Consider the following 144179-nt stretch of genomic DNA (forward strand, 5'->3'; position numbering starts at 1 on the left):
AATCTCTTTGAGAAATCTTGATTTCAAAATATGTCATTTTTCGGCTCATAGGACCCCCAAAATGACATTTTTTGGGTCCCTGGTGCCAAAAAACCCATTAATTTTGGGTAAAGGGCTATTTTTTCTGTATAACTAACCATACTCCATCATTATATGCCTTTTAAAACAATATTTAACCATTATTTCTGTTTGGGGGTTTATCCTGACCTTAAATTAAAGTAGATTTTGGCCCTGAAATCAGCCGCTGACCGTGAACCGAAGACCCATAGCCACCTTAAGTGCTTGCTTATCATCCAGGGTAAGCAAACAGCCCACAGATCCTGAGTACCACTCACAATTTTAACACAAGTGATTGAAAAAATGCATCATGTCGTCAAATTTTGTGATACAATTCCTTTATCAGTGTTTCAAAATATTGTGAGAAATACTCACTAATTGGGCGTGACCTATTTGTGTTTTGACATATACTTAAGGGTATCTCAGGCCTTTTCACACAGGAAATAAATAGTCAATGGGACAAAACGGGGTAAATGGCAGGAAATATTTTGATTGATTAATGCTTAGTAATGCTACCCATCAATTGACTAGTTTTATTTATGATAATAAGTAGAAATGAGGTTATCTGTATAAGAATTGGTGTAATTTTGTTCTTGTTAATTGTACTTTGGGGCTCTGGGTAGCGTGATGGGAATCAAGATCTACTCAGGGCAAAGTTGAGATTTTTAAAAACTACCCCCCACTGTCCATCCACATCAATGATTTGTTAGCTGGCTAGCTGTTACATTTGGTGGAAAGTACTTTGCAATAGACTAGGGTAGCAGCCAAATGCTGTTGTCCTTTTACACAATTTAAACTGGGATAAACTCCAGCTCCATGGGCCATATGCCTCTCAAGGAATCCTTTTATTTTTAAAAATCATTTTTCATTTATTCTCTATGCATTTTGGTACTCTCGCTCCGATTTGCTCAACACATCGTCACAAAGTTAAGCATTCCATGTTTTCTGAAGACGTAGTTGAACACGAATGTTGACCTTAAATTTTCTTGTTTGACATTTTTTATGTTACCTTTGATATTTACTGTGGCATCTAATTTCTGTATTAAGATAAGAAACCAAAAAAACCCCCCAAAAACAACTTGAGCTTTTATATTGCGCAACATCCATTAAACATGCTCAAAGCTCTTTACAAAGAGTCCCTGACTCACATGTAGAACGAGACATAATGCTTGTGAGGCGATATTACAATTTTTTCAGACAGAGACAGTGATGTTAACGGCCAAGTACTCATTTTACACCTGATTATTGTGAGAGAATGTGAGAAAAGAGCCTTTTCCAAGGACTCAACTATCCGCTGAGTGGGGCTTGAACCCAGGACCTTCAATCAAAAAGCAGATGTCATACCACTAGATCACATAGCCGAACAAACAAATCAAAAACATTAATTGTGGCATTCATTTTTATTTGTTTTTAATTTACTTCTCAAGGGGTGTGTTCCAATCTCTTGTGGAAAGACATTTTCCTGCTTCTACAAGGGGTCGTGCTCTAGATATAATCAAGAGAGTCAGCAACAGTCATCAGAAATCACCGGATACCTGGGCTAGAAAGAAAGGTATGCAAGGAATGCACTGTCAGTTCATAGAAAATGTGCTGTTTTCCTGTTTCTACCTTTTAAAAAGAATTATAATCTTTTTTTTTATTACCCTGAAGGTAGTGGTCAGTTTAACTCAATAATTCTAAGATCAGTAATTCGGGTCTTTCTTTTTTACGAAACCCACCGAAATCTCCAGGTTCACTCCCCACTGCTGCCTACTTCCCATAACTTTGGCAAGTTTCCATGGGTTTCGTAAAATAGTAGTTTCCCCCCCCCCCCCCCAACCTGGTATTGCATTTTTACCAGAGTCTCAGGTTCACTCCCCACTGGTGTACACCTCCCGGAATCCCAGGTTCACTCCCCACTGCTGTCTCTTTCCCATAACTTTGTTGAGTTTTGACGGGTTTCGTAAAAAAGAAACACCACAGTAATTATTAAAATGTTGAAGATTATGTTTTTAATTTTTAATTTATCTCTCTCCACTGCCTTAAAATAAAAAAGACACTCACCCTTCCTTGCAGCATCATTCGCCTATGCATTCCTTGAAGGAATATAGATATCCCATCAAACAAATGTCGGATGTCAACAGGAATTACCCAGGTTATCCAAAGTGAGCAAACTGGGGATTGGATTGATAATCTTACCCAATGAGAAAAATGACAGTGCCTGAAGCTGGGCCCGAACCCGAGACCTTCCAGATCACAGTGCAATGCATAATAAACCCCCCCCCCCCCCACCGCCTCCCTCCTCCTTCTGTCTTTGCCATTTACTAATGCTTAACACCTTTTGATAGTTAAGAGTTAAAGTAAAGGAGTTTAACTCATTCATTTAATTTTAAATAAAAAAAATAAAAAACCTACTTCAGAATAATCTTTGTATAAAAATGAGGAATGATGATAATAAACAATAATTAATGCTTACTTTAAGTGCTGTCCGGTTGGGTTTTTTCTTTAGCAATAAATATATGTAACAAATATTATTTTTCCCAGATTTAGATCAAGACAACAAAAAGAAAAAGGCCAGTAATGACAGCAGTGATCCAGAGAGTAGTGATTCCGACTCCTCTGACATTGATGACATTGGATTCATCTCTTCCTCCTCTTCAAGTAGTGGCGAAGGGAGTGGGGACGAGGGTCACAATCCCTTTGCCAATGGTTGGAATAGTGATGACGGTAAGTTGAAGACAGGAACAATTGCCTGCTGTTGGCTGGAATGGTGCTTGTGATTTCTACATAGCCTAGACTTTTCTTAGCTAAACCAATTAAGATTTCACATGACCTTTGGTTGCTAATAATGAATGACGACGTACATTATGTATACATAGTAAGCTACTATCCCTCTACCGATCTGCGGGTGGTTGGATGGGAGCATCACCCTTGAATCATATACCTATGATGTTCGCATGGGTGTACGATCCGATAGTGATGTCGTTTCTTCTTCTCTTTACTAGCCTATCCTGCTTCTTTGGTTTGTGATTGTATTTTTGACAGGGATATTTTTTTTTCTGTAAATCTTCTGCCCGTTTGTTCTTGGTTATTTATAATTTAGCTTATGATATCTTTAGGTTATGATTTTGATTTACATTTGTACTATTTTTGTTAGATTGCTTGTTTTTTTGTTTCAGCGGTCTCTCATATAACCTCAATTGTGTTGGAAGAGACCTAAAGCAACAAACAAACAAACAAAACTCTACTGATCTGTTGTTTGAGTATTTTTTAACAGAATTGCATTACTAACATTTTTGTATTCTTAAAAAAAGCATCTGTTCGCCCTTGATAATACGCAGTATGTCTGGGTATTTTCATTGTTCATTATACTCAGGCGCATAATATAAGAATTACATTGTATAATCACAGTGGAAGCGAAGCAAGTTGTATGTCACATGCCATACAAAGCTTGGAAGACAAAAAAAAAAGGAATTCAAGAAAGAAATAACTCAATAACACATCAATTTGTCGACTTAGTTCATTGAAAAGAATTAAGCTGGTTATTCAAAATTATTACTTCTTATCTGTCTTATAATTGTAAAGTTCACACGAGCATTGGTTCATGGTTATCGGTCAGTGACGGACAGAAAAACACAAACAGAAAACATTTTTAAAATTATCGAGTCAAAAATGGAATGATTGAAATGTTTATTAGACTAGTTTAGACAAATTATGCGATAACTCACGTGATTTTCAAAGTTATATGCGCTGTATATTGATTAAATAACCTGGGACTCGTATTGTGAGATTATAGTAATTTATCACACTTTGTGGGGTAAGGGATGTTTGTACGATACAGGAAATAGTACAGTCTGTACATTAGGGTTAAATACAGGGAATATTCCGATTGGTTAATACTTAGCAACACACGAAGGTTGGTTAATACTTAGCAACACATGAAGGGTGAATAGTCCAACACTCTACCATTTGTGCCACTGGGTCTGTTAGACCTGTAAATTCTCAGTCAATTAACTGAAATCAGTCAATTTGTCAAATTCAAATATTTAAAAAAAAGGAAAGAAAGAAAGAAGTGAAGAAAGAAAGAATTCACAAATCGTAGTCGAATGACCGTAAAGTAATTAGGAGTGTTCCATAACGCTACGCATAGCTCATGGGAGCCGTTAATATTAACGATGGATTTATTGCCAAGGCTAAGCGGCGCTTTTTAGAATTGGCGTGACTGAACACATCGCAGTGTAATTTCACACAGCCTTCGTTAAATTATTTTTTCACTTTCCAACCTGTCGTGATCCCAACGGTAGCCAATTTTAACTGAGCCGCCGAGCGATAAATTTCACTGTTTCGTCTAAGCCAAAATTGACCACAATTACAAGCTGGGTTTTAAAACTAATAAAAAAAATAAAATGCGAATGCCGGAAGTAACATCTCGAGTAGATGGTGGAGACACCTTTAAATCGAAAGTTAGATTAGGATAGATTGATACAAGCACATTTCGATTGCCTCACATTGTAAACAAACTGGTTGACCGTTTCTTCACTGATTGAGTACCTGATTATAAGGAACAATGGTAAGTAGCCTAATTAATTCCCGTGCAAATCAGGACGTTTTCTGCCATTGTTTTGCTCAAGCCCAAGCGAGCTTGCTGTTTTGTGGCAATTTACCTTCATTTCGATTCTTTGAATTTTTCCGCTACGCCTGCCAAAGTTTCTTCTTGATAATTCACTTCTACTTAATAATTCAGTGTATTAGCCAGAAGTCATATTTATTTAAGTTTTTTTCTCTGTCATTTACTGATTGAAAATCAAGTTTGCTCGTTGCTACATTATTCTAATGTTCTCACAATGGCTGAGCTGTTCGTGGATCGCAATTCAGACTTGTCGAGCATCGATAAAGTTAAAGATGTGAGTGTGAGGAATAAATTCAATTGGTCATGGCTAGAAGTTAAAGATGATAATGGTGATTATTTTTCTGACTATGTCAAAAAAAAAATTCCAGAGGCAGGAATATGACTATGACTTTGATGAAGTCATCTTTACCTATATGATTATGAATGACATGCTTATTTAGCATTCCTTCTACATCAAATTATGGCAGTCATACTTCCATAAGAAATAACACCCACTATTTTAATGTATTGTATTTATCACTCTCCTCTCCATTTTAAAAATAATTGAATCTTCAGTTTGTCGAAGAGTTTCAGTCAATTTTTATAGAGCTCATTTACAGGTCTAGTCTGTAAAGGGCCTCTTATTGTATATTATTTATTCCGAAAGTTATATTCGAGTCATGCAACTTACACGTGTTTCCTTTAGGTTTAACCATTAAGTTTATAAAATTTACAAAATATATTTTTTCAGATGATCCATGGTGTCAAAAGAAGAGGAAAAGGAAAGCTTCAAGCCCAAAGAAGAAGAGGAAAGTGAAGAAACAGAAGAAGGACAAGGACAGTAAAAAGAGTAATTACAGTGATGGAGATGACGATGAATTTGACAGGGCACTTGCAAAGGCAGGCTTACTCAACAGACCAACTAATTTTACCAATGGAGGAGATGCAGGTATGAGTGCTGAATGCTGGAGAGCATATATTTTAATAGAAAATTTGTAGTGTTTTAAAGTGACCTAATGTCTTTTGATGGGTGGAGTTCCCCTTGGGGTGGAGGAACATTGGCCTGGCTGCTGTATTCTTGATAGGTCCACAGCCCTGCTAGTTCCTCTATTCCCTATGTCATTTTCATTTTCATGTGGGTTTTTCTCCTTGTTGAAGAATGACTTTTTAAAATTTTTTCTGATCTATTTAACTTTTTCTCTCCTTGTGAATCAGTTCTCCATTATTCCTTGTGTAATTAGGTTTTAAATATAACTTGCATCACACTTAAGTGTATTCACTTTGGCCAGATCAAATGACTGTCAGCCTGGGCCTTTGAAAAGGAATTCTATAGTATTACAATTGTGCATGTTAACTCGAAAACAATTTCATCAGGTTTCCTTTTCCTATTTTTGAAAAATAAACAAACCATAAAGCGTTCTAGAGCTATGTATTCTCGTTAAGACCCCCCCCCCCCTGTCATAGAAAAAGAAAAGAAAGATAATACAATACAAAAAAAACCCCCCAAAACACATTGTTAACTGACAGACTTATCTTTTTTATTTTAGTAGGAAAGTTATATTAGAGAAGTTTTTATTGTTACTCATCCATCTGTTTTACCTAGATACTGGTAATTGGGAAAAAGCAAGTGCAATGAAGTCAGAACTGCTGTCTCGTATTGAGTTCCTGGGAGAGAAACTTCCTGCCAACACACTGGATCAATTGATTGATGACTTAGGAGGTGTAGATAATGTAGCCGAGGTAATTTGCTTTCTTTTAAAATGTACTTCAACCTCAATTCAAAATATTTTACGTCTTATTGAACTAACTTGACTTACTTGACTTAGATGCCTTTCGCGTCTCGACCGAAAGATCGGGTCGCCTTGGCTGTTTCCAGTATTTCCTGTGTGAGGTGTCTCCAATATTGCCGGTCCTCTGCTAGACAACGAAGACAGAAAGGTAAAACGGCAGTCAAAATAAACACGGCAAAAATAGTAAATGAGCGAGAATGTCGCATTCATTACCAATATGAACTTAACTCAAGTCTATGGAAAATAAAGCAAAACAGTAATCTTATTGAACATTACCCCTAATTAGAAAAAAAATCCCCATCAATTAAATTACTCTCTCTCTCTCTCTCTCTCTCTCTCTCTCTCTCTCTCTCTCTCTCTCTCTCTCTCTCTCTCTCTCTCTCTCTCTCTCTCTCTCTCTCTCTCTCTCTTTTTCCCCCCCCCTCTCTCTTTCTGTTTCTGTTTATATCTTTCTCTTATCCATATATCTCCTTCGTAACCATTTTTCTATCAATCTTCATTTTATCTTTATAAACGTCATCTGGTAAAAGAGATATGATATTAATCTGTTACAAATATAAGGGGTGCTCAACTTAGTTTACTCTTTTTACCTTTGTTTTTGCAATATTTTATAATGTTTAATTATTAAAGATACTTGAGTCTTATTTGTAAGATCCTGAACACCTGGGCTACAGAAATAAAGATAAAACAAGTAACAAATTCTTTCAGGCCTTTTGAACAAAGATTAGTTCTAAATCTCTTGTATTTTAAAAAAATGTTGTAAGGAAAGGACAATTCATTAAAAATTGACATAAAAGAAGTTATATCTCTACTATTAAGAAAAGATGTACACTAGAAGTAGTAATATAATATACGAAACTATGATATTTTATGTTATGATTTTGTTTGAGTTTGACTGATGGACCAATGCATGTTCCTCCTTTTGATAAATTGCTATTATCATCACTGAATAATTAAACTAGTTCTTTTTCATGTTAAAATCCCTCAACGCCTGTCCACTGTCTTGCAAGTATAGTGTATCTTCATTTTATAATGTTTGCAAAGGTTGATGAAGAATTTTAGCCCAAAATATTCCTTTCTGTAATTTTTTTTATATAATGAAGGTTTTAGATACATTAAGTATTTCAAAATAAATGTTTAAGAAGTAATTGTTTCTCAAACTAAAATAAATCTTTCATGGCCACTGGTTTATTCTATTGGGAAATGGGATTTCATAGTCAAATTTTGAGGGCTGTGATATATTTTGTTGTTGTCATGCGCAATAATTATTTTTCAAAAACACTTTCCCCAGATGACGGGCCGTAAGTCAAGAGTTGTATCAACTCATGATGGAGTCCAGTTTGAGTCTCGGTCGGAATCTGATGTGCCCCTTGAGATCCTGAATCTGACAGAAAAGCAGCGCTTCATGGACGGAGAGAAGGTAAACATTTCTTCTCTCTTCACCAGTGTCATATTTATCACTTGGGTCAGGTCGATTAATTATATTTTAAACTCTCTCTTCCTTTACTTTGACTCATTCGGGATCACCTGCTTTAGCTTCAAGATTTTGGATCAAAACCATTTGATATTTTATTATAGAAATAACCCAAGGCTTTTACAAATAAAATTGGTCCTTAAATTTCTTCTCTTGCTCCTCTTATGGTCCCTTCAAGATCAGAGTTGCCAATGATTGTCTTTAAATATTTTGGACTTAAGTATAAAGTTTTACAGTTTGTAATGTCGTTTTGTTTTTATGAAACAGAATTTTTGTTGTTGTTTTTCTGTTTTGGGGGGAAATCTGGATTTATCAAAACCTAATTTGATGTCTTATCCTGTTTTATTGGACCGTGGGATCGTGCTATACAGCTGCTATCAGTGTCAAATTAATTCATTTTTGTTGTCTATGGCTTCTATTTTAGTTGTGATATCTATGTTGTCATGGTTTATTTAATTACAATATGCCTGGAACATTAGCATAAATGTGTTTGCGAATGCTAAACAGTATTATTATGAATATGATTATTATTATTACTATTATTATTATTATTATTATTATTATTATTATTATTATTATTATTATTATTATTATTATTATTATTATTATTTATTATTATTATTATTATTATTATTATTATTATTATTATTATTATTATTATTATTATTATTATTATTATATATTATTATTATTATTATTATTATTTTTATTTCTACATATATGCTATTTTCGAATATTTCTCCAATCCACAGAGCATTGCAATAATATCAGAGGCCGCCAGCTCTGGTATTTCTCTACAGGCAGACAAAAGAGTCATCAACCAGAAGCGACGTGTCCATGTCACATTAGAATTGCCATGGAGTGCTGACAGAGCCATTCAGCAGTTTGGTATGAGTCGATTTATGTTTGTAAGCAAAATGTCCATGCTTGTGCAAGATATTTTGCTTTACCTAGTACTCTGAACCATTGATGTATGGTTGTTAATGACAGACTTTTCTTTATTCCTTACTCTAAAGAAAAGATCACATTTTTTCCCCTTTTTTCCAAATGTATGCTGTAATTGTAGATCTTATTTATAAAATCGAAATCCTTTATTAATTGCCTTGATCTCATTACTGATTTCTCACGACTATACTATGGTATAAATGAACCACTAATCAAGTCAATGTAATGTGCAGATTTTAAAGCAGGTGATGATAAAATACATTTCCTTCCTCATGTCAGGACGTACCCATCGGTCTAATCAAGTCAGTGCTCCTGAGTATGTGTTCCTCATATCAGAGTTGGCTGGAGAAAGAAGGTTTGCTGCTACTGTTGCCAAGAGGTTGGAGAGCTTGGTAAGGCATTAAAGCTCTTTTAAAAAATAATAAGTGAAAAATGGACAGGAAGGCACAAAAAGTAAAGTGGGTCTCATATGTGAACAAAAGTTGCCTTGTTAGCAGAATAATGTTCTCGGTCAAGAATTGAATGCAGTAGGGTGACCAATTCCATTTCACATCACTTTTACTTTATCCAAGTAAAAAGAGACCCAGTCTTTCATTTTCTGACTGGATGACCAGATTTGTGGAACTTAAGACCCATTCCCCTCTCTAGTTTGGTTGTGAGTTTGTGAACTAAAATATCACCTACCCCACATGCACTTGTTGAAGGTTAAAATTTTAAAATTTGTCTAATTGTTATAGTGTTATGATACGTGTTATAGAATTGGTCTAATATTGTGATAGATGTTAGCAGGAAGTTCATGCAGATTATGATTGAAGTGCTCGATGATTGCGACATAACTTATGTTCATAACAATTCTCTTTCTTCTATTGACAGGGTGCCTTGACACATGGTGATAGGAGGGCTACAGAATCTAGAGACTTGAGTCGGTTTAATATAGATAACAGAGTGAGTCATTTTTATTTTATTACTTCATTCAATTCCACTTTCAATACTTATAAAATAATATTTCTGCCATTAATGCATTGAAAAGAAGTAACATTTTGAAACTTTCTCTAGAATCCATTGGAATATTGGAAGACATTATGTCATGGTATTAACGGCTTGTCTCTGGTTCTTGAGTGAGTCAAAAAAAATAAAAACTCTAACCTTTGAATATTTCTTTGCACAGTATGGCCGTGCTGCCCTTGAGACTGTGATGAAATCAGTGTTGGATGTACAGACAGACTCAATCACTGTCCCTCCACCCAAAGATTATTCTGGAGATTTCTTCAAAGGTAGGATATTATTCTTTAATGGCTGGTTACCTTTCTTTATCGAAAACTGGACTGTCCTTTTTTATAGTGTTATAATCAGGCTTGCAAATCTTCTGACACTTTGACAGTACAACTTTGCTCGATAGATTCTGTCGAGTGTCGACATAAAAATAATTATATTTTTTTAAAGAAATAAAAAAAAAAATCAACCTCATCAAAAGACAAATCAAACATAAAGGAAAGACAAAGGAGTTTTTATTTCTTTGCCTTGAAATATGGAGTCAAAAACAAAACAAACCAGTTAACTTTTAATGCTGTGTTTGAAGCTAAATTACGCATAACATCTGCCAGCCGGATATAATGTATCAAGACATAAAACACTGTGTACCCTTGAACATTAAGTCTGATTGATGAAATTAGTGAGAACTACTTTAATATGGCAGGCTAAAAACAATAACTGGAGCTGAGTGACGTCAATTTAGTTCCTTCTGTGTTGATTGTCAATTCCTTGCTGACAATCTCACCACAAATCTTGTCGAGTCCAAGTTATTGCACACACGCATCCTCGGTAATCAACTAACACACACAGCGTTTGGTCTTGTTCCCTTTAATGAATACTAATGATTTCCGGGTGTTTCATTCTATTTTAGATGTGAAGGAAGCACTTGTTGGTGTTGGAATGATCAACATTGATGAAAAGACAGGCTTTGCTACTTTGGAAAAAGGTTGGTTGACAGAGGATTGGTGCTTATAACATTTTGTACCGTTATTATTCGATTGCACCATGAATATATTAATTTACTTTGGTATAGATTTTCAATGAAGTATGAATATTAAATGTAAGGCAATGTTATAGCCTACACATGATGTGTTAGGCAAGTGATATGGCATTCATTTGTCGAAGGTCACTCATACTCTTGATGGAGCATTAAAACATTTTTCCCACTGACTTTATGATAAATTTCTGTTTGTTAATATCTTCAAAAAAATTATTCTTAATTCATCTTTTTTTTTCAAAAAATTCCTCAGACTTCAATAATATCTCCAAGTTTCTCAATCGAATCTTGGGTATGAAAGTTGCTGTCCAAAATGCCCTGTTCAAGTATTTTATGGATACTTTGACAGCCATTATTTTGGAAGCCAAGAGAAATGGTCGTTGGGACATGGGCATTCTAGGTATGATTAAACTTATTATTATTAATTAAGTAATTCAAGGGGAAAAATGAGAAAGTCATTTTTCTACTTTTAAGAAAATCACCAAACATTAAATATAAGATTTGTCAACACTTTCTTTTTTATGTGTTGTAATTAAACACTTACAGAATTAGGATCGGGTACCTAAATGACCTTGTCACTCTTTGGAATCAATTTCTTCAATAGCTTATATGGGATGTGATTCCTACCCCCTAAAATCAAGCTGGTTCACTTTAATTTCATCTTTGTTCAATTAATTAGTTTTATCACAATTTTTCTGTTATTAATTTATAATCATTCAATTTTCTTTAATTGTGTTAAAGATAATAATGTCACTTCATTTCATCATTGTGCTATAACTAATTAATTGCTGCTTCAGCTTTTTCACATTTCTATTTCAACATTTACATTTTAATTTATAAAATGCTTTATATTTATTATTTTTAAAACTCAAGATTTGGGATCAGGTGAAGAAAAAGTTCGAAAAATCGAGACTAAGGTATTTGTGGGTAACACAGTGACCAATCAAGCCAAAACAGAGCTGAGCAAGTTTGCTGTGGAAAGGGGTATGACATGCCAGGCAGCCATGGAACTGTGGAGACGATGTGGTTCATTGGATGAAGGGTTTTACTGTAGTCTTCAGGTTAGTCATTGCGTGTGCAATTAGTGTCTGGGTCAGACAGGATTAAATGCTTGGTTAAGAAAAGTGAGTCACTGTTCTAGGAGTGATTCTGACAGAGTTCAATTTTAAAAACCCTCATTTTGTGGGACGAGTGGCTGTTGTCTAGGATTTCACTTGCTGAGAGCTGCCACTTGCACTGATTTAATTGGTTTACACAGGCTTTTTTTGTGTGTGTGTGTGTGTGTGTGTGTGTGTGTGTTGTCAAATTTGCTCATTTCAGGTTTTTACTCCAGATTCCAATTTTGTAACCAAAGTTTTGGAGACAATTTGAAAATATTCTTTTTTAAACCGAGAAATGAAATGCATACATGGCCAAATTTACTCCACTGTTCTCAATTCTGAAATATTGTCAAATGACAATTTATGTGGTGATAATCTTCAGATTCTGCTGTTTTGGGGAGAATGCAATGTGAAGATTGAAGCTGATATGAAAGTGGTGAATCTGCGTAATCGTCATCACGCCACGTCACATTTTCACTTGTACTCAATTCATGGGACGTCGACCTAGACAGACTAGAGTCAATTGTCAAAAGTTCAAAAGTGCCACAAGTCCAGTGGTGGTCTTGGATCAGTTGATGATCGACTGGGAAGGGAATGGCACTGCTGCGAACCTTACTTTAAAAAATGCATATTCTTACTCATTTTTGGTAATTGTTTATGCATTTTCCTAAGGATTGTAGGCATCTTTCAATTTCTTTTGTTTAAAGCCTTATTTAACTCATACATTCTTTTAGTGTTCTTCAACAGTTTGATTTCAAATTTCATGAGTTCACTAAAATATCTGACTGGGTCATTCATATCACATTTATAATACGTTGATCCTGAAAGTCAATGAAGAGTAAGTTTATTAATTTAAATATCAATTATGATGTTGCCAATATATATTTTATTCAGGATTGTATGCATTTTTTTTTTTCAAAACCTTAATCAGTTTGGCTCTCCATTGTACACATTTACATGGGCTAGGGTTGACAGCACTGGAATGGGGCAAATAGGTCCAGATTTTTTTTTACCTTTTTAGATGTAGCGTTATAGTCTAAAACTATTGGCAATCTTATGTTTTATGTGCAAGTTGGTGTCTTGTTTTGTTTTAGTATATTTGTCTTTAAAAAAAAAAAATTAAATATACAATTCATTATGCCCTCCTTCTAGTCTAAAGAAAAATCAATTCATAAAATATTCTGGCAGAGTAGTCTCTCTCTCTCTCTCTCTCTCTCTCTCTCTCTCTCTCTCTCTCTCTCTCTCTCTCTCTCTCTCATTCTCTCTCATCTCTCTCTCTCTCTCTCATGCTCTCTATCTGTCTCTCTCTCTCTCTCTCTCTCTCTCTCTCTCTATCTCTCTCTCTCTATCTCTCTCTCTCTCATTCTCTCTCTCTCTCTCTCTCTCTCTCTCTCATTCTCTCTCTCTCTCACTCGCTCTCTCTCTCTCTCTCTCTCTCTTCTCTCTCTCTCTCTTTCTCTCCCTCCCTCTCTCTCTCTCTCTCTCTCTCTCTCTCTCTCTCTCTCTCTCTCTCTCTCTCTCTCTCTCTCTTGTTTTTGTCATTGTAGGTTAATTCCATGTATCTTAAAGCTTGTATGTCCACATTTTAATTTGATTTTATGATTGTTTCTTATGTAAAAAGAAATAATCCAAGGATTTTTTTCTCTTTATGGTAGGTCTAGGTTTGTGTCTGTGATGAATAGTTACTGCTGTTCGTTTCATTTGTTTAATGGCTTCATCTTGTCTCCAGAACAGTTATTTGGTTAACTACAAATACAAATAAAAAAAAAACAAAAAAAAAAAAACTAGACTTTTATATAGCACAATATCCACTAAATGTGCTCAACGCGCTTTACGTGGGTCCCTGACCAACAGCAACATGTAAGATATAGAATGAGACAACGCTATTAACGGCCAGGTATTCATTTTACACCTGAGTGCGATGAGAGAATGTGAGTAAAGAGCCTTTTCCAAGGACTCAACTATGCACTGAGCGAGGCTCGAACCCAGGATCTTCTGATCCGAAAGTGAGTGTCATACGACAAGACCACATAGCCTCATGGCATAAACCAGAATTTTAAAACAAATTCATGAGTGACTGTCATCTGAAAGTGAGAAGAAATATTCTCTCACCATTATGCATTTGGTTTGTTCATTTTAGACCTGTAAATTCTCAGTCAATTAACTGAAATCAGTCAATTTGTCAAATTCAAATATTAAAAAAAAGGAAAGAAAGAAGTGAAGAAAGAAAGAATTCACAAATCGTCGTCGAATGACCGTATAGTAATTAGGAGTGTTCCATAACGCTACGCATAGCTCATGGGAGCCGTTAATATTAACGATGGATTTATTGCCAAGGCTAAGCGGCGCTTTTTAGAATTGGCGTGACTGAACACATTCCAGTGAAATTTCACACAGCCTTCGTTAAATTATTTTTTCACTTTCCAACCTGTCGTGATCCCAACGGTAGCCAATTTTAACTGAGCCGCCGAGCGATAAATTTCACTGTTTCGTCTAAGCCAAAATTGACCACAATTACAAGCTGGGGTTTAAAATTATAAAAAAAAATAAAATGCGAATGCCGGAAGTAACATCTCTAGTAGATGATGGAGACACCTTTAAATCGAAAGTTAGATTAGGATTGCTACAAGCACATTCCGATTGCCTCACGTTGTATACAAACTGGTTGACCGTTTCTTCACTGATTGAGTACCTGATTATAAGGAACAATGGTAAGTAGCCTAATTAATTCCCGTGCAAATCAGGACGTTTTCTGCCATTGTTTTGCTCAAGCCCAAGCGAGCTTGCTGTTTTGTGGCGATTTACCTTCATTTCGATTCTTTGAATTTTTCCGCTACGCCTGCCGAAGTTTCTTCTTGATAATTCACTTCTACTTAATAATTCAGTGTATTGGCTAGAAGTCATATTTATTTAAGTTTTTGTTTCTCTGTCATTTACTGATTGAAAATCAAGTTTGATCATTGCTACATTATTCTAATGTTCTCACAATGGCTGAGCTGTTCGTGGATCGCAATTCAGACTTGTCGAGCATCGATAAAGTTAAAGATGTGAGTGTGAGGAATAAATTCAATTGGTCATGGCTAGAAGTTAAAGATGATAATGGTGATTATTTTTCTGACTATGTCAAAAAAAATTCCAGAGGCAGGAATATGACTTTGATGAAGTCATCTTTACCTATATGAGTGACATGCTTATTTAGCATTCCTTCTACATCAAATTATGGCAGTCATACTTCCAGTAAGAAATAACACCCACTATTTTAATGTATTGTATTTATCACTCTCCTCTCCAATGATGCCCTTATTTTTTAAAAAATAATTGAATCTTCAGTTTGTCGAAGAGTTTCAGTCAATTTTTATAGAGCTCATTTACAGGTCTATCATTTCTGTATCACTTTTCCATTTTGAAATTTGTTTGTTTTCGACTGTTTGAATTAATTAATCCATGCTTTTTTATTTTCATCTAACAGGATCGTAATCTGAAGAAGACTGTTGTGTTGGCTGTGATACAAGGAAAGAATAAGAAAAGAGAGTTGATGTTCAACCTCTATAGACCCAACAGTGGCCTACAGAGTCGATGCGAGACGCTGGAGGAGATACGAAAAAAGTATAAAAAGTGCCTGCCTGATGTAGCCCAGCCTTTATGGGAAGACCAGTATATTGCATCTGAGACTCAGTGCAGTCATCAGTATTGGTAAGTCGATTAATTTGATACTAAAATAATGACAAGACACAATCACTTAGTGAAGTTAGAATATCAGCATCTTGATACTTTTAATTGTGACTGCATTTTCATCATCAGGGGATCCTGATAGCTCAGTTGGTAGAGCACTCGCTTCACACTCAAAACGACCCAGATTGATCCCGGGTTAAGTCACATTTTATTCTGTCCTGCAGTGATTGGGTAGCTGGTAGCTGTTAATCTGGCAGAAAATACTTTCTTTTAATTTTCTGCTTTTTGGCGGAATTCCATCTTTTCCAGTGTCTCAGATTTTTTAGTATTATTAGCTATTGTCCCATGATCACAGAATAAAGTAATATCCGTTTCTTTTAGAGTAGTCTCTCTCTCTCTCTCTCTCTCTCTCTCTCTCTCTCTCTCTCTCTCTCTCTCTCTCTCTCTCTCTCTCTCTCTCTCTCCTCTCTCTCTCTCCTCTCTCTCTCTCTCTCCTCTCTCCTCTCTCTCTCTCTCTCTCCTCTCTCTCTCTCTCTCTCTCTCTCTCTCTCTCTCTCTCTCTCTCTCTCTCTCTCTCCTCTCTCTCAAGCTTGCATAGTGAAATAGTATATCGCGTTAAGGATGTATAATTGACTACGCCTTAGTCAAGGAAATGAAGAGGATTGGCTGATTTTTAAATCAGTTTTTCTCTCTATTTTGCAGTTTATTTAAAATTCATGAGTCTAATAATTTGTATAACCACTTGGTTGCAACAACCAATAAGTTCTAGCATAAGGCATGAGAATGATATGACCTTTGCAGCCAAAAGTTTATTGTATCTTTATGTAGTGGATAAGTAGCATTGTCGGATGTAATAAATGTATGAATTAAATGATATTTACATCTTATAAAATATTCCAGAAAATATAAATATTTTTCTTATGTTGTGTCATTTTGGATTTAGTTTGAGTCTGACCGACTGATGGGTGGGGGTGGGTTAAACATTTTCAGACTTTTTTACTTTCGTCTGTTAAGAGCACTGACTTTGCTATAGACTTGCAACCTATCCAAATGGTAGCAAGCAATTACTATTGTCCGTTTCACTCTATAGGAACTGAATTAAACTCTGGCTCCTTGTTCCTCACATCTTGAAGGACTACATTCCATCAATCGAAATTGTTTCTTTACGTCATCAAAACTCTTTTCCATTTTATTTTTTTCCCTATCAGGAAAGGAAATTGTCGGAGAGCTGCTGCCGGTATGCTGTGTGAATTTGGTCTGAGGACACGATTCTACTGGGTATTGAGTGGATCTGTGCTTAGTGTCTGGAGTAAAGTGGAGAGTGTCTTGGTTAGCTTAAACTCTGCCTCACGAATGCAAATCATCCGCCTTCGCACTGAAGACAACCAACGCGTTGTGGGAAGTCTCATTCCATCCAATGGAGTTGCTGCTTTGGAAAGGGTTCTCAGTGAGGACTCTGCAAAGACGTATACAGAGAAGCACAACACCCCATTCAATTATCAACCTTACATTCCTCCTGCCGAATCAGTTCCATCAACATATAGTCATAATTACAACCACAATAGCTCTGCCAAACAGTTCAACGGTCACATTGGAAGCATTACCAACAGCGTTGCTGGTCAGCGTACATCTGCCACAACCATCTCAACCAATAGTATCAGCAATAACCAAAGACAGTTCAATGATACTTCCTCAGGCAGTAATAGTAACAATGAAGTTCGTCACAACAATAACAACAACAGCAGCAGCAGTGGCACTGATCTAAACAATGTAATGATAGATGGTTGCGACAATGGTGATACCAATGGGAGTGGTAGCACTAATCTTGTAAATAATCCAGAGGAAAACAATGAGCCACAGGAGATCTTGAGTATGCCCATGTTTGATTGGTAGAGGATGAAAATATATGATCAACGGGGGGCAGAATCTGGTAATAAACCTGGGTTAAAATCAGAAATTCCAAATTTAAGTTTACTTTTTTGGGTGTTTTTTCTTTCTTTTTCTTTTCATTTTTTGGGTATTTTTTGTTTGTTTTTGTTTTTGTTTTTGGCCGTTTTAAGTTTCTATATTCATTCTCCTCATTAAAACATAGAATTTTAACTTGTTTCACATTTTTGAATATGGATTCAAATTGAGCACATCATTGATCCTAACATAATACTAGTCTGTAGCAGTGGGTCACATAGTCTTGACCTACATCGATGTAATGTTGCAGAGAAAGTTTTAAGATAGTACTGACATTTTAGTTTATTCAGTGTGAAATTCCCAGTTAATTATATTTTCAATTGTCAAATTTTCACTATTTCTTACAGCTAAATTCAGTCATTTTATTAGATGAAGAGACTGTAAGCATTTATTATTATTCTCGTAAACTTAGTCCCAGAATGCAATATTTGGCATGAATTTCAGATATTCATGGCCCTTCTCGCTTTTTTTCTGTAGTAATATTTCGTTTTATTTCATTTGGTCATATTTTCATTCATTGTCTCTTGTTTTCCTTTCTTCCCAGGCCTTTACATATTACCAGACAAAACATATCACTTGTGGTTATCTTGTATGTATGTATGTATGTATGTATGTATGTATGTATGTATGTATGTATGTATGTATGTATGTATGTATGTATGTATGTATGTATGTATGTATGTGCGTGTGTACGTATGTATGTATGTATGTGTACATACATATATGTGTGTGTGTGTGCTTGTAGTGCAAGTGGCATTTATAGTTTCCAATTATGATCAAACATCAAATTGGAGGATATGAACCATTCTGAGATATAATTATTGTCACCCTGGAAACTCATCGTTTTACAGAAAATAATGTGAGCATTAAATACTTCATTTGATTTGAGTATTATGTCTAGCTATGTAGAGATCCCAATTACACCAAAAATTAATTTTGAGAACGGGGGTGACAAAATTGGTCAAATTTTGATTTCTTTCTTCCATATACAATTATTGAAAACAGAAAGTTTCTGTTAAACATTTTAGCTGGATGGGGTTCTGACCTCCCATAGTGGACAGGGAGGCACTTACTGTGTCCTCTATCCCCCTATATCTGTTTTCCAACATGCTTTCTGTCTTTGTCTTGGAATGAGATTACTTGATTTTGTCCTTGCCCTGGCCAGATATCCTGGCTGGGAGGAAAACAGTCAAATTCATAGTTAGAGTTTTGGGAGATGATATTTTTCGTCTTGTAAATCATTTCTCTGTTATGCATTGTATTACTTTTTTGTGTTGTATTCCTCTTAGTGGGAACCTGCGTTTGTGTCTGGATGAGACTTTAAGGTGATCTCAAACTAAGTACACTGATAGTGTGCTCTTGGAATCCACATCTGCTTCCTATTTGAATCAATTCCCCTTTGTCTTACTTTTTCTTGGGTGCTTTAATTGTTATTCTGGATCTTTTTACTATCCCATTTTCCTCCTTTTTACTGGCGCTGATGACCTCAATGTGTTGCAAGCGCAGTAATACCCTCAAAAACAAAAACAAATTAAACATTTTAGATTTAGCCACTAGTCTCTGTTCTGAAGCATCTCAGATATTTTTTTCCTGTTTAGATAAGCGAAATTCTTTCACCCTATGATAATACATGTTTTGTTCTTTGTTTAATAATAATAGTAATAGATGACATATGTATAGCGCATTTTCAAAATTATGTAATGCTCAGTTCTTTGACTTTTATTTGTAAACAAGAGTTTGAATTTTCAATTTTCTTATTTGTTGTCTGAAATATGTCTGGTTCAGGGAAAGCTGTTGAGCACTTCTCTTGTAAATTCAAGGATGCCTCATAGGAAATTTTGTGCAATATGACATCATAATCATTAAAAAAACAAAAACAAACAAAAGTATATTTCCACATCTCTTTTTGCAGGACTGTAGTCTTCAAAGTAGTATTTAACGTTTTTGCTGTTGTAGGTGTTGATATATTTGGGGAAATAGAAATCTATTTTTTTTTCTTCTTTCATAAACTGATAATGGCCGAAAGAGATTGTTTTATTTATTTCACACATTTAAGAATATTGTTGTACTTTTTGTTTTCATTTACTGTATCAATTTTAATGTTAATAATACATAGCACTATTTCTTTATGCTCAATGAAATGAATCTATGCCTTCGAATAGCATTGTATTCTTGTTAAATCATTATTCTTATGAACCATGATCACATGTCATATCAAACTCATTCTGGAGACGTCTTGAAAATTATATTTTACCATTGATTTGAAAGAATACAAAGTTCTATTTTTGTGATAACTGAATTTGAAATGCAGCATGCCTCTTGAAGAATATGTGTATCTCATTTATATCATGGGTGTTTTTCAGTTATCTGTGTGCTTTTTGAATATAATTGATTGTTTGGATGCTACACCATTAAGACGTGCTTTCACATCAGCTCTGTGATCTTACTGAATATATGTTACTGTGAATGAAATAATCAGTGTTGAAAAAGTTTGAACTGAGATATTGCCAAGTTTAGTTTGAAGGTCAATTTTTATCAAAAATGAGTTCTTGTCACAAATGATTAAATCAACCCTTTTTGTACATCTGCGGGAAATATCAAAGCTTAATTTCACTTCTAAATATTTTTTACAGCTGGTCAAGTTGAAAAGGTATGAAATTTGAGAAAGTTGCTCGATACCTTTCCCAAACATCTGACCATAAATTCATGAAAAATCACCCAATAAAGATTAAAATGCTTTGGGGAGCATATTCTTTTCAGAAAATGCAAAAAAAATGCAAATCCAAAATGTTCACCTTCCGACTGATTATGTCACGCATTGACACATATGTGAAGTGATGCTGCTTGAAATGATTCATTACCCTCAATCCCCCTCCCTATTTTTTTATTGTTATTTTGGTGGGGTTTCTGACCTCCCATAGTGAGCAGGGAGGTACTTGCTGTGTTTTCTATCCCCCTATATCTGTTTTCCAACTGCTTTCTGTCTTTGTCTTGGAATGAGATTAAATAGTTTTGTCCTGACCCTGGCTGGAGTCCTTGGCTGGGAGGGAAACAGACGAATGTATAGTTATAGTTTTGGGAGATATTTTTTTCCTTCTAAATCATCTCTCATACTGTTATTTATTTATTTTTTTAACATATGATTTGTAAGCATTTGAGTGTATTCCTCCTAGTGGGATCTTGTGCTTGTGTCTGGGTGAGACTTTTAAGGTGATCTCAAACTAAGTACACTTATAGTGTGCTCTTGGAATCTGCATCTGTTCCCTATTTGAACCAGTTTCCCTATGACTGACTTACTTTTTTCTCATGTCCTTTTAATCATATACCTAGAATATTTTATACTATCCCATTTTCTTCCTTTTTACTGGCGCTGATATGACCTAAATGTTTTGCAAGCGCCGTAAAACCCTTTAAAACAAACATCTCTCTCTCTCTCCCTCTCTCCCTCTCTCCCTCTCCCCCCCCCCCCCCCCCCCCCCCATGCATCCTTTGTATGAATATTTTAAAGGATAAATCAAAATTCAACAATGACATTTAATGTACATTCAGATATGAATAACTCTTTACATGTAGCAGGATATTATTTTACTGTAATGGTATCTTGCCATTTTTACCAAGAGTGTGGTAATACTTGGTCTTAAACGACTCAGGCTTCAAGGTTACAACTGTCAGCAAGGTCAAAATGACAAGATATCATGTAAAGATAAGAGTGTAATCAAACACCATCTGTTAAGGCTTAATATACAAAGATGTGTGTTGGTGCGAATAGACTCACATAGCAGAAGAAAAAAACAACCTTATTGACTCAAACTAGTCTTTAATTTCATTCATTATGATTTTATTAAAAAACAAAAGAAACCCCAAAAACCATGAGGTTTTATATAGCACATTATCCACTAAATGTGCTAAAAACCGCTTTACAAGGGTCCCTAGCTGACAGCAACACTGAACACGTAGAATGAAACATGACACCTGTTAGGCGATATTACATTTTTTTTCAGAGACAACGCTGTTAAATCCCAGGTACTTATTTTACACTTGAGTACCGTGAGAGAGTGTGAGTTAAGAGCCTTGGCACTGCTTAGAGCAGGACGAGTGTCATTACTAGACCACATAGCCGCACAAAGCAATAAGCACCATTACATTTGTATTATACATTGATTATTTGATATTGAATCATCCTTGTGTCTCAGCAATCTCCATTCCCCATTTGCTCACTATCATTCATTACTTGTTAATAGTCATGTTATCATTTTGCATGTGTAGATAAAGGTTCATTATCATTACCTATTTTCATTACTGCTACCTTTTCCCATTCAGCTTTATTCATTCCACTAAGATAGAAAAAGGTTGCATCTATGTCTTTCAAACATTTCTGAAAACGAGAAATGAATTTATTATCACTATGTTTATAGCCTAGGATACAAAATCCATAAGCAAATTGTCACATTCTTATTTCTTCTTCAATTTATCGTATCATAATCATTTAGGGTCACATAAATCTGTTAACAGCACCGAGAGGAACATTTCTTCCATTGTCTACTCTTGTTCTCTCTTCTATCGAAATCATTTATTTTACTTTTCCAGATTCTTAAATGACCCATGCGTGTTGCAAATGTACTTTAACCTATGAAAAACATTAGAAAAGAGGAGGTAGAAAATTCTGGGTTGAGGATCACAGAATGTCATTCCAGTTTGGCCATTGATATCTTGAGAGCTGAGAATCTTCCACCTTTGCGCTGAAATGGTTGTTTATCTCCACCCATCACTATCACAGTTCTGCTTTTTTCAATTTCTCTTTATTAATAAAAAGGACTCACCACACCTATATCAACATAACCGCTACCACAAATACAACCACAGCATCATCCCCACCATAACTACTACAACCACCACATCACCGTCCCTACCACCACTACTGTTACAACCACCACCATCAAATCACCATCCATACCACCACTACTACAACAATCACCACCACCACATCACCATCCCTACCACCATTACTGACATAACCAAAATCTAGAGGTGCCTAATTGAGTCAATAAAATGTATAGTCAAATAAAGGGAGTAAAAAGGACTCTTATACAAGATACAAATCAACGAAACGTCGTTTACTTTGTGTTGTATCTTTTAAAAGAGTCATTTTTACTCCCTTTATTTTACTATACATTCTGAAATAACCACCATATCACCACCCCTACCACCGTTACAACAACAAACACCAAATCACCATCCCTACCATCACTACTACTACTACTACCAACACATCACCATCCCTACCACCACTGCTATATAAAAACACTACAACGTCATCCCTACCACCATTACTACTACAACAACCACCACCACATCACCATCCCTACCATCATTACTACTACAACAACCACCACCACATCACCATCCCTACCACCACTACTACAACAGCCACCACATCACCATTACAACTACAACAACCGACTACTCATCATCATCCCCACCACCTGTACTACTCAACCACCATATTTTGTAATTACACTTCAAACTTTTGGATTGCATCTTAGTAAATGTTAGTGAAATTCAAATTTATAGGTTTTAATCACATGGATGGGTCATGATACACGCTGAAAAATTTCCTTCTTTTTTGTGACCAGTCAATCTATCATGCATTTTGTAGGAGAGGGGATTTTTTCCCCTTGTAAATTATCTCTCAGTTATATCTCTTATGTCAATATTGATTGATATTATGTTCATATTATTTTATATAAACGTTGTTTGTAATAGTACAACTATTATCTTTTTCGGCAAAGATTCAGGTGAGGCGATGCTTTTTGTCTCAGACACAGATACAGAGGTACATTTCTTCAATCATCTACTTCTGCTCACACTTATATCCAAGCCTATCTTCTTACTTTTCCAGACACTTAATCGACCCACTTGTGGTGCAAGTGCTGTTATAAACTTCTCCAATACAAAAACAAGACAATGTTTTTGTAAGGTTTTTAATATAATATTATTTGTAACCATTTGAGTGCATCCCTTTTTGGCAGTGTTTACAATTAATTGTGACTTGTGGTTTTTGACAAGCTGTAAGGATAAAGTGCACTTTGATCTGTTTCTGATCTTTGTAGAACTGGTCCCCTTTGTCTTGCCTATTGTAAGATGCTTGTTAATCTAACTCTCTTGACTAGTTTATTATCTTCCTTTTTATCTTTGCTGAAACGAACTGAACAGTATTGTAAGTGCTTAAAAAGCCCTCAAACCAAACATAGAGACATGTCTTTTGAGGGGAAAGTGTCATTGTCATTATTGCTGTTTCAGTCGTAAAGAAATAGAATGAAGATTAGGTTTTGGTTGGATTTTCTATTTCTTCTCTTTTGATGAAAATTAGTCATATTGAAAATATAGGTCAAAGTTTAGTACACATCTCCACAATTCATTATTCTGATCCAAAGAACCATGCTTACAAAATATTCAGACATTTAAGAATCCTGATTCCCTACCTGCTAACAAACCTTTTGCATTTTGTCCATCTGTCTTTCATTTTCTCCTCAATGTTTTAATCCATCAGTTCATCAAAATAAACAATGAAAATTTGAATCAACCAACAGTGCCAAAGGTTCTTGATAGACAATTTGTACAGAATTGATTATGTCTCAGACCGCATTCTCTGTGTAACATGAAAATCAATATTATTAAACCACTCGCTTCCTCCTCTCCTTCTTTTTCTGCTCTTTTTCTCCTGCTACTCCTCATCCTTGTTTTCTCTGTGTTTGGGACAATCTTTCCTTTTGTTGTTTTATGACAGACAAATCCAGTTTACATGTTTCGTAATATTAATTTAATGAACATTTTCCTGTATCGTCGACTTATTGGTTTACCTTGATTTGTGGTGAAATTTTTTGAACATGTGTCATACTAAAGATATTTTAGAAACTCTGAGGCATAGTGTAGAGATAAAATATTTTATTATAGATATAAGAAAGCGTGAAGGTGGAGCCAAATTTGGTCTATTGAAATAAATAGAAAAATAAATAAAAAGAACAAATAAAAGTTAAAGTAAATATTATTTTAAAACACCCAACCAACTTCACCATCTTAAGTTTTTTTCTTTATTATCTTATTTCTTCCGTTTTTATTGGTTATGATAAATGTAAGCAAGCATTGAAATTCCCACCTTATCAGGAGTCATTAGAAAACTTACGCCAAGTTGTACCAAGAGTGTATATATTTGTGTTTTTGAAGTCATGCATCATGTTCCCACCACATTATTGAAATTAATGACCATTACAATGATTCATTTGTTGAAGTTGAAATAAAGTATTGAAAATTATTACCTATTGACTTACCTTTTTATTCTAATTCTTGTGTAAAGCAAGAAGACGTATTTGGGTTAGATCTTTTGTCCTCCCATAGTGGACAGAGAGGCGCTTATGTGTCTTCTATATCTTCTTATGTGTTTCCAAACGCGTCTCTTCGTGTCTTTGTCTTGGAATGGGATTACTTGGTTTTGCACTGACCCTGGCCTGAATTTCTTGGGTGGGAGAGAAGCAGTCAAATGCAAAGTTATAGTGTGGGGAGATATTTTTTCTTTGTAAATCACCTCTCTGTTAAGTACTTTTATATTTTTTGGTTTTATCGTAAACATTTGAGTGTGTTGGTCTTCGTGGGGACCTGTGCTGGTGTCTGGATGGTACTAAGGTATCTCAAACTAAGTACAGAGATAAAGGGGGATAGAAGACACAGTAAGTTCCTTCCTGCCCACTATGGGAGGTCAGGAACCCCACCCAGCCAAGGACGGAACAAAACTAAGTAATCGCATTCCAAGACAAAGACAGGAAGTAAGTTGGAAAACATATCAGTGACCTCCCTGCCCACAATGGGTGGTAAATCCCCTCCCCTGGAACGTGGAGATTTGTTTTTGAGGTTTTACGGCGCTTGCAACACATTAAGGTCATATCAGCACCAGTAAAAAGGGAAAAAATGGATAGTAAAAAGTTCTAGAATTACAATTAAAGCATCCAAGAATAAGCAGACAAAGGTTGTTTTTTGTTTTGTTTTTAAGGTTTTACGGCGCTTGCAACACATTTAGGTTATATCACGCCAGTAAAAGGAAGAAAATGGGATAGTAAAAAGTTCTAGAATTACAATTAAAGCACCAAGAAAAAGTAAGACAAAGGGAACTGGGAACAAATAGGATCAGATGTAGATTCCAAGAGCATACCACCAATGTACTTAGTTTGAAATCACCTAGAAGTCTCATCCAGACACAAGCACAAAATCCAACAAAGAGGAATACACTCAAATGCTTACATTATACATTCAAAATAAAAATAATAATACATAACAGAGAGATGATTACAAGGAAGAAAAATATCATCTCCCAAAACAATAACTATGCATTTGACTGTTTCCTCCCAGCTAGACTCCGGCCAGAGCTAGGACAAAACCAAGTAATCTCATTCCAAGACAAAGACAGAAAGCATGTTGGAAAACAGATATAAGGGATAGAAGACACAGTATGTACCTCCCTGCCCGCTATGGCAGACAAAGGGGAATTGGTTCAAAAGGGAACAGATGTAGATTCCAAGAGCACACTATCAGTGTACTTAAATTGAGATCACCTAAAAGTCTCATCCAGACACAAGCACAGGTCCCTACTAAGAGGAATACACTCAAATGTTTACAAATCATATATAATACATAAATAAAACATAATAGAGTGCATAACAGAGAGATGATTTACAAGGAAAAAAAATATCATCTCCCAAAACTAACTATACATTTGAATGTTTCCCTCCCAGCCAGGGCCAGGACAAAACCAAGTAATCTCATTCCAAGACAAAGACAGAAAGCATGTTGGAGAACATACATGGGGGGATGAAGACATAGTATGTTCCTCCCTGCCCACTATGGGAGGTCAGGATCCCCACCCAGAGGAACGTGGAGGAGGAATAGAAATATATATGATGGAAGACACATCAAATAAACCATGAGAGGTTGAAAGGCTACCTCAATTTTGCCCAAGGCATCACAGATTAAATATTTTTTTTTATAAGCCTGTTTTGAAAATCTGATATTCGAACCTCACTGGGTTTGAGGATTATAAGTTCGTGGTAGCTTAAAATTGTTATGAGAAATCAAAATATGTATGAAATAAAAAAAAAAAAAAATAACAGGAGAACAACTTTTTCTTATATAATAATTTATTAATCAGTATAATAACAATCAAAATAAAGTCACAAAAATTGCTTTATAAAACCCATTATATCGATGAAATTAATATTAAATAGTATTACTTACAAAGGCAATTATTGCAAACAATAGAATCCTATTAATTTTGTACAAAAAAGACCAATATTTCAAGTGGATGAGTAAACACTATAATCAAAATTACGTTAATATTTTAATTGCAATGACTAGCAATAGAAGAGCTTCTATTTAATATCAACCATTTCTCAATAATTTACTTATGCACTCGAAAAAAAAAAGAAAAGAAAAAGAAAGAATAACTCCAACCCTCCTCCAAATTCCTTTATTTTTTTCTTGTACATTAAACACTTGTTTATCTAATACATTCTATGTGGAGGATAACAATAATTTAATTTATGTAATCCTTCATAGCCTTAAGACAAAGGGGAATTTGTTCAAATAGGAAACAAATGTAGATTCCAAGAGCACATTATCAAAGTACTTCGTTTGAGATCACCTAAAAGTCTCATCCAGACACAAACACAGGTCCCCACTAAGAGGAATACACTCAGATGTTTACAAGTCATATAATATAATATGTAAACATTACATAATACAGTACATAACAGAGAGATGATTTACGAGACAAAAAATATCATCTCCCAAAATCTCTAACTATCCAATTGACCGTTTCCCTCCCAGCCAGATGTAGAAGACACAGGAAGTGCCTCCCTGCTCACCATGGGCGGTCAGGAACCCCACCCAGGGAGAACAAGTTCAAATTGGGAACAGATGTAGATTCCAAGAGCACATTATCATTGTACTTAGGTTGAAATCACCTAAATGTCTCATCCTGACACAAGCACAGGCCCCCGCTGAGAGGGACACACTCAAATGTTTATTGTTTATAAATAATATATATATCTGTAAAACAAAAATCTTACAGTGCATAACAGAGAGATGATTTACAAGACAAAAAAATATCATCTCCCAGAACTCTACCTATACATTTGACTGTTTCCCTTCCAACCAGGGTATCCAGCTAAGGCCGGAACAAAACCAAGTAATCTCATTCCAAGACAAAGACAGAAAGCATGTTGGAAAACAGATATAAGGAGATAGAAGACACAGTAAGATCCTCCAATATGAGAGGTCAGGAACCTCACCCAGTTGAGATCACATAAGTCTCATCCAGAAACAAGCATAGGATAAGACTAAGAGTAATGCACTCAAATGCTTACATTATATATTCAAAACAACAAAAATAACAGTACAAATAAGATTTACAAGGGAAAAAATATCATCTCCCAAAAACTACAATCATTTATTTGACTGTTTCCCTCCCAGCCAAGGACTCTGGCCAGGGAAAGTAATCTCATTCCAAGACAAAAAAAAGACAGAAAGCAACTCAGAAAACAGACAAAAGGAGATAAAAGACACACCTAGATCCATGGAGTTTACCTTAGTTTCTATTGTGTTAGAAGACGACAGCAATTGTATTGCTTCCCTTTAGATAGATCGCAAAGTGCTTTCCATCAGACCTTACAGACCCAGCTACCCAAAGAGACACTCATAAACAAAATTGACATGAAACCTGAAACGATAAAAAATAGCATGCGGCTCCTATTTGGTCCCTTAAAACTAATGCCCTAACTTTGCATGTTATTGTGTGTGTGGAGAGAGAGAGAGAGAGAGAGAGAGAGAGAGAGAGAGAGAGAGAGAGAGAGAGAGAGAGAGAGAGAGAGAGAGAGAGAGAGAGCAATGTTGGCAGTGCTTATTAGTTATTTTCAGGGGTTTTAAAGCGATTTGTTACGCTATTTAAGGGATAGATGAAATCGCACCAACTTAGTCAATTTTGAACTCTTGCCTCCCCACCTTCCTTTGGCCAGAGTCAGCTATCACTCTCTCTATTCCATCTCCACCCATTGTAAATCTCCTTTATCCCTTTATTTGTTATATGAAATTATTGCATGTTTTGTTTTTGTTTTTAAGGGTTTTACGGCGCTTGCAACACATTTAGGTTATATCAGCGCCAGTAAAAAGGAAGAAAATGGGATAGTAAAAAGTTCTAGAATTACAATTGAAGCACCCAAGAGAGAGTAAGACAAAGGGGAATTGGGAACAAATAGGGATCAGATGTAGATTCCAAGAGCATACCATCAATGTACTTAGCTTGAGATCACCTATAAGTCTCATCCGGACACAAGCACAAAATCCAACAAGGAGGAACACACTCAAATGATTACATCATACATTAAATATAAATATAATAATACATAACAGAGAGATGATTTACAAGGAAAAAAATATCATCTCTCAAAACAATAACTATGCATTTGACTGTTTCCCTCCCAGCCAGGACTCGGGCCAGGGCCAGGACAAAACCAAGTAATCTCATTCCAAGACAAAGACAGAAAGCATGTTGGAAAACAGATATAAGGGGATAGAAGACACAATATGTACCCCCCTGCCCGCTATGGGAGGTCAGGAACCCCACCCAATGAAATTATTGCAATACGTGATACAAGAGTCAGAATTGGAAGGTGCAAAATAAAAATGAGTGGGTTACGTTGGTTACTATTTATTATTTTTAATAAAGTAAAATAAATATTTTGTTAAATCAAGATTCAAAATTATTCAACATGTGGAGAGATAATTATACCACCACCGATTAAAACACAGCCAAAACAAAAAAAAAAAACAAAAAACAAAACAAAACAATGAAAAAATAGTTGACATTGGAAACATACTCTTTACGTTAAAAATTTGAACATTTTTCAATTCACTTCAACAGTCCCATAACTATACCTCCTCAACATACTCCTTAAATGCCCACGCCACATTGAGAAAATTTAAATTATTTCAGAGTCTTTAACTAAAAGAAATCCACAAAAAAAAAAACAAACAAGTGATATCAAAGTTTTCTCAAAGAATAAAAGTTTAAAAATATAATCTCCAAAAACTAATAATTTACTGCATCTCTCCCAGCCAACTTATCCAGCTGAGGCCACGACAAGACCAAGTAATCCCATTCAAAAGCAAAGGAACCGATATAAGGGGATAGAAGACTCAGCAAGCGATCTGCCTACAGTGGGAGGTCAAAGACTCTACCCAGTAAAAGTAAAATTAAAACCTGCCTAAAGACTAGTAATAAAATGGAGTACAATTTTTGTATAAGGACCTGAAACCAAAAAAAAATTAAAACGATTTGCGTTTGGTTCTTATGACCATCAATAAATCCTAAAATGGGTACACACCTAAAATTGATGAGAGCCATCATTGATCAGCATATAAAGCAGGAAGTGAAATTTAACAAGTAATGAAGAAAAATGAATATAACAGCTTCAAAATAAGAGCAGAATACCCAACACAGAATGTTTCAGGCTAAAACCCTTCTTTTTAGCCCAAAATGTTCCCTGTTTAAAATAAAAATGACTTGAGCTTTTATATAATGCAATAGCAACTAAACATGCTTAAAGCGCTTTAGAAGGGGTCCTTGGCCAACAGCAACACTTACCATGTAGAACGAGACATGTCGCCTGCTAGGTGATATAACAGTTATTTTCCAACAGGCACAACGCTGTTAATGGCCAGGTACTCATTTTAAACATGAGTACTGTAACAGAATGTGAGTAAAGGGCCTTTTACAAGGACTCAACTATGCGCCTAGCAAGGCTCAAACCCAGGACCTTCCGATCCAAAAGCGAGTGTCATACCACAGGACCACATAGCCATATGGAATTTCGTTCTTTTTCGAAGTTGTTATATTAAGTTTTAATCATTACTTTTTATAGTCCACAGCTTCTAGCAGCTTGATATCACTTTGACTTGTGGTAAATTTTACCAGATTAAAAAAATCTAAACCTTAAAGAAAAGGACTTATTTTACATTTTCACATTACCATGATTTAACCCCCTCCCCAAATGTTTTTAAAAAATCATAAATATTTTATAAACGTATCTGAGGGATTTATTTTTCTTTACTCTCAAACTAACAGAATTTCACCTTTACAAACACACACACAAACACAGCTGCATGCACAAATAAACATGTAAAAATTAAAACTTTAAACGTTCTTCATCAAAAAGGACAATGAAATCATCAGAAAAAATGGGACACCATGAAATAATTCTATCACAGCATTGAGAAATAACACAACACATAGATTGGGCAGAGTAAAAAGAAATGCAAAATAATGAATTAATGAATGAACATTACATGAAATTGACAGAATATTAGATGGAACTGAAGTAAAACTGAACTACTGATTAGATATGTTCTTTGATTCTACTAATTTCAAGACTCAAAATCAACCATGAACATATCATAATTTCTTATAAAGAATATAAAAAATAATCCTTTCATTTGAAGAACTCCATTGGCGATAAACTGGGAGAAAAAAAAAATCAAACCTGAATTCAAAAGACTCGATGCCCGTTCTAAAAAGGAAATGACAAATGATTGACTCAATGATATCATGTGGACAAGAATGACCAAATTTTTACATTTTCTAGCTAATCAATTGGAGGTTAATAATCATGCCAAAGGGAAAAAAAAGAAGATTTTGGGAACTGTGCTCAAACCCTGACTACATAGGTCACAGTCCAGTTTCCACTTTAAAGAACAATGATAATATGACCTCAAATGATGGGATTAAAAAAAACCAAACAAACAAGAATTGTTGTATCACTAACATACCTTATTTAACCCAAAATCTGTAATTAAGAAAAAAAAAAAACCCCAAGAAATTTCCAAGAATACAAATGTATCTTCTGACTGATAAAAGAAAAAAAAAAGACCCAATAATAAACGAGTTAATTGCCTTAATTATATCAATGCCAAATAAAATAATCAAGAATGTAAAAATTTACAGTAGGATGCAGATAGGGATATTGCAATTGGCGATTCAAGAAAATAGTAACATTCACAGCCGTGTTAGAAGACAGGGTAAAGTTATGAAAAAGAGAAAACAAAGAAAAAGAAGTAAAATTGTAAATTTGTGACTATTTTAAGCTCTGAAATAACTGTAAGATTTCATTGGTTTCACTCACCTCTCTAATCATTCGAGAAAAAAAAATCAAATTACTAGCCATTTATTAAATTTAAAAAATGTTTTTAAGGGTTTTACGGTGCTTGCCACAGATTTAGGTCATTTCAGCACCAGTAAAAAGGAAGAAAATGGGATAGTAAAAAAAAAATCTAGATTACAATTAAAAGCACACAAGAAAAGTAAGACAAAGGGGAATGGTACAAATAGGGAACAGATGGATTCCCAGAGCATACTTAGTTTGAGATCACCTAAAAATCTCATCCAGACACAAGCACAAGACAGACTAAGAGGAACACATTCAAATGCTTATATCATACATACATTTAAAACAACAAATATAACAATACATAACAAAGAGATGATTTAAAACAAAAAGACATATCATCTACCAAAACTATTAATATACATATGACTGTTTCTCTCTCAGCCAAGGACTCCAGCAAGGGAAACTCATTCCAAGACAAAGACAAAAGACAATTGGAAAACAGATATAGGAGTATAGAAGACACAGCAAGCGACCTCCCCACCCAGCTATTTATGAAGCCGTTTCAAAATACAAACAATCTGCTCTCTAACAAATGGATAATTCAATTCAAAACAAAAACCATCATCAGGCTTCACTTGGACTATTAAAAAAAATAAAGATAAATAAAACTTTAGAATTTGATTTCATATATTCTATAATGTAGAAAGTAGTAGTCCTTCCCAGCCATGACATCATGGAGCCGGCGTTTAGCCCAGTTAAACAGATACAATTGCTTGCTACCGTCATTGCCTAGAAACTTGTGAATAGATAACAACAAAAAATGCAAATCTCCATTAATCTCCATTGATACATATCACATAAATAAAAGAAAGCAACAAAATCAACATTGAATCAGAGTTTGAATAACAACATGCCCTCCTTAAAAATTTTTTTTTTAAAAATGTATTAAATAGAGTAGATGAAAGAAAAAATGAATATATGAATGGGCAACAATTCTTCTTTAACACGAAAGGTCAAAACAATCTTAAAATATCAAATCACTGAAATTTGAATAAGTAGCAATTAAAACAGAAAGACACCGGATGCTTTATTCAAATTCTCAACACAAATACTTGACAACGGAAAAATACCCAACAAAATACCAAATAATATATTAAAATGGTAAGCAAGAGCACCCCCCCCCCCCCCCTAAAAAAAAACAAACATAGTTTTTCCAGAAATTATATCATTATCATTGTTGTCACTTCTTCAATTAAGCAAATCATGTTTTAAATTCAGAAATTATATCATTATCATTGTTGTCACTTCTTCAATTAAGCAAATCATGTTTTAAATTCAAACATTCATATCAATAATTGCTTAATTTCACACCACATAAAAAATAACATTACAGAAGTAGATCTATCATTCTATGCTACCATACCCAACTTGGAGCTTTAAAGAAATAACAAAACATTAATTTTTTTTTCAATACCTATAGTTTTTAATGTAATTCTTAAAGACAATAATATAATGTTTGGAAAATATAATGATGTTCTGTAATAGAAAAAAGGATAGAGCTTTACTTCAAGGGATAGCAATATTCACTTATGACACTTTTAGCCCATGTTAAATCCTAAGAAAGGAAAAACATTACACACTATAAAAGGACACTTTGATTTAGAGTTCAGTGCAGTAACACTCACAAATTCCTTAAGAAAAGGTGAAACAAAGGGGAATTGTTACAAGTAGAAGCCAGCAGCTTTCTACCCCAATGCTCAGCCTAAAGCCATCCAAATCTCACACGGACAATGGCATGGCATCTTCGCCAAAAAAGAGAGATTCTCAGATAATTTCACATACTGTAAAGATAATTTTTAGGGAAAAAAAAAATTTCTTTAAGAGTATCACACTCGCTAACATTTGTTTCCCTTATGAGCTAGGGCTTGAGCAAAACAAAGTCATGTCACCTTAGGTCAGGGAGAGAAAGCCAAAGAGAAAGGGGGATATAAGGCCCAACCAGTAGATTCCACCATCTGCCTGCTAACTTGCACACTCCACTCCGGATAATCGTAACACCTTGGGATTAGCGAAAATGCTGCGATTAACAGAAGTTGGGCTTCCTGTCCATTATTGCAACATTTTCCCTCTGAGTTTATATGGGCTTGGGACCGTCCATGAATGTGGTATTGTGGGTCAATTTCAGACAAAATGATGGGGCACTGTTTTCACCACTGCTTGTAAATTTTTATAGCAATTTTGATTTGACCACTGATCAGTTTCATACTATAAATGGTAATCTCAAACCAGTTGTTGTAAACACTGTTTTGTAGTCTACCACAGACTGGACAATTTGATTGAAACAACAACCATATGGAAGCCCTGTAAAGATTTTGGCAAGCAAAAGCAGCTTTGATGCAAGACGGCATCTTATTCAGATTGGATTAATTGTTCTCAACATTTTTAAGGGCCAAAGAGATTAGCTGTAACGAGAGACAATAAGCTCTCACCAAACCCATTGGTCAAAACAAAGGATATTGCTCAGTCTCTCCTTACAACTGCCATTGTCTACCTGGTATCCAGCCCCCTCACGTCAAACCTAATGGTCACAGAACCTCACAAACCCATACTGCAATGCACCCACCTTATTTTGTGTCCAACAGAGTGGTGACACAGTACTGTAGCATTAAACCTGTCCATTCTCTATTTTTGACCTGTCATGATTTCACCCATGTTGAAATCTAATCATAATGAGATTTTGTTGATTGAAATCTTGGAAATGCCACTTTTTGAGGTCAAATATTTGTTGCGATTAACCAAAGTTTGTTGCAACTAACCAGTGAGATCATACATAGAATTAATTCCGTTTTTTGGGAAATGTTGCAATTAACCGAAAGCTGTGATTAACCAAGATGGAATTATCTGGGGTGGACTGTGCTATAATCATGTATGGATTATAACCTACTATCATTCCTAAACATAAAATTATTGTAATTTTTTATCGCTTAAGATTGGCAAAAAATGGATTCATGGGCGCCTGACCTTGTCGGCCTGGTATAAAACAAGTGGCAGTTTAATTCTCATTAAACGACAAATACTGACTACCTTTCCAGATAAGAACTGGGGTATCATGCTGCAGGATATTTACAAAACGCTGTCTTTATTCGGTTATTTTAATTTGTTCTTAAACTCATGAAAACCAGCAAAAATAGTGGGGTGAAAAAATCAAAATAAAGGAAAATGGCAGTACTTATGAAATATTCTTAGGACACGGCTTAAATTGTATTCCTTTTTTAAAAGCAAAACATGAGGTCAAATGTAAATGTGAATTGAACTTCATGTTTCATACATAAATATCTTTATATGGTTCAATAGTAAATATTTGTACCATGTCCAAAATACAGTGCAAGTTGCTTAATCAGAACAACGCTGTCATGCAGAAATCATCTCAATTAAACCGCATTCCAATTAACCAATTCCGCTTTTGGAACAACCTATCAAGATTATACATATCTTTTGCAGTGGCTATATAACTATATATAATATTACTGAGAATCATTTTAAATTGTTTGTCTAAAATTTTATTGTCACTACTCCCATATCTTGAAAAGAGACCAAATGAATCAAGGACCGAATTGAAGAACACATGAATCCTGTTCCACAATAATCCACAACGCATTACACAATTTGAATAACGTGGCATCAAAAGCAAATCAGCCATTGAATCTTTACCTGTGCTCTCATTAATCATTTGTTGGTCACCAAAAACTAGAAAATGGCTAAAGTATGATATTAAAGGGTATAAGTGATAATAGACTCAATGTCATTGTTAACTAGCATGCTGAAAAATCATTCGAAGACAAGAGATGACTACATTCTTGTTTCCTTCATTAGGAAAATTCATGATCTTTTATTACTTGGAAAGAAAAAAAAATCTCAAAACATTTGCTGAAGCTTTGAAATCAATCAAATTAACCAACATGCGTTCCAACTAACCAGTTGAATTTGTTTTTGAATGAACAAAAAATAGAAGCTTTAGAAGCCCAACAAAAACAATTCCTAGTCTAAAGTATAGTTGATAAGAGAATCCAAATTGATGAAAAGCAACATCATGAGAAGTGATTAGCATTTTGTGGAGGAAAAATAGTATAAATATAAATATCAAACAACACTTATGAGGTCAGTTGTTCATCACCGAGGACAATAAAAAATTAATAATTATATCAAAAATTATTACTCATCTCTCTCTCATGGTATTCACACATCCATCTTCTTCTGTTTAAATTTAACATTCATCATTTGAAACAATAAGTACATGTTTTTGTTTGTTTTTAAGGACTTTACGGCGCTTGCAACATATTAAGGTCATATCAGCGCCACTAAAAAGGAAGAAAATGGGAAAGTAAAAAGTTCTAGAATTACAATAAAAGCATCCAAGAATAAGGCAGACAAAGGGGAATTGGTTCAAATAGGGAACAGATGTAGATTCCAAGAGCACACTATCAGTGTACTTAGTTTGAGATCACCTAAATTCTCATCCAGACACAAGCACAGGTCCCCACTAAGAGGAATACACTCAAATGTTTACAAATCATATACAATACATAAACAAAACATAATGCAGTGCATAACAGAGAGATGATTTACACGGAAAAAATATCATCTCCCAAAACTAACTAACATTTGACTGTTTCCCTCCCAGCCAGGGCCAGGACAAAACTCATTCCAAGACAAAGATAGAAAGCAAGTTGGAAAACATATAGGGGGATAGAAGACACAGTAAGTACCTCCCTGCCCACTATGGGAGCAATAAGTACATATTTTGTGCTTTGCTTTCTGTGTGCGCTTATGTTTGTGATGTTAATATTAATAATAAACATTATTTGGTGTCGTAAATTATAAAAATGTTATCACCTATTTTTTAAAATGTTCAGAAATTTGGGAATTTGATTTTACAACAAAAGGTTTTATTCATTTTAGGTAATTAAATAATTTGAAAATAATCATATCTCCCTTATAATAAAAGCCATGAGAGACTTCCACTGATGGAAATATTATCTAACAAGAACTTTCTATGAAATAATTCATTGAAGAATGCACATTATTTATTAAAATTAATTCAGGAAGCACTTTTAAGATAAGATTCAAATGACTTCTACATTTAAAAAATGTCATCAATTTAAACATGATGCTCAAAGAATCAGAGCTAGCTCTTATTTTCATAGGTGACAACTATTTTTGCTTGCAATCCTCTGGTTAAGATGAGAGTCAATCTCGGAATTGATTGTTATGCTTGCAAATGCCCCCATTTACTTTAACCGCATCAATGAATATCTGACCCTTTATAAAAAGTTTTTTCCTTCTAATTTTGTTAAAAGATTGGAATGTTATTTGTATAACTCCAAAATCATGATGAAACTAATGACCATAGATGCACTTGTATGATTTAAAACAAAAAAACAACAACAAAAAAATGTCTAAAAACCCAACAAAAAATGAGACTTAACATTTGGTTTATAAAAAAATGGATTTTTGCTATATCCAAAACAGAAAAAATGCTACCAAAGACAGCCTAAAAACAGAAAAATAAAACAATTAAAAACCCATTCAGCCAAATGCCTGTTTGTAAAAAAACATTACTTGAAGTTAACCGAATTTGCTCTTAAATAAATGTGATCATAAAAAGTAAGCTGCTATAAATATGAACGAAAAATTTCATTCTTTCCTTATTTCCCTTTATCTACACCAACACTTTAACTGTACAATACAAGAAGAGAAAATTATTCCTTTGGGGTGAATGAAAACAATCTATAAATATTATCATGCTCTAGGATAAGATTAACATATTTTAAGAAATGTCATAAAGATATTTATAAGCGTAGTTCCCACTATCAACTAATACCAAATGGATCCACTAATATTACTTGAGAGTGGAAATCGGAATGATGATAAACATTTCTAAAATACTAAAATAATGAAGAGCAAAATATAATATGCAACATTTCAGTAAAACTAAACCTAGAATGAGCAAAACCACATAAATCAGATGAAACAAATTTTAAAAAATCAAGTTTTGAAAATTAACATTTGATTAACATGACCTGACTGGTACAGAATTTACCTTTCATTGTTAAAACTGAATTGAAAACATTAAGATATTAAAAAAAAAAGCCCACTGTGATTTTTGCTCATAAAAAACTACTTAAGACAATGTATTTTCATATTCATAAGCAATGAACTCAATAGAAAGACTACAAAAAATCTACAGCTGTGCATTCTATTTCTTGTTTGACTTCTTACAAGATCTAGCAGATACTCTCCATTTACCATTATACTGACAATGCAACTATGAAAATCTTCATGACTAATGCAAAGCTTGCTGTATGAATGTAGAAACATGTGGATATGTATACGACTGGAACTATTTTCACCAACAACATTTCAATGAAGGCAGGCAAACAACAATGTGCTGAATATCGAATGATTATGTCCTCCTTCAACTGACTTCGCCTTTCTTTTTAGATTTTCCTGGAGATTTGATGTCACTGGTGAACAGAAAACTGAAACTGGAAAAGATGAAAAAAGGAAGAGTTACACATTAGAAATGCATTAAGAAATCAAAATAAAATATAATTAAATTGTAATTCTTAATAATGTTTAAGAGAGGACAAATTCTGCCTGATGAGTGTATTTACATATATATGTATACACACACACATATATATATTCCAGCCTTTGAATAATCTAAAGGCACCCTAAAAACGATTGTGAGAATAAAATCTGAAAATGTCCATGAAGTACAGCTCTGTCATTGGACTAGAAAACACAGTAGAGACAAAATATTATAACAAAATGAAGGAATTTATCTTTCTACAGAACAAAAAAAAAATGAATTTGGTGTAACAGCTGTATCCGTTGTTAAAGTCAATATATGTGAATGTGTAATGCCAAAGGAGACAATAGATGGCTATCTTTCCTTTTCATTTTATTTATATGATTTGATTTTTTAAGTATTTGTTACATCGTAACACGTTCAAAGTATCACTAACTTTGAATACTTATTTACATCCTTATCAAGTTTGGTAATGTGGAGTGCATAATCTGCCTCACACGATTCTGTTCTTTATCACTGATCCTGTCACTGACAAATCTATTTTACATAACTTTGCCTGAAAACCCCATGCCCAACAAAGCCATCTTATAAATTGTCTAGCTATGTGGTCTAGCGGTATGACACTCGCTTTCGGATCAGAAGGTCCTGGGTTCTAGCCTTGCTTGACGTATAGTAGAATATTTGGAAAAGGCTCTTTACTCAGGTGTAAAATGAGTACCTGGTCATTAACAGCATTGTCTCTATCAAAAAAAAATATTTGTAATATCACCTAACTGGCGTCATGTCTCATTCTATTTGTTGCATGTTGCTGTTGGTCAGGGACCCTTTGGAGAGCTTTTTGAGCACATTTAGTGCATATTGCACTATATAAAATCTCATGTGTTTATTTTGATTGTTTTTCTTTAAATTGTAGTATTTACATACAACTTGAAATCGCTGAATGATATTAAATTAACAGTATATCAATTTGAGGTATTAAAAATAGATAAATTAATAACTCGAAATAACACATGCTATTTTTAAAAATTTTTTTTTTTTGGTGCACAACAATAAATACTGCAAATTATATATACATGATTAACCTAATGATAAGTATCAAATAATTTACAATGCAAAATATGTACATATCATATTGTCTACTCTTTAAAAAAAAAAAATAGAAGTAATTTCCGTGTTTTTCAGACAGGTAGTAAATAAATGAAAACCCTGCACTGTTCATATATCGTATGTATACTATATTGTGTCAATAAATATAAGTTGTGATCTTCTTGCTAGCTTTATTATTATGAATCTTATATTCAATTTCACAATTAGTCATGAATACAGTTATTATCATCATAACTATTTTCCCCTTTCAAAGACCCCGTCTCCTTGTTTTTATCTTACTGCTTTGATTATTAAGACCCAAACCTGTGATGAATAGACCCTTAAAATCCTCAAACTCGCTTGTTTCATCGTGTAGGAAATCTATTGGCTTTTGATTAAGGTTATTCAAAGACTTAAGTCATTGATTCAATAGATTGTAGAATGCAAAAGTCAAATAGATTTACTTAAACATTAAAATTTCAATTTTTCTTTATTTTCATTTTTATAAAAAGGTAAATATCTCCTTAGCTGTAATGATAAACAAAAATTAAAATGGCACAAGTTTACAATGAAGAACTCATGATAAATCATTTCTCGTACAATGCAATGAATAAAGAGAATGGACAAAAAATAATTTTAAAAAAAATGAAAGCAGAATCTAACAAAACGTCATGTGTGCTGCTATAGGAGCAAATCAATTTGAAAAAATGCAGTGACTTTCAATTTCACTAAATTCAATCAAAATTTATTTCAGATTACACCATAAAGCCCCAAACCACATCCCAATGGAAAATTTATGGGTTATGTTGTAATAATAATACAGATTGTTCTCATCATAGGTAAAGAGACACTTATTGGCTTGGGCCCTCTAAGTATAAACAGCTCTTGTCCTTAAACTTCATTCATTTCCCTAATTCATAAGGTAGTTATTTGATACTGCATCTTACCCACCCTTTTTGTTATGGAAAAGGTTTTCAAAACTTAATGTAATCGAGCTTTGAAGAGAAAATAAAGACAAATACCTCCCCCCCCCCCCAAAAAAAAAAAAAACCAACAAAGAAAAAACAAAACAAAGAAAACCAACAAATCTAAACATCCCTAACGTCCCCCTCCCCAACACCAAAAAAAAAAAAAAAAAATAATAATATTTACTCCAAAAAAAAAAAAAAAAAAGGATAGAAACGACGGCAATGTGAAATAAAGATTTTTTATAAAAAATGAAAGTCAGTAGGGGAAGCTTCAACACCCAACATTTTCACCATTGTCATGCAGAAACAAAAGAAAGAAAACAGTGTATAAATTAATAGTAATTCAATTCACACAGGGTTGTGCTGATCTGATCTAATACAAAAAAAAGCAAAATATAAAAAACAACAAAACAACAAATCCCCAGACAAAAAACAATAAAACCCCAGATTTAAAAAAAAAAAAAGCAAATAAAATAAAAAAGCAACAAAAAAAAAAAAAAAACAACATAAAAACCCAACAAAAACTAATAATCAATTTGAAATGTGATCGGGACTTTAGATCAGCCAAAGGCTACAGTAATTAATCCCCAAAGACTGCACGTTCCATTATATATTCCAAAAACAAAAAGTAATAATAATAATAATATAAAAAAAACAGCAAATAAATAAACAAAACAAAAAAAACCCCAACAAGTTTCTACTATCTTCAACATTAATTTACTCTTTGATTGACTTTATGAACAACATTTACTTCCCATTTTCTCATGGTTAGCATTTTTTTTCTTCTTAAAAAACCCTTTCTGTCATCAAGCATCGGATAACAAAAACATTCAATGAGATTGAGAAAATGAAATATACATTCAGAACACATGAAACAAAACATTATCCTGCTTGGGTTTCTAAGTTCAAATACACGGTTTTCTTGAAATTTTGATATCATCTCTCTCTCTCTCTCTCTCTCTCTCTCTCTCACTTCTGTTTCGTGGAAAAAAAATGAGAGATAAAGAGAGAGATTTTAAAAATTGTTACAGAGATATTAAATATCACTGATGTGGTAAAATACTAAACAATCCTCAGAAAGAAACATTGATACAGAACTGTAATGTTCAAACTGAAATATTTACAATCGTGTGCCAAGATGCACAGAAAGACTGACAGCCATTAACAAGTATGACATATTTTGTTTTATTGATCAGGATCGCATAAGTTATATAACATCACATAACAATTGATTTTGAAAACAACGAGTTCGATAACAGGTGTTGCCAGATGTTTATACTGATAAATCAAGTTTCTAATGCATTGATCAAGCCTATCACTAGTGACTATCTTACTTGACCTTAAACTTGGAAACTTATCAAGATGACACATGAAACCTCTATTTCTCATAAACAACAGCATCATGTAAGGCAGTTTGTATCCAAATCGACAATAAACGATCTTTTAAGCTTGAGATCTAAATTACATTCTATTTTCTTCATCTTTATTTTTGACTCATCTAAAATCAAACCGTGATAAACACTTCCGTAAGTCAATTCATAGGACTAATAAACAAACTGTCAATGAAATGCCATTCTTCTCATGTACTTAACACTGCCTTTTTGAGGTGTTCTTTTTAAAAAGTTCACTGGAAAGGAGATGACATGACCATAAGGCTTCCAGTTAAGGTTTTAAATTGTCTCATTAAACTTACAAAAAAATGCACCGAGAGGCCCCTTATTTCACGCCCCCCCCCCCCCCCCCTTTCCCTCCTTGCAAAAAGGCGTTATAATAAGAAACAAGAATTCTAATTCTTTGAGATGGTGTTAATGAGCACAACAATTGTCTCCATGACAAATCCTTATCAAATGTCCATGACATATCCTTATCAAATGTCCATGACAAATCCTTATCAAATGTGTCAAGCAAAGCAAAGTGACTCGGTGGTAGCTGGAACTGGAACACACCATAAAGGAAACAAGGAAGGGGTCAACAACAAAGTAAAAAATATTTCATGACAAATCACACACAAAAACACAGAGAGAGAGAGAGAGAGAGAGAGAGAGAGAGAGAGAGAGAGAGAGAGAGAGAGAGAGAGAGAGAGAGAGAGAGAGAGAGAGAGAGAGAGAGATCCATGGCACCACTCTAATCTTATCATCCAAGAATAACAATACTGAAGCGGGTGAAACCCCATATTAGACAAACATCAATTAAATTGCCCACCACTAAATACAATTATCAACATAATAAAAGTACCCCCCCCCCCCCCCCCCAAATAAACAAAAAAAAAGCAAAAAAAAAAAAAAAAAAGGAAAAAAACAAAACAAAACAACAACAATAAAAAACAAAACAAACTAACAACAGTGCAAAATTAGGCATCAAAAGATATATCAGGCAAATTTGGTGAACTTAATGATGACGAGTTATTGACGAAAAATAAAATCCACTTTTCGTTTCTCATCTGTCCAAACCATTTAAGTTGATTGTTTAATCTCAAGTTCCAGACTTTATGAATTCACCACTTCTCTTCTTCTACAATCCTCTAACTTTCCCTTTTTAAGGTTTAGCAGAGAAAGTTAATTCCTTAGGTTTGTTACCCTCATTAATGGCAAAATCATTCGAGACACAACATGATCAATTTTCTGGGATGCATTCTGCTGGGGTGTCCATTACCCTGAATATATCTTAGGACAATGGTGCAAAAGTCATGGAATGTTATATAATACATAAAACTAATAGTTTTCACTCTTTTAGTCATCATTTATTATCATTATTATTATTATTGTTATCTTTTGTACACTATAAGTTAAAAATTTTGTTGTTAAATTGACTGTAGGTAAGGTTATTACTCGTTCATATTTTGCCTGATCAGTTTAAAAAATAGAAAGGGTCTCTGTATTGTATTCATAATGAGTCAACAATACATGACATCTATTTAAATTGAGCAAACTTGTTACCAAGTTCAACGGAGGAGTGTTAACATAATTGTGATGCTTAAAGTGCCATTGAAAAGAAAAATGTGGTGGGCAAATCATTCATATCTAGATGCAAGCACAATAAAATTAATCTACACAAAGAAAAAAAAATACAGATAAAATAAGAGTAGAAGGAACTGACACAGCAAATATTGTGGAAAAATGCACAAGCAGGTGGTTGATCTTTGATTATTTCTTGGAATTTGATACGAAGGAAAAGTATAAAATAGGATAAAAATAAAATACTTGAAGACTCGAACAAAGTTTTCTTTAAAAAAAAAAAAATTAAAAGAAGGAAAAAAAACAAAAGAATACTGTCACAACATTTGCCTCAGAAATATACAATATTGCTTGCATTCCATGGAAAATTCCGGGGAAAAGCCACAGGAAAAATGGTTCATTCGTACCTTCCCAACTCATATAATTAGAACACTGTTTCTTTAGTGCCTTTTGGCTTACTACAGTCTGCCTTTGAATGTATAGGGCATTTGTACAACCGCAGTTCCGAAATATCCGTCTTTTCCCGTTCTACTCCAAAATTCTCAATGGTATCAATGCCTGCTTCTAAGATACGAACAAATCTGGAAAAGGGAAAATGAGCAAAAGCAGATAGAAATGCGATTTTGTTCTTTTTTTTTTTTCCTTGTATCTTCTCTCTCGTCTCATATTCAAAATATTATTTTCAGACCAGACATATTTTGTAGAAAGTAAGATGTTTAAGGCCTTGTGTCCAGTTTTCCTTCACCCAATCTGCCAGTACATGGAAGTTTATAGAAGTGAATCTATCAGTATAAAATCGAAGAGAGAACAATTCAATCATTGTGACATTTTGAAGGTTATAGATAAACATTAAACAGAAAAAATTAATAAGGGAAGAGATATATCAAAAGAAAAAACAGATGAGAAAACACCTCCAAAAAAAAAAATATTGATAGGAAGATTTTTTTCTTGTCAGTGACTCAGTGACATCGCATCAAAAACAGTTTCAATAAAAATAAAGCGTTATTACAGACATGGTATCCTCAAAATCTTTATCTCTCCGTATAGGAGGTGCGGTTTACCACTTAATTATGTTCCACACGAAAAGACATCAAAATAATGACTGAAAATATTTTACATTTGTGGATTCTACACATCAATAACATACTGAAAGCAAAGCCAAATTCTACAGAGAAACATAAAATTCCAACAACACATAATGCCTTGCCATTTTTTTCACACAAACTTAAAATACAAAGCTTTTTGTAATCCACAGGAAAAAAAAGGAGAAAATTTAACAAATGGAAGACAACGGAGCACACAGAAACATCTGATTACAAATTCAAAACACTTAATAACATCTATTCAAGACTAAAGTGAAACATAACGAAAACGAAAATTGTACTTTGCACATGAGTTCATGCCTCCGGAATCCAGAATACATAAATTAAAAATATTATACAAACAATTAAGAACATCGGCCGTGACAACATTGATATAATGGGATTAAAAAGTAAGGGAAGTGCCATGAACAAACGATGGACAGGCTTCTTTACTTGGATGTCTAGACGATACAGATATGTACATTTGTGGATGGCCACCACAACTCTCATAAATCCATTTGAATGGGTAGATTGTCCAGGAGTTGCTGAAAGCTGAGAGACGAGTAAAATCGATTTATTGTTAATCTTACGAGAATAAAATCTTTGGTACCAATAAAAAAATGGAATTGGATAATGAGACAGTTGCAGTCTTAGTGGCAATTCATAACAAAGGGGTTGGAATGACATATTTAGAAGTAAATTCATCACCAGAGACATATTGAACCTTCTAAGCAACAAATATAGAGCTGTTCAAAGTGAAGATCAGGTATAGATTGATTTTCTTGAATGTACAAGTAATAACAAAACAAAAACAACAAAAAAACACAAAAAGCAAACAAAAAAACAAAATAAAAGAACAAAGAAAAAACAATCAAAAATATTCAAACAAAAAAAACATACAAAACACCCCCCCCCCCCTAAAAAAACAGAAAACAAAAAACAAACAAAACCATAAAGACCTATAAAAATATCCATATAATCCTTATTGACCACACCCTTGCACCCCTGACACTTGCTCAATATTTCCCTAAATGACTGGAATGAAGTAGGAAGAAAAAAAAAACCCAATCATAAACATAGGGAAAGTTCCAGCAAGTAAGAAAAGGTTAAGGAGAGTGTGCGGTAATTCATGGGTTACATGTCATAAAGCAGAGAGTATTACACTGATACACTATTATTAATTTTTTTTTTTTTTTACCTCAATAAGTGCACAACCTGAAATCACTTTTCTAAGCGCTATGGGAAATTAACATGGATTTCTCAATAACAAAGTATAGCTGTGTTATCTGAATCTAAATCTGAATGTTACTTGAAGGCGACTCAATTCCGAATACTTGTATTAAAGGGTGGAGAGAGTTGTTGAATGTGGCAGCTATTGCTGGTGTTTAGGCTGAAGTAGTTTGATAATCTTCACTTGAGGGTGTCTAAAACTGTTGTGTTTACACATGATTTGGGAAGAACGTTCCAGTTTTTGATGATGAGGGGTGTAAACATTTGAATTTGCAGATCGGTGTTTTAGTAATTTTTGAGTGGTGTTTTCTTTGAATGCGTCAGTTTTGTTATTTAGGAAAAAACTCATGGAAAAATGGCAACAGTGATTTGTATTCAGTAATATTGACACTCATCGAAATGAAAAACTATTTCATTACAGCTGGCTCATTATTGTTAGCATGACTGATATGTCCCACTGGCTGCATTATTAGATAATATCATAAAAGTGATGTTGTGTAGAATATTATACAATCTTAAGAAAGCCTATTGAATAATCTACAGCGGAAGCCTTTTCCTGGTGATTTTCTTTGTTTTAATTTTGCTCTTTTAAGAACTATATATATTTAAAAATATTAAATAGTTTATCTATTCCAATATAATAGACAAAAATACATTGTTATTATTACAGTGTGCGAAAGGATTGTAGATAATTACAGAGGCAAAAATAAGGACATATTTATACAAAAAACTGACAAATATAAATAGGACAGGCCCATCTGCAAGTAAAGCATGGGCATGTGATTTTGTAATTGTTTATTGGTACAGTTCAGAAGAATACGGCATGGCAAAATTAGCCAAAACAATACTAAACACATAAATGATACCAAACTGAGAAGAAAAACAAAACAAAACATAAAAAAAACAAAACAACAAATGAACCAAACAAAAAAAAAAGTCCAACAAAATATAGAAACATAAAAAAAAGCAAAAAATAAAATATAAAAAACAAAACAAAAAACAACCCCCCCCCCCTTCCACCCCCCCCCCCCCCACCCCCAAAAAGGGAAAAAGAACCCCAAACAAACTAACAATATATATAAACAAAACAAAAACAAAAAAAAAAAAAACAACAGATGAATACATTTGTTATCAGCTGCTGACATCGCAAAGCTTGCCAAAACATATGATAAAAAGAACAAATTATGGTGATGGAGACAATTACAGCCTCACACAACATTTAATTTCAGAATATTCATTGTCAAGCTATAAGTGATTTACAACATTCACTGCAGTTTCCAATTAATGGCAAGAATATTTAATTCATAGCAATTTTTTCTTTTTTTATATGGATATGGAAAACTATAGCTTTGGGTTTTGTTTTGTTTTTCTTTAATAAATTCAATGTTGAGAATTTATTTATAATTGCAACAGATTAGAAAGAATTCTATATCCATCAGTGACCTTTGTCAAATACGTGTTCTTGGATGATAAATCAGTTTATTGTAGAGCTGGCAGAATAGAACCCCGATATGGTTGTTGCATTCCTCACTATAAAAATATTTTTAAAATATAAAGACTGTTTCGATACTTAAAAGATTGGCCGTCTGAATTGGACAATCAAATGAAAATTTTAAAAACAAAAGAAAACCTGAAAAACAAAAAACATATGAAATAAACACAACCCCAAAAAAATAATTTAAAAAACTCCCCACAAAACCCGAAAAACAAAAGGCAAACATGCCCCCCCCCCCCCCCCAAATTAATTTTTTTTAAAACAAAAAAAAAAACAACAAAACATTCCAATTAGAATAAAAAAGGTTGTAGATCAATTTTACAATTGGATTTCCACATAAAAATATTATCATTAAAAATAATAATGCACCGTGACACATATCATTAGGATACAACATTTTTATGCATTGTCCTTAGATGCACTGTGGCATTTAACATTGAAACAATTCAGGATTTCAGAGATAAGGAATCAAGCTGTAATATTTCTCATAAAGACTTACTATTCAACCTGTATTGATATGCAGGTCATCAAGAAAAAGCCATTTCAACTTCAAAATCCCTTTTTGGCATCTTGTTCACCCTGACAAATACCTTTTTGAGGCAGTGAGTCACAAATTAAATCACTAATTCAGAAAAGTGAGTGGAGCAGGCACTTATGTTGGTAAATGAAGTGAGTAGAAAAGTGCCAGAAGACAATAGAGAATAAAAATTTTTTTTCGCGGCGGTGGTGGGGTTTGAACCTGCGACCTTATTGGTACGACAACTCCGCCTGGCAGGTGAGAGCGTGGCTCTACCGTGTGAGCTATCCACGAACACAAAAATATTCGTTTCAAACTCAAAGTCATTTCTAGATCCCTCTCTCACCCACTTCTTGAGACCGCCGATTCGTTCACCACCATCGCGAAGTAATGTTGACCAGCAGTTAAGCTTAATAGCCAATATTCTCATCACAAACATATAACATAGAAACGATTGAGACATTGAGTATGCTCCGGTGTATGGGGTGAATTTTTAATTCAGAAAAGTGAGTGGAGCAGGCACTTATGTTGGTAACAACAAGATATGAAGTGAGTAGAAAAGTGCCAGAAGACAATAGAGAATAAAAAATTTTTTCGCGGCGTGGTGGGGTTTGAACCTGCGACCTTATTGGTACGACAACTCCGCCTGGCAGGTGAGAGCGTGGCTCTACCGTGTGAGCTATCCACGAACACAAAAATATTCGTTTCAAACTCAAAGTCATTTCTAGATCCCTCTCTCACCCACTTCTTGAGACCGCCGATTCGTTCACACACCATCGCGAAGTAATGTTGACCAGCAGTTAAGCTTAATAGCCAATATTCTCATCACAAACATATAACATAGAAACGATTGAGACATTGAGTATGCTCCGGTGTATGGGGTGAATTTTTAATTCAGAAAAGTGAGTGGAGCAGGCACTTATGTTGGTAACAACAATATTGAAGTGAGTAGAAATGGGCCAAAGACAATAAGAATAAAAAATTTTTCGCGCGATGGTGGGTTTGAACCTGCGACCTTATTGGTACGACAACTCCGCCTGGCAGGTGAGAGCGTGGCTCTACCGTGTGAGCTATCCACGAACATAAAAATATTCGTTTCAAACTCAAAGTCATTTCTAGATCCCTCTCTCCACCCACTCTTGAGACCGCCGATTCGTTCACCACCATCGCGAAGTAATGTTGACCAGCAGTTAAGCTTAATAGCCAATATTCTCATCACAAACATATAACATAGAAACGATTGAGACATTGAGTATGCTCCGGTGTATGGGGTGAATTTTTAATTCAGAAAAGTGAGTGGAGCAGGTTTCTATGTTATATGTTTGTGATGAGAATATTGGCTATTAAGCTTAACTGCTGGTCAACATTACTTCGCGATGGTGGTGAACGAATCGGCGGTCTCAAGAAGTGGGTGAGAGAGGGATCTAGAAATGACTTTGAGTTTGAAACGAATATTTTTGTGTTCGTGGATAGCTCACACGGTAGAGCCACGCTCTCACCTGCCAGGCGGAGTTGTCGTACCAATAAGGTCGCAGGTTCAAACCCCACCACCGCCGCGAAAAAAAAAAAAAATTTATTCTCTATTGTCTTCTGGCACTTTTCTACTCACTTCATATCTTGTTGTTACCAACATAAGTGCCTGCTCCACTCACTTTTCTGAATTAAAAATTCACCCCATACACCGGAGCATACTCAATGTCTCAATCGTTTCTATGTTATATGTTTGTGATGAGAATATTGGCTATTAAGCTTAACTGCTGGTCAACATTACTTCGCGATGGTGGTGAACGAATCGGCGGTCTCAAGAAGTGGGTGAGAGAGGGATCTAGAAATGACTTTGAGTTTGAAACGAATATTTTTGTGTTCGTGGATAGCTCACACAGTAGAGCCACGCTCTCACCTGCCAGGCGGAGTTGTCGTACCAATAAGGTCGCAGGTTCAAACCCCACCACCGCCGCGAAAAAATTTTTTATTCTCTATTGTCTTCTGGCACTTTTCTACTCACTTCATATCTTGTTGTTACCAACATAAGTGCCTGCTCCACTCACTTTTTTGAATTAAAAATTCACCCCATACACCGGAGCATACTCAATGTCTCAATCGTTTCTATGTTATATGTTTGTGATGAGAATATTGGCTATTAAGCTTAACTGCTGGTCAACATTACTTCGCGATGGTGGTGAACGAATCGGCGGTCTCAAGAAGTGGGTGAGAGAGGGATCTAGAAATGACTTTGAGTTTGAAACGAATATTTTTGTGTTCGTGGATAGCTCACACGGTAGAGCCACGCTCTCACCTGCCAGGCGGAGTTGTCGTACCAATAAGGTCGCAGGTTCAAACCCCACCACCGCCGCGAAAAAATTTTTTTATTCTCTATTGTCTTCTGGCACTTTTCTACTCACTTCATATCTTGTTGTTACCAACATAAGTGCCTGCTCCACTCACTTTTCTGAATTAAAAATTCACCCCATACACCGGAGCATACTCAATGTCTCAATCGTTTCTATGTTATATGTTTGTGATGAGAATATTGGCTATTAAGCTTAACTGCTGGTCAACATTACTTCGCGATGGTGGTGAACGAATCGGCGGTCTCAAGAAGTGGGTGAGAGAGGGATCTAGAAATGACTTTGAGTTTGAAACGAATATTTTTATGTTCGTGGATAGCTCACACGGTAGAGCCATGCTCTCACCTGCCAGGCGGAGTTGTCGTACCAATAAGGTCGCAGGTTCAAACCCCACCACCGCCGCGAAAAAATTTTTTATTCTCTATTGTCTTCTGGCACTTTTCTACTCACTTCATATCTTGTTGTAAATTAAATCACTGTATATTACCATATTACGTAAATTATAGTTACTTCAGCAATGTAACAGTCAACATCCCCTGAACCCTTTACCGATGACACCAAATAAATTTATTTCAAATCATAATTTCTACGACCTCAACTTTTCATCACTAGAAAAAAAAAGTAATTATGAAGTCAGGATAGAGTAAAATCACACACTCCTCTTCTACGGTCAAGACCAAGGTGTCGCATGAAAAATATGACTGGTACTTTGAATTTTACCTGTAATTCGTGAGATCAGATTATGTCTAAAGTATATAAAAATACGTTTCCCACAGAATTTGACACCAACATTACAAATGGAAGCAGCCAAGAAATGTTCAGAGATGTTAAGTCAGCATCTCATCAAACAAACTCAAAAAAGGTGATACATTTTTTAGACCCCCATGGTTCCAGCTTTCTCTAAAATGTTGAAGATCGTGTAGCTCTTCAAAGAGAAAAGCAACTTTTAAACCAATATATGATATCAGTAAAGGAGAAGAAAACTGCAAAACACGCATGGGGGGGGGGGGGGGGGGGGGGTTGAGGATGGGAGACAAGATAGTTAATTGGTGACCTGCAATGTGTGAAACAGGCATTTGATTCATTCTGCTGACTTGCAGGGGAGGGGAGTGAATGTTGCATTGCGACATGTCAATGACAATTTGTTGTGGAGAAGTATTCATGGAACTGGAAGCCATACTATCATCAAGCACATACTTCAGGCCGACAAATACAGTCATCACATCAGAGTACATTATTTTCCGCAAGGTATTAAAAAAAACCCCAACCCCATAATATTGATAAAACTGAATGAATTCTGGTGGTATTGGTGTCAAATGACATGATTGGAGGGAATGAATATTGAAAATCAATATTGATTCAGGGTTAGAAATAGGAAAAATTACAAACTGCAAATAACTTCTAGCAATGGAACACACAGAGTTCTGAATAAAGGAAACCGAAGTTAAAATATTAATAAAGCTAACAAGATAGCTATTCGTATCCATGATAGTTTTCTCACTATCCTGGACAAACCATAAATAGAAAAAAAAAATACTCCACAAAAACTAGAGTGCAAGAAGCATATTAAATTATGGGGCTAGATGCCTATTAAAAAAGTGTGAGAATATTTTTCTCAATCCATTTGCAACCATTTGTGATTATGTAATTTTATTTAGTTAATTAAAAAAAAAAAAGAAGGAAAAATGAAGAATAGAAAGAAATCACGCAATTGAGGAGCATTTAAATTTGATATTTTCTACAAAAGCCCTGTATAACTGGCACTAATGTAAATCTCAGCTTGTGGAAAATTGAATAAAAGCCTTTTAATTAAAGCCAAATATATGAGAAATCATAAATCAAATTGGATTATGTGTTTCTGCTAAAAGCTATGCAATGCATGAGAAGAAAGAATGATTTATTAGCCGAGATTCAAACCTGTCATCTAACCAGGATTCGAATCGCGCACGGAGTTCTTTCCATCTTTTATTTCCTTCCCTGTAGAAAATAAAAATTCATCCCTCGCTATTTAATCCGGATACACCATCACACAAATGAAAGAAATCTAAAGAAAAGTTGCCCCTATTTGGATTTTCATCAGCAATGATGCACAAAACTAAATAACATAAATTACAAAATAAAAGTTTTATTTTCTGTTTCATGTATCCATTGTGATTTGTACCGGCTGTCCAAATCAAAGGCCATTGACTTAATGATGACCCACCCAGTGTAATAATAATAATAATAATAATAATAATAATAATAATAATAATAATAATAATAATAATAATAATAATAATAATAATAATAATAATAATAACAATAATAATTTTTATAAAATAAATAAAAATAATAATGATGATGATGATAGTAGTAATAAGAACGAATATATTGAAAGTTTAAAGGTGCCAATTCATGCAAGATTTAAAATGCTCTGAAGTTATGCATGTCAGCCATAAAAACTTAAAACGAATCTCTGGTAATCAGACATACTCTCATAAGTATTCACATTCACTCAACAAGACTAATGTAAAATTTCGATCGTCAATCCTTGACAGTACCATATTATCACTTGATGCCTCATTATGCTTTTGTTTGCTCTACACATCCACCATATCAGATTGTTTCAGTGCACATTATAAAACTAAGAACCAGTGGCGACTTATGATAATATCTATTTTAAAATAATTATTTATAATAAACATTTATAAATTTAAATTATTGCCTTTTACTGAAGTTATTTCATTTCATTTAATGTTAAAACCTTTTAACATGTCATAAGCATGAGATTTGAAAGTTATGCCCTCTGTCAAGTCGCAAATTTTATTTGTAACATTGAAGATTGGAATAAGCAGTGATGATAATGGCAATACGTCAAAATGGAGGAAAGTGTATTGGTCCATCTGTCAAACCCAAACTAACATAAAATATTATAGTTACGTAATGTTACTAATACTTGTGTCCGTCCATCATCTTTTCAGAGATACTTAGCTTTTGTATGAATTGTCCTTTCCTTAAAACAATTTAAAGGCCTACAATATAACTTATACCTCCTACATCAGGAGATTACAATTAACTTTTGGTCAAAATGCCAGAATGTATTTGTTTTACTTTACTAAGCAAGCTATAATTTCTTTGTTACTGCAACCTAGTGGTTATGCAGCTTATAAATAAGACTCGTGTATCTTTCATAAATTGTAAAATATAGTCCATATCCAAAAAGGTGAAAAGAGTAAAGTTGATCACTCTTACACATTGCACTATATTATCTCTTTGCAACAAGATGACTTCTATAAATAGAATCGTGTTACGATACAAATAGGGTAAGAGTAGTACTCAGCATGTAACAATGAAACAAATTATTATTACAATATTTACCACGATAATGGAGTCAGTCTACATAGATTTTCCAAGCACTCACAGCCATCGTCAGGACTGTGTGTTACATGGGTTTGAGTTGTTGTTGTTGATTGTTGAAGTGGTTCTGTAGGTTTGTAGTTGATTAGTAGGTGTTTTGGTCTATATGGACAGCTATTGTACATCTCATGAGGGTGTTTAATTATAGTATATTTTTCTTCCAGGCATAAGCTACATTGTTTTGATGATGGTTTATACCCTGTTGTTTTAGATAGAATTTTCCATGAAATACTGTGGTCTAGCTTGTTGTATTCTAACTTCCAAATATGTTCGCTGAGTTTTGTAGATGTTTTTTGTTGGGGTTTCTAAAGGTTGAGGTAAGGAGGTTGTATCTGGTTTTGAAATTATTTTCCATTATTCCTACATATTTTTCCTGCTTGTTTGTTTTAGTTTTGGTGACTGTGGCTTGGTATATTAGACCAAGTAATATGCCGTTTTCTTATTTTGTGATCTCCACTTGTGTGTTGAAGTTTATATGAGAGGGGGGGCCTCTGTGTATTCAAATGGTCTGTTGTATCCGCTTTTTGTGAGTTCTTCTTTGTAGGAAGCGGCTGCAATGCTGAATATCTCTTGACAACATGCGAACTGGTGGACTGTACATCCTTTCACAACTGTAACGCACACACACATACATCGGCCTTTATAGAGATGATAGACTCAAAATAAGCAATAAACAATCAAGAGCTAACAAAACATTAAAAAACAAATCTGCAAAATATTTAAAAACAACAAGTTGAAAATCATGATAGACTTAAACAAAAAACAGTTGACTTCCTCGACGTCACATTTGACATAAAATCCAATTCATTCCAACCGTTCAAATAACATCATTAGCTACATTAATAAAAACAGCAACCACCCTTGTTCCACCATTGAAAATATATAAAAAAACATAGCACTGCGTGCAATCAAACCATAGAAAAATATAGATATTCAACGTTGCAGCTGCTCCCTACAGAGAAGCACTCACAAAAAGTAGATCATTTGAATACACAGATGCTTCCCTCTGACTCCATGATCGCGGTAAATATAATAATAATAATAATAATATATATATATATATATATATATATATATATATATATATATATATATATATAATATATATAGAAGAGAGAGAGAGAGAGAGAGAGAGAGAGAGAGAGAGAGAGAGAGAGAGAGAGAGAGAGAGAGAGAGAGAGAGAGAGAGAGAGAGAGAGAGAGAGAGAGAGAGAGAGAGAGAGAGAGAGAGACTACTCTGTGTGAATAAATTATGAATTGATTTTTTTTACACAAGAGGGAAGTTGTGATAAATACTTTTCAAAACACACCTATCACTATAAGCTCGCCATAAGTACTACTACTATGCCACAGCTACTGAGAACAAAAAATCAAACTAAACCCATTTGCCCATATCCCATTTATTCAAGACCATAACTCATCACCACTGGTCTTGGGTCAATTTTGTTATACCACCTGATGATTCATATTGAAACCTATTTATTATTAGTTGTCTGAAATACTGGTTACATACACACTTCTATGGATTTTGGAACTGGAAAATTAGCTGTGATGCCACAACTTTTGTGCCCCTATTGAGCACATGTGTTAAAATATGACACAAGACATGATTGTGATTTTTCCGTGGATCCACCAATTATTGACCTGAGCTTTTATCAGAAGAAAATGTTTGACACAGTAAAATCAGCTGTAAATTTCTGAGACAATCCCCAAATCCTGGAATTCCGCTGATCCATGTAATTAAATAAGACATTGTATACTCATCTGACACACCCATCTTCCTTTTTTTTGATGAACTAAAAAGCACATCAATGTCACAAATGGCCAAATACAAACAAAGGTTAACACCAGCTGGTATATAAATGATGTCACTAATGACAAAATTCATAAAATATTTACATATATCCTATTGTTTTATAATATAATAGCACTGCACCTATAAAACAAATTGAGCCTAAAAAAAAAACAATTGACCTTTTATATAGCGCAATATCCACTAAACATGCTCAAAGTGCATTACAAGGGGTCCCTGGCCATCAGCAACATTTAACATGTAGGACGGGACATGACGTCTTATATGTGTTATTACAATTTTTCTTCGGACAGAGATAATGCTATTAATGGCCAGGTACTCATTTTACACCTGAGTATGGTGAGAGAATGTGAGTAAAGAGCCTTCTCCAAGGACTCAACCATGCATCGAGCGAGGCTCGAACCCAGGACTTTCCGATCCCAAAGCGAGTGTCATACCACTAGACCACATAGTCGCACGAAAAACAAATATGGATCATTATGGATGAAATTAATGAATAAATAAAAATAATACAAAAGACAAAACAATAAAAAAAAGCAAAATAATCATAATAATGAGAAAAAGTAAAAGGAAGAAACAAAATGAAGAAAGACTTTTTTAAAGTGAGGATTTAAAAAAAAAGAAAGAAAAACAAAAGGCGAGAATTGGTATGAAACACTGGAAAATGAATGCCCTAAAAAAAACAAATAATATCAGTTTAACCTGCTTAAAATATTGTTGACAAATGTAAATGATAACAAATTTTAAAATAAAGACAAAAGGAAAAAAAAATTGGTCAGATTTGAAAAAGAAAAATATTTCATCCATGTAAATAATAAATAATGTTCATAAAACAACAAAATATCATAGATCTAATATTTAATCTGTTAAGATTTCAAGTTCAACTTTTGTTCTCATTTCCATGTTTATAGACTGCTCACATTTATGCGACTTACCTTATGACTCACCTTATAAATGAAGACTTAACACTTTAAAAAAAAATAATTACAAAATAGAAAAGAAAAAAAAGGTATGAAAAGCCAGGCGATACATATCCACCATTTTGTCAGATATATAAAAAAATTCATTAAAGACTTACAATTTTCGTATTCCTGATTCCTTCTTTCCTGTCAACTTTTCCTCTGGTTCCTGATTAATTGGACCATACACCAACATTTCCTCCCCTTGATAAGATGATCTCCTGAAAGACAAAATGAATTATAAATAAACTGATCAGAATGACCAAATAGAGGTTAACATAACAGATATAAACCTTAAAAAAAAATAAGTCTAAGTCGGTAAGCAAAATCTTTGAAAAAATTATAATCTTACACATAAAAAAAAAAACCCCCAGAAAAATAGAAAACATTCAAAATTCACTGACTGTGGCAATTAGTTTTGTCTTTTTGAATTCGAATTTAGCATTCTTTCTTTTTGTATTAAAGTTTTAAAAAACCCATAAACCTTTAAATGGTTACAGGTCTTTTTAAATTCCTCTACAGTGTAAAGTGAATTGAAGTAAAACAAATTCTTATTTTCAGTACAGCCACCAGTTTAGGCAAATGAAGCAAAAATTAAACAATTAAAACTTGAAAAATAATTTATCAAAACAAAAATTTGCAAGAATAATAATCCATAAGAGAAAAAAATCACAAGCAAACATACTCATGCAAAGAAACTAAGAAGCCATGCAAAGAATTTTTTTGGAACCATTATCACATTAATAAAAAGAAGAAAATGGTAAATAATACTATCAAGCTAATATCATCTTCCAAAAAAAAAATAAATATAAATAGGATATATAAATACATTTCACTAATATTAACGACAAAAAAAATAAAAAAATAAAATAAAAAAAGGAAATGATATAAGGCCAAAACTATAATATATAAAATATGGAAGAATAATGAAAATTAAAAGAAATGTATATGAGGATAAGATATTAAGAGATTGAAAAAAGAGTGTGTCTTTAGGTCACAGAGCCAGAGTTAATCCCCTTTCTGGAGCATAATCAAACATTGACATTTCTTTAAAAGCTGGAAGACTTTTCCACTCACAATATTTTAGGATCAATCAAAGGCATTCTTAATTATATAACGTCATTGAAAGTACTTTTTTTACAACTAAGACTTTAAAAACCACTCTTGAACAGAGTGTAACACAGGTAAAAGAGACCAAAAAAAAAAAAATCACACGAAAAAACAAAAAGACAAACAAAAACAAAACAATACCCAAAAACAAACCCTAATTTGATACCAAAAAACAAAACAAAAACAAAACAACATTCCATTAAAAACACCCCTTCTGAATAATACTTAAAAACTATAAAAAAAAGAGACTCTACTTGTCCCTAAAGAAAAACAAACAAGTGTTGCATATGGTGAAATTGGGCTTAAAGTTGAAGCTAGAAATCTCTGAAATATTTCCAATTGATCCAAACACGATACACACTTAGGACATAAAAACTTTTTTTAATGAAAAGAAAAAAAAAAAGGAGTCCTTTAGAGCCATAGTTTATCCCTGTTTCCATAGCGTCAAACAGACTATAGTAACCGCATTCTAACCTTTAGATAGGAAGCTAGTCTATCGTAAAGCCAGATCTAACAGACCCTGTTACCCAACCACTGCTGGGTGGACAGGGAGGTAAAAATTCTCTTCATTTAGGATCGATCACGGTCCTTTGCCTGTGAAGTGAATGCTCTTTCAACTGAGCCATTGGGACCCCCTCTTTTAAATTTGAGTAATGTAATAAAATATGGTGATTTTTTATAAAATAAAACTTTAAAAAATGAAAAAAACAAACAAAAAAACAACCCCAAACCCAGCAACCAATTAACAAAAACAAAACAAAAAAAACCCCCACCCCCAAAAACTATAACAAACCCTTACCATCACCCACTCCACCAGCCCGAAACCTTAATTATATCAACCGATGAGTATCTTAACACACCGTCTGTAACTGAACATTCTACAGCACAACACACCTGACAAAATTTATGTCTATTGTTCTACTTGTGACACTTACTCTTCTTCAAGGTCTTCCGCGGCGTTCTGACTGGTATTTGGGTCATCTCTATAGGCCATCAAGAAGATTTGGTTGGAAAAAAAAGGCGAAATCAAATAGTAATAAAAACGACGAAAAAAAATTAAAAATTATGAAAATAAGTATGTTTCAAACGAGAAAGCGCAGTGATGTACGTGTTTGCGTGTATCTGAGCAAATGTGAGCATGTACGTTATGAAAGTGTGCATTGTGTAATTTTGAAAATAATTTAGCTACACTGAACTGAATTGGAAACAGTTTATCAAGGTCACTCATCAATCAACTTAAAAAGGGTCCTAGTCCTAGTCTTACATTTATATACAGGTATTATGGAGAATTTCAATCAAAAAAGACTTTTCAACTGCAGAAAATTTCAAGACCTGTGACATATTTCCTCTTCAGTGTCCTGATATAGACATCACACTGCACAGTTCAGCTGCCGGTTAACCACACAACATTGGACCGTAACACTCTCCTTACCACCTATTAGAAAATCGTTACATTTGTTACGATGCAACCGTCACTTTTCTCAGCCAGATTTCATTTTTTTTTGCTATAGCTACAAAAACTTGACATTCTGTAATATAGCCCATATTGTCGAACAATATTATGTATAAAATGTGCGTGTTGCTTTTCTGTTTGAGTAAGATATGTCTGTTTTTGTGCTGGGTGGGTGTGAAGTTTTGGGGAAAATTCTAAAAATGGCTGGTAAGGAGAGGGTTAAAGTACTAGCCCCTGGATTGGCAACAAAAAATAATGATCTCCTGATGTTTGAAATTTTCCCATTTCCGTAGATGTAAAATTCAGAGATCCCAAACTTGTCTTTTAACTAAAAACATTTGCATTACCTGTGTCAACCTGTAAGTTAACTAAAATACATGTTTCCCACCAAGAGAAATAAATATTGCTTGATGCTGAGGGCATGATAATACAATCCTGGTTATGTGCTATACAAAATGCTATGTTTTGATGATCCTGTTATGGGCGACATGGGCTGGTTTATTATTAAATCTCATTTACCATTGCCTTAGCATTTTCCATTTCTCTATTTACCATAATTTGTCAATGCTAATACAATCTATCTTTGGGAAGCACTCTTCCTAATGAGACTAGAGATGAACATACTTCCAAGATCACAAATAAAATTTAAGTCTTCGCATTGCACTGTATGCAGAGTTTTAAATGATGATTTCTCCTCTATCTCATGAATATCTACAGAAGTAGTAGTCAAAAAGGTTTATTTTTTAAAATTCCACCTGTTTTCATCAATTATCTAATCCTAGTTGAGAGATTCAGCCCTTTGTATTGTGAACTGTCCAATATTTGAGAGCAAAAGATCTGCATATGGTTATGATGTTTTTTTTTGTTTGTTGCTTTAGGTCTCTTCCAACACAATTGAGGTTATATGAGAGACCGCTGAAACAAAAAAACAAGCAATCCAACAAAAATAGTACAAATGTCAATCAAAATCATAACCTAAAGATATCATAAGCTAAATTATAAATAACCAAGAACAAACAGGCAGAGGATTTACAGGAAAAAAAATATCCCCTGTCAAAAATACAATCACAAACCAAAGAAGCAGGATAGGCTAGTAAAGAGAAGAAGAAACGACATCACTATCGGATCGTACACCCATGCGAACATCATAGGTATACGATTCAAGGGTGATGCTCCCATCCAACCACCCGCATGGTTATGATGATGATGATAATAATAATAATAATAATAATAATAATAATAATAATAATAATAATAATAATAATAATAATAATAATAATAACAGATTAAAAAAACAACAAAACTGCCATCAATTAAACAGCATGCAGTAACAGCGACAGCAGCAGAAACCGAAACCCATTAGTTTGACAAAATGATCAATGTTAGAAAGAGGATACAATTATCGGGGGAAAAAAAAAAGAAAAGAAAAAAGACTAACGGATATACTTATAATACATATTTAAATGACTCTTCTATAATACAGCTTAAATACCAGGCATTCTGCATAGAAATAAGTTATCAATCTTAAAAGCGAATCTAATTAACCATGACTAACCACTCCCCTAAATTGTAATCCACATCAAGTTTTAGATCTTTCACTTCATCAATCATAATAAATTGTAATGAATTGCACTATTCAATGTTACAAAAGCACCCATAACTAAACCAATTAAACCAAATACCCTGTAACAAAGCATTAACCTGGAATAAAGTCCTAGAAGCAACACAATATTATCTACTGACAAGACTTGATCCTGAATCTTGTCAAACCTTAAGCTTATACATATTCAAGGCTTGCTGACAATCAAAATTTAATTAGTTCATAATATTCAATGCAAGCACTGTCAAATAACTGCTCAGGACCTTACAAATATTTTTAGTAGTTAAATAGAGCTTTTGATATTATTAGATCATTAAAATGCTGATCTCTCACTTGTTTCTGTTCTCTTCAGCTTGAGAATGTCCAGGAATAATCTTTGTATTATTTAACATGCCCAATATGCTTAATACTGTTTCCTTTATTTTTATTCCCTTCAGTTGGTCAAAGGGAACCAAGCTTCTATTCCATACATAATAAGTCGCATGTTAGAGATCTTTAGTGTACCAGCACTCTTAAATTATCTGTCACTACATATCGCCAGGCGCTCATCTACACCCAAGTTAGACAGTTAATTGTATCAAGTATTTAATCCAAAGACACAATTTTAGGCAAAGAGATTTGTGACTGTTATCAAAAACATGGTCACGTGTCTATCATTTCTATTGAGTTGTGTTAAAAATTATTTTTTACATTTCTCACAAAGAAACTAAGTTTTAAAAAGTAAAATCTTTACATAAAAAGATATATAGATAATAACTTGCAAAATATATGTCATATGGAATAAAGATAAACTGAAGCAAAAATAATAAACGAACTACAACACATGAGAAATCAAACTAAACTGGAATCAACGTAGCACAAATTATTCACGAGAATAAAATCATAGTAGTTTGAAATTGTGGGATAGAGGAAATGTAAAAAGATGATTTGAAGTTAAATATGGGTTTATCAAATATAATAAGTGATGTTATATTTGTCAAGATTGGGATGAAGTATGCTTCAAATCAACTATATATAATGCCATAAACTATACTCAATCATATGACTTGATTTTATATAAGTATTGAAGAACAAGATCTTTTAAAATTTTTTTTTTTTTTTTTTGGTTTTTGTCAGGATAAATGAATTACAAATTTGTAAAAAATTAATAAATAAAAAAAAGTCACTTTGACTAATATTAGAGAGAGAGAGAGAGAGAGAGAGAGAGAGAGAGAGAGAGAGAGAGAGAGAGAGAGAGAGAGAGAGAGAGATAGAGAGAGAGGGGGGGGGGGAGGAGGCAGAATCGAAAAGGAACTTCCAAAATTTTGAGCACCTGACATCGTGTCACCAATAATTCTTGTCAGTTTCTATATTCTGATATAGGCTTTTCAAATGCAACCTTTGAACGACATTACAATTTATGATTCTAATTATTCTAATTTGGCCTTTGCAAGTGTGCATTGAATGTCATGCTTGGCTAGACAACTATAGAGAACAATTTATCAAATTCACTTCATTGCATTCTGACACTGACACCCATTCTTTTTTTATTTTTTTTTTCATATCAAAATTTTCTACACGTATTTGAAGGGTAGAGCTGTATAATTGCTTTTTATATTTAATGAAACAAAAGTATAACAATTAAACTGATCAATGTTATGTAAAGTATTTAAAGCTTTCATATTTAATATTATATTTTGACTAACGACTCCATTAATTATCAAAGTTGTTTTGCTTTTAACCTTTTTAATGCACAAAAACATTATTACACTGAACAAAACACAAAAAACAAAACTTGAACTCAGAACATCCAGTCAAATGCCACAAAATTAAAGATTATGATTAAATTCCCTTTCATACCACAAAAAGGAAATTGCCAACCAATCAAAAATCGAGCCATATAATCCTCCATAAGTTAAGAAGAGAAAATTCAAAATTCAAGACAAATAGCCCTAAACCCTTTATTTGATAAGGGACATATACAAAGGTGTGCGGCTATGTGGTCTAGCGGCATGACACTCACCTTTGGATTGGAAGGTCTTGGGTTCGAGTCCTGCTGAGCGGTGCATAGTTGAGTCCTTGGAAAAGGTTTTTTACTCACATTCTCTCACTGTACTCAAGTCTAAAATGAGTACCTGGCTATTAACAGAATTATCTCAGTCGAAAAAATTGTATGTTGCCGCGTCATGTCTCATCCTACATGTTAAGTATTGCTGTTGGCTAGGGACCTCTTGTAAAGCTCATTTATTTATTTAAAATTTTTTTTTTTATTTTTCTTTACAAAGGTTCACTTTTCACAAATCTATTTTATTTCTGATGTCCCAATGCCTCACCCAAATTTTCAAGACAGGATTTGTCATTTAAGACCCAATAATTTCATATTGCAATCATTTATTAAAAAACTAAAAAACAAAATGCTAACCTTGGTTTGTAAAATGCTAACTCCTCTTCCACTTCAATTAGTTTTGTTTTCAACTCGTTTCTTTCCAAAAGCACCTAAAAATTAAAAAAAAAAAAAAAAAAAAAAAAAGATTGAAAATTAGTAAGAAAACACATAAAAAGTAATTAAGAAAGTTAACAACAATCTGCTATAAAGTTTCAATATGCATTGCTATTAACCATGATATGTAAAAATAAAGCATCAAAAATATGATCAGTAGTTGAAGCTGCCAACAGATGTAGTCCAGCAACACAGTAACATTAAAAAAAAATTAAACTGTGACCCACTACCTGAAAGCGGAGTTATGTTGAGGTGAACAAATGACTGAAATTAAAAAGATTTTAAAATTAAAAAAAGTAAAAACATGTGAGAATTTAGTTTTTGTCACTTTCAGAAACTATATTATCTGTTGCACTCAATAAAACATGTCAACTTAACTAAGCCTCTCACATTCCACAAGAGATTTGATTTTAAACTTCTAAGTTAACTCGATATATAATATTGTTTTGAGATGATGGATCACAAATTTTCTGACTTACTACCTTGAGAATCAAACTTGCTAATTCTGAATGCTTATTTGTAAACAATCGCCTCCAATTCTTATGTTGTGATTTTGATGCTGAAAATTAAATTCATAGTCAAAAATATGGAAATTGGGTAAAGTCTCCTTGCTTTTAAGCAGAATATAGTTTCATTCAGTATAGGAAAATCTTAAATTTCATATTTCCAATTGTTAAAACTTTAAACTAGTTTTGAGCATCAGACTAACCCCTAAATAATATCACTTTATGGCAGTGGATCACATCTGACATTGATCGACCAACAATATTTCCAATCTAAAAACTGCTTTCTCAAAGCTTTACTTGTATGCATGTAAAAATAATTTTCTGAAAGACAAAGTTTATATACCTGTCTTAATTCTTCTAATGTGAACCTAGGTCTGTTAGGATCTTTGAGATCAATGATGAGTTTTCCTTCCAAGTCAAAACCTGGACTTTCTGGACAGGTATTCGCTTGATCACCATCCCCTCCTTCATCCTCCCTCTCCCCTTGTTCAGCGAGAGAAGCTCTAGCTAACTGCTTGTGAATTGGTTCACCATCTGCCTCTGGACTTTGCTGAAAATTTATAGAAAGAGAGAGAAAAAGAAAGCTTAGTCCTCGATATCAATGCTAACAGTCAAAATATTAACCCTATATATGAATTCAATATTTTGTAACTCTGCAGTAGAACTTAATGATAATGTTTTCATCAAAAGAGAAAGAACAGCAATGGAATCTAAATTTCTGAAGCCCGATTTCTACCTTTGTTTTTACTCTGTCTGTAAAAACGGTCAAAGCCGGTATTTGGAACGCTGCTGAATTGGAACAACCTGTATGGGGCAGAATCATTTCTATACAATTACTATTGGTTAATCAGAACCCGAGCCCGTTAATTGGAACGATTTCAGAGCCTAAGAAAATGCTTTCAGAAATTTATTTTCTTTCCAAATACTATTCCCATTGAAAGGAACAAGAATGGAGACTTCCCGCCTATTCAAATGAGCACAAATAAATTTTAATTTAAAAGTCGGCTATTTAACAATAGCATTGAGCCTAAAACTACCCATTCCCTTTAATTTGGTAATAGTAATAGGTTACACTTTAGCATTTGCGAGTCTTGGTGAACAAAAATGGTAAATGAGAGCACAGGTAATGATGCAATGATTTTGACGAAGCAAGGCATACTGCGTAGTATAGTATGCTGTGGATTATTGTGGAACAGAATTCAAGCGTCATCGATTCATTTGTCCTCTTTTTGAGATATGGGTGTAGTGACAATGTGAAATTACGACAGACGTCATGTTTCATCCTACATGTTAGGTGCTACTGTTGGTTAGGGACCCATTGTAAAACACTTTGGGCATGTTTAGTGGATATTGGGCAATATAGAAGCTCAAGTCTTTTCAGGTTTTTTTTTTTTTTCAAGTTTAAGATAGGGTAAAACATTCCTTTTCATCTACCACCATGACTTCACACATATAATGTGAAAAAGGCAGGGAAGAATAGAGAATAAAATTTCAAACAAATAGAAGTATACTCTGTATTAGTGTAAACAGATTTATAGCCACTGCAGAGATTATGATAAGGTGTTTCCAGGTGAATTGGTTAAATGGAACGATTTCTGCATAATGGGCTATTCTGATTAAGTGGCTTGCACTGTACAACCAGATGAATAATGGAAATCATTAATCAAAATAAGCCAGCATTCTTGTTAAAAGGTTAATATTCTATGAATACATATGATGAGTTTTATCCTCTTTTGAGACCTGCTCACTTCTAAAATGGCAAAGTCCTATAATAAAGATCATATACAACAAAACTCTTTACAATTATTAGTTCTGTATCATTTCAATGTTGGTGTCAAAGTCATCAAGCCATTGAAAAGTTGGCTTTCAAATGTGCCCAAAACTACATAATATTTAAATCAGTTAAATGCTTTAAAAAATAAGATTAATATTATTTTCATCTAATGGTTTATATTTTATTCCTAAACTGATATTTCGACATAATTCTGTGGGAGAGAAAATGAAGATCTCACCAAGTCATGCCAAATAAGAATTTTACAATTAAAAAAAATCTTTTAAGATTTTACTGCCCGGACAACAAAACTTGGATCATCCTTTTTACTTTACAATGATGCTTGTTTCAAATATTTTCTGCCGCTGGGAATTAAATTATTAATATGCAAATTACAACAAATTAATCTCATTGATAGCTCAAAAACCACTAAATTGACACCTCTCTTATAAGCAGCCTTAAGAGGATACATTATCAACCATGGCATATGATGAAAGAAACCCTTGCTTTGCTTGTGGTGAGGGAACAATTTTCATATTCATGTTAGCAACTGAGCAATACCATGAAATATTGCAGCAATTAATTACCATCAGTGGCATCACAGATTTCCCCTGACCACTACCTGTTACACCCATGGGCTGACCCCACTAATGGGGTCGAGTTGACCTAGCACTAAAATACTGCTCAGAGGGGAAAATGCCACGCAGTGCATATAGTAATAAAGATAATGAACTTTTTAATCAATACATTTAAGAAGTAAACAAACATAAACTAACCGTTTCTACTTCAACATTACGGTTTTCTTCCTCTGATATACTCCTACTGGCCCTTATAACTTCCTTGACAGCTGCCCTCTGTTCATCATACTTCTCCTGCTCTGTGATTTTGTCTCGTATCCTCTCCACTTGCTCATCCTTTGTGTGCAACATTAACTCTAATTCTGCTTTCTCTTCTAGGAGAGTTTTTGCTTGCTTTTTCTGCGTATTATTTTTCCGTCGTAAATCAGCATTCACTTTGGCGATACGCTCCAACTGAGCTGAAAGCTGTGAAAAGTTTAAAGAAAAAAATAAATCAATAAAAATACATAAAAAACAATCTATCTTTGACTTCAGTAACATTGTAAAATTTCAAAACAGCAAAATGATGCAACTATTACTAAATCAAAGCACAAAAATCTCTGTGCAGACACATTTGCCTCTATGACTTTTATGCACCTTGAATTTCCATTTTAAAAAAAGAATGTCAACATGTATTCATTTGGCATAAATCTGATTTTGAGCCTGGAACTTGACATATATGGCTGATCAGACTTACAGAAAGTGACATAAAAAGACTTAATGACATGTGGACAAATAATTTAAAGTGAACTTACTGCTTCACAATCCACTGCTTTCTGATTGTGTTCACGTTTGAGTTGACGAATCTCTTGTCGTTGCTTGTCGACTGTTTCTTTCAATTTTGTTAGTACTTTGATTTCCTGCTCTTCTGTTTCTAAAAAGTAAGAAAACAAATTCAATACGGTAAGTCAGTGATTGTGACATTGAAATGCATATTGGTGTATTGACTTGCGATAAATTTTAATAGAAAAATGCGCTGATAATTTGCATATCGCTATTTTTAAGCGACCATGTTTTCAGCCACAGATTACATCATACAGGAAATGCTAGAGATTATTATGCAGGACTTTTAATAAAATGTATAAAATTTGCAGTGATTGATATTTTTTATATCAATGTGACGTTTGAAACGCTAAGGGATTATTATACTGCTAAGTGCCAATGTTTAAAAAAACAAATTACTAACAAATGCATATAATTTTTTATCACATATTTTATAAATCAGAAATTATACCTTGCTGTTGCGCTTTGATTTCAGCCACAGCTGCACTTTGTTCGCTTCGGATATCCTCTTTGAGACGTTTGTTTTCATCTTGTAGTCGACTGACAACACTTAACAATTCCTTGACTTCTGACTGCCAATTTTCTTCTATTATTTCCAACTCCTGGTAAATACAATAATAGTTATTATCAATCAAAAATTCAATAGCAAAATTCTTTTAGTAAAAAATGTCAAAAGAACATATCCTGGCCTAAAGGACTCTGCAATGGCTTCCAATCCAAAGGTAACAAGCAATTGCTATTAACTGCATTAAACCTTGCCTTTAATGAAACCAGGATATTAAAACTAAAGGAAACTAACTAAAAACCCCAGCTCCTTGAGTTCGTGGCTTAAGTCTGAAGGCGAAGGATGGTGTAATATCCATCATTTTTACTATTTCAAATTGATTGATAAGGCAGGTGTGATAAATACTGCCATTCAAGTTCAATAATTTGATGTTGAGCTGAAATTTCCTTCTGTTTTTCAAATTCAACTGCAATGAAATCAAGTCCTATTGTCAACAATCAATACAACGCCTACGCGATTCTGTCAGGGGCTAACACTAATTCTAATGGTAAAGAAATTGCGGGCAAGTAAGTTGAGAACAAAGAAAATCGACCATAAATAAAGGGAAAATTTACATCCCCGATTTCTGGAAATCCCCATTTAAATATAAATCTGTTGTATTTTGTTCCATACACATACTTGCTCAAACTTGGCTCTTTCCTGTGCTTTTTCTGATTTTTCGTTTTCCAACTTTTCAACTTTAAATCGAAGCTGATTAATCTCCTCAACATCTTTCTCATAACGTGATGTTAAGTTTTCAAGCTGTTCCAGACTCCTGATAACCTTAGGCATAAGTTCTGTAACACAATCGTTCCCATAAGCATGAATAAGCTTATCAAATTCATGGGCAATTCCAGCGGCCTGATCATAAACATCAGTCACTGAAATCGCCTGAAGTTCCTCACTAGCCATTATCCTAGCACTGAAAAAACACCGTCTCGCATCCATTGAAAATGGTGGAAGCACATTCCATTTCCGTAACGATAATTCTATGCGGCCTGTCCACTATCATTACTCAAAGAGTTCCATCGATCGATCGATTTCGCCAGACTCAACTTGCGCTTGACTCTCAAGAGTTCTACCTCCCTGTTTCTCTGACGTAAAAAGTCTCGTGATGTTTATTTATAGAATGTCTATAAATATGCTCCGTATAGTTTACTTATCAAATTTATATGCCCGTCAATATTTCAGCGAAAATGTGATAAATAACAATGTGAAATTGAATGTAAGCTTCAATTTAATAACGGAAACATATAATATGGACGTTTCGGGTTTAACATTTATCAACAAAAAAGGATGAATGAATCACTTCAGACGAATGAGATGATGAGCTAGTGGAGTTGTTAAGGTGAAAAATTGATACTTCAGGTTTTCATCTTTTATTCTTTTTCGTTGCAAATAGTTCCTCTCACATATTAAAAACGGTCCTATTTTACAATTATTAACGTTGAAAAAGTGTCACAAGAGCTAATAATTGTATCGATTTTAACAACCACCTGAGCAACGACATAAGGCTATCGATAAACTTTGTAACTCTTTTCTATTTAAGGATTGATTCGTTATCACTTCACAACATACCGATGCCGACAATAACAACACACTTTCTTTCTCTGTAAAATTTCAGCCTTATACTTAAAGATAGGACTTATGATCATACGTCGTTTGATCGGAGGACGCGTTGCCAATATTCTGAAAGGGTGGCCGTCTGATTAAATGAAGGTATAGAAAGTAATTTAATTTGATTTAATGAACTTGGTGGGCGTGCGACTTGTGGTCAGTCTTGGTTTTTTTAGATAATGCAAGGCGACGCCTATTCGCAAACGGTTACGAATAGGCCACAGGACTATTCACAAACGTTTGTCAACAGCTTCCAGGCTATTCGCAAAGGGAGTGGTTATTCTCATCCTGGGTGAGAAAGAGGTAGTGGCGCCTTCTCGCTATTCTCACCCCTGTATTAACCAACAGGCTCAATTGGGGAGTTTATAGAAATTCTAATTTTAATAGGCAGTTTAGTGAGCAGCAGCAGTGGCAGTCAAATTTTGACCCAACTCGCCCATAGGAAAGTTGTGACTGGAAATTGCCGTTCGTGTTTTGGGGGGTTCAATTAAAAATGCATAACTTCGTTATAAAGAGGAATATCGCAGATATTTTGGTATCGTTATTTTCGTCTTTCAATTTCCTTTTAAATGGTGCCAATTAAGGAAAAATCCATTAATAATTCCAGAAGTTATATGAAGTTAAAATTTGGCAATTTTCAAATGCATTTATTTTTTTATTTACCGCGTGTGTTTTTAAATTTTAAACGCTTGTTTTTAGAATGACATCTAAACTTTATTCATGCCAAATTTCAGGGCTCTATATCGATGCGCAGACACCTTTTAACTCTGCGCCGAAATGCCTTGTTTACATTATCTTCTCATCATGGCTGCCGGGCGATATCGATATTCATATCGATATTTTGAATTTAGTTATGTATTATGTTAAATTTAGTCCATGATATTTTCAGTACTATTATTTACTATGTTTTTATTTTGAAATACATACTTCCCAACTTTATTTATAGGCATTTTATAGTTTTTGTTTTAAAAGTTCGTATATTTCTTCTCTTTGTGAAATCCGATATTAATAATATCGATATTTTAAAAATACCAATTGCTTTAATTTTATATTATTTTACTTGGCCATCAAGTCATCAAGTTTCTTTCCCATATGTTTAGATATGTTTGTTATCATTTGTATCCATATTCTAAAGGCCTTAGAATTATTATGGTAAGAAGTTCTATTAGTTTTGACACCCCCATACATTGAGAGAGAAAGGGGGGGGGGGGGGGGATAAAATTATATTAATTGTCAGTTCAAATGATGTAATAGCAATAAACCCAAAGTGGTTCAGCATAATTTTTTAAAGTATTAAAAGCCAGAACTTTCCTTCTAATTATAATAGGGAATCTGTTTCAATTTATTTGAACTTTTTCAATCTACCATTTTATTTATATGCAATTAAATTTCCAGAGGTAAAAATAAACTCATTATGTCATTACACAACATGTTTATATCTCTTCATTTAAATACTCTCAAACCCTTTTTTATTCTCTATGTATTAATTAAAAGAGGGTAATTATTTGCAATTGTTTCAGTGAGATATTGGGGATAAATCCAAAAGTGATAGAGCAAATTATTTATTACGTCTAGCCGAGTTTTTGATTATGTAACATTTGCGTCATATTATGTGATAATGTGTTAATTTGAACTGTTTATCTTCCTCTTTATTAATGTAAATGCATTGTCCTCGATAAGACGAACATTTTGGTATACAATATATGATAAGAACTCCATATTGACTGTTTTTAACCATTTTTTATTTAACATCACGCGATTTCGGTCACAACTTTGCAATGGTAATTTTGGAGTAAAAACGGTCTGAAATGTCAGACTTTGAACTGCCGTAACTACATTTCTAATCAAGATAGAAACAAAATTCAAACTGTTTTGTAATCTGTGTTGCCAGCTATTTCATATGACATTGGTTTCAAGTGTGTGGGGTACATTTAGAATTTCTATTAAACTCCCTAATTTTAAATGAAAATGTAGCTCACACTCACACGCTTGAAACCAATGTCATATGAAAGAGTTGGCAACACAGATTACAAAACAGTTTGAATTTTGTTTCTATCTTGATTAGAAATGTAGTTACGGCAGTTCAAAGTCTGAAATTTCAGACCGATTTTTACCCCAAAATTACCATTGCAAAGTTGTGACCGAAATCGCGTGATGTTAATAAAAAATGGTTTAAAAAGTCAATACGGAGTTCTTATCACATATTGTATACCAAAATGTTCGTCTTATCGAGGACAATGCATTTACATCAATAAAGAGGAAGATAAACATATCAAATTAACACATTATTACATAATATGACGCAAATGTTACATAATTAAAAACTCGGCTAGACGTGAGAAACAATTTGCTATATCACTTCTGGATTTATCCCCAATATCTCACTGAAACAACTGCAAATAATTCCCCTCTTTGATTTAATACATAGAGAATAAAAAAGGGTTTGAGAGTATTTAAATGAAAAGATATAAACATGTTGCGTAATGACATAATGAGTTTATTTTTACCTCTGGCAATTTAATTTTTAATTGCATATAAATAAAATGGTAGATGGAAAAAGTTCAAATACATTGAAACAGATTCCCTATTTTAATTAGAAGGAAAGTTCTGGCTTTTAATACTTAAATAAATTATGCTGAACCACTTTGGGTTTATTGCTATTACATCATTTGAACTGACAATTAATATAATGTTATTCTCCCCACTCCCCCCCCCCTTTCTCTCTCAATGTGTGGGGGTGTCATAATTTATAACTAATAGAACTTCTTACCATAGTAATTATTAAGGCTAAGGCCTTTAGAATATGGTTACAAATGATAACAAATATATCTAAGCATATGGGAATGACACTTGATGACTTGATGGCAAAATAAAATAAAATTAATGCAATTGGTATTTTTAAAATATTGATATTATTAATATCGGATTTCACAAAGAGAAGAAATATACGAACTTTTAAAACAAAAACTATAAAATGCCCATAAATAAAGTTGGAAAGTATGTATTCAAAATAAAAACATAGTAAATAATAGTACTGAAACTAATATGGACTACATTTAAAATAGTACATAACTAAATTTAAAATATCGATATGAATATGATATCGTTGGGCAGCCATGATGAGAAGATAATGTAAACATGGCATTTCGGCGCAGAGTTAAAAAGTGTCTGCGCATAGATATAGAGCCCTGAAATTTGGCATGAATAAAGTTTAGATATTATTGTCATGGTCTCAAGTGAGTAAAGAGCTACTCGACTATGCATAAAGATATATGTAGAATGAGGCCCCAGAATTTACTAGTTACTATAAATGAAAAACAATTAACGATTTGTTTACAATGAAATAAAAATAATGATGAAATTTAATTAAAAGAGATAAATAGTGATCGTGGCAGTTACAAATAGAGATATGAATATATTACGTAACTTATGATAATGTGTCAGGTTCGTAAGTTTACGTTTCCAGGCAGTTGACAGGCTTGGATGATATATTCGTCTGATAACAGGCTCGGGCTCGTAAAATTCCACTTCCAGGCAATTGGTAAGGGGTTATTGTATTATTCTTTGACAGCGGGCTCGGGTTTGATCCTTGAAGATTATACAATCAAAGTTAAAAGCTCCGGCGTCTTAATGGTGTAGATATAATATCTACAAAGTCCCAAAAGATAAAAATCTTCCAGTATATATAAGGAATAGAGCGACTGGCCGTCCGGCATAGATTGTGGAGAGAAGTGAGTGTCAAATGTTAGACCTATCAGCTTTTATAATAAATGGCTACGTGACAAAATGTAGAACGAAAAGTATTCACTAATTAGAAATTAATTCGAGGGAAGGCTATAAAAGGAAAGATGATCTAATATTAGAAGGTAAAGTTTATCTAAGCCTACCGAAATATAACTGGAGTGAGATGAATTCAGTTCTTAATAAAATAAAATTTAATAAGATAATTGTGAACAACCTTTACTGTGACACCCCCCACCCACGTTTAAAATATACTCTTTAACCATTATGGGAAAGATAGATTTTACAAACGGAAGTAAATTTACTATCATGATACTCTAGCATTAATCCATTGTTATGATTTGTGCTACAATTAAATTATTTATTAACTAGACATGGAAATGTTTATACTAACGTAGGTATATGAATGGGTGACAATAACAATGAAAGATTGTGATTACAAATCATTGTGATGAACAACATGATGGCAATGTGATTACAAATCATTGTGATAAACAATAGTGATGGCAATGAAGCATGATTTAAGTCGATGATATGAAGGTAATTTACTAAATGAAATGAATGAAAATGTAAATGAAATATTGATATTTCAATTATTAATCATAAATGAGTGAAAATTCATAACAATAATAGATAAAGAGAAGATTTCCCAAATCATGAATGGGTATGGTATATATATCCAAACAATACTCAATGTTACATTAAGTTGGGTCATCATGTTTACAAATAAAATTATCGAATTTGTGCGTTCTGATTTGGCATAGTTTGCGAGGTAACTAACAGTATGCATGGGAGGTTAAGTTATACCCTTCTCACGTGTTTACACTAATCGAGAAAGTAGGTCGGCGTGAATATTTTCACAGCCTGGTATGTGAGAGATACTGAAAGTGTAATTTTGCAAAAATAGACTCCACCTTAGTACTCTACTATTATTCATTTTGTTATTTCTTATGTACGTAAGTGGTTTATGGTCCGTTTCGACCACAAACTCTTTTAGCAGTAGATATCTGCTGAATGTCTTTAAAGCAAAGACGATGGCCAGTCCTTCACGCTCTATTACAGAGTATCGTGATTCTCTGTCCAATAATTTTCTGCTTGCATATAAGCAAGGCATTAGAGTTCCCTCATGCTCCTGTAATAGTACACCTGCGATGCCCTTATCAGACGCGTCAGTTCTTACAACAAATTCTTTTGACATGTCGGGTAATTTAAGAATTGGTTCTGAACAGAGTAATGCCTTTAATTGGTTAAAGCTATTCTGACACGCTTCTGTCCAAAAACAATTTTGTTCGGTGACCCATTCTTTGTCAGATTTGTTAGCGGTGTCGCGATGTGCGCGACGTTGTAAATGTATTTCCTGTAAAAATTTAGGAGCCCAAGTACTTTGCGTACTTCTTTTTTTGTCTTAGGTGGTTGCAATTGTGCGATTTTTGTTTGTTTTTCTGTCTCGGGTGTCTGTGTCCCATGACCAACGGTATGACCGAGAAAATCAATTTTGTAAAATGCAATGCTTGTTTTTGACGGTTTTGATGTTAAAGAATTACGTTTTAATGCTTCAAGCACTAATTCTAAGGTTGTCATGTGATCAGTCCATGAGTTTGAGAAAATACATGCGTCGTCGAAGTATGAGAGTGTAGACGGGATGTCTTTTAATAACATACGCATCATTCTTTGGAATGTCGATGCGGCTGTCGATAATCCAAATGGCATATAGTTAAATTCTAACAATCCTAATGGTGATTGAAATGCTGTGTATTTCTTACATGATTCTTTCAGTGGAATCTGCCAGTATCCTCTAGAAAGATCACATTTTGTCATGTATTTTGCTTGAGATAAGGCAGCAAATAAATTCTCTTGATTTGGTATTGGTTCTGCATCAAACACTGTTGCTTCATTTAATTTGCGAAAGTCGATACATAGCCTTATCGATCCGTCTTTCTTTTTCACTACTACTATTGGTGATGAGTATGGGCTTGAAGAATATCTAACTATTCCTGTATCTAGCATATCCTTAACTTCCTTTTCAACTTGTTCTCGTGCGTGAAATGGAATAGGATAGTTTTTCACGTTGATAGGGGCAGATACGGTTAACTTTATGTCGTGTTCCACTAATGTTGTATGTCCGGGTGCGTCTGTAAAGACTGACTGGTACTTTTCTAATAATGACCTGATTTCTCGTTTCTGACATTCGTTTAGTTGAGGATTGATTGTGATGTCATTAATTGTACTATTTTTAGAGTTACCGTGTTGTGGGGTGTGTTGTAGTTCGACATCATCGCTGTGAGTTTCGATGATTAATCCTACATTTGCAGCTTCAACATGGTTAAATATTGGTTGTGATAATCTGTCTCTATCGAAATATTTTTTTAGCATGTTTGCATGGAATGTCTTTGTTGTGTTGTTAATTTGAATCTCGTAATTAACACCAGATCGTACTGCTAATACATTGAATGGTCCTTTCCATGTAGCTAAAAGTTTACTCGAGTCATCGGGTAAGAGTATTAGTACTTTGTCACCAATCTCAAATTTTCTTGACTTGCTTTTTCTATCGGAGTATTCCTTGTATTTCTCTGCTTTTTTAGTGACGGATTCCTGTGCTAGCTTACAGTGTCCTCTATTCTGTCTTTCAGGTTTCTTACATATTCGTAAGCAAACATAATTTCGTTATTGTCCTCCTCATTCCCTTTACAAATGTCGGCTACTATATTGATCGGGCCGCGAGGTGATCGTCCATACATCAACTCAAATGGGGAGTAGCCTGTAGATTCTTGGGGTATTTCTCTATATGCAAATAGGATTGCCGGTAAGTATCTGTCCCAATCATCTGGTTTTTCTGCTGACACTTTTCTTAACATATTCTTTAGAGTGCCATTAAATCTTTCACAAAGACCATTTGCTTGGGGGTGGTAGGGAGTTGTGAATGAGTGTTGGATTCCCATGAGTTTCATGGTTTCATGCATCATATGTGATGTAAATTGGGGTCCATTGTCCGACAGTATCTCATTTGGTATGCCTATTCTAGTAAAAATTGTCATCAATGCTTCAGCTATGTGATCCGATGTAGTTGATTTCAATGCTATCGCTTCTGGCCACCTGGTTGCGTAATCGACTAGTGTTAGTATGTGTGTATGGTTTCTATCTGATTTTGTTAAAGGGCCTATAATGTCAATTGCAACTTTTTGAAAAACTTTTTCAATAACTGGGGTTGTCTCTAATGGCAATCTCGGTATTCTGCCTTTTGCGACTCTTCTTTGGCATGTGTCACAAGATTTCACATATTCTCGGACGTCTTTAGTAATTCCAGGCCATGTGAAATTCTCGGATATTCTCTTCAATGTGGAAGAGCTCCCAAGATGTCCAGAAGTTATTTAATCGTGCGCTATTCCAAGGATTTTGTTTCTGTAAATACTCGGCGTGACCAGTTGTTTAGCTATTTTGTTTCTTTTCCTATGTAACCTGAACAGAATATCTTTTTCAATGATGTATTCAACTTTTGATTTCGTCCCTTTGTTTGCGATATTGAAATATGGTGTTAAAGTCGGTCCTTTTTCTGTTCTTCAATGAACGTGTTCCTGTCAAATTGTTGTGGTTCAAGAGAAATAGTCATTGGCTTCTCTGTTGTCTTAGTCATCTTTCTTGTTTCTGCTAGACAAGCTGTTTCTTGGGTTAATGACCATTCTTTTACATCTGTTGGGTTGTCTTTAAGACCTTTTATATTGCCAACAATAACATCAGCGACGGGGTTGGGAAGTATACAGCATTCCACTATTCCTGTATAGTATGGGGTTTCTATGTACACATTAGCTGTTTCAAAGGTTTCGACTGTGCCACTGAATGTGATGCATTGTACCGTTTTTCCAGTTTTGTCTTCGTCATTGATCAAAGATGCTTTTATTCCTACTGTACTGCATCCTGTGTCTCTCAATATTTTGCAATCAGTTCCATTAGCTTTGCCTTCACAAAAAAATAGCGATCCTGATTTGTGAGTTTGTGTTAAAAGTGACATACCTTTCACGCAATACACATTTATATTTTCTCCTGACATTACTCGTGTCTGATTGTTTACACTTGTTTGGAGTGATGCATTTGCAGTTTCTTTTGGATATCCCACGATTTTGTAACATTTGTCTGCTGTGTGGCCTTTCATTCCACAATATTGACATTTAATTATAGGTTTGTTGGTTTTCTTATACTCAGTATTATTGTCAGTGCTATTTCTTGTTTTGTTTTGATAGGGTCGGCTATGGTCTCTTTTGAACTGTTTGTTCCATGGTTTGTTACTATGGTCATCCTGTTTCACTTGCGTGTTCCGAGTGATTGATCGGCTCGTTCTATTTGAGTACTGAACTTTAGGTGTACCTGGACTCTGAGCAGCAGCAGCGTAGTATGGTTCCTTCAATGTTCTGCTAAGGGGTGTCAATGGATGTGCGCTGTTAAAGTTTTCTGCGTAGATTTTTAATTTGTCCAAGTTTTCTGGCTTTCTCTCTTTAAAGAATGCGACTAAATCTGGGTTGCAAGCTTGATAGATTCGATTCTTCAGCGTGAGATAGTAAAGGCCTGCAAAGTCGTCTTGTTTTACGTTTGCCAACTCAAGCCACCGATTTAGAAATTGAGTAATTCGGTTCACAGATAAAGTCTTCTCCACTTTCCGGTTTTGCAGTGTGAAACCTTTCCTGGTAACCATCTTCCGTTAATCTAAATCTTTTTAGTAGAGCGTCTTTAATTTTACCATAATCATCTGCATCTTCAGTTGTTAAGGTATAGAAAACTTTTAGCGGTTCTCCAGATAAGCAGTTAATCAAGGCTGTGGCCCATTTGCTTTCTGGCCAACGATAACCTTTAGCCTGAATTTCGAATCGGTGTAAGAAGGATTCTAGACAGTCTGAGCGTTCATCGTATGTTGGCATGCGTGGAAGTTTCACGAAAAATTCATCACTATTATTATGTTTTCTTTCATGACCGGTTTTTGTTTTTTCAATTTCCAGCATCATTTGGGTCCTTTTGGTTTCTTCTTCTGCTAAAGCTATTTGTCTTTTTAGTTCCCTTTCTTGGACTCTTTCTTCTCGTTCTTCTCTACGTATTCTTTCTTCATGTTCTTTTTCTTCTCTACGAATTCTTTCTTCATTTTCTTCTCTACGAATTCTTTCTTCATTTTCTTCTCTACGAATTCTTTTTTCATGTTCTTTTTCTTCTCTACGAATTCTTTGTTCATGTTCTTTTTCTTCTTTTACTTTCTCTTCGCACCATGAAAATATTCTTTCCTGGGGTATTTCTAAGTCCTTTGCGAGACTTAAGTATCTTTTATATGACAAGATATGAAGTGAGTAGAAAAGTGCCAGAAGACAATAGAGAATAAAAATTTTAATCGCGGCGGTGGTGGGGTTTGAACCTGCGACCTTATTGGTACGACAACTCCGCCTGGCAGGTGAGAGCGTGGCTCTACCGTGTGAGCTATCCACGAACACAAAAATATTCGTTTCAAACCCAAAGTCATTTCTAGATCCCTCTCTCACCCACTTCTTGAGATCGCCGATTCGTTCACCACCATCGCGAAGTAATTTTGACCAGCAGTTAAGCTTAATAGCCAATATTCTCATCACAAACATATAACATAGAAACGATTGAGACATTGAGTATGCTCCGGTGTATGGGGTGAATTTTTAATTCAGAAAAGTGAGTGGAGCAGGCACTTATGTTGGTAACAAAATAAAAATTTTTATTCTCTATTGTCTTCTGGCACTTTTCTACTCACTTCATATCTTGTTGTTACCAACATAACTATCTTTTATATGCTTCCATGTTGCAATAAATTAGTTACGATATTTTATATATATTATATTGACAGGATACTGTTACTGACTGTTTTATTTATTTACACTTACTGGAATGAACTGTTCTATTTTTAGAAATCTCTCTCTCTTATTTCAACTTATTATGTATGTTGAATTTGATGCCTTTTATCGTTATATCTTATAAAGCAATGTGTCAATACAATGCATAGTTATTATGACTTGAGTCAATAACAATGTGTCAATCGCGTGTACTCTAAACTATGTTACTACGAAAAATGTATCACCAATGTGTGTGACTCGTCGTTAGTTTGTGTACAATTATTCACAATGACGCTAATATACTAGAGTGTGATAACAATAATAGGATGCCAAAATAATCCCAAGTTATCTATCACTAAATATAACACGACGGCTAGTAGACTCCTTTTATTATTATTTAGTTTTTAAAGACTCACTTTTCAGAACATAATATATAAGTGGTTTTCGGTAACAGTAGTATGCCAAAAATGTATTTAAAACAAATCACTATGCAAAACAAATCACGATGTCTATAGTTACTATGTGATGCCCAACTCATGTAAAAGAGAATAATGAAGGATATATTTACCAACTCAGTTCGTGGCTGGGACCTCTCTCTTGTTCAATGGTTGTTCAACAATTGTAATTAGGCATTGAAGAGTGTTTAACAGTGATGTCTGAAATACAAAACAATAAAATATCGTAAGATTTACAATAGTTCCAAAATGTGTTCACAACACTGAGTGATTGGATGATAGGTGAATGAATCGTTATGGAATGTAAACATTTTGAAAACAATTCATGAATGAGGCAAACAACAAAATGAAATGAGTGATATAATAACAAAGTGGACAAGGAATGAATGAATGAATGAAAAACTGAGTGAATAGATGAATGAATGAATGGATAATGTATGAATGAAAGAATGAAGGGAGGAATAAATGTATGAATGATTGGATAAATGAGTGAATAAACGAATGAATGTATGAATGAATGAATGAATGAATGAATAAATGAATGAACAATGAATGAATGAATAATTTATAAATGAATAAATGAATGAAGGAATGAATCAATAAAATGCTATTCAATTTGAATGAAAGAATGAATGGATAAATTGCTATTCCATTTAAATGAAGAAATGAAAAAGAAAAAAAATTAATCCTGTAAATAGGGAGTTCAATTAAAATATGATCAAGTGGGGCAATTAAGAGTTTTACAATTTAAACTTTAAGGTTAGATGAAATAGATATATGTAACTAAATAAATTCAATTCTTTATATGTGTCCCCTCCAAAATGTCATGGTCTCAAGTGAGTAAAGAGCTACTCGACTATGCATAAAGATGTATGTAGAATGAGGCCCCAGAATTTACTAGTTACTATAAATGAAAAACAATTAACGATTTGTTTACAATGAAATAAAAATAATGATGAAATTTAATTAAAAGAGATAAATAGTGATCGTGGCAGTTACAAATAGAGATATGAATATATTACGTAACTTATGATAATATGTCAGGTTCGTAAGTTTACGTTTCCAGGCAGTTGACAGGCTTGGATGATATATTCGTCTGATAACAGGCTCGGGCTCGTAAAATTCCACTTCCAGGCAATTGGTAAGGGGTTATTGTATTATTCTTTGACAGCGGGCTCGGGTTTGATCCTTGAAGATTATACAATCAAAGTTAAAAGCTCCGGCGTCTTAATGGTGTAGATATAATATCTACAAAGTCCCAAAAGATAAAAATCTTCCAGTATATATAAGGAATAGAGCGACTGGCCGTCCGGCATAGATTGTGAGAGAAGTGAGTGTCAAATGTTAGACCTATCAGCTTTTATAATAAATGGCTACGTGACAGAATGTAGAACGAAAAGTATTCACTAATTAGAAATTAATTCGAGGGAAGGCTATAAAAGGAAAGACGATCTAATATTAGAAGGTAAAGTTTATCTAAGCCTACCGAAATATAACTGGAGTGAGATGAATTCAGTTCTTAATAAAATAAAATTTAATAAGATAATTGTGAACAACCTTTACTGTGACAATTATTCTGAAAACAAGCGTTTTTATTTTTAAAACACACGCGGTAAATAAAAAAATAAATGCAGTTGAGACTTTGCCAAATTTTAACTTCATATAACTTCTGGAGTTATTAATGAATTTTTACTTAATTGGCACCATTTAAAAGGAAATTGAAAGACGAAAATAATGATACCAAAATATCTGCAATATTCCTCTTTATAACAAAGTTATGCATCTTTAATTGAACCCCCCAAAACGCGAACAGCAATTTCCAGTCACAACTTTCCTATGGGCGAGTTGGGTCACAATTTGACTGCCAATGCTGCTGCTCACTAAACTGCCTAGCTCAATAGCCTAGGTAGGGTTAGCCTAGCCGCCGCCCCTCCTCTCCTATTCTCACCCATGATTAACCAACAGGTAGGGTTAGCCAAGCCACCGCCCCTTCTCTATATTCTCCCCCGATCATCAACATCATCTCTCTCATAACTGCTTTTAGTGGTACTGGACATACATATCCTGTATTAAGAATTTAGACTGGATGGTCTTGAGATATGGGAATCATGTTGGAAATCTGTATGAATACGGGAGTTGATATAATCATTTTCATCATCATCATCTCTCTCTCTTTCTCTCTCTTTTTTCGTGACTGCTTTTAATTGTACTGGACATAATTTTAAAAGATCCTCAGGCATACTCAACGAACACCTTGCATTCAGTGAACAGAGCCCCCCCCCCCCCCCCCCCCCTTCTTTTTTTTTTTGTTTTGGCTTCATTGACTTTAGTAAAGTACCTCTTATCGAACCAACTAATCTCAGAGCCAACCTCAGATTCAATTAACCAGTAATATAGGCAGACTCACTTTTTAAAAAAATGTTCCTATTTTCTACTTAGACATTCAGTTGAACTTCAAAAAAGCATATGTCTGCTGTCGGCGTCAATTGACAAGAATAATCAGAATGGGATGTATACATTAACATTTATAGTATAGGTAATGGATGTCAAGGGATGTATATTGCTGTTCATCCAGGTAAATGCCTCTGCATCCGCATATTTTTGCCTGCCACATGTTTATGCCGCATTTTTGTCTTTTTTATTTTATTTCTTTTAAATTAAAGAAAAAAAGTCTTTGTTGCCTATTTCGCTTTTTTTAAAAATTGGCGTTTTGGCCATTTTAAAGATCCTCAGGCATACGATTTGTGGCTCATATAATAACTGGTAGGGGTAGAAGGGAGGTGATCCTGGTGATGACAGTCGCTCGAAAACCTGGCTGGTCCTAATTTCCTTAGCAATCAGCGATGGATCGGAGGTGTGGCAGTATAAAAAAGTGGACAAGTTTGTTTTTTTTATTGATGATATGCCTTTAGGTAAAATACTCACAACATCTAGCCATCAGCCGGATTTATCATACCATCAGACAAAACTGTGTGTAACAACAACAACAGTAATAATGATAATAAATGATAATAATAATGATAATGATGATGAGGATGATGATCATTATGATGATGTAATAATAATAATAATAATAATAATAATAATAATAATAATAATAATAATAATAATAATAATAATAATAATAATAATAATAATAAGAGTAGTAGTCAGTAGTGCGGGGCGGTCCTTGGCAAGCTTAAGGACCACGGTCCTACGGTCCTTGGGAAATGAAGACCGCAAGGACCGGTCCTAGGACCGGTCCTTTTCGACATTGAACATTCCTGAGAGACTGTTGGAAATTCGAACCGGTTTGACCTTTGAGAGCGTGGGATCGTTCATTCTTGAACCGTTAAAGACCGCTACACGATGAAAACCGTGGCCTACAGGAGTAAAACACACGGAGTAGTCACACTCATTTCAAATTGTAACCTAGTTAGAGAAGAGGGGTGATGCCTTCTTTATTTGCTCACCGTACTTCATTGTTACTTCGATAATTTAATAAAATTTGAAATTTATCCCCATTAACGGAGATAATGGCATCGCCCAAGGCGTTGATCGAGTTGTTCGTGGCGTTGATACACACACGCAACTCCTACCCCCCCCCCCTCCCCCCCCCCCACACACATTAGAGGGCAGCGAGCATTGAAGAGTAAGAGAGAGACGTGAAGTTATAATAAGAGGGGGTGGATGAGGTGATAAGAGGGGTCGATGGTGACTTTTCGCCAGATCTAACAAACTCAGCTACCCATTCATTGCTGAGTAGACAGGGATTCAGAAAAAAATCGACTGCACCCGGGATCGATCTCTGGCCCTTTGCGTATAAAGAGAGTGCTCTATCAACTGAGCTATCGGGGTCCCCAAATATTCTATTGGACTTTTTTAAGATTCAGACGTTATAACTGGGTTTTTTGGAAGGAAGAAACTAATGAAACTCATATTATTTGATTAGTAAAAACACCAAACGAAATTTTAATATTATTGTATTATTTTAAATGACAACACTGCGATAGAAAGGAGTGGTGACAAGAGATGGACAAAAGAAAACAAAAAATCGGATTTGCTACTTGCTAGGTTCGACACACACACACACACACACACACACACACAAACACACACATCTTTTGTAGTCACATACATTTCAAACAATAACCCATTAGAGAAGAGGGTCATGCCTTCACCATAGATCATTGTCATTGCGATCATTATGGTGTAGTAAATTTTGAAATTTACCCCGTATAATGGAATCGTCCAAGGCGTGCGCCTCCTGTTCCCCCCATCTCACACACGAAAGGGCGGTTTGCGGAGTGGAGGTTGGTGGTCGTCTGCCTGTATGGTCGTCTGTGTCGTTTAGTGTATGGCAAAGGGGGGTGGGTGCGATTAATTAAGTGAGATGGGTGGTGATTGGTGGAAGATAGGCAACCGAAGCAACGAATCGCTGGGGAAGTAGTAGGCTATGGCGCGAGACCGTAGACCGTGGTCCTTGCAAGGACCGCCCCGCACTAGTTGAAAGGTGATAAGAAGTGAGGACCGCCGCCGATCTTCCCCTCTGGGACCGGTCTTCGGTTCACAGCTAAAAGACCGTCGGACCGCGGTCCAGACCGGTCTTCAGCGCGGCACTAGTAGTCAGCATCCTTCCGTCTCAAGAAACGATGGTTTGCAACCTGTATGACTTTGGTCTCATCAGTCTTGTTGAGAGCAGCGATGGGTGTGACTCAGCAGACTGATCCTTGCATTGCATGGCAGTCTCTACCGCAGTTGCTGCACACATAGTTTAACTGTGTGTTTGTTGTTTGGTTCTGCTGCCTCTCTTTCCTCCTTTTTCTCCTCTCCTCAAATTTCTTCTTTCTCCTCTCCTCTCCTCTCTTCACTCCCTCCCTCACCGCATATCTCCAGCCACTGTGGTTGCCAGTAGTAATACAGGGTGAAGAGAGAGAGAGAGAGAGAGAGAGAGAGAGAGAGAGAGAGAGAGAGAGAGAGAGAGAGAGAGAGAGAGAGAGAGAGAGAGAGAGAGAGAGAGAGAGAGAGAGAGAGAGAGAGAGAGAGAGAGAGGTGAACTCTCCCCTTCATTCAGTTTTTGAAATACTTCTCTCACAAGAACTGAAACGATTTTTAAATTTAAAGGGGTTTTATTTATTTCACGAGATGAAGTGAGTAGGAAAGTGCCAGAAGACAATAGAGAATTAAAAATTTTCGCAGCGGTGATGGGGGTTTGAACCTGCGACCTTATTGGTATGACAACTCTGCCTGGCCAGTGAGAGCGTGACTCTACCGTATGAGCTATCCACAATTGCAAAAAAGATCGTCTCTAACTCAGGTCATTATTAAAGCTCTTTCTCTCACCGACTACTTGAGATCGCGGGTCCAACACACACAACCTCCGCAAAGTTAGTTGGCCAGCAATTAAGCTTAATAGCCAATATTCTCAACACAAACGTATAACATAGAAACAATTGAGACATTGAGTATGCTCCGGTATTTGGGGTGAATTTTTAATTCAGAAAAGTGAGTGGAGCAGGCACTTATGTTGGTAACAACAAGAGATGAAGTGAGTAGGAAAGTGCCAGAAGACAATAGAGAATAAAAATTTTAAAAATTTATTTCATGATTTAGGCTTGACATGACCTAAAGTGATCTTTTTTTTTCTGATCGGATCCCAGCTTTCATTCATATTCATCAGAAAACAGCTAATGAATGTCTAAAAATAGCATGCACAAAACTGCTGTGTGCTTGTCTTACAAATTGCCAGTAAGACATTTACATCAACTGCTCGGTATCCACCGTTGACGTCTCATTTTTCCACCAAAGTTTTGTTAATTGATTTTATGGCGATTGGAATGGAAGTTGCCTTTCGTTGATTAGTCTTACATTTTGACTCTAGATACCATCTTCAGAAGCATAGAAGTTGGAAGTTTTTGTCCAATGGATACCTTTGTTCTCGAATGATGGCATTTGCTCTATTCTCAGCAGTACTTATATATGTCAGGTAAGGCTTTTTAAGTTTTTATTTTGGAAGCCTCCTTTAGGGTTTTGTAGTCTCGATTTTTCTTTGGCTCCGCAACTTCCATGCTATGTCGTGATGCCAAACAAAACTATACTTAAATATTAGGGACCTGTATCATGGTCTTTCTGCTGATATTGAAGGACCTTAACTTTCTGAGTTTGTGCAGGCTCTGGTTACATTTTTTGACAACATTGTTGATGTGCAGTTCAAATCTTAAGCTATTACTTGCTCATTTTATATATATTCTGAAACATAATTATTTAAAAGGCCAAGGTGATCTTACTCATATTTGAGTTTGAGGGCATCAGTTTGACAGCTTTTACTGATGATAGTTTTGAATTTACTCAGACATATTGGGACTGATCAATGACAAAATTGTGATTACAATTGATGAGGTTATGGGGAAGGTTAGAGCATCCAATTTACTTCTAAAGATATTGGTGTACATGGCATTAAAGGCAGATGAAACATTGATGTAAATGTATAGGATTCGGCAGTAGTTGGCAGGTGAAATGTCCTGGTGATATGATATTGAATGAATCTTTGCGAGGAGTGCATCGTTGCCACTAAGATTTTGTTGATAGGCAAATTGATGTGGATCAAGTATGCATTGGCCATATACAATTTGTATCAACTGTCTTTTCAGAACTTTTTAATGTCGTTTCATGATAAGTTATGCTAAAGTGATATGTCTAAAATTGTTTGACTGGGATGGTGCATTCTTTTTTAATACTGGAGCGATAATTGATTTGGAACTTTTCTTAAATTTTGGAAAGTATATAAGATAGGAATAGATAGTTGATGGTTATAGTTTGAAATGAGTTCCCCACTAAGATCATCTGGCACCTTCTATTTTTTTACATAATTTTAAAACACTGACGACTGTCTTTTTCTCAATCTCTGGCGAGGGCTGACATATTGTTTGTCATGGTTTCAATTTTTGGGAGTGTGATGGCCATGGAATCAAATCCCACTTTATTGGAGGTGGGCAACAATAGTCACTTGCTACCTGTAGGATATTATATTATGTCAATTACAAATTTTGTCTCTGCCAGACTTTAATCAGACCTTGTTATTAATTTACTATAAAGTCAACAGGGAAAGTGATTGAAAAAATATTCTGATGTAGTAACTAATCCAACTAGGGTTATAAAACCCTGTATTAATTGAGCTTATAGGCAGCATATTTGAGTTCACATCCTATATATTTTGAAATTCCCATTTTTTACTTCATTTTATCACCCAGATAGTTGAGCTGACCAAAGACGAGTGTTGACAATTTCATTGTTATCAAGAACGAATTCTCCAATAAGACTAGAAAGCATTTGTGTTGTGATTCCCAATTTTCAACCATTCTAGTAGATTTTACTTGGAGTTTGAGATGTCAGGAAGCAGAACAATGATGTCACCTGTTGCTGCGGATAGAGTAATAACTACATTTGCACCGGTAAGAAGGATGATTAAATAAATAATTGTGTGTATGTGTGTGTGTGTGTGTGTGTGTGTTGTGTGTCTGAGGGGATGTAGTGTTCCTGTGAGTTTGATCGTGCATGGGGGTGGGTCTATGCTTGTGATGTTCATGCGTTAGTAAATTGTGCATAACTGATCTATATAATATACAACACTTTGAGACTTCGGTGTAAGGTGCTTTATAAGTAAACTTAATATTATTATTATTATTATTATTATTATTATTATTATTATTATTATTATTATTATTATTATTATTATTATTATTTATTATTATTATTATTATTATTATTAATTATTATTATTATTATTATTATTAATATTATTGTTATAATTCTTCTTCTTCTTCTTCTTCTTCTTCTCTTCTTCTTCTTCTTCTTCTTCTTCTTCTTCTTCTTTTTCTTTCTTCTTCTTCTTCTTCTTCTTCTTCTTCTTCTTCTTCTTCTTCTTCTTCTTCTTCTTATTATTATTATTATCATTATTATTATTATTATTATTATTCTTAATTATTATTATTTTTATTAAACTAGAATGTTTAATAGGGGGAATCAAACTCCAAACCTCTTGATTACCTGTCAGGTTTGTTTGTCATGATGACAGAGTTCACAGAGGAATAGGATACTCTTTTTAGAAATATGAGCTTTAAATCATCCCAACTATGTGGTAACCATTGTGGTGTAATGGCAGCATGTTTGACCGGTATTCAGTAGTTATGAAGTTCGATCCCCAGTTGAGGCACGTTTATTCACTGGGATGATTTTTTTTAACTTTTGCATTTTTCTTTCTGTTTTGTTTGGCTCTGTTTCAAAGACACATTTTCAGATTTTTATCTTCCAAAATTGCCCTAATTGTCATATTGTATTGACCACAGCATTTCGTTTGATTTAGATTTTAATAATTATGTTAGAAACATACATTATTTAAATGGTAAATAATTTAGGATGCCCAAGGTAATTAGGTAATCATAGCAAATAAAGTTCTGATAGGATTAGAATTGTTTTAACAATTCACTGATAAACACGCTGTATATTCCTGTCAGTCTTCATTCAACAACTGATTTATATTCTTGGGTCTAAGGGAATCAGATTTTTTTTTATATGTATGCAAATTGATCCTGATTTTCTTTAAATGCTTAGATTGTATAATAATAAGTTCCGACTTATATGTAGTTATTTGATATTCCCATAATTCTCTCACTGTTTTCTTTCAGGCCTTCCATTCCGAAAGCAGTCCTTATCAGAAGGTTAATTTCCACCCCAAGGTCAAAGCAGCATGTACAGAGAATAGAACAGGACGTGTTGGGTATGCTTAAATGCCTTCTACTTTTCTCTTCCTTAACTTATTAACATTTGTAGGGAATGAAAATTTCTTTTTCCTCAAATAAATTGACTGACTTGGACCTAGTTAGTAGTCTGGAATTCATCTTTTAAATCTCAATATTGCTTGATATCAGCTGGTATGTTATCCCAGGGAAAGAATTTGGGGAAAAATGAGTTAAGATGATTGTCGACATTATATGGAAGAATATTAAAACCCAACTGCCAAATAGGAATTTTTACAGATACTTCATTAGATTAGTCATGTAACTCTTTAATAAGGCCCTATGTGTGAAAAATAGATTTAGATATTGAACCTGAATCGTAGTAGTAGTAGTGTATGGTTACTCCTCCAAATTCATTTCGTCAACCCAGCTTAGAAAGTCTTCCTCCGCCCTAAGGACGGTTTCATAGTCACCTTCAAGTTTAGTAACAGGACAGTGGAGGATGATATGATCGCTGGTCTCTGGGGCTGCCTGACATTTCCGGCAGGTATAACTGCTTCCAAGTGTCCATCTGCACATATTCAATTCAGTTCTGCCATGTCCAGTTAACAGGCACTCTTTTAGTTGGATCTTTTATGATGTTTCCTCTTCTTGATGTTTCCCTGTTCCACATTTCTCTCCAGTTTTCCTCCACACTGAAGTCTGCCATTTTTGTTAGGTGGAAAGGTCTTCTCGATTTGAGTCTTGTTGTTGAAGGTGCCCACTTTATGATTGATTTTATGGGAGTGTTGCCTGTGGCTTCATCAATTCTTGCATGCATCCTTTGATTAGCATCTTGTCGTCTAAGACTTGGTGGTGCAATGCCGCTCAGTGTTGGGAGCCACTGAGTTGGAGTTGACTTGAGACATCCTGTTATAATTCTCATTGATTGTCTTAATTGGATGTCAATGCAGTTTACATGTGGGCTCCTCATCCAAACAGGGGCACAGTATTTTCCCACACTATGGCACAGTGCCAAAGCAAATGTTCTCAGTACCTGTGGTGAGGCTCCCCAGGTGGTACTTGCGAGTTTTCTCACCAGGCTGTTTCTTTATGCAATTTTATTTGCGGTTCCCTCAGAGGGTTTGCGATAATTTAGTTGTCTGTCCAATGTATTGCCGAGGTATTTAGGATTGGGGTCTGGGGGTAGTATTGAGTGATCTTCAGTTCTTTTGTTGCCTCTTGATTATTCAAGTGGAAGTTTGTGGATACTGATTTGGTGGTATTCATTTTTAGGTACCACCTATCAAAATATTGTTTCAAGCGGGTGGTGTCTTTGCTTAGAACTTCTTCAATCTCTTTCCAGTTTTTTGATTGATAGGCTAAGGCCCAGTCATCAGCATATCCAAGTTTGAGTGCTTCGCAGTTTGGCATGTTGGAGATATAAACATCGAAGAAAGTTGGTGCTATAACTGAACCTTGTACCCCATTTTAAATTTTCCGTGTTTTGCTTTTGTTTTCTCCCAATATAATATGAAATTGTCTTGTGCCAGTCATGGTAGACAGCAGTTTAAGTGTCTTTCTACAAGGAATCATTTTTGAGAGCTTTACCATCAGTCCGCCTGTCCAAACAGTGGTGTGAGCTGTGATAAGTCTATTAGGACTGCACCAGTCTTCTTTTTGTTTTCAAAGCCTGCTTCAATGTATGAGGTCAGTGCAAGGACCTGTTCACTTGTGCCTCTTTGTGGTCTAAAGCCCGCTTGTTCTGGTGGTATGCAGGGATTTACATATGGGGTGATTCGCTCTAGTACGATTCTTTCCAGGAGCTTGTATAAGCAACAAAGTAGAGATATTGGTCTGTAGCTGGATGGTTCAGTCATTGGTTTGCCTGGTTTTAATATGGCGATTACTTTGGCATGTTTCCAAATTTGTGGGTATGTGCCCTTTTCCATGATGTCTGTCATAGTATTTGCCAGCCTGAAACGATATTGATTGAAACATCTACAACATTGTAGAATAATATCTGCTTATTCTATTGTGTTCAGCAACATTTCTTTTTTAATTCTGATTATCACCCAACAAATTTTTTGTTTTGTACATCATTCACAGACTCAAGATTACTAAAGCCGTTTTGGTCGGAGACGTTGCCACAGGAAAAACATGTCTAGTCAACAGGTCTGAATGGTCACAGTAAAATTACAATTCCTCCGTCCCCACACACACACACCCCAATCTCAGACCACAAAATTTAAAATGTGCACTTAAAAATTATTAATAATTCAAAAAGAAAATAAAGTAATACAGAAATGGTAAATTGCAATGGATGAAAATGTTTATGATTCAAGCATTAGTAGGTTTGATTATTTAATTATTTAACTTGAATGATTACTGAAGATAGGTCTTTTTCAGACTAGAATTTCACTAAAATTGGAATGTATAAATGCAGATGGAAAATATATCTGTGTACCCAGAATATGATGCTATTCTTTGATTGTGCATTTCATTTTACACAGCGTTATTCATTTATTCAATGTTGAGTACTTTAATATTGAAAATTTTAGAATCTTCATCACAAGTTTTTTTGTTTGTTTTTGTCTTTCAATAACTTTTTTTTCAAATCCTAGATTTTGCCATGATGTTTTTGATAGAGATTACAAAGCAACCATCGGCGTTGATTTTGAGGTCGAAAAATTCAGTGTTCTTTCCATACCCATCACTCTCCAAATGTAAGTTATGTAATGTTTATGATATTAAAGAATGTTCATATTTCCCTCATTTTATGTAGATTTGATATACAGTGCACTCTGGATATGTCGACGTTGCTTAAGTCAATTTTTACTCAAGTCGATTTTTTTTCTTGCTTCCTCCCCTTTCTTCCTATATAACATTAGTAAAAAAAACCAAAAAAAAAACCACTCCACATAAGTCGATATCAATCATGACCATAATAAAATCACAAATAAACAAGTATTTCTATTGGTTAAGAATATCCACTAAGGGTTGACGCACAATGATGTGACGTAGGTGCTTTCCCTGACGTCCGTGCTCAATGTACGTACGCAGAATCGAATAGCTTTGATTTGTCCATCTCACATTTTACATCGTCGCAACTTCAAGTCAAGAATTCAAATCAATTCTACGACTACAATGGCAAACAGACGGTTGACAACCCTTTCACTGATAAGAAAGATCGAGTTGATCGATGCAGTTGAAAAGTCGGGCAAGTGAAATAAAATCATTGCAGAGGAATTTGGCATACCAGCCAATTCAGTCTTGACAATTTACAAGAAGCGTGACCACTACAGGAACCTCTACATCTCTGGTCAATTTGATGCGACCATGCAATGCCAGCAGAAAGCGCAACATGAAGATGTAGAAAAGATGCTTCTAGATTGGTTCGCAGAAAAACGGACAAACTATGTGCCTATCAGTGGGCCAATATTGAAGGCGAAAGCTGATGAATTAGCCAGGGATCTTGGGGTCTACTGGACATGCTCTGAAAGCTGGTTGTCATGGTGCAAGATACAACACAACATTGTCTTTAAAGCGATCTGTGGCAAGAGCAATGCTGTTGATGTTAAAAGCGTTGATGATTGGAGAACAAAAGTGTTGACGGATCTACTAAGGAAATACTACCCTACAGATATCTTTAATTCTGACAATACTGGTCTGTTTTGGAGACTTCTACCAAGCAGAACGATGGAATTCAAGGGGACAACTTGTCACGGTGGGAATTTGTCAAAAGAGACGATCATCGTTTTGCTGTGTGCTGATATGGATGGCAGTGCTTGGAAGGTTTGAGAGGCCTCGATGTTTCAATGGGATAAGGAAGCTGCCTGTCACTTATCAAGCCAACAAGAGTGCCTGGTTGACCTCCTTTCTCTTTGAGGGCTGGATGTGAGACTTTGATAGATCCATGGCTGTGCAATGTCATCGTGTGGCTATTCTGATTGACAATTGTGTTGAACACCTCAAAGTGGAAGGATTGAAAGCAACAGAGCTGGTATTCTTGCCACTTGATGTGACAGCAAAGCTAGATCCATGTGACCAATGAGTCATCCAGAACTTGAAGACGTTCTAATGGGGACTGCTGCTGAAGAAACTGTTGGCCCACATTGACAGCAGACATGCTTTTTACTCCTTCTGTTCATCTCTGCTTGATGCTGTGTCAATTCTTCGAACAGCCTGGGGTAAAGTTGAGCCTGCCACGACCAGCAACTGTTTTAAAAGGGCTGGCTTTGTTCAGCACGAGGTCCTGCTCACCGATGATAGGGAGACTTCAATGGACATAGAACAGCTACTATTTCATCTGTATGCGGAAAACAACATTGGCCAGGCTCAGTATGTGTCTGTTGATGAAGAGGTGATTTCCACAGACCCCAGCAATGTGGTGACGGCAGATGTCACAGATGGACCAAAAGTGGTTGATGATGATGATGACGAGCTTGGATCAGCCTCCTGTCACCTATCCTGTTGTTCAGGACAGCTTTCTCTCTCTCTCTCTCTCTCTCTCTCTCTCTCTCTCTCTCTCTCTCTCTCTCTCTCTCTCTCTCTCTATCTCTCTATCTCTCTCTCTCTCTCTCTCTCTCTCTCGTTGTATGCAATGCAGAGAGGATACAGTGGAGAGATCACAAATGCTATTACCAAGTTGGAAGCCCTCCTCATCATCAAGGCCAGAAGGTGCAGCATAAATTTCTCATTTCTTTGGGAGGGAGTAAAATCATCCTTTTGTAACAGTTCTTTTCAGGGCCATCCATTAACAATGGCCCTTTTGAGGGCCATCCATTTACAACGCCCCTTTTTAGGGCCATACTTATTCTAGATTGGCTTGCTTTATTCACATGTATTTTTGATCATTTGTTTACACTCAGTTAAGTCGATTTTCGGTTAAGTCAATTTTTTTTTTCTGTTTCCCTGGGCATCGTCTTATCTGGAGTCTACTATATTCAAGATATCTCTCATTAAAGAGCAAACAATTGTATCAGTATCACCCTTGTATTTTATATCAATTGTCTTTGTAGGCCTTGATATATATTATATCACACTCAACCCCATACCCTCCACTTTTTCCCCCCATATTTTTCTTTCTTTTTCTTCTCTATATGATGGTAATGATGTTTTGATTTTATTTTCGTGATTGTCTATCGTCCCTTGATGAAGGCCAAAGGTCAATATGCATTTGTTTTGTCTCGTTTATATTCATATGAGACTTAATACATGTTTTATTTTATTCTTAGCAGTATTATTGGCTTTTTTTAAGACTATCAAGATTAGTCGGCTACATCACAAATTAAATAAAACATTTTGAGATTTTGTGTTATTTAAAAAGATTATTGTAGCTCACATTATTTGTATAAAACACAATGAATACCAAATGACATTACTGAACATGTGCATATTTTGATGATTTCTATTTTCACTTATTCAGATGGGATACGGCTGGTCAAGAAAGATTTAAATGTATAGCAGCGTCTTATTACAGGGGTGCTCAGAGTGAGTAACTAAAATGTCATTAGATCTAATAATTTGCAATAGAGAGGTCATGTTTCTTTATGTGTTTGTTTTGTTGTTTTTTTGTTTTTTATTTTGTTATGTGTGTGTGTGTGTGTGTGTGTGTGTGTGTGTGTTTCATGTGTATGGGGCATTTTTATTATTTTTTAAAAAGAAATAAATTTGTAATTCAAAAGTCCAAATACAAAGAAAGCATATGTTTAAGTAAAAAGTTGCTTTAAGCTAGTTCGAGAGAATAATTTACTCTGATTGTTATCTGAAAAAGGCATCTAACAGTTGGATGGTGTCAACCCTCTGTCTAAATCATTAGAAAGACTGTCTGAATTTTTGAAATGTTTAATGTATATAGATTTACTTTGTTCCAGAAGGTTCTACTATGCAGCAGTATATTCGTCTTCTATGTTATATTGCAAGCATGAGAGAATGTGATTAGTGTTTAGTATTAAATATTCAGTATTAAATGTTAGCAAGTGCGGGGTTTCTAGAATGTGTTTATTATTTGTGATCTTCAAACTGCTGTTATTCATCAAAGTATGTTTTTTTTTTTTTTGGACTACCTTGTTGTTATTCAACCTTTTCAACGGTCCTCAAAGTGTATTGGATTGGGAATAAAGGATTAAATATTTAATATTTTCCTCAACTTCTCAAAAGTCGTTATAATTTTATACATTTCCATTATTATCAATAGAGCCTTGATTGTCTCCAAAAACAAAACCAAAACAAAAAAACCCTTCCAGCTTCGTCAACTGAATAATTGATAATTCGAAATTCTATGTTAATGCATGTTTTATATTGGCAATATTGTCTAAAAAAAAACCCAAAAAACCTTTGTTTAATTATTACAATATTTTTTCCGTCACGTTTAGGGGGAAATATAAGAGAATGTTATTGTTTGATTTGATTTTATCAAAATTAACAGCATAGCAATGACACTTCATTAATCAATTATTCTGTTTCAACTGCTGTGCTAAAGAAAAAACCCCTCCAAAAACAAGAAAACAACCCCCCCCCCCCCCAAAAAAAAAAAAAAAAAAAAAAGAAAAGAAAAAACAACAAAAAACCCTAAAAAAACGAAGCAAAAATAAACAAACCCTAAAATACGAGACGTGAAAGAATCAAATATCTATCACCTTCATAACGTACAAGTTTGTACATGATAGATTTCATTTATAGCATGTATTCGACTTTTTGGCAATTGATGTTTCATTAATCAGATTAATTGGAAGTAATAACCATAATTTTAATCAATTTCTTTATTTTATTATGACGTAAGTTGTGATAGTGGCATTTGACCTGACAGAGGAAGAAAGTCTACACCACACAGTTGAATGGATGACGACAGCAACAGAACATTGCAATGAACCCACCAAGATCTTACTAGGAACTAAAAAAGATTTATTGGTATGAATTTCTCTTTTTTAAAGAAAAGAATTCCCATAAGTGTCTCTATAAGCTGTAATTTTTATTTTGAAAAACTTTTTTGGTCAAATTTGTTCTTGAAAATTGGCCATTTTAACTCAACATTTATATGTATTAAAGAAGAGGTTTTGTTTTGTTAATCAAAAACCATTGTGAAATAAATTTTTTCCAGTCTTATTGCAATTTTCTAAAAATCATTATTTTCCGTTGCAAAAATATATATAAAAAGTTTATGAAAGTTTCTTTTTTTTATCATTTTATTATTTATTTTATTTTTTTGACAGTCACCTAAATCTTATGCAGAGGTTGAAGTCGTGGCTTTAAAATATGCTAAACGGCTGGGTGCTGAATACTGGGCAACGTCTTCCAAAACTGGTGAGATATGTGTAGTATGTAAACAATTGGTTCATAGAATCGAATAAGTTGAGGTTCAAAAATAGAGTTACATCCCTTCACCTATTGCAATTTTCAGATGTCTGGTTAATGCATGGATTGATCAAAATTAGTAATCTCAAGCTAATGCCACAGATTATTGGTATCTTTTTTTTTTACAAGATTTACAAATAATGAAATCTAAAGGCTTATTTTTAATTTATACCTTGGTTAACTTTTCTCTCGATATTTGTGTTAAAAATCTTGATGATAGGGAGACTATTCATCAAAATGTGAATATGAGTAATAAAAAGTATAAGGCTTTCCTGTGTTTTGAGGTGCCCTGTTATTTTGTTGTTTTTTTTTTTTTCATGTTTATCCTGGGGAGCCCCATGGCCTTTCTATCCTAACTTCCTCTTTCTGTTTTGTATGTATAACTCCCAAGTCAAGTTTGTATGGCTCTGTTCTTGATGCTTTCGTAGCATGATTATTTATGCGGGTAAAGTTGTTAACCCTCTTCCAACCTATTTATGCTCCTGGGGTTTGGTCCACATTTAGTCTGGCCTTTCCCCCTTGAACTGTCCAGCATAGATGACCCTATCAAAAACCAGAGCTCCCACTGGCATAGATTTTGAGATTATTAATACATGCTACAAGTTTTTATATTCTCTGTTGTCTTCTGGCACTTTTCTACTCACTTCATTTCTTGTTGTTATCAACATAAGTGCCTGCTTCACCCACTTTTCTGAATTAAAATTCACCCCAAATAACGGAGCATACTAAATGTTTCAATCGTTTTAATTTTACGTTTGTGTTGAGAATATTGGCTGTGAAGCTTAAATGCTCGCTAACTAACTTTGTGCGTTTGTGTCTGTTGAACCCCCTCGCCGCTGCAAAGTTTTTATTCTCTGTTGTCTTCTGGCACTTTCCTACTCACTTCATTTCTTGTTAATACATGCTATGCAAGCTGCGCCAGCATGTCAATGTTGAATTTATTACTGTATACTTAAAAGTTTTAGAGATGTAATTATTTTTGTTTTTGTGCTTGCAGGAGAAAATGTTCAAGATTTCTTTTTCCGTGCTGTGTGCCTTTCATTCGATGCTGCCCTCATACGTGAATTAGAATCAGGTCCTCCAGCTACTAAAGCCATCGGCTCTGATTTGATACGTAAGTATAGAAAAAAAATATCTATGTGGGATTTTGACATCTCAGTTAAGTTCTTTATTCCCAATGAATGACTCAATATTGTTAGTGTCTCTTCATGCTTTGGGAGTCCTGATAGCCCAGTTGATAGAGCACTTGCTTCACAACCAAAAGGATCAAAAATAATCCCGGATGAAGTCAAGATTTTTTTTCAGACCCCACTGTCCACCCAGCTGTGATTGGGTAGCTAGCTGTGTGGTAGACTAGAGTCCTATCCAAAGTGTAGCGAGAAATTGTTTTGTCTATTTCACGCACAAAAAAAAAAAACAACAAAAAACTGAGATAAATTCGGCTCCATACTTTACATTAATTCATTCTTTATGAAAGCGTTAAGCACAGAATTATTTAAATTTAAGTACTGTTAATGATATAAGAAGAAAGAGAAATATAAAAATGAAATAATGACAATATCAAGGAAGAAAAAATTATCAGTGCTGGTATTTACTAATCTATAAAGAACCAGAAGCAATTTTGATGATCACAAATGAGAAAAATTATCTTTTAAAAATATAGACAGATATTATATTCGTCATTGCTACATATTGATTAGTTAATTTTTATCTACATAGCAGTTTAAGAACTAAGTTTTTGTTGTTTTCTTACAAATTAGAATTTATAGCATTATATTAAACTTTGCTTCGTAACTTGAGAACTTACCTTGATGTGAAAGTTTTATTGAATTTAATTCTTTTTATGTTTTTTTTTGTAAGAAGTAATTTATTGTTCATAGGGACTATTTGATATTAAACGTTATATCACGACGCAGAATCAATCAACATGGTGTGAATAGGGAACAATTGTATTGGATAGTGTACGGTCTGACTTTATTAGAATAACTATCTTTTCAGAAGCAAACGAAAGTAGGGCTTTGCTTTTACTTTTATACTATTGTCAGGTATTGAGCATTTTTCCTCAGTGAAATAAATTATATTCATCAAAGACTTAAAAGCTTTTAAAAATTTCAGTATCTTGTTATTTATTTTTATAAAATACAGATTCGTTTTGCATTCTCCTTTAATTTTTTTTTTTGTTATGCTTTAAAATTTGTTTTCATTTCAGATATTGGAAATTCGTCAGATTTGTATGAAAAAAAGTCGAAAAAGAATCTGAAGTGCTGTAAATGAGCATTGGGTGATGTATAAATGACTTTTAATGAATCGTGTTTGTGTTGTTTGGTAGTGTAAGCCGGACATAATACTCCTACATAATTCAAGGTGGCAAAAGAATGAAGCAAACTAGAAAAAAAAGCCTAATAAATTATTCATTTAGTGCTGGAGTTCTGTAACTTAGGTTTTTGAAATAATTGCTTGCTACCCTTTGAAAAGGATGTGGTCATACCTAAATACCTAAATAATATCAGATACAAAGCATAATCGAATCAGGTTTGTTTGTATTTGCAATAATTGCTGAATGGATTGAGCTACTAGACCTTCAAAGAGTGTGTGAGGAAATTACCATTATTAGCCGAAACGAATAAAATTCAAAACCCAAAAACAAAGAAAAATAAATTTATTAATAATGGCTGCATTGTTTGAATCAAACCATTGTCTAAGAGGCACAATTGTATGGTCTTTACAATGAATCCTTCCCTTAGCAAATCACTTGACTAGGTCAGTCATTTCACTTGTTTATTTTCGTCTTTAGCAACTTGAACCTATCTGCCTTACTGTGACTGGTACAAATCTGCCAAAATGTTACTTGAAAAAGCGATGCTGGTAATCTGAAAAGAATTTTGCTCTCTTTTTTGTTGATACCTGCAGTTGGAATAGATGGGCACATCTCTAGCTCGATATTGTGATATGTAATGTAGTAAATAATTAGGTTTTGATGATGTTTATAAAATAGATTATCATTGGTCATCAACAAAAGCTTAAAATGCAATCTTGTGATATAGATATACGTATACTGTTACTTCGATATGCACTCATCTCTCTTTGAACAGTTGTATCAAAAAATCACTTGGCTACTCTTTACTACGCAGGCTTTTATAACAACATTGCTAAATATTTTGACCACTTAGACAATACATTCTGGAAGAGAGAGCCTAATACTTTCAACAACATAAAAAATGTTTGCATAAGGATTATAACTAGAATTGAATTGCATGCTTTCATATTTTTTGATTGATATTTCCCTTATGAAAATCCTGATATTTGCCTTGTGTCCTTTTAATTTTTGTTTGTTCCTTGACATTCAAGTCTTTGAAAGCCTTCAAATATGAGACCCCTAAGTTTGACTTCCGTCTCATACACCTTGCAGTTTGTCCATGATAAGGACTTTTGACACATGTTTTTCCTTTTGTCCACCTGGGGATGTAAAATATGGATTTGGCCTTGTGCACAATAACACTGTCTGTGTCCTAAAACATTGTACAAGTTCCTCTTGACTATAAATTGTCACCAAGAGAAAAGTTTATTCTGAAGTGCTTTGAGCATGATAATATATAATTTTTACACATTATAACACTGAGATATATAAACTTATTTACTTTCTACTGTCGTTCACTATGTTGTATGGAGCTTTGTGATGTATATTTTATCCATATTTTGAATGATGTTTTGCTGTTTGTTATGAACTTAAAGGGTTGTGAATTTCACAGTGAAATAGGCTCTGTGCTACAGATTATCGTACATTTATAAATTGTTCAAAATTATATCGTTTTACCAGTCAGACTGGCTAGCATTTGACTGAATTGCTTACCATTAATAGAAGATACCACTCGGTAGTGCTTTTGTCATTAAAAATGCCAGGTTTTTAGAATTTAGTCTTACCATTAAAATGGCTAAAAAATGTTTGTTTTAGGCAACAATATGTTTTGTATCGCCATGAAGTCAGTAAAAAAAAATACAAGTATCATTGCGCTTACATTCTGACATGGAAATACCATGGCAGTGCATTTTAACCAAAAATACAAAGGTATAGATAAAACAATCGGGCAATAATGAACCCAGCAAATATTAAGTTGTTGGTGGCCTAAAATAAACTTATAAACTTTGAACCTGGTGTCTTCCATGAATCAATTTCATATGATTGTAAAATCAACATTGTGTTATAATCTAGTCTCCCGTTATCAAATGACACCCTTCAAACAAGTATGAGTATTTTGGCTGTCAGATGCATTTGTGCACAATTAAGAGAATGTGTTCATTACATATTTTATAAAATAATTAGTCTTATACAAATGTATTGGATGATGTTGAATCTGCCGAGACCAATATTTTATGACGTTCATAGCTGTTTCTTTTCTTTTTTTTTTTTTTTTGTTTAGCTTGTAGAATGTCCAATTATTGCATTATTAAAATATGGAATCCAACCTGTTTCTTCAAACTGGAATTATTTAGAGTGAACAATACACGGAAATTGAGCTCGAAATAGTACCATGATATGGAGTTACTTGGGCCACCAGGGGTTACTCGGGCCACTTTTTAAAAAGAATATTTGTGCACCAAGAACTTTTTTAAATTTCAAAATTTATAGTGAGTGAAAACATTATTAATCAGGGTTGGATTTTGAAGACAAAAAAAAAGGTTTTGGGTGCTCTAATCTTTTTCAAGAAAGTGGTCCAAGTCATCCCATATTATGGCACCAAAAAGAGTTGTTAGAAGTTTGAAAAATGACATTCATTCATTCCAAGAAAATTATGTTTATGAAATTCAGATTTTATAATTCAGAATTTAAATGGAAGAATAGGAATGTCTGTAAAATGTATTTTATCTTGTATCTTTGCATATTTTGTCGTTATCATGTAATGTTATAGCAAATGTAATTGAATGACAAATTGTCATATTTATAGACAATCGTGATATTATTATCATCATTTTGTTTACCCTGACATGACACTAGATTGAGATGATAAAATTGTAACATTCGAAATGTACGTTCCTTTGGTATTCTGATTTGTGAAGAAATACATGGACTACACAAAAGCAAGTTTTACCATAATCCTTTTATTTTTCCGTGTGAAATTTAATTACCTAATTGATCTGTCAGATAAAGGAAAATAGATAAATAGATGTCTTTTTTTTTTGTTATAGAGGCTTCAGTATCTTTGCCAAATGTAGATACCATAATTCAAATCCTTTTTAATGCATTTTGATCAAAGATAGAATAAACGGATGAAAAAATGAAAGGAAGAATCAAAATTTAAATGGTTTTAATCTGTCTGAATCAGTGACAAAATGCAGGAAAACCTTAATTACAAGTAAAATTGTTATCCTTTTTACATTACTTAAAATAATTTTATGTGCCATAAAGCCCTTAAACACACATACACACACACAGATGCACACACACAGACACAGACACACACACACACACACACACACACATGCATCCAAACACAAATAATATTCTTAAAAAAAGAAGAAAAGATTAACAAATCATTTTCAACAAGTTAAAGTCAATGACAATGAGATTTTTAGTCCACTGTACTTGAATACTTTTATTGGCAGGATGAACTCCACAGTTTCAATCATTTTCTGCTTCAGCCAATCAACAATTTGTATATTATATTCCCCCATTACAAGGAAAGTAAAAAGGTGTTATAATGTTGACAAACCACCCAAATCAACGGTCGGTTGTAACAATAATACATTTCCCACTCATATATCAAATTCACTCCTGTGATGATTGAGAAGAATACAGTCACATTATCATTATCACAATTAGCGAGTATCGTATATTGTCTTGCTATTACTTTTTTGTCGGATCTTTCCAGAATCATTTTTATACTTGTATTGATCTATTGAGAGCTTGTTTATTTGAAAATATGGATTTATTTCAGCTTCTTGCTAATAGACCCAGTGACCAGAACAATTTTTCATCTTTTACTGATTTATTTTATTTTATTCTTTTTTTTTGTCTTAGTGTACAGGGGATTTGGAGTCGGAGAGTGAATCTTATATCTTTTTATTGTATTTTATCATCCGTTTTATATCTATTTGTGTTTTAAAGAGACATAATTGCTTTGGCATATTATTTGATATTGTCAATACAGCATGCTTGTGAAGCATAAAATGCATTCCATTGATATCTTGCCTTAAGATTTTATATGTATTTTATACACACACATACACACACTCACTCACACACACACACACATATATATACCATATTTGTATCAAACACAATTCAATATATATATTATATATATATATATATATATATATATATATATGCAAATGAAAATATAAATATCACTGATTAATCATTAAAGCGCCAAAATGCCTACTGTGAAGTGCCGTGCTGTTCTGCACTTTTTAATCTCAATTATCAAAATATTACTTTGGATATACTGTTTAGAGTAGTCTTGGAGTTTGTCGAGCCGATATTGACAATTAAGACATTTGGGAACAGGTTGTGTGTGATAAAAAATCTGAAAGGTTTGAATGGTACAGTCTTAGAAAAAGCAGAAAGAAAAATACAAGAGAAAAATTATACCAAAAAAGTGGCCTTCCTTGACTGGGAATTGAATCTCAGAGCTCCTGAATATTGGTAAAATAGTTTTGTTACTTGAGTTTTTGTTGTTGTTTTTTTAAGCATATACTTGCGCAAAAGTCAAACCTTATTGATGTAAAAGTAATAGAGTGGTTGACATTTATTGCAAATGTTAAGCTTTTTCATACATGTTTTACTGGGTGGGTTCCCGACTTCCCATAGTGGGCAGGGAATTACTTACTCTGTCTTCTATCCCCCTATATATGTTTTCCAATTGCTTTCTATCTTTGTCTTGTAATGAGATAACTTAGTTTTGTCCTGACCCTGGCCGGGGTCCTTGGCAGGGAGGGAAACAGTCGAATGTATGGTTATAGTTTGGAGAGATGATATGTTTTAACTTGTAAATCATCTCTCTGTTATATACTGTTATTATTTTTTTTTTAACATATGATTTGTAGACATTTGAGTGTATTCCTCTAAGTGGGATCTTGTGCTGGTTTCTGTGTGAAGCTTTTAGGGGATCTCAAAATAAGAACACTGATAGTGTGTTCTTGGAATCTACATCTGTTCCCTATTTGAACCATTTGCCGTATGTCTTACTTTTTCCTTAAATCCTAAAAAAAAAATCAAAAAATCGTACATCAAGAATGTCTTTACTATCCAATTTTCTTCCTTTTTACTGGCGCTGATATGGCCTAAATGTGTTGCAAGCGCCTTAAATGCTTAAAAACAAAAACAAAACAACACATGTTTTAAAAAAATGACACATTTTTCTTTGTAATCATGAATGTTTACTATTAGTTTTTCTTTATGTTTTCAAAAAGGCATGGTTTTGTCTCTCAGTCGTGTTCAAAGATCAGATGAGATGCCCAATATTAATTTTAAAATGTGGATAGTGTAGGACATAAAGCTGGTCTAGCCCACATGATATAAATAAAGGAAAGCGATGATTGTTATTTTGTTCAATTGCATAATCGTGTCCATATGCGGTCAGGTCTCCTGATCTCCCATGGTGAGCAGAGAGGTCACTCTTGCTGTGCCTTTTATGCCCCATAGTTATTTTCTGTTTCCATGTTGCTCTCTCTCTTTCTGGGTGGGTTCCTGGCCTCCCATAGTGGACAAGGAGATACTTACTGTGACTTCTATTCCCCTAATTTGTTTTTCAACATGCTGTCTGTCTGCTTTCTGTCTTTGTCTCGTAATGAGATTACTTAGTTTTGTTCTGATCCAGGCTTGAGTCCTTGGCTTGGAGGGGAACAATCAAATGGATAGTTACAGTTTTGGGAGATATTTTTTTCCTTGGAAATCATCTCTGTAATGTACTGTATTTTTTAATATCTGATTTTTAAACATTTGAGTGTATTCCTCTTAGTAGGGACCTCTGTTTGTGTCAATGATAGTAGGGTCTTGGAATCTGCATCTGTTCCCAATTTGTGACATTTCCCATTTGTCTGACTTTACTTCTAGGCTTTTCATTGTAAATCTATAACTGTTTCACTATGGGGGAGGCCAGGAACCCCACCAAGAAAAAGAGAGAGCAACATGGAAATAGAAAACAACTATGGAGCATAGAAGCGACCTCTCTGCCCACCATGGGAGATCAGGAGACCTTACCGCATATGGACACCATTATGCAATTGAACAAAATAACAATCTTTGCTTTCTTTTTTTATATCATGTGGGCTAGGCCAATTTTACTGGTGCTGAAATGACTAAATGTGTCGCAAACATCGTAAAACTCTTTCAAAACAACCAAAAAAAAACAAGCTCTCTGTCTTTGTTCTAGATTGAGATTGCGCAATTTTTTCCCTTGTTGGGGGAGGGCACCTTTGCTGAAACGGAGGAATTCAAATCTATAATTACTTCTCTTTTTTGAGAGATGATATTTTTTACCTTGTAAATTATCTCTCTGTTATGCACTATTATAGCTTTTACTTTTGAACATATTACACTTGTTTAAAGCATTTGATTGTATTCTTCATAGCGGGAAGCGGTATCCTTTGCTTAGGATGTGACTTTTTCCATGTCAAATAGACCCATTGATGGATTGTTCGTGGAATCATCTGTTCCCTAATTGAATCAGTCCCCCTTGTCTTACTTTTTCTGCTCTAACATTAACTCTTAAAAATAGATATATAGTCCTACGATTTTTAAAAATGTAGTAGTAGGCAGGTAAGATGCCACCAACATTTCATATCACCAATATTTGCAATGACTGTGATCTAATTCCATTAGACTGTGTACCAAGTGAACATTTTAAAAGAAAATGATATATCACGTGAATCTTTTGATGTCAAGGTGTTGGAAAGAAAATTATGGTAAAATGATTTTATTTATGCTGATAAAGATTATTTCTTCATCAGCTTTCCCTGAATGCTTGTGATTTTAATCAAAAGTTATTATTTATAGAACAAAATGTACTTTGCTATGGAATAGAATAAAATAATGACAAAACAATCCGTCCAACCACCTCTTAATTATGTCCAATTGTAAATCTTTTGTAATTTTCTTAATTGATTTATTTTATTAAAAATGTTTAAATGATTATATCTTGTTATGATGTGATGTACAGATTTACACGAACTTGATTGTTAATTATCGATGATATGTGCTGCTCAAGCACACCACGGGATAAGTAATTTTTCTAATTGGTAAAACTATATTTTCCCTAAATTGATGAAGGTTATAATAGGATATAAAGTGCTTTAAGATATAAAGTTAAATGAACTTACTTGTTTAAATCTTGCTTTTCAAACTGATTGAGATTGCTTTTTTACTTTAAAAAAGATATCATTCAATAATGATAATCATATTTGTCAGAAGTTTTAGCACTGACTCTTTTATGACATGTCATGTTGAATTTTAAAGCTAGTGATTTTTTGATATTATTTTCATCACTTATTAGTCAATTTCCTTACGGAAGAAGAGAACATTATTATGGGGTTACGTTATGAGGTTTTATGACGTGTTGCATGTTAAATTCAACCCATTGTCTCAATTTGGTACTACGTCATCGTGAATCAGATTCGGAAAATTGAATTTAAAGTGAAAATAAGTTGAATTACAATTAGTTTGAGCAACTCTCCATTCCTCTCAATCGAATTAATTTAAACATACTATCCTAATTTATACTATTTTGGACTTTTTCCAGTCTCTGGTATATCCTGACGTTATGCTGGACTGAGATGATGGGTAACAAACGGTATTTTACATTATCTTAAAAATGAGATGTAGATATGAGGGGAGCAGACAAAAGTGATTGAAATGGAATGGATTTTCTGAAATACTGGGTAAAAACATTCCCATGGCATTTTTCTTAATTGAGCGATTTGATTTTTTTTCTGTATTCAGAGCAAGAAACCATTTTCCATTTGATTTAAATTCATGAAAATATTTACCTTAAGTAATGACAGTAAAATTATTGCTTGGAAAAAAAATTCATTACTGTTGGCGACTTTTTGGACATATATTCAAAGGAGTTGAAAATATAACAGCTAATAATGGCATGTCATATTTTACTTTTCAAACCCCACCTGGAATCAAGAAATGTAAAGGGAGACTACTCGTGTCAATTATTATCACTGTCCTATATAGAGACCTAAGATACCTCAAAAGTAACCAAGAACTAATATCAAAGGAAGCTCATCTGACATTTGCATCCTCAGAAAAAGACGGAACTATAGAAGGTATTGATTAAAACGGTAAGAGTGGCAATCGAGGCCTTTCGTCACGTAAGTCACTATCGTTGTTATAAAAAGCATGAAAAGGAAGCTTTTGCGTTCATAGCTTTCTACAGTCAAACCAAAAATAATAATCTAAGATGAAACTTGTTCCAGTTATTTCTGAATAACAAGTTATTACAAATTCATTTTTTATACTTTGAGAAAAAAAGGCATTTGATTAAAGACGATTTTGGATTTCAACACACCATTGCTCCGTTTAAGACATTAAAAAAAAATCCATTTTACTCAAAAGGAACGAACGTACAGTGAGATGGTTATCAAACACTCGTCTTATGAGTGCCCTTATGGAATTGCAGTGCGGGACCCATAGTGGGCAGGGAGGTACTTCCTGTGTCTTCTATCCCCCTGTACCTGCTTTTCAATTGTTTCCTGTCATTGTCTTGGAATGAGATTACTTGGTTTTGTCATGGTCCTTGCCGGAGTTCCTTAGCTGGGAGGGATATAGTCGAATGTATAGTTATAGTTTTGGGAGATGATATTTTTTTCCTTGCAAATCATCTCTCTGTTATGCATTGTATTATGTTTAGTTTACATATTATATTATAGGATTGGTAAACATTTGAGTGTATTCCTCTTAGTTGGGACCTGTGCTTGTGTCTGGATGAGATTTTTAGGTGATCTCAAACTAAGTACTTTGACAGTGTGCTCTTGGAATCTACACCTGTTCCCTATTTGAACCAATTCCCCTTTGTCTTACCTTTTCTTTTGTGCTTTAATTGTAATTCTAGAACTTTTTACTATCCCATTTTCTTCCTTTTTACTGGCGCTGATATGACCTTAATGTGTTGCAAGTGCCGTAAAACCCTTAAAAACCAAAAAACAAAAACAGCAGTTCGGGACCAGTAACTATCACGATTGTGTATCAGACATTTTCATATGGGAAGATAAGTTTTATTGTAACTATTTTTCCCAATAAAGCATGACTAATAGAAGCCCTTTCCTTTTTGAAATGGCCAAGAACTGTATTTAGTAAAATCAAAATATTTAAACTTTAACATATGTATATATTTTGTTTTTATTTGGCTTTATTACAATTGATTTATAATTGCTTGAGAATGGCGATGCACAGTTAAATCGAAATTAGCATAATTATTGTTGCATAATTTGAATACTTAAAATGTATCAAGGCTGTGAACCCTCGCGGAAGGGGTTACGTACAATGATACACATGTTTGTATTGGAGGAGATAATTTTTCCCCATTTTAAATCATATCATGATAGTGTTTTGTTTATTCATCTTAACTTCGCCACTACCACATTATTTCATTCATCTGTGGTGTTTCATTTATTCTGTTTTGTTGATAAAGGGGAAACCCGAAACGTTCATTTGATCTGTTTTTGTAATTAAATTGAAGCGTACAATCAATTTCACATTACTATTTATAAAAATTAGTTAAGGTGTCTATATAAATCATTGGTTAACACTTTGAAATCAAATTGAAATTAATACTGATGTTCCATAACTTAAAGGGAGATGTTTTTTTTAAACTATCGAGATCACAAGTATGACCAGGGGAATTATAATCATTCTTTAGTTGTAATGTTTATTCACATTACTTGTTTATCTCATCAACTATTTTTTTAAAAGTCATAAAACAGTAACTGCGAAAAACACACGGAAATTTACGTCACATTTTTATGCCATTAAGATATATATGCACCTTTTAAAAAGTCATATTATTAAAACTTTGCACAATTATTGAAATACGACTGCTTTGAGTTTCAATATATTCTTGATGCAGGCAATCATTTCAGTAGTCAGAGGACCTCAAAGTTTGGGCCCTTTAATTTTTGACCGTTCGATTTATACGTGTGTGTGTGTGTGTGTGTGTGTGTGTGTGTGTGTGTTGCATCCCTTTTGGTGGGGAACTGGTGTCTTGATGGAGCTTTTTGAGACGAGCTTCAGACTTGAAACATTCACTTTTCCATATTTTCCCATGTTTCCCATGTTGTTTCTTGTATAGTCCAGTTGAGTTTTGACCAGTGGAACGAAATTCTTGGCTTTTACCAAATGGATCACGCTATTAATAATATTCAATATTCTCGTCGACTTGGTTTGTTTGGTGATTTGTTTGAATGTTATTTTAATGATCTGAGGATGCAAATTAATTATACTTATTGTAGATTTGTATCCAGTGTTAAGTGGGACATGCTAATTTAATAAATAAAATAATATTAATAATAATAATAATAATAATAATAATAATAATAATATATAATAATAATAAAATAATAATATAATAATAATAATAATAAATAATAATAATAATAATAAATAATAATAATAATAACAATAAATAATAATAATATATAATAATAATAATATAATGATGATGATGATGATGATGATGATGATGATGATGATGATGATGATGATGATGATGATAATAATAATAATAATAATAATTGTAATAATAATAATAATACAGGGCAATTATATCGCGCATATTTTCATTAAACAGTAATATCGACATATAAAAAAGATCGGTTAAGAAACCTGACTTCCCTTCTATATTGAGAAGGTCTATTTCTATTCCCCTGCCTACTATCTCCCTATATCATTTGTATCCTTTCACGTAGTTTTGTCCCCATGGTCTGGAATGAGCTTTGTCTTTGGATGAGAAGGTGTTGTTTTTAATATAAATATTTATTGAGAGATGAAATATTTTCTATTAAAACATTTCTTCACAATGTGTCAGTGCTAGATTTGTATATCGTTACATTTTGTGACACACCATTTTAGTGGACCCCTCATGGTGGGGATCCTATCCTTGTATCAAGGTGGCATTTTTAGATGGTCACAAACTAGACGCATTGATGGATTGCTTTGGATTTTACTTAATTTCACCCAATCCCCCGTTGCCGTCTTTCTTATTCTTTCAAGTGCAGGCTACAAAATAACAGGAACAACTTTCTCGTTATTCTCATTTCTGAGACGCTGAAAACGGTGTTAAAGTGCTACGGGTGCCACAAAAGCTACAAAAAAAAAAAAAAAAAAAAAAAAAAAAAACAATAAAAAACTCATAAAACCCTTGATCTCACCCAGGATTGGTACTTTGCTTTTGTGGCGATTGGTCTATCACTGAACTTTCGGAACAGGCAATTATGTAGCTGTTTAAAAGACCCCCCCCCCCCCCCCCCCCCACCCCCACACACACACCCCTCATTTTATTTTTCCTTTAGATTAACTGGGTGGGGTTCCTGATCTCCCATAGTGGGCAGGGAGATACTTAGTGTGTCCTCTATCCCCCTATATCTGTTTTCCAATTTGCTTTCTGTCTTTGTCTTGGAATAAGATTACTCGGTTTTGTTCTGGCCCTGGTCGGATGCCATGACTGGGAGGGAAACAGTCAAATGTATAGTTAGAGTTTTGGGAGATGATATTTTTTTCCTTGTAAATCGTCTCTCTGTTATGCACTGTATTGTGTTTTGTTAAAATATTATATAAGATTGTAAACATTTGAGTGTGTGCCTCTTAGTGGGGACCTGTGCTTGTGTCTGATGAGACTTTTAGGTGATCTCAAACTAAGTACTTTGACAGTGTGCTCTTGGAATCTACATCTGTTTCCTATTTGAACCAATTCCCCTTTGTCTTACCTTTTCTTTGGTGCTTTAATTGTAATTCTTGAACCTTTTTACTATCCCATTTTCTTCGTTTTTACTGGCGCTGATATGACCTTAATGTGTTGCAAGTGCCGTACAACCTCTAAAAACAAAAACAAACCTTTAGATTAATTTTTTCCTCGGTCTTGTTCACCGTGACATGATGCCAGATTGAAGTGATAAGTCGACTTTGATATTTTTGCAACATACTGTATTCGATTTATTTTCTTACAGTTGAAAAGCTACTTTATAATATCTAGGATGTCCCATGGAGCAAAGAGCACGTTTTATGTTTCTAATTCATTATTAGTTTTAAGCATTTTTTATTGTTGTGATTATAGTCAAATTTTAAAAATAGTTAATATGTGATGATGCTATTAAGAATACTCTGATCTTTGCTTGCATTGATGATATGTTTACATTTACGTTGTTTGAAAATATTGTACGAATGACTTAATTATTGTTTTGTATTCAAATAAATGTATAAAGATCACAGCTATATATATTGTATTATTTCATTAATTTATATGTTACTTCTCAAAAGTTACTCAACAATGATTAGTTGGTTTTTTTTGGTAAAAAAATAGTGGTTCTTCAGAACCGTGAGATCCATAGAACTGAAGTTTATCATGATCTCTGTAGCTTTAAGCGGAAAATGACAAGTTACAATAAGGATAAGATACTAGTCTGTCGCAACAAGATATGAAGTGAGTAGAAAAGTGCCAGAAGACAATAGAGAATAAAAAATTTTTTCGCGGCGGTGGTGGGGTTTGAACCTGCGACCTTATTGGTACGACAACTCCGCCTGGCAGGTGAGAGCGTGGCTCTACCGTGTGAGCTATCCACGAACACAAAAATATTCGTTTCAAACCCAAAGTCATTTCTAGATCCCTCTCTCACCCACTTCTTGAGATCGCCGATTCGTTCACCACCATCGCGAAGTAATTTTGACCAGCAGTTAAGCTTAATAGCCAATATTCTCATCACAAACATATAACATAGAAACGATTGAGACATTGAGTATGCTCCGGTGTATGGGGTGAATTTTTAATTCAGAAAAGTGAGTGGAGCAGGCACTTATGTTGGTAACAACAAGATATGAAGTGGAGTAGAAAAGTGCCAGAAGACAATAGAGAATAACAATTTTTTTCGCGGCGGTGGTGGGGTTTGAACCTGCGACCTTATTGGTACGACAACTCCGCCTGGCAGGTGAGAGCGTGGCTCTACCGTGTGAGCTATCCACGAACACAAAAATATTCGTTTCAAACTCAAAGTCATTTCTAGATCCCTCTCTCACCCACTTCTTGAGATCGCCGATTCGTTCACCACCATCGCGAAGTAATTTTGACCAGCAGTTAAGCGTAATAGCCAATATTCTCATCACAAACATATAACATAGAAACGATTGAGACATTGAGTATGCTCCGGTGTATGGGGTGAATTTTTAATTCAGAAAAGTGAGTGGAGCAGGCACTTATGTTGGTAACAACAAGATATGAAGTGAGTAGAAAAGTGCCAGAAGACAATAGAGAATAAAAATTTTTTTCGCGGCGGTGGTGGGGTTTGAACCTGCGACCTTATTGATACGACAACTCCGCCTGGCAGGTGAGAGCGTGGCTCTACCGTGTGAGCTATCCACGAACACAAAAATATTCGTTTCAAACCCAAAGTCATTTCTAGATCCCTCTCTCACCCACTTCTTGAGATCGCCGATTCGTTCACCACCATCGCGAAGTAATTTTGACCAGCAGTTAAGCTTAATAGCCAATGTTCTCATCACAAACATATAACATAGAAACGATTGAGACATTGAGTATGCTCCGGTGTATGGGGTGAATTTTTAATTCAGAAAAGTGAGTGGAGCAGGCACTTATGTTGGTAACAACAAGATATGAAGTGAGTAGAAAAGTGCCAGAAGACAATAGAGAATAAAAATTTTTTTCGCGGCGGTGGTGGGGTTTGAACCTGCGACCTTATTGGTACGACAACTCCGCCTGGCAGGTGAGAGCGTGGCTCTACCGTGTGAGCTATCCACGAACACAAAAATATTCGTTTCAAACCCAAAGTCATTTCTAGATCCCTCTCTCACCCACTTCTTGAGATCGCCGATTCGTTCACCACCATCGCGAAGTAATTTTGACCAGCAGTTAAGCTTAATAGCCAATATTCTCATCACAAACATATAACATAGAAACGATTGAGACATTGAGTATGCTCCGGTGTATGGGGTGAATTTTTAATTCAGAAAAGTGAGTGGAGCAGGCACTTATGTGGTAACAACAAGATATGAAGTGAGTAGAAAAGTGCCAGAAGACAATAGAGAATAAAATTTTTTTTCGCGGCGGTGGTGGGGTTTGAACCTGCGACCTTATTGGTACGACAACTCCGCCTGGCAGGTGAGAGCGTGGCTCTACCGTGTGAGCTATCCACGAACACAAAAATATTCGTTTCAAACCCAAAGTCATTTCTAGATCCCTCTCTCACCCACTTCTTGAGATCGCCGATTCGTTCACCACCATCGCGAAGTAATTTTGACCAGCAGTTAAGCTTAATAGCCAATATTCTCATCACAAACATATAACATAGAAACGATTGAGACATTGAGTATGCTCCGGTGTATGGGGTGAATTTTTAATTCAGAAAAGTGAGTGGAGCAGGCACTTATGTTGGTAACAACAAGATATGAAGTGAGTAGAAAAGTGCCAGAAGACAATAGAGAATAACAATTTTTTTCGCGGCGGTGGTGGGGTTTGAATCTGCGACCTTATTGGTACGACAACTCCGCCTGGCAGGTGAGAGCGTGGCTCTACCGTGTGAGCTATCCACGAACACAAAAATATTCGTTTCAAACCCAAAGTCATTTCTAGATCCCTCTCTCACCCACTTCTTGAGATCGCCGATTCGTTCACCACCATCGCGAAGTAATTTTGACCAGCAGTTAAGCTTAATAGCCAATATTCTCATCACAAACATATAACATAGAAACGATTGAGACATTGAGTATGCTCCGGTGTATGGGGTGAATTTTTAATTCAGAAAAGTGAGTGGAGCAGGCACTTATGTTGGTAACAACAAGATATGAAGTGAGTAGAAAAGTGCCAGAAGACAATAGAGAATAACAATTTTTTTCGCGGCGGTGGTGGGGTTTGAACCTGCGACCTTATTGGTACGACAACTCCGCCTGGCAGGTGAGAGCGTGGCTCTACCGTGTGAGCTATCCACGAACACAAAAATATTCGTTTCAAACCCAAAGTCATTTCTAGATCCCTCTCTCACCCACTTCTTGAGATCGCCGATTCGTTCACCACCATCGCGAAGTAATTTTGACCAGCAGTTAAGCTTAATAGCCAATATTCTCATCACAAACATATAACATAGAAACGATTGAGACATTGAGTATGCTCCGGTGTATGGGGTGAATTTTTAATTCAGAAAAGTGAGTGGAGCAGGCACTTATGTTGGTAACAACAAGATATGAAGTGAGTAGAAAAGTGCCAGAAGACAATAGAGAATAACAATTTTTTTCGCGGCGGTGGTGGGGTTTGAACCTGCGACCTTATTGGTACGACAACTCCGCCTGGCAGGTGAGAGCGTGGCTCTACCGTGTGAGCTATCCACGAACACAAAAATATTCGTTTCAAACCCAAAGTCATTTCTAGATCCCTCTCTCACCCACTTCTTGAGATTGCCGATTCGTTCACCACCATCGCGAAGTAATTTTGACCAGCAGTTAAGCTTAATAGCCAATATTCTCATCACAAACATATAACATAGAAACGATTGAGACATTGAGTATGCTCCGGTGTATGGGGTGAATTTTTAATTCAAAAAAGTGAGTGGAGCAGGCACTTATGTTGGTAACAACAAGATATGAAGTGAGTAGAAAAGTGCCAGAAGACAATAGAGAATAAAAATTCTGTTGTTACCAACATAAGTGCCTGCTCCACTCACTTTTCTGAATTAAAAATTCACCCCATACACCGGAGCATACTCAATGTCTCAATCGTTTCTATGTTATATGTTTGTGATGAGAATATTGGCTATTAAGCTTAACTGCTGGTCAAAATTACTTCGCGATGGTGGTGAACGAATCGGCGATCTCAAGAAGTGGGTGAGAGAGGGATCTAGAAATGACTTTGGGTTTGAAACGAATATTTTTGTGATCGTGGATAGCTCACACGGTAGCGCCACGCTCTCACCTGCCAGGCGGAGATGTCGTAACAATAAGGTCGCAGGTTCAAACCCCACCAACATAAGTGCCTGCTCCACTCACTAGTCTGTCGCAAATTGCTTTCTAAGAGACCCCCCCCCCCCCAAAAAAAAAAAAAAAAAAAATTAAAAAAAAAAAAAAAAAAAAAAGAAATAAAAAAATCGAAATCACTGAGTGGGGTCTTCTGAACTCCCATTCCCATGGTGGTCAGTGAGGTCATTGACGGTGTCTTTTATTCTCCGTATCTGTAGCAGGGGAAACGCTCTTACCTGTCAGGTACTCATTTTACGCACGAGAATGGAGAGAGAGAGAGAGAGAGAGAGAGAGAGAGAGAGAGAGAGGGAGAGAGAGAGAGAGAGAGAGAGAGAGTAAAGAGAATTTTCCCAAGACTCAACTTTGCACAGCCTGAACGGGATTCGAACCAGGTCAGAAGTTGAGTGTCATGCTATAACACTAACACCCCCCCCCCCCCATGAAATAACAAACCAAAACAAACGAATAAAAGAAAATCCAACAAAAATATAACTGAAGATCGCAATTATTTTTATAACCTTTTTGTTAACCAGACAAGATTGCTGACAAACAGAAAAAGTATGGACTCATCAGAAAAGTCCCTGTGGGTACATTAAAAACTAATAGATAATGCTCTTCCGCCACGAAATCATAAGATATTGTCGCCTAGGCATTCCACGAAGGAATATTATAGATAATTCATCAAACAAGATGTCTGATGTCAACAGAGATCACCCATGTTGTCCAAGTGAGTAAATTAGGGGTCAATAATCTTGTCCAATGAAAAAACCGTAAGTGTCTGAAGTGGGGCTCGAACCCGGGACCTTCCGGGTCACTGTGCAATTCCTTAACCACTTGGCCACTTACTTCGCCCCCTGTGGGTACATTGCTCGCGGAAACGTATGGGAGAAGATCGGTAATCACACGGTGAAGCAGAGGACGTAATTGTCTCAACTGGTGAATTGAAGATGTTTAATGATCCTCCTTGCCAGAAAACTCGTTTCTCAATTATTTCCGGTTTTAGAAACATTAGTTCTCTCTCCCCCTCCCCTCTCCCACTTGATCGTAATACATTATTTTCTTCGGTCATATTAATTGTGCCCAGAGGATAATTTGTTCTCAATCAGGCGCTCATTCTAAGGATGTTAAGGCCACCGTTGCACAGCTTTGAGTGTTAAGTGACATAGGTAATAAATATAAAAATTGCACGTTTTATAATTTAATAACCAGTTCCCTTATCCGGAGCATCTAAAAGTGAGATTAATGAGCATGCTAAATTTGGATCAAAAATTTTGCTTGAAGAAATATGAATTTCTCGATGATAATATTTCAAAACCCGACATCTCAAGTTTTGCAGTGGTATCATTGAGTTAATTTGGAAACACCACACTATTAGATCTGTCTAGAAAATCATAATTCAATCACAACTCTATTTTCTACCTTAGGGCAACGTTTCTTGTCCTTCACTTCATCTTCATACAAAAAAAACCCATATTAGCTTGAGTATCACTGACGATCTGTCGAAGACAAAAAAGAAAATTTTCGAAGGCCTCGATATAGTTTAGAAGTCTGATAACAGCAGATGTTTAGGTACATAAAAGCAGTATTTAGGAGTCGCCGTTTATTCCGGTTTCTTAGGCGTGAAACGGACAATAGCAATTGCTTGTTACTCTCTGGAAAGGACGCTAGTCTCTCGCAAAGTACTTTTCGCCAGCTTTAACAGACCCAGCTAGACATTCACCGCTGGTAGACAAGGTTTCAGCAAAATATCTCGGTTGTACCCGGGATCGATCTTGGTCCCTTTGTGAAGGGACTTCACTCGTGTGAAGCGAGTGCTCTATTATTGAACTATCGGAGAAAGATTCATAATATAACGTGAAAAAAGGGTTGTTAACATTAAAGGACGTAGGATATCTAATGTTTGATATCTGACAGCACAATTTGTATTTCACGTGACTTTATTTTGTAAAATTGATATTATACCGGTATCTCTGTGATGTCATATCATAATCCTTTGTACAGTGTTGTAATTTCAGCCCTAGCGTGTTCTTCTTAATCTGGTAACCATTACAATGTTTTCACGCGGGCATCTCTTTTACAAATTATGAATTAACAGTTATTTGTTATACATGTAGACATATATTATCTCGTCTTTAACCGGCCAGTGGCTTTTCATTTGGAAGTAGCTAGATATCACGTTAGTCAAGTCGCAGTTTACCAGGGCCCGTTTTCATTAACGCGGACTAGATTTGATTAATTACTAGTCTAGTAAATGACTTTGCTAGTCTTAAGCCTGAGCAAAGTAAGTGACTAAATAATGGATTTCATGAACGCTTTATAGTCTCTGACTAGCTGGACTCTTGCCTAGAAGTGGGCGTTGTAAGGACGGTGACTAATTCGGCTATTTTGTACTGGTAGCATCACGTTCTCTTCTCTACTACACGATAGCAGGTAAGATACCAGTCTTCATACTTCAACGCAAAAAAATTCAAAAGAGGAAATTAGCAACACATCCGGTATAGATATTGTTTCGTTCCTTTTCGTATTTTAATTTACTTTTGCCATGATGAATCAAATCATGTGATATTGACTGTATACTGATAAGACTACAATGTCCAGGATCGACTGCCAATTCTATATTTAGGCCAATGACAATTTCATTGAAACTCAAATTGAACCCAAACAAACAAAAGGGAAAGTGTGTTCGGATGAATCACATTATTTCAGTCAGTTACAATGCCAGTTACGATAACTTTTGTCTCCACTATACTTTCTAATCTTTAAAAAAATATTTTTGGTTGTTCTTTGACGCAAACCCTTTGATTTTGAATCTCCGTTCACTCGCAACTCGCGAGCGATTAGATTATTTTTTTCCAGTTTTTACTCACAAAAATAAAATGTGTATTTTCGACGATATCCCTTAGCCAGTGTAATAGCAACAGGACACATTTTGCCTCTGTTACTCGTAACCGACGTATTTTCTTTCCGAGTCGAAGTTCGCTCAATCTAAAAATAGCTTCTATCGTTTTGACGCTATGATGTATCTGAGTAACTAGTCTCAGACTAAGGTTGAAGTCCTTCCACAGCAAATGACTAAAACTTGGCCAAACTTAGTCCGAAGGTGCCGTGTTTTGGTCTGGGACCTAGTCAGCTTACATGAAATCTGATTTTTTCAAGTCCTTGGCTGAAGTCAGAGATAGTCAGAGACCAAGCGCTCGTCCGCATTCATGAAAACGGGGCCAGATGGGATCACTATTGCATGCGCATTAGACCATTGGTGCGGCTTTGTGGTCTTGTGGTATGACGCTCTTCTTATGACCTGTAAGTCCATAGTACGTTTTTTTTTCTCTGTTGACGGCACAGGGTTGAGTCCCTGGAAAAGGTTCTTTACTCACATTCTCTTACCTCACTTAGATGTGAAATGAGTACTTGTGAGGTAAAAGGTTTTTCTCTATCGAAAATAAATATATATAATAGCGCTTTACAGGCGTCAGGTCTCTTCTTATATGCTATGTTGTACTGTTGGCTTGGAACCACATGTGAATTGCTTTGAGCTCATGGTGTGGATAAAGTGATATAATATACAATTTGAAGACTTTCAAATTAATTAATTAAATAATTTATTTTTCATTTTTAAAAAATATGTTGAGTCTATGTCTTATTATTATGTCTATGTCAATATAATATTCCTTTTCTTTTCACTCATTTTCTACGTCATCGGATGCTTGGACCACACACTTGTATCGACTATTCAGTCGTGCATTGACAAAATACATTAAGAATAAAATAAATCATCTCATCATAATCTATCAACAAACTGACATGACTTTCAATGTGTCCGAAAGTCTTAAATCAGAACTTATTTGAAGCCTTGAGTTAAGACTTTAAAAAATAATTGAGTGTTATCTTAATTCATTGCTTTGTGAAGTTTACGTTTTATGACAAAACGAAATAAAAGTGCTTCGTCTGTGCAGAGAAGTATTAAGTAAATACGGACTAGGTAAACAGCGAATATCGATAAGATCCATACGCAGACGATACGATTCTCCACAGGATTGCCAAAATTCGATCGCGGTACTTGCCTCGTTTTGGCAATTGTTATTCCGAACTGTTGGAAGACAAGAATGGTTTAAATAAACAGATATCGCAATAATTGCCTTAATCCGCGCTGTGTTATTGCTTCAAGATTTTAAAAGTATTTAGATATTATTTTTTAAAAAATGAAAGAATGCCTTTAATTGGACATCCCTTTTAAAAAGGAGCTCGCTGTAAAGATAGCTCTGTACTTAGATAGCACGTCCCCGGCGTGGACGTTTTAAGTAGAGGCATTTAAATGTTTGTTATTGTGTTTTAGAGCAATGAAACCTAATAGGAGAGGGGTTATTTTGGGTTCTGAAGCTCGTAATGGGCATTGGTAATTGGTTGCTACTCGCTGGATAAAACGTTGGTCTACCTTTAAAAAAAAAAGGAAGAAAATAACTATTTTAAAATCATTCAAAACAATAGGCAGACAAACAATTTGAAAAAACCCGTCTTCATTCTAGAGCTCGGTTAAATAAATAATTTGTCTTGTCCTGAACGCAATCACTTGACTGGCCACCTGACCGAGGTGCTCGTAGAGGAGACATGATAGATAATTTGGTAGTAATGGGTCTCCATCCAGATCTGTTCTCAACTTTCCTTATTATTGTTGGGCTGTCCATCATTCCGTTATTTTACAGATTCAACTACCACTCGACTGGTAGTGCATCAAAATCACACAAACGGGCCTGTTTCAAAGCAACACAGGTTCATTTATTGCTTGACTGGTAGTGCATCGAAATCTCCACACAAACGGGCCTGTTTCAACACAGGTTCGATTATTGCTCGAGTGGAAGTGCATCTAAATCTCCACACAACGGGCCTGTTTTAAGCAACATTTACTCGGAATATTTTGTTTGGCTTCTCTACTGCCATTGGAAGACCGAGTTTCTAACCATTTTCAAGCCGCAGGAATGGGATAATCCCTGGCTATCTCATGGTAGGATACACATGAGTTGGGGTGAATTTTTAACTCAGAGAAGTGGGTGGAGCAGGCACTTATGTTGGTAACAACAAGAGATGAAGTGAGTAGAAATGTGCCAGAAGACAATAGAGAATAAATTTTTTTGCGGCGGTGATGGGGTTTGAACCTGCGACCTTATTGGTACGACAACTCCGCCTGACCGGTGAGAGCGTGACTCTACCGTATGAGCTATCCACGAATCCAAAAATTTCGTATCAAACTCAGGTCATTCATTATTAGTGCCTTCTCTCACCGACTACTGGAGCATACTCAATGTCTCAGTTGTTTCGATGTTATATGTTTATGTTGAGAATATTGGTTATTAAGCTTAACTGCTGGCCAGGTAACCTTGCGATGGTTGTGTGTGTGTGTACCCGCTACCTCCAGTATTCGGTGAGAGAAGGCACTAATAATGAATGACCTGAGTTTGATACGAATTTTTTGGATTCGTGGATAGCTCATACGGTAGAGTCACGCTCACCGGCGAGGCGGAGTTGTCGTACCAATAAGGTCGCAGGTTCAAACCCCATCACCGCCGCAAAAAAAATTTATTCTCTATTGTCTTCTGGCACTTTTCTACTCACTTCATCTCTTGTTGTTACCAACATAAGTGCCTGCTCCACCCACTTTTCTGAGTTAAAAATTCACCCCATATACCGGAGCATACTCAATGTCTCAGTTGTTTCTATGTTATATGTTTGTGTTGAGAATATTGGCTATTAAGCTTAACTGCTGGCCAGGTAACCTTGCGATGGTTGTGTGTGTGTGTGTACCCGCTACCTCCAGTAGTCGGTGAGAGAAGGCACTAAATAATGAATGACCTGAGTTTGATACGAAATTTTTGGATTCGTGGATAGCTCATACGGTAGAGTCACGCTCTCACCTGCCAGCCTGAGTTGTCGTACCAATAAGGTCGCGGGTTCAAACCCCATCACCGCCGCAAAAATTTTTTATTCTCTATTGTCTTCTGGCACTTTTCTACTCACTTCATCTCTTGTTGTTACATGAGCTGGGATAACTTTGACCACCACTGGAAAATCTCACTATGTGGCCCACCGCCTCAAAACTTAATAATGTAAGGATGACACATGGAAAAAAAAATGAATGTATAGTCAAAAAATATGAAAACTGACTTAAGTATGTATGGTTTATTTAGGAGAATGGATCTAGTTCCTTAAAGTGACAAAAAATTAAACTCTCAAATATCTGGTCAATTACGACATTAATGGTTTATGGTTCAACGTTTATTCAATTGAGATATTCGTCCTCACAACAAGAGAAAGACGGTGTTGGAGGAAAACGACCGTTTCAATAAACTCATACTGCTGGTTCAAAATAATGTAAATCATCAAAAAAGTCAAAAGCGCGTCGAACATTTAAATCAATCAGCAAAAACCTTATATTCCCGTATCTAACCGTGACGAATGTCCATACATATCTGTCTGTATCAGCATCTCTTGTACCGTCCGATGTCATTTCATTTTCTTAAGCTGTTTCTTCACAATATAGACTGAGACGTTCTCTCTTCATTTTTTTTCTGCTGGTTTCATTCCACAGTTACAAATAACAAGACTACATAGAGATGTATAAAGACGATACGTAGGAAACGCCCATGCAATCATTGCCTACTTTAGTGCGGCTATGTGGTCTAGTGGTATGACACTCGCTTTCGGATCGGAAGGTCCTGGGTTCGAGCCTTGCTCGGCGCATAGTTGAGTCCTTGGAGAAGGCTCTTTACTCACATTCTCTCACCGTACTCAGATGTAAAATGAGTACCTGGCCATTAACAGCGTTGTCTCTGTCCCAAAAAAATTTGTAATATCGCCTGACAGGCGTCATGTCTCGTCCTACATGTCATGTGTTGCTGTTGGCCAGGGACCCCTTGTAAAGCGCTTTGAGCACGTTTAGTGGATATTGCGCTATATAAAAAAGCTCAAGTTTACTGTTATAGATTGATTTTTAAACATCAAAGATTTCATCTCTAAGATAAAAAGGTCAACTTAATTTGCATCTGATGTACAATGCATCAAAAGAGTGATTAAAATGACAGAAACCGTGGCATACATCATCAAACGACAATGATTGTTTTTTAAAAAATGAGCTTTATATAGAGCAATATCCACTAAATGTGCTCAAAGCGCTTTACAAGGGGTCCCTGGTCAACAGCAACAGTTAACATGTAGGACGGGACATGCCGCCTGTTAGGCGATATTACAATTTTTCGGACTAAGACAACACTGTTAACGTCCAGGTACTCATTTTACACCTGAGTACGGTGAGAGAATGTGCGTAAAGAGCCTTTTCCAAGGACTCAACTATGCGCCGAGCGCGAGGCTCGAATCCAGGACCTTCCGATCCGAAAGCGAGTGTCATACCACAAGACCACATAGCCGCACAATTGTTAATTCTAATCGAGTTTACTTTGCTCTCCTTTAAGAAAGGGCTGGAAGCCATAATGTTCCATCTCCACCACATCATCCTAATTTTCCTTACTTTAAAATTTCTTTTTGTTTAATGATTTTTAAATGACTCATCATAATAAAAAAAAAAACATAGCACTTTCCTCTTCTTTTTAAATCACATTTCATCTCGTAGGTATGCATTTCCTCTCCTTTTCTGAACAAAAGAAAACGCTTGCAGTTTCTATTTATCATACACCTCTCCGCCTTTGGTTGTGGCAAAACCCCGATTTTACTTTATCATTATAGCCCTGTACCTACTGATGATATACCCCTGGCTATCTATTATAGTCAGATTAAAAAAAAATAATGGTGCGTATTTTATTTTTGTTTTTCTTCAGCTGTCCCTCTATCAAAAGTTGTGTCAACCTTTAAATAAATATGCCTTAACTGAATTTAGATTTTGGGCCGTATTTAAGACATATTACATTTTTCTTCTTCTTTAAGACCTATTAAAACCACTTAAAAACCATTGTCATATATTACATTGTCATTTTAGAGTGAATGACATAATCAGTCGGATGGTGAAAAGGTTTGAACTGAGATATTATTGCCAAGTTTAGTTAGAAGGTCAATTTTTATCAAAAATGAATTCTTATCATAAATGATTAAATTAACCCTTTTGTACATCTTCTGGAAATATCAAAGCTTTATTTCACTTCTAAATATCATTTATAGCTAGTCAAGTTGAATATGTATGAAATTTAAGAAAAGTTCTGGATACCTTTCCCATACACATGACCATAACTTCATGAAAAATAACCCAATTTACTTCAAATAAAGATTAAAATGCTCTGGGGATCATATTCTTTCAGAAAATGCAAAAGAATGCAATCCAGAATTTTGACCTTCCGACTGATTATGCCATGCACTGACACAGATGCGCACCACAAAGTAAGAGATAAGTTCATCGTTTTACCAAGAAATCTCGTGCTGACACGATGTTTCCGTCTAGCTAGTGATTATGAGTTCACGTCTTAACAGTTTACATCAAATTTTGAATTTATGATTTATTGCATATTATCTACATTATGTTGCAATGGGGTTGATCTATATTCCCTTTCCATGTGCTCGGGGTCATTGGTTACATTGCAAATAGTGCTCAAAGTGACCCACATAGTTAAAAGTGTTCACAGTTTTCGAACTATCCAATATCACAATGGCCTTCAACAGTCGTGACCACACCTCCCTCGTAATGACGCACAGTAACTTAGCAACTGGTTCTAAACTATCGGAACAATGGCGGATGCCCTTATGAAATACTTCTCCAACGAGCATAAAAGTGTGTCCAGAGGAGAAAACATAAATCTGATCTTGTTCTAACTTTTATACATTCTGATCACATGACACGTGAAAACGGTCTTGCCAGCATGGAAAATAAAAAGTACCGATTTTCTTTGTTTAGAACCAAGCTGCTCGTTGCTGGGTGACATCAGACTATTGAATCCTATTGGTCATTTTGTTCAGCTTGACACACGTGTATGTTTACAACTTTCATTAACAAATCAGCGTGTTTATATTTATTAAGAAATGTCCAATCCGTAGACAGCAGCATATCATGTGATCGATGACTCCGTTGGACGAAAAGCTGAATATAGATCGCTCCCATTACCAATGACTGATATGAAATCTCTAGCTTTAAATCATTTGAAATACTGATTATATACTCAACATTGTCAAATTAACAATGGATGTTGTTTATATAACTTTGAAAAACCGTGTCTATGGATGAAATTTTGACAGAACATTTAAAGGCTTTTTTAAAAACCGTCACGATAAGAATACGGCACGAAATCGGTCCACTCCCGAAACGCTGCGAAAAGAAGTCTACTTGTATCTATCGATAGCCATTAAAGAGGACCTAACTTGGAAATTGGAATTTCACAATTAATCCTGAGAAGATTGTTATCGAAATACGACAGAGAGAGAGAGAGAGAGAGAGAGAGAGAGAGAGAGAGAGAGAGAGAGAGAGAGAGAGAGAGAGCACCAGTGTGGAACGACGTGGTAGGATCCTAGACACCTTTGATATGGATATCATCCAGAGATGCATGGAGCTGGGTGAACTTAAACATACAGCCGACAAAGGAATGGACGTCTGATAATTCGGGTAGAAAAAGACTCCTGGACAGAGGCACATTGTTATTCTTGCAGGTGATGAAGATACTGGATATTTAGAAGGATGCCATGCCATTTTTTCCTTCTTTGCATCTGCAGATAGAGACTATTATTCTGGGGTAAAATGCAGAGGTGATTGAAGACTGGCTAAAGAACCGTTTGCTGCTTTTCATAGAAATACCCAGCTGTATTGTAATGGACAACGCTACCATTCGGTGACCCATGATCATTTCAAGGGCCAATTTCGGCAACTAAAAATGCTGACATGATTTCATGGCTTCAATCACGCAGCCTTACATATTCTGACCATTTATCAAAGGCCTAACTATACTCCTTAGTGAAAAAAAAAACCCCAAACAAAACCAGAATTAGTTTTCAAAAGGAACTGTCTAATCCCTGTTTAGATACGAGGTTGTGCGACTTCCACTATATCACTGTGAGCTCAATCCAATCGAGCGCAATTGGGCCCAAAAGGGAAAGACTGCAAGGAGGAACACAAGATTTACTCTCACCGACACAATAATGCTCAAGGACGAGACAATATGTTAATATAATATAACAAATTCTTCCAAAATGGATAAGCAGACAAGTCATAATTTTGATACTGTAAAACATCTATGAGTCCTGACTCTACCAGTTATCGATTTTACTATAGCTTTAATAAGCGAAATCCTTTCCTATTGTTTTCGAATTCATGAAAAATATTTTAAAATGAAGACAAATTAATTCAGAGGTTCTTACTCATCTTTACAACTGTACATTGAGGGACAGCTGAGAAAAAGAAGAAAAAGACGCGCCATTTATTAAAAATCTGATTATAGTTGTGTAGAAGAAGAATATATTAAAACAAAAGTTTGAATGTTGTGAATATTGTTTCTAATATTATATGCTATGTTTTATGGACACATAGATAGAACACAAAAGTATTTTTGTTTCAAATGGAAAATAAATAGATAGAGATGGATAATTTCTTGAAGGCTATCAAGTTAGAAAGTAAGATATTGAAGATTTGGGGCTCCGTTTTAAAAAAAAACCTACTTTCCTATTCTTTTAAAAGAACTCGGAACCCCACATTTTCAATATTGTACTCTCTAACTTGGTAGCCTTAAAAAATTCAACTTTATCTATTTTCCAATTAAAACAAAAATACGTTTGCTCAGACACACCTCTAAATGCAGCATGCCATAGTTCTAATCTTTTCTGCAATTTTAAACAGAAAACTGATCAAGTGACACACTGGCTACATCTAGATGAAGCAGCATGAGAAAAAAAAAATCACGTTGTGCCTTCACTAGGAAGGCTTTATTCTGGACATCTTATTAAAACCGTGGTATTTTCAACAACCATAAAAGTATGTACGTGGTTCACCCTTCCTCTTTCATTCCTTCATTTCTCATTTGCTGGGAGTTGAGATTGAATAGCATGAGTAAGTAGCAATGGCGGTCAAGTCTCTACCCAAGTCAGTGATATAAAGACGTCAACTAGTAATGCCAAAGGAAAAGGGGGCTTAATGTAGGACCATCAACACGAACTAGAAAAACCATGATGGGGTACGTGAGGGTACTTTGAGGAAACTTTTATAGCCGGAGAACGGTCGCTGGAACCGGAAATTACCTCATCAAGACCTTTCTCTATGTCGGCGGCGGTATTGAAAATCCTTTATGGATCTATATTGTCTCTCCACTTTCCTTTCCTCGAATTCATTTATAAGATCAGGTCCCTTCTCAATCTATTACATCTTTCTAATCATCAGTTTCAACCACCTCCCTCTTCCTCACATTATTTTCATTTTCTAATCACTTACTCTCATAATATTTCCATTTTCTCTCCTCTACCACCTCTCTCTCTCTCTCTCTCTCTCTCTCTCTCTCTCTCTCTTTCTCTCTCTCTCTTTCTCTCTCTCTCTCTCTCTCTCTCTCTCTCTCTTTCTCACTACATACATACACACACACACACACACTCACACCCACATACACAGTTCCTCGCGTCAATATTACCTTAATCAATCTACAATTTGTTTAAACAATTCATTGCACTGCGTTTTACTGAGTATATCATCTATGACCCACGTCTTGAAACGGTATCAAGATAGGATGAATAGGATCACGAAAGTGGATTAAGAAATAGAATAATAAAAATTTAAAACAAGAAACGAACTTCGAACTTTTTCTAGTGCAAGAAATAGTATTTATTCTCCACCATGGCGAAGAGAAATTGATCCCAAGCTTCATGTATGCCCCGATAAATTCAATTTCCGTTATACGTTCATCCCGACACAATTCCGCCTTGAGAGGGCAGTTCACAATTTGTCATTGTTATTATGGGGGGTCGGGGGAGAGGGGGGGGGGGGTGTATTCCTCCCAAGTCTGCCAACCAATGTTTTGTTTATTCATCTTAACTACGCCACTACCACATCATATCATTCATGTGTGGTGTTTCATTCATCCTGTTTTGTTGATAAAGGGGAAACCCGAAACGTTCATTTGATCTGTTTTTTTTAATTAAATTGAAGCTTACATTCAATTTCACATTATTATTTATTTCTTCGAGCTTCGAGCAGCAACATTTACATTATAAATATAATATGTAAACCATTGACAAAAATAAAGAAAAAATTGAAGAAAATAAATAAAAAACAACGCCCCCCCCCAAAAAAAAAACCCAAAAAAAAAAACCCCAAAAAACAAAACAAAACAAAAGCACAAAAACAAAACAAAACAAACAAACAAACAAAACAAACAGTACATATCTAAAAGTGGGCAACATAATTTTTATTTATAATTGCGTGGCGATGTGCTACATTTTAAAGCATTATCCTTGTTGTTCAAATTCTTTTTTGTTAGTTTGTTTAATGATAGTCTTATCGCTAAATGTGACAATATCATCCTGAAAATTGATACTTTTTTCGACAATATTCAAAAATGTGCTCCTTTTAAAATTGGTCTTTATAAAAATAGACTTTATTTTTCTTTGCAAAGACCTTATTAACATAACATAGGAAATAAGTAGTCCCAACAGTTTGCTAGAACTATGTTAGAGAGTGAGAGAGAGAGAGAGAGAGAGAGAGAGAGAGAGAGAGAGAGAGAGAGAGAAAGAGAGAGAGAGAGAAAGAAAGAGAGAGAGAGAGAAGGAGAAAGAGAGTCAGAAAGAGAGAGAGAGAGAAAGAGAGAGAGAGAGAAAGAGAAAGAGAGTCAGAAAGAGAGAGAGAAAGAGAGAGAGAGAGAGATAGAAAAAGAGAAAGAGAGAAAGAGGGAGATAGAGAGAAAAAGAGAAAGAGAGAGAAAGAGAGAGAGAGAGAGAAGAGAAGAGAAAGAGAGAGAGAGAGAGAGAGAGAGGAGAGAGAGAGACGGTATGGTATGCGTGATGAAATTTGGGTTCTTTGTATTTTTTTTACAATGCAGCCACAAATTAGGATGAATTAAAAAAATATTGACCGTTAACATATCAAGATACGCACTGTGCATGAAATCCAATTCGTTATGTTTTCCTTTCAAGTACAATTCTGATAAAGATAATTTTAAAAATTATTATCAAATTAGATAATATCGGTTTCATCGCAATTAATACAAAATTTTATTGAAACCGAAACAAGCATTCAATCATTTGTAAAAAGAGAAGAAGAAAAAACCCCCAGTTTCTTTGTGTATATTACATAATTCCTCTTACCTCATTTCTCAAAATTGCAGTTCTTTGAGATAGATTCTCATGTAACGCTTTTTTACGTTAACGCTTGTGTTATGTGAGCTTGTGTGCATTTATTTATCTTTGAGGTTGTTTGTGTGTGGGTATGGGCAATGATCACTTTTACGCGTCAATGACTCTTGTTATATCGATATTACGAGATAATAACCAGTTATTTCATAACCAGTAATTTCGAAGGGGACCTCTGCAAAATCCGTTTGTTACCGACAAAAAGCTTGAGACTAAAATAGTGCATTTATTTTGAATTTGGAGTCACAAGTTTGAGACATTTGACAAATCGGGCTCCATCTTAATCAACTGATAGTTGAGGTAAGAGTTTTTTTTTCTCTCGGAAAAATAGTAAAGTAAATCAGAATACGAAAGAGAAGCATATAGAATGACACCTAACAGGAGACTTGTATTGCATGAAATGGAAATTTGAATTACATTGACATGCTATGGGAATGAATAAAGCAATGTGAAACGCACTGGGCACAGTTTGCACGTGGCAATGGCTTTATGTATGTGCAAATCGAAGTTATCCTAATAAAGTTGTTGCCTTCCATTCGAGTTCATAATACATATCACACCAAAAATAAATCACAATCATACATAAGCTAAACCTTTTAACACCAGAGACGACGAGACACACAAAATCACTCTTATTTCAACATCGACGGAAGTTAGTGACTTTTTCAAAAAGTCACCAAGACTGTTGATTAAATGTCAAGATTGATTGACAAGGTAGGGCGAGAAGAAGAAAATAGAATTGACCTTAAGAACGAACAGTGAATGCGTACCTGATTTTTAACGTGAAAAAAAAACCCAACATATTAAATAAAATAATATCAGAATGATGAATATCACTTCTAAAGAGCCCCGATAAGTTTGTCTTGAAGGTCATGGAAATGTCGAAGAAAAAGACACTGTAATCAATATGTTTGTTGTACAAAGCAAATTCAGAAATCGTGACATGAAACTATTTAATAAAAAAACCACCCCCAAAAACCCATAAAAAATAACAACTAAACAACTTGAGATTTAATATAGCGCAATATCCACTAGAGTATTCAAAGAATCTTGCACAAATTCCCAAACTAACAGCAACACCTCATTTATAGGACGAGACATCACGCCTGTAAGGTATTCATTTCACACATGAGTATGGCGAGAGAATGGGAGTAAATAGCCTTTTCCAAGCACTCAAGCGGGACTCGAACCAGGTTCTATAGGTGACTGTTTTGTCATAAAACCACATAGCCATACAAGTTCGATTGATTAAATGGATAATAAAGACGCCATCAACTATTCTACCGTCGTTTGTATCAATTTAGTTTCTAATTCGTCGTCAATTTTGTTGTTTTCATTTGAACAAAAAGTCCGTAATCGAATGGATGACGTTTTGTCTACTCGCTTGACATCCATATGATATTATGTCAACAAACTTTGGAATAACTTACTTCTCTCTAGTTGGACTTGAGACTGAGCCAGCGAGCCTCCAACAAACCCAGTTCCGGTTTAGCTACCTCAGTTGCAGCCATGATAATCCTTCCTCCTCAACTTCACTTTCAGCCTTTGGTTTCTATGTATCTTTTGGTCTTCCAACTTAAAAACAAACTCCAGGGGTTCCAAAATATAATCCCTCTGATCATATTTGATGGATTCTTTGCCAGAGCATGTCTAGTACATTTTATATTATATGCTTGATATGTTTTCATATCAAGAGCCATCATCTTTAGTCATCATTCAAAGAGGACTGTCCCCATCTGCATTCGATAGTTTCTCGCAGATTTTTATTTGAGCTTCGTTTCCTATCCATTGATCATCCAACAAAATTTTCCACTCTCCCCCTCCTCCTCCTCCTCCTCCTCCTCCTCCTCCTCCTCCTCCTCCTCCTCCTCCTCCTCCTCCTCTCCTCTTCCTTCTTCTTATTTTTCTTCTACTTCTTCTTCTTCTTCTTCTTCTTCTTCTTCTTTCTTCTTCTTCTTCTTTTCCTTCTTCTTCTTCTTTCTTCTTTTCTTCTTCTTCTTTCTTCTTCTTCTTCTTCTTCTTCTCTTCTTCTTCTTCTTCTTCTTCTTCTTCTTCTTCTTCTCTCTTCTTTCTTCTTCTTCTTCTTCTTCTTCTTCTTCTTCTTCTTCTTCTTCTTTCTTCTTCTTCTTCTCTCTTCTTCTTCTTTCTTCTTTCTTCTTCTACTCTTCTTCATCTACCTCTTCTTCTTCCTTGTGAGGATTAGGCGTTGACGAGAATAACGACGAAAGTAAAAAAAAAAAAAACCCGAGAAAATGTAGTTAATAAAATATGAGCGTGTTTGAAATAGTCTTACATTTTAAGCTGACGGAAATGAACAGGATATCCGTATCGTGACATCGTCAATAATGGCCTCGTTTTCAGTTAGGCAAAGGACAAGTCTTGAAATACAAGGGTAGATGATGGGGAGTGAAGAGTATGCTGAAGGAGAAGAAAAAAAACAAATGATTTTGTGGGTGGCGAAAGAAGAGGAGAATGAGAAGGAGGGGGACGAGAAGGGGAACGGAGAAAAGGAGGAAGCAAAAGTTATTGATATTGCAATATAGAAGTTAGATCTTTAGATGATGATGATGATGATGATGATGATGATGATGATGATGATGATGATGATGATGAGATACACTATCACCTATAGTCTAATCTAAGAAAAGGCGCTGAACTGACGCTTTATTTACGTAACTCCCAGATATATATGTAAATTCAGATGAAAGTATTGCATAAATTGAAGGTTTCTCTGAAAAATGAGATTTAAAAAAATTGTTTCGTTACATTCTAGCCCAAATTAGACCCAAAGATAAGATTGTACTTTTTAACCAAACCCGTTCCTCTCATTATCCATTCATTACAAATTCGTATAGTCTCTCTTGACTTTCCGGGTTTGGCTCTAGATTACTTCACTTCATCAGGTCAGAAAGGTGATCTGAATACTTTCTTTTGAAAAAAAAAATAAACGAGTAAACCAAAGCAGACATCAATAGAAACGCTTATCCAACATTTTAGATAAATCTTTCTACACTCTATAAAAGCGTTCTGTCATGCACGATCTTTTTTCTATTTTATAAGACTAAACATTATTCCCAAATTGGCATAATGTTTCCTCAGTTTTTAATTAAATAATGTTTATGATCCTAAATGTGAACTTATTATAGTTTGAATTCATTTGCATTTATTGTTTCGATTAAGAAACAGCACTAGGCTCAAAAGCCGACATATATTATTTATCTATCTATCTATCCATCCATCCATCCATCTATCTATCTATCTATCTATCTATCTATCTATCTATCTATCTATCTATCTATCTATCTATCTATCTATCTATCTATCTATCTCTTATAGCTATCTATATATCTATATGTATGTCTTTCTTTCTATTTATCCATCTAATTATCTATACTTCCTATACGGACAGAAAGCATTGATATATCATTCAATTCCTGTTTCTCTATCCTCTACACCTCTACTCGCATTTTTTATATATCCATCCACCCATCTATCTATCTATCTATCTATCTATCTATCTATCTATCTATCTATCTATCTATCTATCTATCTACCTATCTATATATATATATATATATATTGATTTATCTATCTATCTATCTATTTATTTATTCGCCCGCCTGTTTCTATATCTCCTACTTCTCGAAAAGTTAATGGCTGGACCCAGGGTCAAAATGACTTAACCCCGCCCGTCTGACAAGATGATTGCATGAAATCATTAATCACTTTAGATCGATATTGACTTGGTAAGTGGATTATCTCGTCCCTTCCCTCATTCCGCCAACCTATCTTCTCTTCATCAGTCTATTCTCACCGAATCTTTCAGGACCCCAAAAACACACCATATTATTCCGTCTATTTCTATTCATTCGTTTTTAACATTTTTTAAGGATAACCTCTATATTCATTCTTTTCCTTTGTCTCTCTTTTCTTTCTTCTTTTACTCCCCACAATCACCTCTTCCCTCCTCTTCATTCTTTTTTTTATTATTAATCTTTCTTCTTCTTCTTCTTCTTCTTCTTCTTCTTCTTCTTCTTCTTCTTCTTCTTCTTCTTCTTCTTCTTCTTCTTCTTCTTCTTCTTCTGTCTTTCTCATTTTCTTTGCCAATCTTCACCTCCCGCCCTCCTTCCCTCTCACTCTTCATCTCAATCACCATGTTTGTCTATTTCCCCCACGCCACTCAGCTATTTTAGACGTCCCAAAAATCCCCTACTTTGACAGCCTCTAAAATCATAGACATTGAGTGTCTCCAAGTGAATTAAACTGATTCCCAAAAGCATTCTCAAGACGTGTAAAGTGTTTCTGGAGAGAGGAGCGGAAGTCGTGTTGAGATTAAATTTGGTACTTTTAGTTTTTGCTTCTAGTTCTCTCCGTCCTCCAAGACGAGTCATACGTCATTACTCACTCAAGTAATCTTGAAACCAACTTCAATTTCAACTCCATCTCAATATTTCAATCTTTTCCTGTGCCTCACGTATTCTTTCTCTATTTTTATTTATCAATCGGTGATTTTTTTTCTTCTTTCAATGATATCTTTTTCATTTAAATATTCTTTTTCAACCCCGACCCAACCCCTTTTCATTCTTCTCCATGTTTTATTTTATTTGTCGTTGTCATCCTCCGCCTCCTTCTCCCCCTCCACTACCTTTCCATTTTCTTCTTCTTCTTCTTCTTCTTCTTCTTCTTCTTCTTCTTCTTCTTCTTCTTCTTCTTCTTCTTCTTCTTCTTCTTCTTCTTCTTCTTCTTCTTCTTCTTCTTCTTCTTCTCTTTTTTCATTTCCTCCTCGGACTCTTCCTCCCCCAACTCATTTTACCCCTCCTCACACCTGCAATTCACATTAATTTCGATTTCTTTCCCATTCCTGAATTTTCTTTCTTTCTTTCTTTCTTTTCTTTCTTCTTCTTCTACGATGTATAACAAAAATTCCTTCACCTCGACCGGTTTTGAGATGCTGTGCTGTGAAATTGTATCTTCGTGGAATCATTTTACTGACATTGTTCTTTAGCCAAGTTTCCGTGATAATAAAAAGGTCGAAATCATTTTCAAAATGACGGTACTGTTATCACAGGACTCGACATTAGAGCTAGCTGCTGTTGACACAATATACCATACTATTTTAATTGACAGACTAAAGACACCATATGAATTCGGGGTTCTGGTCTCGACGGGGTTTCTTCCTACCTCTCCGACATGAATCAATCAGTATTTTTAAATCGACATGACTTCTTTTCTCTTTGTCCCCTCTCTTTTTGTGTACCGCAGAGATCGGTCCGATCTGATTGTTTAACTCCCATCACTAATGAGCCTGTGAGAAACTTAGGAGTTATATTTGACACCAAATTAAACATGTCAGCCCTTGTCAGTAATGTAAATAGATCCTGCAATCTTTATCTTAGATCTCTTGGTGCTATTAGAAGGATTCTTGATATTAATACTGCAAAACTTCTTTTTGTCTCTAAGATTTTTAGTCACCTTGATTATTGCAATAGCTTGCTCTACTGTTGTGATAATGATGTCATTAAGCGACTCCAAAAGATACAGAACAAAGCAGCCCGTTTGGTAACGTTATCTAAAAAGCGCGAGGACCTACACTGGGTACCTGGAAAGTAAAAAAAACAACATACCCACGTTTTCAATTGCTTAAACAATTCTTCTCCTGTTTACCTTCAAGAACTTTTCCACCTTTATGAACCCAGTCGAAATTTTAAATCTGCTAATTTAAATCTCCCAAAGGAACCCCCAAAATCGTTTGTTTTTCATGAGAAATATTCCACAATAATTTTTTTCTGAAATTGTGCGTAGACATCTACATGAAGTTCAATAAATTGGTTTGATTATGATGAAAATTGCATCAGTTATGGTCCGACGATTACAGGCTTGTATACTTTTCTTGTTTCTTTTTCTCTCACCCGATATATATATAATATATATATATAATATATATATATATATATATATATATATATATATATATATATATATATATATATAAATCTGATATATATATATTTTTTCTTTTTTTAATTATTTATTTTTATAAATTGTGTATTCCTTTAGCATTGATGGTAAGTGGAAGAGAATGACCACAAATTCATACGGAACTGTCAATATACACATCTATCCCGAATACATGCCAAAATGAAACGAAGACTCAGGAATCCTCTGCAAACATAAACTATCTACACCACTTTAAACAATTTCTATCAACTTGGTGTGCCTCATCCAGAGCAAATAAACCATTGCATCATTACATACGCTCTACGTATTTATTTGTTGTTCCCCAATACGTCAAAAGGGTAACGTTTAGGATATTACGATTTAAAGTGGAATGGATGGTGATAGACTCGATGCCAATGTTAATAATTAATGGACCTAATTGTTTATTTAAAGACCCGCGATGATTCCGTTCTTGTTCATCTCAGTTGTACCATATATATATTTTTTGATCACGTGGAAAGAAAAAAAACTCTTGTAATGTCTGCTCAAGGTCTTAAACCGTTCCAATTAACCGAAATGCGCTCCGATTAACCAGTATAAATTGAATAGAAAATATTCTTTGATAGACAGATCGTTCCAATTAAGCCGCGTTCTATTTGCCGGCTTCGACTGTAGATAAAATCTTATAGCAGCATCGATATCTTACCATACTTTACCTGTGTAGACAAAATACAAAACTATTGCCACAGGTTCTTCATCAACTATTTATTGTCACATTTCTTTTATTGAAAGGACAGTTAATTCATTGAATATACTACACCCAAGACAAACGACTCTAGGATAAATCACTTCAAAATGCAATGACAGGAAGTTCCGTAACTTAGAAGTTGTATAAGACGAATAAGATGTTTCTATATTCTGATTGCAATTATCCTCAAAATGATAAGGAATTTTTGAAACGTGTCTTTTCCACCACTGGGAATTCAAAAGTCTTTTTACCTAAGCAAGCCTTACCATAATATGCTGTAATATGTTATATTAACTTATTTGAGATCATATTGACCGCAAGCTAAAACTCTCACTCGATTAAAATGACTTCCAACATGAACAAATGGCTCTTATCGAAGTTTTATCTTGCCTCGACAAAGAAACAATTCACATAAATCTTGGCCTCTTGTAATAAAAGTAATACTTATAACACTAGCTTGATGCCAGTTAACATGACAAATGATATTGTTTTTCATTTACACTTTTCGAATGAATTCATGAAATATTCTTGGCTTGATTGATTGATTGAAGATCACACGATCTCCTAGATGACCTATTGATTGGACCAGCTAATAATAGATGAAATCCAATAGCAGCCACTCGAATTCAAATTAAGATATCTTACCACACTTGACATCATGGTCGGACACGCCATTAATCACGTGACTCTGTACCGTCTCGTCTAATGCAAATGTGATTACTCTTCCAGCCAATCCTTTCGGAATTAGAATAGATCAAAAACTTGAAATTCTTTCGTTTCAGACAGTTCAGACAGTTTATTTTGAATTGATTGCCTTATAATCCCATCTCCACTCATGAGTTTTGTTGCTCGTGTGCTGGTCATTTTTACTTGCCTATCAGTCTAAAAGCAAATCAAACTTAGCACAAGCAAACAAATAGGCAATCGAGGAAGATTAAAAATATATCAGAAATGCAAATGTTTAATTTGTTGTTCTTTTTAGGTGTTCTCTAGACGAATTTTATCAAAAGTGTTATTTGTGTCAAATAAGGAAACCAATGAATTTGTATACGACAGATGTTAGATAAACTGTAACCTCAAGTCAATCATCTTTCTTGCTCATCCCTCTCATCTGAAATGAAAAGTTAACTTATTTCTAAACTTATCTAGATATATTTCGATATCGTTAATGTAAATTATATATTTTTTTTTAAACTGATGAAAGGCTGTTCCCCGAGTTATCATTGGCCTTTCAAGTATTTCATTTTTTTCCTGTTCATTAAACTGATTTGGTTTTTCTTGAAAGATTGAAAGATGTTACTTCATTTAATACCAGTTCTAACATTTCTCACAGCTTAAGTTTTGTTTAAAGCGATTTATGATTAATTTTGTCAAATTATATCGAGAAATCTTGAAGTAATGATCAACTTGGTCATTTGGCATTTAAAAATTGGTTTGTCTTCAGTGGTTATTATAACCTGCAGTCCACAGCATTTTTTTCATTTTTCAAAAAAATTACTGTCTGGTTTTGAAAATTTGTAGCATTAAGCATTAAGTAACCCGTCGTGTTATTTCGTTCCAGATACTGCAAGCCGACATGTAGATTTATGTAGGTCTGACATACGAACGCAATTATGGGCCTAGTTTAATATTGCTGTAATGAGGTTTCATTACAGCAATGAGCCCATAATGAATTGGGTTATCAGATCTGCAAAAAAGTGCACGTCGCTGCAAGCTATCATTCGTGTCAAAGAAAACTGCGCTATTAAAGTTCTCTACTGCAAAATGCCCACCAATATTCTATTTATCAAAGAAGATACATTTGGAATACGGATGCCATTATCTATGATCAGTTAGCTTATGCACTGTATTCATCCAATTTGTCTATAGTGCCAGTTAGTTGGTGTCAGAGAAATGCATTAAAAGCCGTGATTGTTGCGTCATACCTTTTGTATACTCTCATATCTACTTTCTACATTTTCCAAGGTTCCACTGCATTTAATGCGCTTTAAGATTCTTTTACTATTCCCCAATGCCCAACCAAATATCCATTTCATTCAGTACAAGTTTTGTTCCAGTTCTCGCCAAGGGGGATAAAAAAAGGAAAGTCCCAGGTTTGAGAGTCTTTGACAAGACGAGGACAATTTTAATCGATCGATATTTGGAGGACGAGTTTTCTGGCCAAAATTTTTAAAAAATATGTTGTTTTTTTCAATGTACGGCAGACGGCTAACCCAAAAGGCGGATTGCTGCTGTTATTGTCACTCATTCGGTCGTTGGCCATATTCAACCACTTGACTTTGTTACAAAATGAGACACCACACGCCTGATCCACTGACTCCGTGTCCATTCTGTCGATAGGTAAAAGTATCATAAGAAAATGGTTGGAAGCACCTACCTGTATTCTGCAAATTATTAATGTCCTATCAAAGGGTTGCAAGCAATCGTTGCTATCCATTTAACGATCCGGGAACTGCAACCAACTCTCTCTCTCTCTCTCTCTCTCTCTCTCTCTCTCTCTCTCTCTCTCTCGATCGACCGTATTGCTCTACAAATCATTTTTATCCTCTTTTTGTCTTTAATCTCTTTGCAAAGAAATACCATAATATTTTTGTTTCTGCAAAAAGATGAAAACTGTCAGTAAAATGAAATTGCCCCCAGCATTTCATTTTCATTTTTGATGTTATGTGCAAGCCTATTTACAAAGTAAAATGTTCGTTTTTGAGAAAATTAAATTGATTGCGAAATTACATTACAAGGGATTTATTTCTTTGATAGAAATATATCAAAAAGAAAATGTTAAAATAACATCAAAGATGATAATAATATAATCAGATTAGAAAAAATAAAGTAAAAGGAGAACACCCATTTTGAATTTTAAATGACGCTTTGATCCTAAAGCAGCCATTTTGACAGTATAATGGTTTCACGTCCAGACTGATTCCTTTCAAGAAGTTTGTTGCAAAGACATCAAATGATTAGACATGATGAAAATCCAGTAACAATTTGTGTAAAACTGAATGCAATGAAACACTAAAAGGCTTGGAATGAAATGCTCGGAACATTTAAGACTTTTTCTGCGCAACGTATAATTTAAATGTCCATTGTTGTCAATCTTCTTCTTCTTCTTCTTCTTCTTCTTCTTCTTCTTCTTCTTCTTCTTCTTCTTCTTCTTCTTCTTCTTCTTCTTACATCAGGAGTACTGCATTTATTGAGCCCAATGATTAATAAAGTTTGTCTCGAATTTGATTATGTATCCTATTTAGCCTTATCTCCCCCCCCCCCCCCCCCCCAATAATTCCCTTTCTCGATATTGCATCCTAAGCCAACAATAGAAAGGTTGCTGGTTATAATGTAGGATCAATATAAATTTGATAACGATAGATTACAATAATCGTCCTATTTGAAAGAGTAACGAGTAATTATTTACCACGTCTTCCGCTCCATTCCAACCAGTGTGATACGTATAAGGGACACACACACCCCGCCCCTGCAAAAAAAAAACAAACAATCTAGCAGATATTAATTAAGGCAAAATATGAAAGAAAAAAAAAAGGGGGGGGGGTCTCAATAGATCAGTTGGTAGAACACACAAAGGGATGAGATCAATATCGGGGTGAAGTTTAGATTTTTTTCTGACCCCCCCTGTCTACCCAGCAGGGATTTGATAGCTGGATCTACTAGATCTGGCGCAAAGTACTTTGCCTAGAAAGCAATTGCTATTGTCCTTTTCATGAAAGAAAAGGCAAACCTTAATTTCAACACATTCTGTAGGTAAAAACGAAGGGAAAAGAATAAACAAAAACAAACAAACAAACAATCAAGCAAAGCAAATTTTAAAAAAAAAACACACAAAAAATCCCAAACCAAACCAAACCAAAAAAAACAAAACAAAATCAACAAAAAATAAAAACAAAGAAACAAAGAAATAAAGAAACAAAAACAAAGAAAAACAACAAAAGACAACCAAACCCAAAACGAAAATAATGACAATATTAAAAAAAAAAAGTGAAACAAATTTTCCTTGAAATGTTGAAAACTTGACAACACCGAATAAATGGATAGAAAACACAAGAAGATAAGAGAAGTTTGGGATTGATGACAATTTATTGAGTAAAAAATATCATCATCGTTCCAAGTAATCAAATGCAATGTTTTCTGACGATGGTTTTGGTGATCAAATATATTGTGATGAACCTAGGTACTGATATAGAGTCTAGGTCGTCCAACATAAAAAACACGGTTATTTTCTTTAACATTACTCTCGTTAGTACCATTTTACTTAATCATTTAACTTTATTTAGTTTTTAGCATAAAATGACAGCATACAATGAATACGATTTTATTGTTAATGTCAAATTTAAGTGAATTAAAAAACCAGTTAAATAAAAACAAACTCATCCCAGACATACAAATTCTGATTGCATACGTTCTAAAAAGTAGTTCTTAGAATCAACAATTATCTTCATATTTTTCATTTCCACATTTGATAGAGCGCGCGCGCACACACACACACACACAAACACACACACACCAACACAAACACACACACACACAAACACACACACACACCAACATAAACACACAATCACTGAAACACATCCAAATCAATATCAGCAACAAAAACAGCAACAACTATAAAAAAAACAAAAAACAAAAACAAACAACTTGCGCTTTTATATAGCGCAATATCCACTAACGGTGCTCAAAGCGCTTTACAAAGGGTTCCTGACCAACAGCAACATGTAGAACGAGACATTACGCCTGTTAGGCGATATTACAAATTTTTTTTCCGAGACAGATAACGCTTTTAACGGTGAGAGAATGTTCAAGTTTCCATTACCCCACATCCATGTATTTTAGTGCGGATATGTGATCCTGTGGTATGACACTCGATTTCGGATCGGAATGTCTTGGGTTCGAGCCCCGAAAAAAAAATGTAATATCGCCTAACAAGCGTCAGTTTCGTCCTAAATGTTAAATTATGCTGTTGGTCTGGGACCCCTTGTAAAGCGCTTTGAGACTTTGAGTGGATATTGTGCTATATAGAAACTCATTTTATAGAGCTTATTACAAGGACTATGCGCTGAGCGAGGCTCGAACCCAGGACCTTCCGATCAGAAAGCGAGTGTCTTACCACAAGACCACATAGCTACACTGAAATGCTTGGTTATGGGTAATGGAGACTATAACATTTTTTATGAATATAAATGAAGACAGTTAAATAAAATGAATAAAAGAAACACAATTTAAAAAACCATGGCATCAGACCGTTTTATAATAATATGTTCATTGTTGCTGTTGGCTTGGGATACATTATAAAGCGCCCAGGGTACATTTAGTGGAAATTGCGCAAAATGAAATGTTACGTTTTTTCTGTTCACTGACATGATCACGATTATGATATGTCAGGTCCAAAAAAATACAACAACAACAACAACAAAAAATAACGCTCCGCTATTTATTTCTTTCTATCTCAAATTTTTATTACAATTAGAACTATTCTTTATAATAGAATTGCAAAATATCAAAATAATTAAATTAACAGTTTTTGAAAAATATAAAATATTGTAACACCACCTAAAAATTGCGATATCGAAAAGATGACGCAATTTATTGTGGCGTAATTTTTAAAAAGAAGACACCTGTTGCTATGCCTGGGAAACTCTATGCTGATAATTACATAAAACTATTGGAAGAAAATCCAGGAAGGAATTTCACTTTTCAACAAGATGGTGTTACATCCAGTACGAGCAAAAGAACATAAGCTTTTTCTTCGAAGTAAGAATATTTATTTCATAGAGTAAGACAACTTGCTGCCTCAACCACTCGGCCTGACTCCATGGATTACACAATTTGGAATTCTTTGACCGAGAAGATGGACAAAGAATTATATTCACAGAAGAAAGCTTGAGAGAAAGAATTATTTTTTGCTGGGAGGAGATAATCATTGAGGAAATTTGGAAGTGCATTTCAAGTTGGAAAAAGAGACTACATTGCGCCATTAAAGAGGCTATGCTATTGATCACTTAAAGTGCTTTGTAATCTTTGGAGCAAAATAGGCATGAGAGTGTGCCATGTAGAAGATTTTTTAAACGATGAGGAGAATTATGATGGAAATAATGTTTATGGTGACATAATAAGTGATTGCTAAAACGGAAATCTTCAGATCGTAGCCATTTTACTCTCTGCAATGTTGCGTCATTTTTCTTTGATATTGTTTTTCTGAGCACGGTTTTGAAAAAGATCACTGTATCTTTTTTGTTTCGCAATTCATATTCATAAAACTTTGACAGTCTACATATACGGATTTGTTTTATTTGCATGTTGAATTTGAAAGAATCCAATGAAAAGTATTAGAGATACAAGCCGACAAAATAGCGGCGCGTTTTTTGTGTGTGTATGTGTGTCCACCTGAATAATATATCTTATTATATATTTGGCAAATTGAATTTTATGTAACACCAGGGCTCCGAAACCACAGGACCAATCGTCACTAAATTTTTGTATGGTGCTTACAGGTGACATGACGATGGTTTGGGGTATCATGAGATTGATTAGACATTGTGATGACGTTGTCCAAAATCAAATTTGTTTCGTCAAATCCCATCGAAACCAGACGCTATCATTATTAGCACGTGGGTTGTGTGTCAACCTTCCGGTTAGCGAGTATGACAATGAGTGAGGTGGATTACATACATTGAATCGATGCCAGTTATGGTTCCCCTCATTATTTTTAATACAATCAATTTCTTAAGATTCATACGAAGCATTTTCCGCTCTTAACATTGGGAAATAATTCTACGATAAATAAGCGAAATATATAAGATATTAAATGCAGAAAATATCTTTCCGTGCCCAAATAAAAAACTCCGTGTAGTTCTCTTACAAATCCGAAAAATATGTTATCTAATACGACAATAGAAATTGGGTTCAAATTTTATTCAACACATGAATCATAAATTATGAGTTGACCGACTTATCATCACGTTCATTGTACATTGTATAATATCTATGTAGGAGGGGAAAAAGACAAACGAGGTGAGAATACTAAATAATTTGCGCTCCAAAGAATATATACATATATATATATATATATATTATATATATATATATATATGTATATATATATATATAATATATATATATATATATATATATATATATATATATATATATATAAGCGCTTAGAGTCTGGTGTCTCGGAGTTATAGCGCTTTATAAGTTTTCATCATTATTATTATTATATATGCGCGCGCGCATTGAAATCTAATTCTGGAACCGAAGCATTTTAAATGTGAAGGGATCAAAAGTTATCAATCAAAATCTATTTTATCTTTTGGTGTTGGATGACCTATAACTTGTAGAATGTTTGTTTTGTTGTATACCGCGAGGACATCAAGAAATTTGTAACAATAAATGCAAATCTCGTCTATAAATAGCATGGAATTGATGACAGTAAATCACAATGGTGTACTCGCTAAAGAGAGTATGATCACAAAGTTATCACAAATGATATATTTTAACATAATGAGAACCGTATAACTGTAAATTGTGAACAGTGTATAAAACAACTTTTAAAACATTAGTACGAGTATCAGGCAGAAAAACTTCATAATAAATTGGACAAGATAAATTAGACTATCTTATCATTTACTGAGACAGCGCGTTCTAGAATCGAATTGTACTAGACAACCTTTCCCTCGAATAAGATGTGATCAAACTTGTCAAAAAGTCTCCAAGAAGTGGACTCCATATTCTCCATTCTCGTTGCGCTCTCTCTCTCTCTCTCTCTCTCGCTCTCTCTCTCTTTATTTCTCTCTCTCTCTTTCTCTCTCTCTCTCTTTCTCTCTCTCTCTTTCCCTCTCTCTCTCTCTTTCTCTCTCTCTTTCTATTTCTCTCTCTCTCTCGCTCTCTTTCTCTCTCTCTCTCTCTCTCTTTCTCTCTCTCCCTCTCTCTCTCTCTCTCAATAACTCACTCAATCCCTCACTATCTAGCTCTCTATCTCTTTATCTATTTATCTATCTATCTATCTATTTATCTATCTATCTATCTATCTATCTATCTATCTATCTATCTATCTATCTATCTATCTATCTATCTATCATAATTTTAATACTTTTTAACAAGTCAGCATCACTTTAGTCGATGGATAGTTGAAGTAAACTTTTCCAGGACAATTAAAAATAATTGTGAGCGTACGGTAATAGTAGCTGTTTATTTTTCTAGGGGTGATAACGGGAACGTTGAGATAAGCCCAAAATCATTTCGAAGACGGTGGCTGCGGTGCTTTACTCTGCTCTCGTTTTCGCCAATAAATCTTTAAAAAACAAACAAACAAACAAACCAACAAACAAACAAAAATCCAATAAAGCAACGTGACTTTCAGCAATAATTCAAGTTCTGTATTCTAAATTAGTTAGATGAAGAATTGGAAGTAATCCAAAGCGACATAATACCATATACGAGCCCGAACTGTGCATGCTTGTAAGGATAGGGGCAAAAGAATTTTTAAAAAGGCGCTTGGATGGGAGCAAGAGGTTTAGATGAATACATAATTTGGCAACAAAAGCTTTACATACCATGCATGCTATGGAACAAAAGCAAACAAGTCACATACTAACTTATCTACCTATCAGACGTTTCGTAGAAAAATTATATCGTTTTTATATTTGTTGTTTAAAGGAAATAGGGAAAGCTTTTCTATTCAATCTTTTTCAATATCTACTCATATTCTTTCATTTTCAAAATTTGAAGCAGCTGTAGTTTTTCCTTTAAAAGCATATTTCATTGACAATTTTTTACTCGGATCTTATTGAAGGCCATGCCACTCTTTCACGCACTTTAAGAATATAAGACAATCATAACATGGAATAAAATCTCTTCAATTCAATTTACAAGACAAATGGTGTGGACGTTTTGGATTTACCCTTTGTTAAAAAACACGATGAATGAGACACTAAAGACTAATCTTTTATAATTGCAGACGAATTCTCATCTCAGCCACCCACGGCTAAAAACGCAAAAACTAGAAATCACAAATTTGAGGTCTAAGAGAATGACACTCAGCTTGTCACAGATTTGAGTTCCAATGTGGGCAAGTCAAAATCGAATCCTTGGAGAAGGCTCTTTATTTTTAAAAAATCACAAAATAGGTGTAAAATGAGTAATTATTATTAACGCCTTACACGCGTCATGCTTTGTCCTATACTCTGTATGATGTTGTTGGTGTGGGACCCCTGAACGGTCCACATTGAGTCGATATTACGCTACATAAAAGATTGGCTTGTTTTTACTTCAAGCTTTCTTTTCAATAATTCGTCTTTTAAATTTTACAGTCATCCATAATTTATATTTTTAAAAATCAACCAAAGGGAGAGTTTAATCTGCCTCAGAGCGATGGACTTTGAATGTAGTTTTCAAGGTTTTACCTTTTCTTGTTTGTATTTGGAAGAATGTTTTCAGGCTAAAATACAATAAATATGAGAGCGATCATTATAAATCACAAAACAAAAAGAAGCGATCTACACTTTAAACTCTTTAAAAGGCATTAAAACATTCATATCTTTAAAACAAAGTGATTATAACATATTTAAAAAAGAATAACACGGATTTTTTGGACTCAAAACCCTTCTTCAGGCACAAAAAACAACAAAAAACACGAATACATCACTAAAAACCAGATCAGCGTCGATTTGGGTTTTTAAGTAGCGTATTCATGTTTTAATTGTTTTTTGTTGATGCCCGAAGAAGGGTTGTGAGTCCAAAAAATCCGTATTTGGTATTTTGTTGGGTGTTTTAAAGCTGTTTTACTTGCTTCCAGCATCTTTGTATCACTTTGACTTTTAAATTTTTATACAAAAATTGTTTAGGGCAATCTACCCTTAATTTGGGAATTTAAATCTAACACAGACGACAAAAATGGATTGTAAAATAACAGAGGTTGTGTACAAACAGTATCATGATTTGATGAATGACTGAGATTGGTGTTCAATGACATTCTTTAAAATAAAATATTAAAAAAGGATAATATTATTTAACTACGCTGCACGTAACGACATAAGTTATAAGGATACAATAATATCAACATATATAATTATATGTTCTTCATGAGAGCGACCCGCGCCCTTAAAACAAGGTTTTGTAATATCGCTTGGTCAAAAACAATGTGAGAAAGTAAAACGCAGGGGTGGAGAAGCATTATAATTCTCATCGTCAGCTGTGTAACAGAACTTGAAAAGGTTTTAGCTACACACATGTATTTACATTTTGGACTTTAAAAAAATTAAATATAGAAAGTAAACAACTTCTTGACCAGAAATTGAATTCAGAGTTTATATTTTTAATTCAAGGACATTATACGAACATCATGTGTTTTGTGTTTAACGTTTGAATTGAAATACATATTGGAACGAGAAATGCAAGAGATGAGAAAACTACTCCAAAACAAATGGTTTGAAATATCTGTTTGGATATTTACATATGGTTAATTTAACCAGTTAACTGCCGTACTCTTTTAAGACACGTATTAAAAAGTTTGGTCAGAAAACTCGTCTTTCAAATATCGATATATTTAAAAGATCTTCGTGTTGGCCAAAGCTCTCAAACCTAGGACTTCGTTAAGTCCCAGGTTTAAGGGGTTTTTTTGCCAAGAAAAGGGCCATGTAAATCGATCGATATTTAAGGGGACGAGTTTTCTGGCCAAATTTTAGATATGTGTCTTTGCAAAGCACGGCAGTTAACTGGTTAAATAAACATACGCCTAAGATATAGTGATTTGGAAAATAGGATTCGATAGTCGTAACGTCACTTCCTTCCTAATGACGCATGGTAACTTAGCAACACTGGCGGATGCAGTATGAAATATTTCTCCGACGAGCACAAAAGCGTATCCAGAGGGAAAAAAAACCCATAAATTTAATCATGTTTTGACTTTTACACATTCTGGTCACAAGACATATGAAAAGTTCTAGCCAGCTTGAAGAATATAAAATAATGATTTTCTTTGTTTAGAACCAAGATGGCGGCCGTTGCCGGGCGGCGTGACGTCAGACTACTGAATCCAATTATGATGATATTGAAATGACCAGCACCATGCAAGAACATATTAATATTATGATAACTTATTTTTAAACTAACACAGATGTGTCTATTTGGTCACAAAATGAGACACCTATTCCTCCTGAGGGCGTCCTGTACCCTTAGAGAT

The 144179-nt window shown here is 34.7% G+C and overlaps 4 protein-coding genes across 15 annotated transcripts in view; 2 read left to right on the forward strand and 2 right to left on the reverse strand.

Moving 5' to 3' along the window:
• Nucleotides 1-19151, forward strand: part of LOC144968841 (protein strawberry notch homolog 1-like) — a 66570-nt gene extending 47419 nt beyond the window's left edge. For all 4 annotated transcript variants that reach the window (XM_078907581.1, XM_078907584.1, XM_078907585.1 and 1 more), the window contains exons 17-30: nucleotides 1485-1609; nucleotides 2581-2763; nucleotides 5397-5594; nucleotides 6249-6385; nucleotides 7727-7855; nucleotides 8662-8797; nucleotides 9134-9246; nucleotides 9728-9799; nucleotides 10023-10128; nucleotides 10758-10832; nucleotides 11137-11283; nucleotides 11757-11944; nucleotides 15453-15676; nucleotides 16864-19151. In XM_078907581.1, the coding sequence (XP_078763707.1) occupies nucleotides 1485-1609; nucleotides 2581-2763; nucleotides 5397-5594; nucleotides 6249-6385; nucleotides 7727-7855; nucleotides 8662-8797; nucleotides 9134-9246; nucleotides 9728-9799; nucleotides 10023-10128; nucleotides 10758-10832; nucleotides 11137-11283; nucleotides 11757-11944; nucleotides 15453-15676; nucleotides 16864-17548 (2518 nt within the window). In that variant the 3' untranslated portion in view covers nucleotides 17549-19151. The remainder of the gene's footprint in view (nucleotides 1-1484; nucleotides 1610-2580; nucleotides 2764-5396; nucleotides 5595-6248; nucleotides 6386-7726; nucleotides 7856-8661; nucleotides 8798-9133; nucleotides 9247-9727; nucleotides 9800-10022; nucleotides 10129-10757; nucleotides 10833-11136; nucleotides 11284-11756; nucleotides 11945-15452; nucleotides 15677-16863) is intronic.
• Nucleotides 19152-33286: 14135 nt separating this feature from the next.
• LOC144968842 (RILP-like protein 1) lies at nucleotides 33287-68243 on the reverse strand. 8 transcript variants are annotated; one of them, XM_078907587.1, is made up of 10 exons: nucleotides 67770-68243; nucleotides 67038-67188; nucleotides 66559-66677; nucleotides 65963-66229; nucleotides 63759-63965; nucleotides 62832-62905; nucleotides 58313-58360; nucleotides 56387-56488; nucleotides 43835-44008; nucleotides 33287-38372 (listed from the first exon to the last, which is right to left on the reverse strand). In XM_078907587.1, exons 1-9 carry the CDS (start codon nucleotides 68076-68078, stop codon nucleotides 43852-43854), a joined length of 1434 nt encoding a protein of 477 aa, XP_078763713.1. In that variant the 5' UTR covers nucleotides 68079-68243; the 3' UTR covers nucleotides 33287-38372; nucleotides 43835-43851. The 8 variants fall into 8 exon arrangements, 6 of the variants coding, with proteins under 6 accessions (XP_078763713.1, XP_078763715.1, XP_078763712.1 ...); XM_078907586.1 differs by lacking the exon at nucleotides 43835-44008 and adding an exon at nucleotides 52017-52076 and having other exon boundaries at nucleotides 35678-38372; nucleotides 67770-68226; XR_013644672.1 differs by lacking the exon at nucleotides 43835-44008 and adding an exon at nucleotides 44963-45061 and having other exon boundaries at nucleotides 37173-38372; nucleotides 67770-68226.
• A 444-nt stretch (nucleotides 68244-68687) lies between these two features.
• Nucleotides 68688-100342, forward strand: LOC144968844 (ras-related protein Rab-34-like). Of its 2 annotated transcripts, XM_078907592.1 has the most exons (11): nucleotides 68688-68849; nucleotides 84635-84739; nucleotides 86004-86204; nucleotides 87438-87529; nucleotides 89577-89642; nucleotides 90092-90193; nucleotides 92896-92960; nucleotides 94252-94379; nucleotides 94682-94772; nucleotides 95821-95937; nucleotides 97033-100342. In XM_078907592.1, exons 3-11 carry the CDS (start codon nucleotides 86139-86141, stop codon nucleotides 97095-97097), a joined length of 792 nt encoding a protein of 263 aa, XP_078763718.1. In that variant the 5' UTR covers nucleotides 68688-68849; nucleotides 84635-84739; nucleotides 86004-86138; the 3' UTR covers nucleotides 97098-100342. The 2 variants fall into 2 exon arrangements, with proteins under 2 accessions (XP_078763718.1, XP_078763719.1); XM_078907593.1 differs by lacking the exon at nucleotides 84635-84739 and having other exon boundaries at nucleotides 68695-68849.
• A 43667-nt stretch (nucleotides 100343-144009) lies between these two features.
• Nucleotides 144010-144179, reverse strand: part of LOC144968845 (uncharacterized) — a 119458-nt gene continuing 119288 nt past the window's right edge. Inside the window, exon 7 of the mRNA XM_078907594.1 lies at nucleotides 144010-144179. This exon is cut by the window's right edge and continues 134 nt beyond it. Within this exon, the coding sequence (XP_078763720.1) occupies nucleotides 144128-144179 (52 nt within the window). The 3' untranslated portion in view covers nucleotides 144010-144127.

Source organism: Berghia stephanieae, chromosome 3 (assembly GCF_034508935.2).
Source record: "Berghia stephanieae isolate SIO BIC M18660-M18661 chromosome 3, UCSD_Bste_1.3, whole genome shotgun sequence".
Classification (NCBI taxonomy): Eukaryota; Metazoa; Mollusca; class Gastropoda; order Nudibranchia; family Aeolidiidae; genus Berghia; species Berghia stephanieae.

What these genes read in the sequence shown, in the direction of transcription:
- LOC144968842 (XM_078907587.1), bottom strand. Translation starts at nt 68,078, where the DNA reads ATGGATGCGAGACGGTGTTTTTTCAGTGCTAGGATAATGGCTAGTGAG. An exon ending in AAGCAGTGGATTGTGAAGCA is followed by an intron (nt 66,230 to 66,558) that starts GTAAGTTCACTT and finishes AACTTTTCACAG; the next exon opens with CTTTCAGCTCAGTTGGAGCG. An exon ending in CATTAGAAGAATTAAGACAG is followed by an intron (nt 62,906 to 63,758) that starts GTATATAAACTT and finishes TTTAATTTTTAG; the next exon opens with GTGCTTTTGGAAAGAAACGA.
- LOC144968844 (XM_078907592.1), top strand. Translation starts at nt 86,139, where the DNA reads ATGTCAGGAAGCAGAACAATGATGTCACCTGTTGCTGCGGATAGAGTA. An exon ending in AATAGAACAGGACGTGTTGG is followed by an intron (nt 87,530 to 89,576) that starts GTATGCTTAAAT and finishes CATCATTCACAG; the next exon opens with ACTCAAGATTACTAAAGCCG. An exon ending in GAACTAAAAAAGATTTATTG is followed by an intron (nt 94,380 to 94,681) that starts GTATGAATTTCT and finishes TTTTTTTGACAG; the next exon opens with TCACCTAAATCTTATGCAGA.